Below are 144,179 nucleotides of genomic sequence, written 5' to 3' on the forward strand. Positions count from 1 at the left end.
ACCCACATTTCTGCCCTACACAAGGTGTTTCCATCACACTGAGTTTTGGTGAATACCTTTCAGCAGTTAAAAAGGTGATAAACCGACAATTGCATGTTGCCGCAGCGTTGCGCCCCGTACATTAGCTGCCAAAGACCACCTCAAATGTTCTGGTGACTCAGCAACAGAAAAGCACACCTGGCCAACAAGAATGAGCAATCACGCTTGTTCTCCTCTTCCAAAACATTGTTAGATCGGCATTTCTACTGGTCTCCAGGTCACTCCAACTTTGCTTGCTCACAACTCCAGCCTCTTGGCTAACACACTCTACATCAAAGTACTTTAAAATTCCAGGTCAGCAATCGACGAAAGAATATTACTCTCCTGACTTATGGGGAGTATAAACAGGATGCCATATTTGTGGGTTCTGTTTAGAGCGCATGCTTAGAACAAGCTCACATTAATAGGTTGCTAGGATAGGCAATCTTGATAGTGTGGAGTGCACGTTGCAAAAGAACTTTGGAAGCTCGCCATCAGCACGTGCTCAGCAGTCGTGCACACAGCTATGGCCACCAGTGAATACTCCCTGTAACCTTCAACACCACAATGGTAGTGGTTGACTGTGAACCGCCTCCAGTGGAACTGGTCACTGAACGAGAGATTACACTGACTAGCCCCTACTATTCATTCACCCTATTCTGAAATTTTTTTAAAAGTTGACGACAGACACTTATATTATGGGACTTCTAATGCTATATAAGTGTTTCCAGGTGTTCATACGTAGCTACACACATAAGTTTTTTTTTCATGGGTGTGGGGGGGGGGGGGGGGGGGGGGGGCGGTAATTTAAGCTATGACCTACAAAAAAACACAAAAAAAAAACACTTTAGAATGCAAAAAAAGGCAAAACAATACCGAACAGATGGATGGCAAATCTATAAGGGGGTTATTTTTACCAAATTTAGGTAGTTTCTCATATATATATATATATATATATATATATATATATATATATATATATATATATATATATATATATATATATATATATATATATATAATTTTGAGCAAAATAAACAAACAAATCCCCCAAAACAATGTAATACCCTAGTTACACAGGCGCTTTGAACTGTCGTTGAGTTCAATCACAGTTATCGGCACCAACTATGATTGAACTGAACTAAAATGGTGCTACTTGGCTCTAGAACCCAGTTGAAGCTAAAGTGAAACTAGTTCTTGTGCCACGTGATCAGTTTAATTGGTAAAGTAATTTACTCGAAGACACACACAAACTACCGCCCACTACGATGGGTGCACCCATTATTGTTTGTCCATTTGTACAGCCGGTCCTGCCGCCATCTTTGCTCGTTTGGTGGCTTGCCGGCTAGCCGGGATCGTTTCAGCGGCAGCTCGGGCGCCTAAACATATTCCTTCCCGGATATTTTGCTGCTACAATTCTTTCTAGACGCCTCCCCCCGCATTCCAAAACAGTAAGTGCATCGCAAATGATGGTCGGCGGCAGTGGTCCCGCGAACAAGCGCCATTTTACCTCCGGTGGGGAAGTCAGTTCAGTTGAACTGGGGTAGGGGAGCTCAGTTGAACTCAACTGTCATTAACGGCTCAATGACAGTTGGCGCCACCGTGCAACTCCGGCCGACTGCGATTGGGTCAACTGCTGTTGACTCAATGGCAGTTGAGAGCACCCGTGTAACTAGGGTAAAAAAGCTTGAAAGCTAACACCTCTGTGAGACAGGTCAAATTAGACTTAAAAATTTGGAAAATAGCTCTGAAAAAAGAAATATAGAACCCACTATGATACTTTTGACAAATCAAAACTCTACTAAGATATTTTCGAAACTGGAGTCAAATGCTACTAAATGCTGAAATAGTTATCTAATAATGCAAAATTATATAGCGGAAAGGGTTGAACTAATAAGTAGAGAATCCCTTTTAAAACTGGGTCGCATGTTTTTCTGCATTAGGGTTGATCTTTTATCACTGAAGAATCTATTTTGCCTGCGTTTCATTCACTGAGCATAATGAACACATACGTAGCCCCCCTTACGTTTTGTTAAGTATTAAGACTCACTCCAACAGCAAGCGGAACGTTTCGTATGCCAAGCAAGCTTCAAGAAATCAAGCGACCTGCAATCAACTATTTTACATTCACAGTTCCCATTCTATATTCTCACTTCTGAGACCGGTAGGCTAACCTTTCTGTGGAAGTCAGTGTCTTAGACGAGTTCTCTCAGTAGCAAGTAACCTGGTTCTGTCTCCCAGAGCTTAAGATAAGCTAGGATAGAGTACCGAAACCTCCTTCTTTTGGGCAGCGCACTACTATTTTGGGTACATGTGCCAGTGAAGTGTTTTTTACCGATTCCCTCCAAGCAAGTCTACCCTATTTCAAAGCTACAGGTTGGTTATAAAAACTCTCTCTTGTACACCAACATCTTATTACGCCTGCAATTACTGTACCCAAGCACTGACCACTCTTTACTGATCTCTAACAACACAACTTGCACATAAGCACCTTCTGTTTGTTCCAAAACAAAAAAATATTTTCTCACATGAGAAAAAAAAAAAAAAGCATGATTTATTCCATTCTGTGAAGGTGAATGACCAGCGAAGCTATTTAGCATACGACGCAGACATGACAGAATTTTGAACAGAGGTACAAACACATTGTTTTGATCAGTGGTCATCGTAACGAAAGGGTACATACTAGACACGCACGACAGGACTGCCACCCGGCGGAAAGTAGACATGCGCGATCGTATCGTTACCCTGAGAGCAGAAGGAAAGCAAACTAGGCACGTAAGCGCTTGGAACAACGACAAAGAGAGGGCAGTGCGAGCGCAAACATGGCCGACGCGGGTCGCGCAGCGGCAAATCTTTGAGAAACCTTCATTATCTACTTGAGTCTCTACAGATCTTGAAAATGGTGTCTATTGATAACTATAATCTATTCAAAATGCATATGCAAGTGATGACACATGTGTTTTTGCATAGAATGATGTGATTTTGCATCAAATTCAAGACCCGAGTTTTTGTTGACGCAAACGAAAAATCCACGAAACCCTTGCAGTAAAAGGTTTCGGTGTAAAAAGAGAGGAGGATCGGTGGCCAAGTGGGGTAGCGCACACCAGCTCGGAGCACGTGGAGTGAAAGCTCGAGCTGCAGAACCCAGAGATCCTGGGTTCAATCCCCACCCCTGCCCATTTCCATTTGGATGAGCATCGTACCGGCATGTGGTCGTGCACCACTAATGCGTGGTGCACATTAAAGACCCCAGGCTAGCGGTTGTACTGCACTGGATAAATTTCTCATCTACAGCGGGTGAATCGCCGCATCTTTGAAATGGCTGACCAACTACACACTGTCAAAATATCCCCACAAACCCAATTATTACTGTCAAAAGCGACAGACAAATGAGCACATGGGATTGCAGTGCCTCCATCGGATGCCACTCATGGTGCTGAATGTTGGTGGCAGTGGTAATGGCATTCAAGTAACTCATTAAGACAAGAAAAAGGAATTGGAAACCATAATTTTCGGGGTTGGTTCAAAAAAGGAGGGTTGAACAGCTGACAGCATGTGCAGAGCGCAAAGATATTAACATTAATGAGAAACATACTCATTGCAACGCCATGTCACCGCAATCAAGGAGTGGATAACTCAGAGTGGGGTCAAAATTGCACACCGACTGCTCTGCCAACTGCTAAAAACCATTAAAAGGAAACTAAACCAGTTCTGTACTTGAGAAAAAACACCCAAATCGTCTTCGTTTGGCCTCCAGCATCACAAACACAGAAATTATTTTTCAATTTGGTGCACAAACGCTGCAGGTAATCATTTTTCAAAGAATCACTAAAGCGCGACGTCATTAGAAATTTTCGTAATCTCCGCTCTTGCGCATCTTCAGTGTTTGTCAAAGCAATGCACGCGCACCTTGCTATTTTCAAAAGGGTCAGAGACGTCACGACTGGTATCAGTGCGGGGGAATATACCTGGTGAGCTTGCAATTGAACGTGCTGCCCGCACGAGTGACACGCGCTTGGCGGCCCAAAGATCCTAGTACGACGTCATGACTATACTTCGTTTCAGCTTCCATCCGAGCGCAGCCAAAGGCTGAGGGATGGTTCACAACTTCGAGAAGAGCATTCCTACGCACCACAAAGTAGTGCGCAAAACTAATATTTTTAGAATAACTGTTTTGTGCGTAAATATTGCACAACATTCGAGATGTGTACTGCAGAGAATGATTTGCAACGAAAGAAATTAAACATCTGAAGTTTATGTTTTTATTAGCATATGTGAAAACGCACACATCCGCTGGCAACACAGCTGCAGCGCTCGGTTCTTCTGTGTCATTTCGTTCCCATAATGGCCGAATCATGTGCTTTGCTGCATTCCTCACCGAGTCGCTTCAGAACGTCCTTTCGCAAAGGCACGTTTGGGCGTCAGGCGCAAGCGGTCGTGACGGATGTCTACTTTAAAATTCGGCAGGAGACTCCGGCCGCGTCGTACCGCGAATGCGCTGTAAACAAGAAAAGCGTCCGGGCCACTACAATTCACTGATACGCGGCGAAATCGGGGCACACCTTTACCTACCGACCACATTGAACGCCGAGAAGATGGTGAAAAGGACTACGCCTCGAGCCCTCGTATATCCAAACATTACAAGGAAACATCAACGGCCGGGTCATCGGGCACCTTGCGATGTGTACTTACATCTCGAAACTATGCCGAAATACCAGACAGGTGGAAAGCTCGGACACAGACGGCAGCGGCAAGCCTACGTACTGACATTCCCTGTGATTAAATTTCAAAACATGAAAGGGCTCGTTTTAAACCTTCAGCAGACGATACCGTTGATACACCCGTAGCAGACGAAATACTCGGCGAACGCGGGCGTCGCGGACGACCAGCGGCGCAGCGGAGTGATACAAAAGTGCAGGCAAGATCGCGTGACCAATTGCCGGCGTATGATTGGCCCCGGTAACACGTAGCTTTGGCTGCGCTCGGACGGAAGCTGAAACGAAGTATAGATGCAGGTTTTTCATGTTTTCTCGCATTTAGTTACCTCCTCGGGGAAAACGAACGTGATAATCAGACTCATGAGATAAAAAGACATCAGAATTTACCTCTATCTCGTTTCTTTTTCGAAGAAGTGTTTCAGCGTCCCTTTAATACAAAGATTGTCGGCAAGAGAAAAGGAATGAGGTATTCTGAAAAAATGTCTAGCGACTTTAGCTCAAGCTAGTTGCAGTGAGGTTTCAAAGAATAATATATTTCAGATAGTCGTCGCAACTGCAATAGTGACTATCTCCCCTAAACACATGTACAAAAAAAGCTGGAAGAGTCTGTGCTGCTAGAGTCACCCACAGGAATAGGACATCAGGAAGGCCTTCCAGTTGTCCTGCCTCCATAGTGAACCTCCTACCTTCGATAATGCTTCGCGGTCTCCCAAGCCTCAGGCGTACAATTGCTGCGAAAGCATAACGGAAAGCAACGGTCGCATGCTGGAGGCACGGCATCAGAAAGTGTCTCTCTACTGCTCCTGTGCTTCGAGCGACTATAGTGAGCACTGAAACCGCGGGCAATTCAATAACTGGGGAAGCAATCACGTCTTGGTGCAAAATAGAGTCCCACTTGGACGCTTTCTGGTCTCTTCCCATGAGCAACTAACTCGCTCTCGGATTAACCCCATTAACACATAGCTTGAATGTAAGTTGGCTTAGAGAGGTTGCCAGTACACCAATCTGTGAAAACAAAAGCTCAAGCTGAAAGCAATGTTTTCATCTAACCAGTTCTCACTTCAAAAATTTAGTTAGTCCCCGAAGTATGGCATATACATGCTTAGTGCTCTTTATCGCTATTAGAAGGAAGCTCTTGGGTAACGCCCAACGCAGGAAATGTCCAGTTTTCTTGCAATGGGCAGATTAGCGTGACATCAGACAGTATAGTAAAAACGGAGCATCGTACAGAGCTGAACTCGCACACCCGTGCCTTAGATACCAATGCACAGAACTTTTAAAATACAATATAATCCTTTTTTTTTTCAAGCACTTGAGCAAAGGATTTTGGCGACTCAGGGATCTCATGATTCCATTTGAACTTATAGACCTCACGATCCTTCTTCGTATTGCGCTAAAGAATAAATGATGCTCTCAATTTGCCTAATAAAACTTGCTAAATTACCCAAGCGTCAAGGAGAATGCAGGGATTGGTGCTCCACACACCACACATGCATAAAAAAAGAAAAAAAGAAAAGAAAAAAGATTCAAACCAAAATAAAGCGCTGACGAACACTCATGCAAGATGCCATTTATGTTAGGCATTTGCTTTAGAAAAGTCACTACTGCTGAGGCCAGCAAGTGCGGCGCGTGGAACACCAATCCCTGCATTCTTTTTGATACTTAGGTAACTTAGCAATAGGTCTATTAATATTTCCCACTCAGCGACAGTATCTTCCAGCACAAGCAGAGTGAGTCTCATCTCAGTAGTCAGATGGACAGCGAACACTGCTTTTGTAATGTCAAATGCACATTGTGAACAACTTTTCGACCCTTGATCACCCCATTGCCTGGTGATAGTGACAGAAATGCAGAGAGGAAAGAAATTGGCTGGGATAGAGAGGTAGGTGGTACAAGCTAACTCTTGTTTTAAAGGGTACAGAGGTTAATATCCATCTATCCAGCCACAAACATGGGTGTGAATGAGCGACATTGCGAAGAAAGCTTGGGTCGCCAAAAAACCCATCTTCGTTATGTCTTCAACCAGTGGTGTCTTGTTGTACAAGTAAAACTGGGCCTGAAAACACCTCTCAAAACACTTTTGCATTCTGCCACCTTTTGCGAACTAGCTACGTCATGTTAACCTAAATTCTATTTTTCACTCCGTATCTCCTGCAGTTTCTTTTGTAACTGTCGCCACGCAAGCCATTCTCTTTTGATTAAGGTCCTCACACTTTCTACATCAGGTGATAAGTATAATCGCAAAAGCCAAACAAAAGCACCACAACCCAAAACTTGGCTTTAAATAGATAAAATATAAAATAGGGGAATACTGAACTTTCCCGTCGCAAAGGGGAAGACCCAGGTTTCAAACCCTACACTTCGCACAGCAAAGGCTGCCAACGAGGCAGCCTTCGCTGTACAAATGTATACAACGACGACCAAGAACACTGGTTCAGTCGAACGAATGCCAGGAAGAACTTCAGAACAGCAGCCGAAAAGGAACGCAAAACCGAAACAAAGCAGCAGACTCCTCATAAAGGGTGCAGCGAGTGCGCAAAGAGGGTAGAGCCACTCACTGGAAGCCCGATGTCACCGAGAACTGCACCCCGGCGCCCTGCATGGCGTCGCGGACGTCCAACGAGGCTCCCCCGGAGTGGATGGAGTCCTGGAGCAGGGCGAGGGGCTGCCGCTGCGAGGGGGGCTTGGCGGAGGGCCGGGGGCCCGCAGCGGCGCCCCCGGAGGCGCCCCCAGACGCAGAAGAGGCGCCGAAGGCCCCACCACCCGGCCGGTGGAAGCCGCCGGCCCCCGAGCTGTGGTTCCGGCCTGGGAACACGCTGCCCGAAGACGAGGAGTTCAGCCCAGGCTGGTGCTCGTCCAAACGGCGACTCATCCTTTCATCGTCTCCAAGGAGAGGACCTGCCCAAAGACACATGCCGAAAGAGAATGTCAGTGGCAGGGGATGCAGCCCGGAGCAATAACACCTAGAAGACAAGGCCCGAGCAGGACCTTGTCGTTAGTGAATTCACAATCCGCCCCAAGCGGCTGACGCGTCCGTCTTGGCATTACCACGTGGATCAACTAGTGATGAAGTTTTGGAGGGCATGGAGTTGTTTGCTTATAAAGCGCCGTTCACACTCTTGCGACCGAGTAAGACAAGACCGGTTTTTAAGCTTTTTGCGACTTCTTAGGACCAGATGCGATGCAGCGGAGCTGGTCCTAAGAGATCGCAAGAGGCTTAAAAACCGGTCTGGTCTCTTTCGGTCGTACTCGGTTGCAAGAGTAAGAACAGGCCTTCACATGCGCTGGCACAGTGAATGCTCGTGGAATGCTTGCGCCTATGCTTGCGGACAACTGTTCTTGCCATTTCCGGAATAAGGGAAGGAGAGCGCGTGCAGTTTTAATCTGCACTCAATGAAAGGGACGGCTACTTGACCTTTCACTGCATTGCCAAGAAAAGTTGTCCTCAAATATACCGCTGAGAGGCAACACATTGCACCGTGGAATAGTTCTAACATTCCATACATTCGGTATGTGCTCCTTCCTGCTCCTATCAGTGTGGCCCCCCTTGTATGGTTCACAACTATGCATGGGCGCTCAACCTTTCGTAATGTACTCATTGCCCGAGCAAGCGCAGGCAACGCACCATACCAAATCATAGCATGCCGACACTAGGCAACGCACCAGACCAAATGGCATCCAGATTCTTTTATTTAGCCCACACTGGCGGCAAATGGAAATGAAGACTGCCAGACGAAGAGTTTCGTACACAGTTCACCAGCGTGACGTGGAGCGGGGCCAAAGTTTAGTGAGCATACGCACCCGCAACCATTGACGCAACAGAAACTTCATTAGTATAGTTTGCTGTATTTTTCTGCCTGCACTCCCAGCGACAGATTTTCCGAACCAACATTGCATAGACTAGACTGCTATGGAAAATTTGAAAGCATGAAACAGCGAGTCAACTAAATGCACATACAGTAATAACATTAAGCCAGAAAAGAGCTCTCCTTCAATCCGCTGTTCAACAATGAAAAGGATTGAGCTGAAAGCAATCGTAACACACTTGTGATGAAAATAATCCCTGGAGAAGGGGAACAAGAGGGACAAGGGACAAACATAAATCTCCAAACACAGCTAGGTGACCGGTGAGCGACCGAAAAAATCCGCCTGGTCCGGGTATCGAACCCGGGACCTCTCCATTACAAGTGGAGCGCTCTACCAACTGAGCTAACCAGGGGTTAGACGTCAGTAGAGCAAACGGGTTTTATCAGCTGCCACCAATCTAACACCAACAAGGGTGAAGCTTGCAATTTAATGTTATAATTATAATGCAATTAAATGCAAACGGGCAAGCGAGCTGGACAATAATGATGAAAATAATCCCTGGAGAAGGGGAACAAGAGGGACAAGGGACAAACATAAATCTCCAAACACAGCTAGGTGACCGGTGAGCGACCGAAAAAATCCGCCTGGTCCGGGTATCGAACCCGGGACCTCTCCTCACCGGTCACCTAGCTGTGTTTGGAGATTTATGTTTGTCCCTTGTCCCTCTTGTTCCCCTCTCCAGGGATTATTTTCATCATTATTGTCCAGCTCGCTTGCCCGTTTGCATTTAATTGCATTATAATTATAACATTAAATTGCAAGCTTCACCCTTGTTGGTGTTAGATTGGTGGCAGCTGATAAAACCCGTTAGCTCTACTGACGTCTACCCCCTGGTTAGCTCAGTTGGTAGAGCGCTCCACTTGTAATGGAGAGGTCCCGGGTTCGATACCCGGACCAGGCGGATTTTTTCGGTCGCTCACCGGTCACCTAGCTGTGTTTGGAGATTTATGTTTGTCCCTTGTCCCTCTTGTTCCCCTTCTCCAGGGATTATTTTCATCATTATTGTCCAGCTCGCTTGCCCGTTTGCATTTAATTGCATTATAATTGTAACACACTTCTCAATTCTTGAGGAAACCTCCGATGCCAATACAAATGAAACCAAGCAATAATGCAGTGCAGAATTGGAGCAAGATGTAGCAAAATGGAGCTTCAATAACTTCATTTTGCCACATCTGCCACGTGCAAAGAAACTGGAATAGGTGCAAAAAGTCACACCGAAACTTTGTCTGAAGCCTGACCGAAAGGACATTGCATACCCTCCCCCCACTCCCTCCCTCCATAAAAAAGGGTTTAGCGATTAGGGAGCACGAAAGCTAAATTCGATCGGATGGCCTTTGCAATGCGTTCTTCTTGGCTAGCGACTAAGGTTCTTCGAAAGCGCAAACAGCGAGGCCTTTGTAACGTGGACGCTATTCTTGTTTTCCGGGCCCATTGTCGTTGCGCAGGCGTCAAGCTGCCCAGCCCTTTTTGCTTTCGCGATCTGCGCACGCTGCGACTGAAAACAAGTCGGACGACGTTCACCTGAGGCGAGTGGAGAGTCAACGACACCGGGACGCTGATTTATTGACGGCGGCGGCCGGCCAAGACTCCTTCCGCACTTGTCCTCCAGCGGTCGCCGAGCGCGCCGTTGCCCCGTCGTCCCTCCCATGGGAAGGGGGGAACCCGTCCCACTTTCGCCGGGCCGGCCAGACGCCCTGCTTATAGCCCGATCGCGCGTCGTACGCGCAGCGATTTTCGTCTTCTCTTCGCTCACCCACCCGACAACAAGAGCGCCACCGATAACCCCGACACTTCCCGCGGTATAATCACAACATATATATATATTTTTTTCCTGTCCATTTTTGCATAACACGAGAGAAGGCAGAAGCCAAACACTCGAAACGGATAAAAAGAAATCACAAAAAAAAAAAAGAAGAAACACGCAAGCGAAGCCAAAAAGATTGGAAAGAGAAAGAAAAGAAAAACACAGAAGAGCTAGCGATCGCCTCACGCTTTTTTTTTTTTTTTTTTTTCAAAAGGCCACCAGGGCCACTCCAACGCCAGACAGTTCGAAACCTTGCGCGGCGCAGACGTCGGCACATGCAGGACGCTCAGCTGGCTCCCAATGGCAGCCGCGTCTCTCCCAACCCAGTCGCAGAAAGGTCATTCCCACTGCTCGCTAATGTTCCCGTCCGGAAGCCACGATTCAACCGGCACAAAAACCATCTAGGGGAGACTGGACATCGCAAGTTTGGCCTCCCCTAGCTCATCGCCGAACAAAACGTTCCACGCACGTTTGGCGTTTCCAAGAAGAAAAAAAAAAAGCGCGGCCGTTTTCAAAGCCCTCGGCCCCAACGGCGTCCGTTCGGGCCCAGAGCCCGTCGCAAGACGTCGTTGCGTACAAGAAGCGCAGGAGCCCGATCTGCTCACCATTCGGTGCAAACCAAGCCGTGTTTCGAGGCAGCAGCCGCAGGGCCCATGACAGTTTACCAGCCGAACGCCGTGCATCCTCTTCAAGCAAATATGGCCGCGTCACAACGCTCCCGACACAGCACGCACGCACAGACGGGGAAAGTCCAAGAAGCGCGCCCAGCGAGGGAGCAGCACCACGCACATTCACAATCGGCCGCCGCACACACGCACTCTGGTTGCGTCGTTCTCCCTAACAAGCAAGACGGTCGGCGGGGGGCTCGAAGACTTTCTGAGCGGAAAAAGCTTCGTCGTGGAGACACACAAACCTGGTCGGCCGCCAGAAACTAGACACCGCAACACCAGCAGCAACGCCACACACACACGGACCGACCGATTGGAATCGTCCCGAGGGACCGGCCAGGCGGCTGCGCGTATGCTGCGCCGCCGCCTCGGTTGCTCCGCCCTCCTCCCCCTCCCAATGGACTCGCCCACGACGCCGCTTGGGAGAGTCACCTGGCTGGCCCCGCGAGCGCATGACAGGCGTAGCGGTGCTGCAGCCCGCGGGAGCGCGATACCTTGTTACACTCGGCGTGCCCAGCGTGAACAGTGACCGCTAGTGGGGCCACATAGACAAGTAGTCATAGACAGAGTCGAACAGCAAAAACGAGCATCGCCGAGATCAAAAACGCTAGAACCCGACCGACACTCACCACGGGGGCAAGCTCGCGTACGCATTGCCCCGCGTTTCTAGCCATTCCAATGCACTGACCAGTCGACATCTACGGCAGCAGTTGATGCGCCCTTCAGCTACGTTCACGACTGCGACATCGAGGCGGGACGGAAAGCGATCAAAAGGGAATCGAAGAATAATTAGTGCAATCCGCGACGAAAACAGCCCCGAGCAGCAGGTAGACCCAAATCAGCGGCGAATGCGAGCGCACATTCCCGAACATCGTCGACGCTGCTCAGGAAAACCAAGTGATCCGGGCCTCGTTTGCCGTGAGAGACTACTCGCGTATCGAATCAAGAAACGAGCGGTGAAGCTGCGGATGAGTATTTAAGTGACAGGCATATACGGTCAAACTAACCTGCAGCTTCACGGCAAATCTCCAAGACGAGTGCGCTAGCCTCGCTCGCATCAATAATAACAAACAAAAGATTTGCTCTTCGAAAACGGAACGGGCCTCAGAATCTGTCCGTGCATTTGGTTCGTCGAATTCGGATAAAGAGGTCGGCGAAAATCTGAGCGAACAGTTAAAAAATACAACGCAATTACGTAGGTTTGTTGAAAACCGTTCCATTTTCGAAATTGTAACGCATCCAAGAAATTTTAAGAGTGTTACCATAACTACAGATATGTATGCAAAGCGTACGCTTCAAGAGTGCAGACGTTAAAAGAACAGCTGTATTTACCTTTTTGTGACTGTTGATGAATCCGATTTAAACTGAGGCAAAAACGAACAACCGTAAACCTCCGCCATGAAATCCTTTCCTGAACTACGTCACTGTGTTTAGGTTGCCTTCAGCCAATAGAAACGCGTCTAGCCAAACAAATTATAAACACGCACAAAATATTTTGCGCGGGAAGCTATGGATCGACAGTGATTGGCTAGTAAGGCGGATTTGGCTTCTGAGAAGGTTTCAGTTTCGTTTCTGAAACGCGCAACAAATTCAAGCGATTGCCGTGTGTTTACTTCATTAAAGCCTCACGGACATTAAAGGTATTCGAAAACACTATTCTATTTATTTTCACATAGTAACAAATTAAATAACATTTAAATTGCATGAAAAAGGAACGAGCGGGTGTCTCGATTTTTAGATTAAGGCTCGTTTTATTTTCGACTTCATAAAATAGGAGCGGGTTCTGACGAAATAATCCTGGATAAGCACGCCACCTTGTTGCCTTATAATTCAAACAAGCGCACACAAGACGAGGCAATGAAGATAGTTCTGCCACGTCTCGCCGTTTTTGGGTATGCTCCCCAAACTCAAATATTTTGAATGCGCGTGCGGCATACCTTAAAACAACTGAAGTGCATGGTCACTCACCTATACTGCATGCTTTCTGCACGAAAGCTGTACCGCATAAAGGAACAAAACGCTCCCGTTCCCGCTGGCTGCATCTCAATTAAACGTAACTTATGCAGTTGCATCAGTACACCGCTATATCTGTCCTCCACACGTGGCTGACCAAAGTGAAAACACCATGTCTTTATCATACTGCTCTGTCCCAAAAGGCAGAAATTCACGATTTTGGGAGGCATTTTTCTCGCCAGTATGGATGCTGCACACAAATGAGAAGTAGAATCAATCTTATTTCATTATTTCGAAGGAAAATCGAGGAACGTCCCGCATTCACTTCATTACACGCTCGGTCATTTCAGCACGTTAGAAAATGGCAGCCATTTATTCCCAAATTCGCGCAACTTGACTGCTTGCACGCCACTGAATACGGCAACATTACAGACGGCAATTCATGATCCCAACGAGACGCGCAACCGTGCAGTCGGAACTTTGCCGTACAAGCTGGAAAAATATATTGCAACTTTATTTCTTGTACAAAACTCAGGCGGTACTGTCGAGGACAATGCAGGGCTCCAGCTTGGGCCATGTCTTTTCTTTCACCTTCCTCCCCTCCTCTCTTCCCTTTTCGAGCGTCTCGTCCGGGGAGGTCGTCCTCGTCTGCTGCTCGGCAAAACCGTCCTCCGACGAGACGGCCTCCCCTTCCACCAGCTCCACCTCCGGCTCAAGGCTCGGAGCCTCGTTTGAGAAGTGGTTGCCATCGCAGCGGCCGCCGTCGGCGCCATTCTGCGGCTCGAGCACGGGTGGTTCCGAGTCCGAGTCTGTTCCCGTCGGCAAGCCCTTGGCCGCCCGGCGTTCCCCGGCACTTTTGGGCCCCGCCGAGGAGCACTCCGCCGGCTGTGGCAGGAACGGCATGCTGCTGCTGCTGTTGCTGTTGTTGTTCACCATGCTGCTGTTGCACGCGTCGTTGGTGTCTTCGTGGGAAGAGGAGAAGGATGGACGGCGCATGAGCCCCAACATGTTGAGGATGCTCGGGCTGTCTCGGTCCACTGCAACAGAAAAGAAAGTAAAAGAAAAAAAAAAAAGTCTTTGGAGCAATTTTTTTTTTTACTTCGTCTTTGCAGTCTTGTGTCAAATCTCTTAGAATCTGGCAGACAGAAAGGGTGCATCGTGGGTTCGTTCCTCTTAGTATTAGGTGTTTATCCGCATTCTACTGGCTAAACTGTCCCATTTTTCTAACTATAGTATTTCTCTAGAAAAGGGGTTCTCAAACTTTTTGGTCTCACGGAACCCCAGGAAGCCTCAAAAACTGCCGCGGAACACTCTCCCCCCCCCCCATATTTGCCGACCGAGAAGCAAGAGATGCACAATTGTAGGCAATCTTGCTTGTGTTGCTTCCCATATATCGCCACCATATCAATCGCAATGTCAGTACAAAGTGAGATGATTGCGCTTGGCATGGTCCTGCCGCGCAGCCTGCGGTTTGGGGGGGGTTGCAATTTGGGTGTTCGCGGAACCCAAGAGACCAGCTCGTGGAACCCCTGTGTTCACCGGAACCCAGTTTGAGAACCCCTGCTCTAGAACCTTGAAACCTACAACACAATAAATAAACAAGGTTTTAAGTTATAGCCGGCTTGCCCGTCTTCTCGACAAATCTATTGATTTCTATACTTTGAAGAACTCTCGCAGAGTGTCTCGGAGGTAACAAGCAGTAATGTCTATCTGAGTGGCTGATGCAGTCGTGTCTTAATAAGACAGACCCCGTTAATATGGATACCTCGCAATAGGAAAGAAGTTTTGGGGGACGTTTCGTTATTACAGACAGTTCACATTATAAAGAATATTTTGAGTAATGGAGGTGCCCACATATTAAAGAGACATTGCCATACTTTCCCCGAGAAATAGATTGAGCACACTTTGCAGTCCTTCAAGAACTGTGAATGGGATCTTACACATATACCATTTTTAAATTCTCCTGCTGGATGAGTACATAAACTATAAAATGATATGCAAAAGCGCTAGGCTTAAAAAGTCTAAAGATTGAACATTAGAGAAGGGAGAATCAACTTCCCAGCAAATCAACCATTTCACCATTACTGGTCCAAGTACAATTCACCTAAAGAGATAGAATAAAATGAGTCTTTTGCCATTTAAGTAGGCTCGCGATAATTCAAACTCGAATATTTCGTACTTCCGGTTAATTCAAACAGATCTGAAAATTTTGGTTGTCCCGCTATGTTTTTAATGCATTTATAAGCCGCTTAATTCGAAAGGCGTTTTCGCTTAATTCATAGTTTTTTGTTCTCGCGGCTCCGTTGAGTGCGCTTCTTTCCGAGCACCAGTGCACCGCAGAGAAGCAATACCCGCGGAGCTTGTTCTCGCGAGTGTTGCTTCTCCGCAATGCACCGGTGCTCGGAAAGAAGCGCACTCAACGGGGCTCAAGCAGGCACACATTAGCGGAAAACGGCATTCACATTACGTGTTTCAAGACTAGCAATGATGACCAAGACGACATCGAGGATGAGGAACAGCTCACGGGCATCATGCTTTCTGGCCTTGAAGCACATAATGTGAATGCCGAGCTGGTGGAATATGCTAGTCTTGACGATGATCTGCGTGTTTGTTGTGATGACTCATTAGAGGACATGAGGAAGTAATGCCAGCACAGTGCAGCAGTGAGAGTGAAGATGATGATGAAGAAAGGGATGACCCACTACCAACTGTCACTGCCGCAAAGGCCTTTGAGCACATCGCTCAGCTCCGGAAGTTTCTGTCTGCAAAGGAAGAGTCCCGTAAAGAGCTACTTGCATTGGCTGGTATTGAAAATTTTGTTTTGAGATCTCATGTACTGACTAAACAGTCCACAATCGCCAAATTTTTTGCCGGATGAATAAACTTATTGTCACAGTTCTTTCACCAATGTGTTATACCTGTACTTGCTTATAATTAGGCCTATGTAGAGGAAACTGGCAAAAATCTGCTTTGTATACGTAGCTATCCATGTAACAAGTCATAAAGTTGTCTAGTATCATATTTATATGAATTTCTGATAATTCAAACTTCTGGTAATTCAAACTAAAATCTGTGACTTCCTGGAGTTTGAATTAATGAGAGTCTACTGTATTTCCAATTTGGGAGGCAAATGCTTCGCATTCTGTTCGGTACGCGCTGCAAGAACAGCATCTGGCTCCGTCGGACACAGTCAATGTAATCCCCGCGAGATGCACGCTTGTCAAAAGATTCACAGAGAGATGATGCTTGCATGGAGCTGTTCGAAGTCAGGTACAAAGCACACCCCTTCAATGTATAGCCTTAACGGCAAAGTGGTGATGGTATATGAATACTGGCAAATGTAAAACTGCATTTCTGGGGATTGCTGGTTCAAAAGGTGCTTTGGAAAATTAAAAGCTTCTGCCCCGAAGGGTGCACACCGCCTCAATCGAGCATTATCAATGATGCTCACTGACTGACTTACCAACAGGAGGAGGCAAGGCTGTAGAGATGGTGGGCAGAGTAGGATGGGCTCCCGAAAATTCATTGGAAACGCTCGAAGAAAAGACCTCGGAAAAAGGCTCGTTGAGGTTGGTCTCTTCGTCGTCCAGGGAGATGAGGGGTGGGAAGTAGTTAGCGGAGTTGCCCGTCAAGCACTTGGGCTTCATTCTCCTCGTCGTGGGACCACAGGCAGTCACAATGGCAGTCGGGTGGTCGCACTCCAGCATGTGAGCAACTGTTGAAAGGAACGGGGTTGCAGGCTTGCATTACATGAATGCAGTGGCTAATGGCCATGCAGTAACTCTCGGTTATGTTACATTATTCTATTTCGAAGCAGCGAATGAAATGAGTCATCTTCCGATGTATTAACCTCCTCGTGATACCCCCTCTATGGGGAATTTGAGGTACTATACTAAATAAATAAATAACCTTCGATGTACGAGAATGTCATCTACAGATGGTGCCAAATATTCAACAAATATGAAGTAATGCGGAGCGCAAATTCGCCTGCTTTATGCAGAAGGGTTGCGATGATGTCAGAACGCCGAGCTCTTGTTGGCTAATTGAAAAAAATAGTGGCCAGACCTCAAGCCATCTAGCATTGAGGTCTACCGACTATTCTTCCAATCAAAGCCAATCAGAACTCTGCATTGTTCTGACGTCACAGTAACCATTGCTCAAAAAGCAGACAACTTGCTCTCCACATAGCCAATGGGCCGAGCGCATGGGCTCAAACGCAAGAATCAGTTCTATGAAGTAAATCCAGTTGTAACCATTAGTGCGCGACGCATCGCGAGATAGCCACACACATCTGCAGGTCTGAGGAGTCATACACCTTTGCTGACACTGGCTCAAAATAAAAGCCTTTGCTGCTGGTCTTTCTGCTATGAATACGCTAGACCAGGGGTTCTCAAACTTTTTAGTCCCAGGGAGCCGCAGCATGCCTCAAAAAGACCCAAGGAACCTCCTCCCTTCCCTTGCTGCCATCCGATAATAATAGGCAATAAAGACATTTAGACAGTGAACATGAGTGTATTGCACTGACAAAATAAGACAAAATGGAGCACTACAGATAGAATAAGAAGGCAGAGGGGTTAGCCTGAGGCAAAACGTTAACTATACAGTGTGTTTCACGAAAGGTGGACAAATTCGAGGTTGCAAAAACTATACGTCGCAACAAAGAAAGGTCCGTGTCGTTTTGGTCCTGGGCCAGTGGCCTAGTAAGGAAAATGATTAAAGTCAAAATAATTAGATTGTTAATTATTTTCGGATAATTAACTTCTTCAATATTGTGTTTAAGGGCATGGTTTTAATTAGAATCTTGCTGAGCCTCATAGAAAAACATTAAATCAACAAATTGCAGAACGATAGAAGGCGCACGCAGCAATTTAGGGCTTTCTGAAAAACCGCACAAATTCAACGAGTTTTTAAGTTTCGGTTTGCAATTGGAGCGCAACTCGGCCCCTACGGCACTGCCTCCCGTGGAGAAATAGTGCAACCAACTTCTGCTGCGTCGAATTCGTGCAGGGTTTCAGAAATCCGTAAAATGCTGCGTGTGCCTTCTATCGTTTTGCAATTTGTTGATTTAGTGTCTTTCGATGATGCTGAGCAATTTTCTAATTGAAACCAGGCCCTTAAACACAATATTAAAAAAAATTAATAACGCAAAAATAAGTAATAATCTAATTATCCCAAACTTTAATAATTTTTCTAAATAGCCTAGGACCAAAACGACACAAGCCTTTTTTGTTACGACGCATAGTCTTCGCAATATTGAATTTGTCCACTTTTCGTGAAATACCCTGTATATATACATATTAGTGCGAAGGGTCAGGTTGCTTTGCTCGCAATACCAACTCAATCCATAGCTCAGTCTGTGGAAGGTAAAACTAGGTGGGGCAGTGGGCACTGCAATTTGGGTGCTTGTGGGACTCATGAGACCAGTTTGCGGAACAACTGCGTTCCGCAGAGCCCTGCTTGAGAACCCCTGCGCTAGACCATGCTCCATAGCTACAGAGACTACCTGGTAGACAAGAAATAAAACCCCCCCGAACAGTGGGTGCCATCTTTTCATTCCATCTTTCGTGCCGAGTGCATTAGTCCTCATCTCTCGTCGATCACAGTTTGCGCTGTCCCTCTGTCATCCTTCTTCCCACCAACACTAGCCGAGGCCACATTGTAAAAAAGGAGGAGCCTATGGAATTGGAGAGCTGTGGGTCACGCACTCAGGATGTTGCCTTCGAGGGACCTGAAGCCGCACGGGCAGATGCCTGGCCTCCTGAGGGTGGTGGGGCTGATGCGGAACAGCGAGGTGCGGCTCTTCGGCAGGGACGAGTGACGGCAAATCATGTGGTCCGCAAAGGCCTTGGTGCAGTTGGTGCTGTAGTTGCACTGGCTGCATCGCACCGAGCGACTGCAACACGAGGCACAAGGAATAACAAGAGTATTTAGAAATAATAAGAGTATTTCGAATTAATGCACTCTTACACCCGCAGTTTCGTATGGTTTCTGTTGACGATGTGTGTAGGCCACGGACAATGATCTAGGACAATAGTCGTCACAGCGCGATCCAAGCAGAGACATTTTCGTCGGCATTTTCGCTTCTATACCTCCAGAAATTATCCCTGGCCTCGTGACAACAGAGCTTCTAACCTTCTCTACCATAACAGCCGTGTTTTGAGACGTAAAAGCTTTCGTAAACGGTCGCTCAACACGCAGCAAAGAGTCTTTATTCTGGTAACACCCTCATGAGCTACAGGAACCTGTGAACTCGGAAGACAGCCACATTACGCGAGGCCACTCTTGTACGCCAACTCAACTCTCCGACGTTACGCCACCGCAATCGAGCTACTGCCGGCGCTGCGCGTGGCCAGATGCTTTGTCTCGCGTGAATCTGGTTTCTGTCCGTGCACGGGGTCTACACCCGGCGCGGGCAAATGTGGGCTTTTCTTTAGGCGCGAAGCTCCTTAGGGTCTAGCCTTGTCCGTCCGTCCGCCCGACCGACGTCCGTGCTCATATAAAAAAAAAAGTTTGCACAGTCGACAGGATTCGAACCTGTGTGGGGAGACCCCAATGGATTTTTCATCGCCTTACCCACTCGGCCACGACTGCGAGACGAGTAGGGTGCTCTGAGATGTGGTAGTAACTCAAGAGCTGGGGATGTCATGAATGAAACGTTGCATGTAGCCGCTCAAATGTCAATACAGGAGCGGGAGCTGTGGCCAAATGCGTATATAATCGCGTTAAACTTTGCATGCATTGGCTCAACGTTTATAGACGAGAGGGCGCTGCGATCAAATGCTCAACTGTGTATATAACCACGTTCCATACCACACATTATCTTTCTGACATGGGCCGTTGACTTAAGCTATGGATATGCGTTCCCACGGCTTCTAGCGGATCCAAGCTGATCCGCTAGAAAAACCACTGGCTCTGCATTTCATCGACCATAAAGCAGTAATAATGAAGTCAAAACGCAACCCGGAACTCAGCACTACCTATGAGCAATAAAAAAAAATCAGCACAATCAGCACTACCTATGAATAATAAAATCAGTATCATCAGCACCACCAGAGCTTCGCCCCAATCAACATCATTCACCACGTGGAGATGCGGTCATTTTTTATTTGTTTGTAAACTCAGAGTTGGTACGTTGTCACCGACGGAATGAAAACAGCAGGGCGGTCCTTCAGCTGCCCCACCTTCAGCACGAGCTTACCACCTTCGACGACGCCTGGACGCCTCGCGAGCCTCAAACAAGCACGGGCAGCCAAAGCACGACGGAGGGCAACGAGCGTGTGCCCGAGGCCGGGCACCCGCAAGAGGCGCCCCGCCATTCTCGTACCGCCGGCGACTGTAATGCGCAAGGGGACAAGACGGGAGCCACGCACTTGAAGTGGTCTTCGTCGATGGGCTTGCGGCACTCCAGGCACAGCAAGTGCAGGGTCTGGGGCTCCAGGTGGACGGCCGGCACCGAGAACCTGGGCTGGCACGCCGACGGGTGATTGGCTGCGGGGGCCAGTGTGCTCGGCAGCGGCTTGCGGGGCTTCACGTGGGGCTCGGGCACCAGGATGGGGCTGGCATCGGCGCTCAGTATCGTCTCCACTCCTGCACGCGAGAGCGGGTGGGGTGGTCACTTGCAAAGGTATCCTCCATGTTCATGTATTATGTGCAATGGCAGATCTTTTGAGAGCCCACCTCAGAAAAATTAAAAACTTGTAACGTAAAATGAATGAAGGGGAGAGTGGAAGGTGGATAAATTGAGAAGAAAGAACAAAAATTCTGAACGCCCTCCAAACGGGGTCGAACCCGCCACCCCCAGATTGTGAGCCCAAAACTCAACCGCTGCGCCGAGCGGAAGACTTGCGAAGCGATAGCTGTTAGGTGCATTTAAGATTTATTTCACCAATCAACACCGCTGAACGCAAGAGTACCGCAAGCGGGTAGCTTCGACTTTTACTCCCGCCGCACGAGGGCTTGTGCAGCCGAAGCGCAATTGGACGTGAGGAACTCATGTTTGAGTCCGTCACTATGCAGTCATTCTACACTTCCCAACATGAAACACAATTTCAAAAAGGAATCTATAATAGAGGTCATACATTTTTTAGAAGCGCTCCAGCCATCTTTAATATGCCTCGGAACAGAAAAGATTAACTTAACAGACTTAACAAAAGCGGCGGCCTACCGAGGCTCAGCTTAAGCTATGATGTCAAACGATAAAAAAAGGGGTGCCAGACATGGGAGAACATAAAAAAATTGAGAGTGTCAGCAACAGAGATGCACTCTTTTGCTGAGGCTATCCCTCATGGCCTTGCCTGCTGCAGTCAAACCAACGCGAGCAAGCGAAGTCGGTGGAGAATTTCGATATGAAGTCATCATTTTAAAAAAAAGGGTGGCTTTTTCACCGACAATGTACAAAGAAGTAAAAGTGACAGATGTAGCACGTTCGAAGAAAAGCGAGGAAAAATGATGTTGTCACACATCAAAAGGACACAGGTGGAAAGTGATTAATGTGCACTGCCGTCGTGGTTGACGTCGTGAATAGTAATAATAATTGGGGTTGTGTGGATATTTAGACAGCGTGTAGTTGGTCAGCCATTTCAAAGTTGCGATGAGTCACTCGCTGTAGATCAGAAATTTAGCCAGTGCAGTACAATCGCTAGCCTGGGGTCTTTAATGTGCACAACGCAGTAGTGGTACACGACCGCATGCCGATACGATGCTCATCCAGATCGAAACGGGCGTGAGTGGGGATTGAACCCAGGATCCCTGGGTTCTGCAGTGCGAGCTTTCGCTCCATGTACTCCGAGCTGGTGTGCGCTAGCCCACTTGGCCACCGATCCCTCTGTAGACGTTGTGAATGCCAGTGACGACTGCAGCGAATGCTCGGTAATCGGTGAAGTGGGGCAAAGTGGAACACTGGATGCTCGGTAAAGTGGGAAAACTAACCACCCACCTCTTACTGGTGGTCAGTGTGGACGTGACACCGGTCGCGAGCCGCGAAAGCTGGCCGTTTTCTTCGCGCTCGCTCCTGAGACGAAGTACGGCCGTGGCGCAGAGGCGCCACGGCGGTGACGTTGGAGGTGACAACGCAAGTGAAGGGGCAGGCTTTCCCGGTGTTGTTCAGCGGTGGAGGGAGGGGTGATGTTGACGTTCGGCAATGAGCGGAAAGGGGGACGCATGCAGAGAAACGAGGCGAAGTTTGGGGGAAGGCGGGTGGAAGGCGGCAAGTTTTTGCAGAACATAATTTAGGTTTCGAGTTGGGTTAGAAAAGTAGAGATGTTATAGTGAAATTGAACGCAGTGGAAGTTTCTAAAGCCCTTCAACATTCCGCGTAGTGATTGGATACTGTCAAGGTAGGATTTCATACAACGCGAGCATTTTTCGAGAACACCCGTTTTGAAGTTATAGTTATCAGACGACAGGTGAAGACGCTCCGCTGACGCTTCGTTGCCGTTGTGCCGTAGTTGGCGGATCGTCAGGGCTCTCCTCTTTTTTTTTCTTTGTGCGGTGCGATCAACGGGGACACCCTAATTCTCTCTCCTCGCGCCACGAGGGGGGAACGAAGGGATTTTCCATCTCTGCTGCGACGATAGACAACAAACGCCAGCACCAAAATCCCTGCAAAGTGTCACCCATAAAGCCATCGCTTTAAAATCCTGTTATTTTTCATGGGGCTTTATCAGTCTACTGGCTACGACGGCACCCAAAGGTTCACAAGACATCTAAAAAAAGAGCAAATCATAGGCAGACACTCTGACTGCTACAGCGCAGGAGGTCCAAGTGTGATTGGTCAGTGCTGCGTTTGATCATGGCGCCGGCCAACCGCGGCAGTTTGTGATCTTGCCGACTTTCTCGCCGAGCGTCTAACTTGGAAGCCCAAGTGGCAAAGTCTTGGCCCGGTAGACCGAGAGGGCGGTCATTCCCTCACCGGGTTGGCCTTGCATGGAGAGATGCTCTTTGTCCTTGTGTGCCCGCATGTCACCCTGGCTGAGGAAGACGAGGCAGCAGACGGGGCAGCGGCGGGCAGAGGTACGGGCCAAGTGCTTGAACAGGTGGCAGTAGAACTTCTGCACCCCAATGCTGGCCAGGTTGTTGGAGAACTTCACCACATACACCCGCAGGCAGAAGCGGCACAGCAGGGCATTGCTTCCTAGGTGATCCTGAAAGGAGGGTGAAGGGGGACAGCAGTACATTAACAATGGTGGAAATGACAAATGGTGATATGGAGCAGCTCTTGTAGCAGGGAACGGGTTTTGAAGCAGAGATTCGCACTTTTGGAGCAAACAATCTTGAGCTTTCATGTCAAAAAATTTTATACTATCTCTTTAAAAGTTAGCCTGTGGAAACTTCAGCTGTTAGAGTGTTGAGAGACTATTTAAGGTATCATACCTAAAGGGGACCTGGCCACTACAGATATTTATTTATTTATTGAACAATCATACACCATTCTTTTTCCAGGTGTCTCCATTAACTTATAAGAAGTAACGATGGCATCTTCAGTTTGTGTTTGACATAAAAAAGATGTTTTCGACAACTTTGTAGGGTTTGCATCATGGTGATGTAACTGTTACGAGTTCGACATCAAATGGACACTTTTGTGCTGAATATGTCTCACTCTGCACTCGCTCATATTCAACCTGCTACTGTTCTTAGAGCAGCTAAGCAGAGCACATAGCTACTCTAACTGATCACAACAAGTAGCGCTACCTATTCATGTGATCGATGTGAGCCCCGTTGGCACAAAAACTGACAACTCTTCGTTAGGCACGTGAAAATAATGAATTTTGGGCTCAAAGCAAATTCAAAATGAATACGTAGTGGTTTAGGCCAAATATTTTTTGATCGAATATTGAATAGTTGCTGCACCTTTCTCCATGCGTTTCACTACTGTTACACCAAGCCTAAATAAAAATTCAGCTGGACTCGCAAAGGTCATTCCCAAGCTTCTAATTGCCAACTTATGAGCTCTGTTAAATTTAATCTAGCTATATTTATAGACTGTAGCCATAGACAGTCCAATGCCTACATTAGGATGGCAAGTAAATTACAGATTTGACATAAGATTAAACCTATAAGGGAGCCCTGCCATACCTAATTGAGGGGATTTATAAATCTTATTGCTATATGAAAATATTTTCTTCAACTCTGAATTAAAATAAGCACAAGTAATGAACACAGGTTGTTGAAACATTGCTGCCTAATATACACCCTTGCGTAAAAGCCACAGTTAAATTTTGAAGATTTTGTTGCAATATAAATATCACCAATCACATTTTCTATTTTCTTTTTTTTACACCAGTTGCGTGCGTGCTTTATACCACTTTAAAGGTGTGTTTTTCGCCTAAGTGCGCGGCTACGCAGCGGCAAAGCGAGTCGCGAGATCCCTGTGTCGGCTCCGCGGGTATCGCTTCTCCGCAGTGCATTGGTGCTTAAGGAGAAGCGCACTCAAAGGGGCTAACCCGCTGCAATCAACAGTTCGAAAAGTATGAATATTGCAGTTAATTTTGAAGCGAATATCAAAAAGCGTATAATTTGAAACTAGTATTTGATCATTCGAATATTCACACAGCCCTATTCCTCGCACATAGTACTTAGGAATCCGAAAAAACAACAACCATACTTTCTTAATTTTCAGTGGCATCGCCAAGAATGCCACGTGCCAGACACTTCCAGTTTGCTTTTTGAGAACAACTCCCTTTTGGCACAGACATGGCACAAATTGTGCACAAATACAACCTTTGGAGCAGCATGTCGCAGGGTTTTTGTTCTGGCGCAGTTTGGCGCAAATGGCGCAGCAGTTCCACCACTGCATTAAAGCTGGTTCACACATTTGTGTTTGACTGTGACTGAGCAAACTGTGATCTCGAGCGACCGCTTGCCACGAGAGAAGACACCACGAATCAGCGGCACACACTGGCACCGTCTCTTGAATAACCCTGAAACTGCGCATAACTACACTGAAGATTTTCAGTATCTGTGAAACCATAATCATATCTGTGAAACGCACCACCTATGAGAAATCGTTGCTTATAGCGTTGTCAGAATTACTGCAAGCCCACGGTGAAGTAATGATGCATAAAAAAATGAGAAAATAAGTGCAGAATGCAGGTGTTCCTGGCTGCAGTCAGATGCAAATGGAACAAGAATAGCGAGAGTAATGAAAGAAAAGAGGAAGGGTAACGGAACAGAAGAGTGACGGTAACAAAATTAGATTTGTCTAAGTGTAGTTACCATGCCCATTCTGAGATGAAACACAAGTATAAACATGGTTTGAATGCAACAAAATGTTTGTATAATTGTGAAGCACAGCTTGGTGGCCCAGACACCTCACAGCCAGGCATGTAGCCAGGGGGGGGGGCCATGGGGCCCGGCCCCCCCGCTCCCTGAAATCTTCCGTTTTGCTGGGGCCTCCTCTACCCCCCTCCCCCTCGTACAGCATTTTGTCATGGGCGGCGGCCCCCCGCCCCTTCCTTCCCCCTGCACAAACAAAATCCTGGCTACGTGCCTGCTCACAGCAACTGGATTTTAGTATAGACAGAGGTTCTTACAGTATAATCGTTAAGGACACCCGAAGGTGTCTTCAACCATTAGCAGTGAAGATGAACACATTCTTTATGGCTGGTGCCTAAGGCGGTCAGCTAAAAACCTCAAAGTTAAATGTTTTTGCTCATTGGCACCATTTTGTTTCAACTAAACATTGGAGCTCTAAACCACAAACCATTTTTGAGTAAAATCACATATGATTAAGTTAAAATACTCAACCTTGCTTCAAAAAAAAAAAGAAGGCTTTACTTCAGATTGGCTTTAAGCTGATGGAGAGGTCAACCCTGAGAGAAAAATCATCTTTCCAAACAGCACTGGCAAGCGACAAGGTTTCTGATACCATTTCTTCCTACCACATCACAACCAAAGCCACCAATGCTAAGCAAAGAAGTCTTAGGAATTACCTGATGGAAATGTTTGAGAACATCTTTGTGAAAGGATGAGCGGTAACCACACAACTGACAAGAATATGGCATCTCTGAGGGGTTGTGATAGAGCTTCATGTGGTCGATGAGACTAGGCACCAAGTCAAACTCCTGGCTACAGATGCGGCACACTATACCGTCATCTTTTAAATGAGCCTGGAAAGGAAACAGAAATGTTGTTTTAAGCATGACAAAGTGCCCAAGTACAAGTGAACACATTGCATTTATTTGCTTTACTGGGAAGAACAGCTGTCTCTCCCAGTAAAGTTCAGGTTCAACTTTTGTTTTTCTGAGGGAGGCAAATATATTACTACTCAATGTAGATATAGAAGGAGCGGATGATCCTTAGAAATCCTCTATTGAATGTGAATCAGTTTGGCAAAAAATAACCTAATGTGACCGCTATAAATATTTTTGCAATGACACAAACTTGGCATGAAGAGATGAGCTAGCAAGAAGCTCGTTCAATACAATGCAACTTGAAAGAACAATCATGTGTGCTTGGGTGGTTATAGATATGCACCTGCAATCTTCTTGCAACTTATATCAACCCTTTTTTTGTCATTGTTTTTCACACTTCCACATGCTGATCGTCGTGTGTGCGTCAAAATTCAGCACAGTCTGTTCTAGACTACCCCTAAATTTGTCTTCAAATATAGTCAGCTTACAAGCCCTACTCATTGACATTTTGTAATGATAAATAAAATCAGAAAGTACTTGTAGATTTTCAAAAGCAGGCTGTTGCAACCACATCTGGAAAGTTCAGGTACCATTCATGACAAAATTGGCTGCAAAATATCCCACACAAGCGGTCACACCTAAGAGGCACCAAAAACATAGAAAACGCCGACGATTGAACAAAAGGTACCTTGAGTCAAATAAAGAAAATAGTAAATTGCTCAAGGTTAAAGTAAGCTTGACTCGACAAGGCCACCTTGCCTCGTCACTTACTTTGATAAAGGACTGTCGGGTCAGAAAACTATGGGAGTTATCAAGTTATTAAATTTCGTTCAGGTCACCCAGAGATGTCCCACAGGTTCCATGTACCACAGTTACCAATTTGTTAAAGAGCCACAACTCTTGGCCGACATATTGTTACATTTCATATATTCTTGTTTTAGCTTGCTCCTAGTATTTCTAGGATCCCATAAAATTTGTTTTCCAAATGATTACGGTATATCTACGGCTTCCTATCTTCAGGATATATCTTTCCCCGTAGATTCGGTGTTATGTGACAATTCTCAGTGTCGGACAGAATATCGGCCTTTGTTGGGGCTTATGTCGAAGGAAATGGGACGGAGGAAGGGAATTTTCCAACCTCCAGGGAACATGCACGCATCTCAAATGCTTGGGAAACGTCTTGGTACCAATACGAAAAGTAATCGACACAAGGGGCGTCTTTCTCAAAGAAAGGAACATCCATGTAAACAGTTCAGTGCGGGCTGTGTTCCCGGTGAACACGAAATAAAGCTGAAAACAAAATTTTCTTCTTGTGAAGCTTGAGTTCTTTTCATTCGAGGACAGCTCCATGTCAATGTTTCTTGGTTTTCCCCAGTTTTAAATAAAACTGTCTCGAGGTTTATTTTCGAAATTTATTGGCATTTACCGAAACAACATAACCCTTTTACTTGGCACCAACTATTTCGTGCTACACTGTCAAGGCTAGCATGCTCCCACAGTGCTGCAGCTCCGCACTGCTGTAAGAGCCCGTGACTTTGTCTCGCATCCTGTTCGCATTCGCTCGCACAACTATAGCTTTGACAGAGCTGGAGCATCGTGAAAGCTACCTTGACAACATAGCATAAAATATGACGCCGGTTATATTTAACAATTTGTGCTCAGAATTTGTTTCTCTTCATTCCTGTGCTGGTGAACACTGCAGTTTTTTTCTTCCCTGTTGGTCCTTAGTACCCTTCTCAAGAGACAGGTTTGCTAATGTAATAGTAAAAAAAAGTAGCTGACACTAGGTGTTTGGAAACAGCCCTAATCAAAGGATGATGGGAAAGGGCACTCACCACTTCCATATGGCACTGCATGCTGTAAGGAGTTTCAAATTCTTTAAAGCAATATTTACAGATGGTGAGATCACTGAGGTCAGGGTTCTTTTGCCGGCTCCCTTCTATGTGGTTCGTGATGTGCTTCACCGTCTTGACGTTGTCCACAATCAGCTTCTTGCAGATGGGGCACTTTGAAGCGAAGGAGAGACAACATAAAGTAATTACAACAACTACATTCAGTGGTGCAGTAACTACCCCATCCTCCTGGGCTGTTTCGTAAAAGACCTATGAAATGTGTGGTTTCAGAAAATCATGACTTTATGTAGAAGTTATTCAAAATATCATTAGCCAAGCTTCAAAAAAATATATATACCAGCCTGAGATTTTGGAGGCATTATGAGATTACTTTGATCAACATCAAGCTATTTCTGATAAATACTCAGTAGCATAATCTCAAAATACAAAAGAGGAGATATAACGCAGTGTGTCCCCAACATCCCAAACACCAAAAAAAAGGGTCGCAACAAATAGCTAACATTAGCCAGCGAGCTGAAATCTGCCTTAGAGGTGTTTGTGTCGTTGGTTTTACCTCGTGAAAGATAAAGCATAGCCAAAACATAAGCAAAGCCTTTGACACATGCGAGAGACATCCATAGTTGTAGTAGCTGTTGTATTCGTTCCAGTGTAAATTCTCTGAGAAAGAAAGCTGCCGTCCATGTGAGCCAATCAGAGCAATGAAGAGAAGCACGTAACAGCTTAGTCCAAGAGGAGCACACTCCAGTTGTCCACTGTCACTTGTCTTGCTGCAACACTTCAACTGGCTCACCAGTGCGGTAGCCTCTGCAATTTGTCAAGTTATGCTGAACGGGAATATATAAAGGTGGCACGTACTAGCAGTGTCCTGGCCTCAACTACCAATTAGGTAGCCAAGTAACAAAATTTTAGCACGAAACATCCCCAAGCAAAACATATCAGTAGTAGTTACTCACATAATAAATGTACGCACGCACCCCCCCCCCCCTCCCCCCCGGGTACCAATATTTGGACTTTTTTTTTTCCCCTCGCATAATGAATGCTCCTTGAATTTTTAGCTCCGCAATTTTCAAATTGCGTCCAACCTAGCTAGCCACCAAGCCAGTTTTATTTTTCTGCCAATCGGTCAGGCTAAGTCGAGCCAAGCCAAACCACTCTCGTAATGGCTGCAAGTGCGTACTGGCGGAAGTGATCAACCGTGTAACCGAGCAGCGCGCACATTTGAGGACGCTTGGGTCGAGGAATTGCCCAGCTCCAAACATTCTTTGCCTACCGAATGCATTGACGTCAACAAACACGCCATTATCTGTGGTCCACTTCCGGACAGCGAGGTTAGGCCTAAGAACGGTCGCATTGCTCCCCGTGCAGAGTGAGCTTCGTGGGGCGCTTTTCCTTTGAAAAAGGCAGACTGAAAGCGCCCTAAAAAGGTTTGAAACTTATAAAGCATGGTTACTGTGGCGCGCCCTCAACAAGCCGTGGGTGCGCCTCCATCAGTGGAGACGTGCCACAGTACCTTGCCGTGCCATATTAGCACTTAATATGACATTTGCACGAAGCGTGCAAATGCAAAAATTTTACCCCGCGTATTGAACGCCCTCCCACCCAGACATGTGTAAATTTTTCGGGGAAAAAATGTGTGTTCATTATGCGAGTAAATACGGTATACGTACCACTAACTACTCAACAGACCAATCGGTCAAATAGAGTGTCCATAAGTGAAAAAAACAAATGCACCAATGACAACCACTGCAGAATATGCATTCTTTTTGTAAAACCCAGGAATCTTGCACTCAAACCCACTCCTGCCCGTTTCAATCTGGATGAGCATCATACTGGCGTGATGCTTGTTAAAGACCCCAAGCTGGCAGTGGTACGGCACTGGCTAAATTTCTCATCTACAGCAAAGACACCAGATGCCCACTGAGGTTGACTAATTTCCGGCTGTCTAAACATGCTGGGCACAAGTATTAGGGTTTCTCACTCATTTTACAGCCATTAAGATCTTAAGAACAGACTGTGCACAGGTGATTTCTACAAACACTTATACACTCCATTTACCGCTAACCCAACAGAGCAGTGTTCCCTTTTGCTGGACCAATCGACCACTTTTACACCTTTTGTTGCCCGACTCCACTCTCTGTGTGATGGCATGCACAGAAATTGTGACCGCAAGGTGCAAGACAGACGACCGACGGCTCCAAGAGGCACGTCGCTTCCACTGCCCTGTCAACTTATCGGTAAACAGAGTATAGTGCAGATCGGGGGTTCTCAATCTTTGGGATCTCAAGAAACCCCTCTCGGTCTCGACAATGATGCAATAAAGCAGGGTAGAAGCCTAGAGACCTTGGAGGCAATAATGCGCATACTCCTAGGAGGTGTTTGGTTGATAGTTACTACGCATCACTGAATGACTTAGAACTTTAAACATAGCGTTTAAAGTGGTAAAACACTTTGCTTCAGGGCATGGATGGTCGAGGAAATTCTCGGGGAACCCACAAGAGTGCTCTGGGGAGCCTTTCTAGGAACCTAGTTTGAGAACCAACAGTGTAGATGGAGAATTTTGTGTTCTGCATGCAGCACAAAAAAGGATGGTGCTGACTGGTTGGGCAGAGGGGTAGTGCCTCACTGGCAGCAACCCCTGAAAGTGGAGAGGTACCTTGAAGGAAAAGTTTCCTTTGGTCTCCGAGAGCTGGCCCTCCTCCGAGCAGGGACCCTTCCTTGCATAATAGTACTCGTCCAGGACGACCGCTTTCTTAGAAGGGCTGGTCTCCCCGTCCGGTCCCGCTGCCGGCGCTTCTGAAACCAGGGGAAGCAGTCCTTTTCCTGTGAACCCTCGAGTGGCCAAATAGGGATTCCAAAGCACCACGGAGTGCGTTGTGCCGTGGCTTCCGACTTTGTGGGAGAGAGCTTGCTGCATATCTGCTCCGATTAGATAGAGACTCTTTTGCGGAACAGCTTGTTGCTGTTCCGCAAAAGTTCTGCGTCGGTTTTGACAACAAAGTCTTAGAACATCCACCAACAAAGCCGAGAGTTCTTGTGCAAACTCAAGCGACTTTTTGCAGAACAAACATTCCCGTGTAATTAATGGTGGTAAGGGATTAATATAAGAAGTAAAGATATCAAGGCAGCTCTCCACTGTACATTTTCAAACATGGAAAGAAAGGAACACTAAAGAATTTGAGAGATGTCTCACATAGTACTGATGAATCTATACACTCTAATGACTTCACCATTACAAGCTTCATATTTTGCAGGTTTGAAGACCAAGGATAATCGAAGAGGAAAGAAGTCAATAGCTAAGTTACAAATAAAAGCAGAATCAAATATAACAACAAACTAGACTGCCACCAAGCTCTCGTCAGCCATTCTGCGACAGCTCTTATGATTTTACCCTCTGCACTGCCTCTATTAGTAGCTGTACCACGCCAAACGATCCAGGCCTAAATTCAACTCTTATGGATTCAGTCTAAAAAAAATTGTATGTGCTATTGGTGATGTAGAAGTACCTTTTGCAAAATATTTTTGCACTAACAATTTTCTTTTTTACAACATTTTGAATTTTGCAAAGAACAGGCCTCAAAGGATAAAAAACAAAACTTTGATTAAACGGTTTGAAATAAGACTGCAAAATAAAAAACGTTTTTAGTAAATAAATATGAATATTCGAAAAAAAAAAAAGCTTCGAATATCGAATTAAATGTACCACTAAAAAATAAAAAAAAATAAAAAAATAAGCATACTTTTTTTTATTACGGTATCTTTGAAACCAAAAATGATGTTAACAAATTCAAGTAAATAAAACTACCTGACTAGGCAGCATATAAACAAAGCAACTGGTAACATAGCCATTATACATTGTAAAATAGCCATTATACAATGCAACTGGTAACATAGCCATTATACATCATACACAGTAATCACCTGTCAACTGTACATACATGAAACCAGGCAAAGGGTGCAACTAATAAGTTATACAAATTGACAAAATTAAAGGGGCTCTGCAACGACATTGGGTAGGAATATGTCTTACTTTACACCAGCTTCCTGGCACTAGTGGGACCCAAGAATACTCGAACGCAACACCACTGACCAAAAAGCGTCTTTGTCGCGATGGAATTCAAAGGATGAAAACGGAGCTTTTCTTTCAGTCCCTCCTTCCAAAGCCGCCTTTTGCTCCTTCGCGAAATTTGATGATAGAGCTTGGGGACAATGGCAACAGTACGATCCTCGGGAATGCGTCATTGAGCTTTGCGATCCCAGCTGTGACGATATTCAAATGCTGCTCCCACAGTGGACGCGAAGACTGCGTACGCATTCGATCTGGGCTCGTGACAATCGATGCCTCGACATGCATTCGGGTAGTGGCCCGTGTCCAATCGCTGAAACGACGACAATAGCCGAGCCATAACAATGTCTGGAACTCAGCGCTTGTCCTGTGCTTTGCCAACCCCAGCGCGTGGCTATGATCAACATTGGCGGCATATAATCGGCTCCAGATCACTGGGCCGCTTGTTCTGGCTGCGAGTTGAGGGGGTGAACGGTGTTCGTTTTTCTTTAATTTTTTTCTGGAACTTCTATTGGCGTGGGGTGAAAAACGAACGCATGTTTCATAGGTCATTAACGTCAGGGATCCGTTTTAAGCGGTATTTGCACAAAGTACAAAAATTGTTGCATCGCCCTTACAAAAATTGTTGCATCGCCCTTTTAAGAGCGTACAAAACAGTACATGTCTAGATAGCATGCAAAAATGCAACCTGTGTCACACAAACAACTGGTAGTAACTAGGGGTGTGCAAATATTCGAAACTTCGAGTACTTCGCGAATAATGCTTGCTTTTCGATTCGATTCACTTCACACTTTCGCTGTTCAGAGTATTTGAGTTGTTCTAATACTTGAGAAACTATAAATAGCGCAGAACTCGCTGATTAGTGTTAACCCACGGTCGAGTTCCCTGTTTTGTCCTTGGAATGCGCAGTATGGTTTCAAGCTTGGCAAACCCGAAAAGCCAACCTAAGTGCCTTCTTTTTTTTTTTATGAAGCACTGAAAAGTTATCTCCATGCGGTAGCACTGTCTGTCCTACGCTTGCCATGATGTCTGGATTGCGGAGTTGGCGAACTGGTCCTGGCGCAAATGCTGCGATAGATTTGATGAAGGACTACGATTTGCACTGGCACGTGCATCGTCGCGACAAATCACGACGTTTCAGGCAGACGCCCGAAACATTGTGTATTCCTTCCTCTCCACATTATTTTTTTAGTGTAGTCATTACAGTAGCCAAGGTGCTATAGATTTGGATATGGATTTACGGCTCACCTCGGCTATCGGCGATATCTGGCTCGTGTTATTTTCCACTTGATTTTCCGGTTCATCAGTTTGCCAGTATTCCTTTTGTTATTTATTTCTACCTGTTTTCACTGGTAAAAGTAAGACTTGCTCCCTCTGCCAAAAAGAAACAATGTACTCTTAATTTATTGCTTCTTTGTGGCGCCCTTTATGGGCAGAACTATTGCACATGGAAAGAGATAGCGCAAAGTCAGGGCGGCTGCGCGGCGCGATCGTACGATCTCCAACCGTGCTGTGGCTTGTCGACCCGCCTCGGCTAGTGTACTTCTGTTTACAATCCCGTGGTTGCGTCCACTAGCGTAAAAAGAAATTGTACAAAGCCGGTGCAGCTGCATGACGCGATCTTCAACTTTGTATTGTGGCTTGCCGACCCGCCACTGCTTGTGTACTTTCATTTATACTCACATAGTTGCGTTCATCCGCATGTCCGGCTGTGTTGTGGCTTGCCAACCCGCCTCCACTTGTGTACTTTCATTTACGTTCTGTAACTTCACTCCTTGAATGGTGTTTTACCGACTGATCACTTGATCAGTCGGTAAAATCACACACAAAAAAGAATTTTTAAAAATTTGTTTCTTTGTTGTTTTGAATTACAACTGTTAAGTAGGTATGCATTTTTATACCAAACACCTTCTTGTGTTTCTTTTCTTGTTCTTTTCTAACTGAGTTTTATGCTATTTGTTCAATGCTTGCAATACACCAAAATTAAAAAAAAAAGAAAAGATTTTTTGCTTTTAAAGAATAATACTTTTATTTATTAACTACATATAACCATAAAATATGTATGCAGTTTTAGACTGTACACCTTTTGGTTTTTACTTTGAAAATGGAATATTTCGCAATTCTTTTTAATACTGGCAATGGACCAAATTCCAGAACTATTTATTCACTTATAGAAAAAGAACACTTTTTTCTAACTGCTCGTTTCTTGTGTTGTTCTAGGCTATCCATATTTCTAAACCGACCACCTTTATGATATTTGTTTTTAAAACCAAGTATTTTGCTATGTGTTTAATATTGTCCATTTATTTTACGAAACACAGCAACAAATTTTTTACCAAAATGTTTTTTTTAATACACTTTGTTTCTCTTAGTATTAACACACATAAGTTTTAAATCTTCACAAGGTAGCTTGTTTTTAACATAAAAGGTAAATCAGCTTTTTAGGACATTTTTAATGCATCTGGACCCTTCAAAACACTTGGAAATGCAATACAAAATATACTAGATAATTTACAAGAATATATTAACCTATTGCACAGAGCTTTTATTTTGCAGTCTCGTCTGAAAAAAAAAAATATATACCGTAATATCCCGAGTCATCGCCCATCCCCGAGCCATCGCCCACCCCATTGTTTGGGCCAATATCGATTTCCGAAAAAACACCGAGTCATCGCCCACCCCTTCAAATACCCCAGCGCGGACTCTGCGATCCGCGAACACTCATCCTACCCGAATGACGCGGTCGCGCACCTTACAGTTGGAGGGCGTCCGTGACAAAGTAAAACGAAGGAGGGAAAGACACTTCTTTTTGGTTACGCATTTCCTCCGTGAGCGACCCCGAAGTGGTCGTGTATCCGTGCGAAAAGAAAACGATGGAGATAACAAAATAAGAGTTTGTTAACGTAACCGCGGAGTGTTAGGTCAAAGTCTGTCTCCGCCGAAGTAAGGTCACCGCGAACCTGCTCCTTCTTCCCGCCCGTCGCGAGCGCGGTTGTGCAATATTTTAGGCAAAGCCAAAGCGTAAATAAAGCTTTGCTGGAACGTCCTACACAGACGTTTGCAGAGCGTCCCAACCGTGCATTGATAGCCCGCCGTGCACGGACGCACGTATGTACGCACCAAACAAGTTGCGCAAGAGCTTGCAATTGACAAGGCGCCCGACTTGGCCCGACGCCAAAGTATTTGCCAACGCGACCGCCGGCTTTCCCGCTTTCCCAGCATTGCTCTTGGTCGCTTCTTTGGTCCGCTCGCTCGCTCGCTCGCTCGTTGCGCCTGGTCGGTTTTTTTATTTTCTTGTAGACTTTTTTTTTTTTTTTTTTTACTAACTAGGAGAACATAATGGTGACATTCTTTCACGGAACAAACGTTCGCGCTATATGCAGATCGGCGGTGTTTCTAGCGCGTATGCAAGCAACGGACTTCGCTATAGTAAAATATTCTTTCGTGAGCATTTTTTCTATAAAACAATGAAAATAAATCGAGTTTTGAGTTTGAGGTATCTCTTGTGCATCAGCGCTAGATACGCAGAGAAAAATAGGCGGTTTTTTCCGCTTTTTTTCAAGTGTTTGTGCTCACCCACCGAGACATGGCCCACCCCACTTTCTTAACGAATTTCAGGCGGTAGGGGGGTGGGCGATGACTCGGGATATTACGGTATATTAATTGTTTTTTACCTTTTGGCTTTTTTCCTGCGAAAATCAAGATGGTATCAAACCAAAAGTTATTGCAAAAAATATTTCACAAAAAATGGTTTACATCACCAGTAACACATACAATATTCTTGGACCAAATTTGTGAGGGTCGAACTTAGGCCTGGATCGTTTGGCGTGGAATGACTCAGCTAACTCGAGCAACACAGATGCACATGAACATGGGCTGCGCATCTACTTTCCTGTTGATCAAAGGCTCTCAAATAGGTGTCCGTGGACCCTTTGAGGTCCACAAAAGCATTCTAGGGGTCCGTGAGCCCTGCCTCATCAGTTAAAAGACAAAAGCATTCTAGGGGTCCGTGAGCCCTGCCTCCTCAGCCCTGCCTCATCAGTGCCCGCGACTTGAAGATGAAAGATCGCCAACTGCTTTGCACACGTCAGATTTTCCATCGCGAGCATGCCTTCTGAGCAGGCGCACAATTCCCAGAGCTGCAATGGTCTCTACAGGAGTGTGTGAAAACAAGTCGACAAAGCCACCGAGGATAACTCATTCGTTTGTGCTTGTCGGTGCAGACGTTCTCGTTGTAGCTCCTGCCACAGATAAACCTTGTGTGCGGCCAAGAAAAACACGAAGCGACGTTGGAAAGGCACTTTTGGGGAAACGCCGACGACTGTGGACACACGAAACATCCCACGGCTGCTTCGAAACAAAGTGGAGTGCAGCAGCGGTGACAGTGTTCTTGCGATGCCTGGAGCAGTTCGAGGAGAACTGATGCCTGGATGAAATTATCGACAAACTCCATTTAATTATTTTTTTTACTTGGTGAAGCAGCCGCTTGTTGTTCATAACAAAGGTTTCTTTGATTAAATATACAGTCAGAATGTTCCTCAGTGCTCTTGTCCACCTGGTAGGCTGATGGCAGTGTTTTTTTGGCTCTATTGCTTTTTTCGAATTACTGCTTATATCAAATTTTTTCGCCCTGCTGTTGGCTTTGTTATAACGAGGGATTGCGGTATGTTGTTTCAATTAACTATCATCAATGAGGTAAGTTAATGATTATGAATGGTAAAAAAAAAATAATACACTGATAAAGTAAGCAGGGGACGGCTTACCAATTGGCTGTTGTTTCTCGACTTGCACTCCATCTTTTTCTTCTTCCTTGGAGTCATTCTTCTCATGACAGTCGTCTTCACTGGAGCTGGTCTCGTCCTCCGAGCTGCTGTCGCAAACAATCACTTCAGGCTCGGCCTTGGGAACGGTGGGAGAGATCTCGGACGCCTGGACTGGGATGGCTCCAGGCATGGCAAGCATGTCATCAAATGACACTGCGACAAAAGACGCGCGGTCAACTCATGCTTCGATTGAAGGCGGCCTTGAAAACGTGCCGGAGCACGAAGAGGAGCTCTGGAACAATGCCTGGAATGTGTCTCCAACTCGTGCGTCTACTGCGTCCTCAAAGGGGGTCTCTCGATTTCTGCCTGACAACATTGCAGAAGTGCTAAGTGCTATGTTTTTTTTTGTTTTTTTTCAGGGCTGTGTTGGCACAGTTTTTAGTGTTGATTTAGTGCTGCGATGTACGCACAAACCGGCCTTGAATAGGACACTAAACGCGCTAATCGGAGATGCGTTCCAGAAAGAGTAGCTCCGGCGCACCTTTCCACCCACTGTGCTCCAGCAGATCCGTCATGATGCTCCAGAAGGACTGCTTGGGATCCACGCCGAAGCGCTCGCGCCACTGCAGCTCGTCCAGGAAGCCCTGGACCGTCTCCAGCTTGAGCTGGTTCACCACCAGGCGGCCGAACAGGTCCGTCAGGCGCCGCTTCAGGTAGGCGTGCACCAGGTCGGGCCCCGGCTGGGGGGCGCTCTGCCCCGAGTGCACCGTAAAGCCCTGCTGCTGCAGCACCTCAAACTTGGTGTCCTCGGTGACCACCACGCTGCCCGGCCGCAGCCAGGGCTCCAGGCTCTTCAGGAAGATGGGCGAGTGCCAGCCCAGGGCCACCGACACGGCCTGCCGGTTGAGAGACGTCACTGCAGTAACTCCAAGCTTGGCACCGTAATGCGTTGCCATAGCTCCGCACGAAAGGCACACGAACTTGCTCGCCGCATGCAACTCGAAAAGAGCCAGAAACAGAGGGTTCGTTTTACGGTTCGGCGCCGCTTGCGCAGAGGCCGGCGGGAGACCCCGACGCACCTTGAGCCGAGTGGCCATGGTGGAGCGGTCAAGAGCAGCCAGGACAAGGTAGCGCCCCATCTGGGCCGTGGCCACCTCCACCCGCACCCCGGGCCCGCCAAGCCGGGGCTGCTGGATGGCCACCGCCCGGGCGCACACCTCCTGCAGGGCACGCCACACCGTGCGCACCAGGAAGGAATCCACGCCGGTCTCCCGCATGGCCAGCGGGGCGTCCGACTGCACCGCCCAGTGGTACACCAGCACCAGCACCCGCCAAAGGGGCAGGCCAAAGCGGGCAAAGAAGCTCGGTTGGGGCAGCACATTCTTGCGCTGACAGCTGCACGGGACGAGACGAGACGAGGCACCCGGATTACAGGGGCCGTGACGAGGAGGCATTCATGCCGTTCGTGCATTTCACTCAAGTTTCGTAAAGTTTCTAACGGAGAAGGTTTTCCTGAAACACTCCCCTGTACTCCAAACAAGCCTGCGTTTGCTTACACTGAGTGTGGGCACTGCATGGTCGGAGAAACCAGATTTGCACGAGATGAAGCATCTGTGCGTGCAAGTGCCGACTGCAGCGCCGCCATAGACGTCCCAAAATCGAGATGGTGCATACTCCGTTCAGCCGTAAACTGACGGTAAGGTGAAAACTATGCACTTGCCGGACCAATCCTCTCCACTACCTGATCCCACTCTCCACTTCTGGGCAGGGTTCTCCCCACGGTGGGCGGCAGTGGCTTTGCCGCCCACCGCTCCGACTGGCCGCCCACCACTCTAACTGGCCGCCCACCACTCCAACTGGCCACCCACCGCTTAATTCTTTTTTTTTGTTTTATGTCGCGGGATGACGATGCGATGCGAGTTTGCCTGCGCGGCTGCAGACCGTTGCCGTCGTACGCAGCAGGTCCGCGCACCGCCACGTTATCGTTCACTATTGCATCTCTGACTGCCGCTACTCCCACACTGCCTCAATCAAAGAGCGCGGGTGCTTGGCATGTTTCTATTTTTATTTCTTTAGCTCAGCTGCGCGCCACCGGCAGTGCCGGGGGCAATAAACAGACGCAACAAACCAAAAACAAACAAAAAAAGGACAAATGTGCCCCCCCCCCCCCCCCTTTTCTTCCTCCTTCCTCCTCCCTCCCTCCCCCCTCCCCTCCTCTTCTTCTCCCTCCCCCTCCCCCCCTCCCCTCCTCCCCCTCCCCCCCTCTACCGGTTACCCAGTAATGTCCACCCCTCAGAAATTCCTGGGGAGAACCCTGCTTGTGGGTATACGCAGGAGCGTGATCAAGTAACAAAATATAGAGGTATGACTGGCCCGCACTGTCAGCTTGAAAGCGAACATAGTACTGTACCGCTTTCCAAGAGGAATCCAGACTAAGCCCAAAAATGTTTTCAGACTCGTGCAAAGTGCCACGACTATGAGCATGAGTGCACAGTCCCTGAAAGCTTTGGAGGAATCAACATGTACACATTCAGTACAATGCCAATTGTAACACTCGTGCCTTGTAGGATGCTGCACTGGGGATATGAGTGCATGCGTGTGTCCAAGATGCTTTCTTAAGGTTGTGTGCACGCACTCACTCGGAGCAGAAATGTAAACACTTGAGTTATACTTCATGACCAGAAATGATTAAATCTGCAGCAACAACATTTGGACCTTGTGCAAGGAGGGTGAGAGCCGAACCTAGATGTTTTGAAACAGCTAGGCACGTGACAAGTAGTTAGATCATATGTCCTGCTTCTGTACCGAATGTAGCAGAAGAATTGAACATTGTCTCTTTTACATTTGTTGGCCATGGTAGCAAGAAAAAGTGCAATGATGCAATTGGTTTGCTGCGCTGGAATGCTTTAAAGCAATCTCTCTTTCACACTACAGTACTCACACTTGGCACTACCAGACACACCAGTGCAACAGACTGACTGCCTCCTCACACTCCCTTTTAGCACAGCAAATACTGAAGGGGCCCCAGCATTCTGTTTCTGCGCTAATTAAACAAAGTGAACATCCAGTTCGGAGAATCGTCGACCGTCTAGTACAGAATGCATCTTGTGGACGTCTAACATACCTAGTGAACGAAGCAAGACTGTTAAAACAAGATGGACTTGGAAGAGAATCTATTTATACCTTATGAAAGAATGCTACCATCGCAACAGTGCCAAGTAACCTCAAGGTCACTGTAAAATGGCTCCTCCAGCCTCCCCAAATGGCCAATCATGTGAACTAAATTATAAAAAATTTAAATATCTGAACAATATCATTGCTTTCTTGCGTTGTGTTCCTCAGAAAGAATAAATTTGAGAGGAGAGCAACTCAAACCTTGGAGAGCGTTTGCATTTAATGGCGGACATTTGCTGTGCAGGTTCACCGTACGTGCTCAAGTTTTCGAATGGCGAGAAGGGTAGCAAGCAGAAAGGATGGGCAACGTGCGACGCTTTCGCCTCCTCCTCCTCCTCGCAGCCTGTGTTGCGATATGCGGCCCACAAACCACGTGACCGAAATCGAGCAGTTGGCGACACTTTCAAACTTGCATCAAATGTATCGGCCGAGCTTCCTGCTTCACGTGCAGCCCTCTCTCCTGCCCTATGCAAGAAGGACGGGGCAACACCTTGTAGACGAGGCCGGAGGGCCAATTTTGTTGCGCCAGCATTCGACCGAGACTCACAGATTGTACACTCCTGGTTTAGTCTAGTTTTCTAACAATTTGGACACATTCAATTAACCACTCGTGAAACTCGATTCAGTGAGCCTCTACAATCTGGTATATTTTCGTGTTTCAAATCGTAGCACCAAACAAGATGGAAGGCGCATTACTACAGAGTGTGCATTAAGGGGGTTGCAAGCTGCCTATCATTTGCATAAATTGGTGCACCCAGATAAACGTGCCTATGTTCGTATGAGGTTACTTAATTCGAGCAGAGGATTTGTTATTTTAAAGTTGAAGAGCCAATGTTTTTCTCAAACTCATTGTCTCAAAGAAATTTCGGTTTATGCTAGCACATTTCATATTTCCCACTGCTCTACCTGCCGTAAAATACTGGAGATGTGTATACTAAAAATTCAGCGATCCAAATAGCAATAAGCAAACTGGTGCCCCCCAAAAAACACCTTTGAGACAAAGGAAGATATTTTGCAAGCTTGTTCGTTAAAAAATAAGCAAAAACAGAAACTGTGTTATAGTAATCCCCCGTGAGGCCGAGGTCGATTATCCAGAAAATCGTAGGCCCCACGTGTGGTGCCCCATAACTTAACAAATGCGCCCGCCCGAAACATTGTTTTTTCCCATCCGTGTCTCAAATTCCTGTGGCAGGTCTTTATATTTTTTTTTATTTACATGTTTTCTGATAACTCATCTCAAAACCTTCCTTTAAAATGAAAAATAAATCAATGGAAAAAGACTCCAAAACCAGCAGGAATCCTTAAATAAATTCTCAAAGAAAACAAAATCAGCCCCACCTGGCTCGACTGTAAGCCGAAGAATCCCTCCAGCTCTCGGCATTCGTGCAATAAAGCAATGCATGGGTGGACAGGCCCTTTAAACAATAATGCGCAAACTAGAGTGTGTTTTTGTTCGTGGTTACGCATCAATGGGGGGCTCGGATCCACTGAAATAGTGCCTAAACTGGAAAAAAATTATACTTAAAAGCAGGGATGGTCAAGGAAGTTTGGGAGCTTGGAAGGCCCACCAGGGTAGGCCGGTTTGTTGGCGAGTGCAGATATCTCTTCCAGAGGTTAAAGTAGCTGCAAGAGGGACTTCAAAGTCCCGTGACCGCCTCCGAAGGGATCAGAAACTAAAGGTATTTAGCATTTCAGGCAAACTGCTGCCACAATTCTGTCCTCGCTTCAATTATTCGAGTATGGTTTTGCATGCGGAAATGGGGTGAATGGGCTTGAAATGGAAATAAAATGAATCGCATTTGTGTACTTTAGGTGCGGCAGTTAAAATTGTTTCTGGGGAGGGGGTGGGAATGAAAGAGAACGATAGGAAAGGTTCACGTCCACCGAGCGGAATCGGCTGGAATACTAGGAGCTTCCACCTCATGGAGCCCGTCACATGGCCTCAAAATATCTCTTGCGGCTAGTTTTGCCGCCGGGATAGATACCAACATTCACCGGCAAGCTGGCCCTGGGTTCCTAGGAGCCCAGTTCGAGAGCCCATTAACTAAAGTATTGTGCAAATGTGGTTCAAAGTGCTCAGCGGTTGTACAATGGAAGTGAGGAGTTTTTTTCTCTCGTTGAAAAACTTGTTTAGAGGCAAGGAAAAAAAAAAGGAGCAACATGGAGTGAATGGATGTTAATCATGAGCCCTTAAAAGAAAGGGGTAGCAGGCTTTTGTTTCCATTTGTAAACACTTGTCAGAGTAAACACAGCTTTCGTGGGGGCTGTGCACATGATGTGCACTTTGCACCGCGTCCAAAACCCGTAAAAGTTGATAGTGGGCACTTGTATGGACATGGACGCATCATCGGTATCTTTTGGCAATACATTAGTCAAAACAAATTCTCGTTTAAAAGTTTGCCTGCAACATGAGGACTCCTAAAAGCTTGGTGCAATAGATTTGCCACGTGCATTGATGTGAAATGTTACATCTTTCTGTCAAGTCGAACATTTTCTGCAATTAATTTTAAATCTGCCTTGCTCCTAGGGAGACCCTACTAAGAAGTGGAGAAAACAAGAGAGAAAGAACAATCTGCATAGATACTTGTGTCTACAAGTCTTGCCACTTCAATGCCAGTGTTACTACCAGCAGGAGAGTGCAGTGCAAGATGAGAGCCGAGATGTAAGAGCACCCAACACACCAAATGCTTCTTTGGCATTTCATCCTCAGCCCAGTAACAGTGTTTCTGTTCCAGAGAGGGCCAGAACTTTAAATGCTTTCCATCTCTACCACAGAGTTGTTTGTTGGGAAGCTCGTGATGTCAGCATTGTCTTGAAGCATCAGAATCTGCCTCCAGGTTATACAGCCCGATCTCAGAGCAAAGTATTAGCTTTTGTTTCATTACACTGTATAAAAAAAGAGCAAATGAGGTGCTGCCATGGGATGTAAAGGGGCTCCAAAATTTCTATTCACTAAGCTGCTACGAGACAAAATTCTTTTGGTCTCACTAAGCCATGTTGGTGAGTAAACAAAATAAATTCAATGACTAATGTCACGACCATAAGCTCTGCCAAGGAGACGCATGCTTGTTCTGGGAAGGCACGCTTACGAGGAGAGTTTAATCTTTGATCTTTGCTGCTAGCGACCAATTGCGAAGCTGATAGGTACACGGCACCAGGCCGGGAAGGCCTTGCTGGCTAGGCGCCCAACAAAAGCGGAAAGGAAGGAATTAACACAAAACTCGAAGTGGAAACTGCAAAAATTTTATTCCATCAGCAACCAAGTGGGAAGGTTCCAAAGGAGTTTTTTTTTTTCGTTTTTATTTTTTATTTTTTTAGGATAGTTCACAGCGATGCACAAGCCAGAAGCAGCATTTCTTTGGGCTCGCCTAGGCGTTAGCTTACAGTCGTGAAATTCCAGGGTGAAACCATCGGGAAAACAATACAAATTCTGACTGCATGCCACACAACATCCATTTTCATCCCTTGGAATAAGCAAACGAACAGAGCAATACATGTGAACATGCACAAGTAAACTATCCATCATCCTAAATATGCCTGACAAATAAGATGCAACAGGGTATTAATACACTAAAACAAAACAGGCAATGAACAAAGGGGATACCACCATTTCATTTAAACTAGCTTTGAACAACCCTTTCTAATTGCCGTTTTCAACGACAGTTTCCCACAATAAACGAGGAAACCGCAGCCCTTGCTTTGCAAGTTTCAGAAAACATCTTCAATGCTAAACTTCCAAAATAAAAATGAAAAGCATAAAAAGCTTTTATGTAATATGCACAAAGACGAGTCATTTTTGCAGGTCAGCTGCGAACAGAAAGTGACACAGAACAGCTCACACTTAACATTTGGGAAGCACGACATCCTTCAGGTGGTGGTGGTTATGACACAAGACATTGGGCTAAAGTGCCAGCACCATTAACCAACAGCTAACTGTGTCAAGACACATAAAGAAAAGCATCTTTACATATATAAAAATATGCCCTTTACACAAAGAGTTAGCAACAGAAAGCACGCCTAAAAATAAAACCTCAATCACATACGAACGCTAAACGACATTTAGCCAAATACCATGAATCGGCAAATCAGTGTGTGTCGTGCACGACGCTTAGAGCCAAGATTGTAAGCTGATACGTCGATTGCTCAAATGTCATTTCGCTAAATGTTATTTGAACTGCTGTTTGACAGCAGTACTAGACTGACTGAAGGGCTACATTTATTGCACCCTCATAGCACACACTTAAATATTTCTTAAAGCTTGGGATCACAGTGTGCAAACATGTTCCAGGATTGACAGAATAATAAGAGTGACCCATAAGCAAATAGTGCATTGAATTCTATGAACACCTATGACAGAGTGTAAGGGTCTGACCCAAAATTATGCACACGCCGAAACCAGTCTCCTGACGGAATACCAGATTCACAATGCATGACCTCCGTACTTGCCCATGGCACCGTTCAGAACAAGCGATTCCCATCCAACCCAAGCTAAACTTTTCAGAAACGGCTACACAGTTTCACACAAGTATGTGAAGTTCCACTGGAATGTCACATCATGTGCAAACAAGTCACACACTTTTGACAACACTCATAATTGGGAAAGCACCGACCTGAACCACACATCTACGTCAGTCTCGTGACAGTGCGTGTTGAAAGTTCCCAAAAAGATGCAGCCAGGTGATAGATGTTTTTAAAACTTAAAAGCGTGTGATACCTGTGCCCTAAGAATTGAAAATACAGATACAACTCACTTTCCCATGAACAAATATCCATTCCTGTCACAGCAAATAATTAAAAAAAAAGACAGGGTTGCTGATTCCTGTTTTAGCAAAAGATTGGTGCTGAGAAAGCCACATAGGCAAGTCTTTTGAGTTACTCCATGGTTTCATCAAAACAAATTTCTAGGCAGCCTACAATGCTTAGCTTGAAAGAAATAGACTAAGCATAACAGTGCACCACAAAAAAAAAAATTAATTAATAGTTTTTATTTTTGACCCAAGTAATTAGTTCTGTACAATGAAATTCTGAAACTAACAGCCGACCACCATTATCGTCTTCACAAAAAATTACAAAATGAACGATCAAGATGCCAAAGAGATCAATGTCAGCTTCGAATGATACACCCTAAATGGAAAATAAAGCCACAGAAAAACCTAACATTGTAAAACAGAAGGCTCAAAACTAGTTTTAAACCTTTGTACAAAAAACGAGCCCTCAGTAGACCATAAGCTTTGATTTTATTACCTTGTCTCTATTGCCAAGGATGAACCAGTTACTCTTCTCTCCCAGATTTCATCTTTTTATGGTATTATGTCATAAAATTAAGCTAGTACATTTGAGTACACTTCAGTACATGGAAGCTACTGTGATACAGTTTGATTTGCACAGCTTGCGGCACATAGAGCTGGCAATGTATTGAAAACTATTTGAGGGTCCACTAAGGTACTGGGGATGGTTGACACAACACCTCAAAATCAACAACCTCAAAATTCCTCAAAGGCAACCCAGGTAGGCCTAACCTATATTTAAATGGCGGTGGCAGTAAGCCTGAAACGGACAAATGAAAGCAATAGAGGACTACTGAGAAAGAAAAAAAGAGAAACAAATAGACAAACAAGTTTACTCATGAACAATTCTTATATCTCTTTAAGTTAGTAAAAAAGTACTATTTAATAAAAAAAAAGAACTCAGATGTACTGCAGAATCAAGTGACTTACGGCAGTAGAGCAAAACATCCGACTAAAAAACCAATTGAAATTAATTTTTTAGTAAGAAAACTGACTTTTTCAGCGTCTCAATAAGATATGAATTCTTTATAGAAGTCTATGCAATCCACAAAAGAAAGCAGAAACGAGTCCGTATGTAGAGTTTCCATCATTTAGACAGCCCAAACAAAAAGAAATGCAGAAAAAAAAAGAAACGGTGAAAACAAAAGTACCCAAGGTGCCGTGGGCACGTGCGATTGCAGCACACTCTGCAAATGCTCCCAAATGAACCGAAAGTGTTGCAGAAAGCTGGCCTGTGCATGAGGGCCTAGACAGGCATATCAATAAACCCTACAGCTGGTTCATGCCACCGAGCCTTCAGAAGAAGCAAGGTGATTGCCCAGGGCAGGGCGAACAGCAAATGTCGCCTGGACGTTGCCATTCACCCAGCAACAATACGACCGCAGCGTGACGACTATGTTTCGTCTCGGTGGGGAAACGCGACCGCAATCCCGAGGCCCGACGGGCGGGCAGTTTAGTGAGGGTCGCAAAAGGAAGGGACTTCAGCCCGCGCGGCGGGGCCCAGAAGGGGCGTTGACCCACCTGGCCTGGCGGCAGCACAAGCTGTAGCCGTTGAGCGCCCCAGGGTCGCGCTGGAGCTCGAGCCCCTTGTCCTGACAGAACTTGCAGGGCAAGTCTGTCCTGACCACCCCACGCTCCACCAGCCAGGGCACCGGGTCGCGACCCTCCACTATTCTGCGGAACTGGGCCTCTACACGAAGCAGAGGTAGACATTGTTGTTGTTACTGGCGGGGGGGCCCTCGGGGGGTGCCCCCTCGGGGGCTCCTCCCTGGGGCCGGGGCCCCGTACCCAGCTGCTGGGCCTTCTCCTGGAGCGCCTTGCCCGGCAGCAGCTTGCTGGGCATCACCTTCACCATGAGCAGCGAGTTGGCCGTCACCGGCGCCGTGCCCCCCGTGATCAGCGGGATCGGACGCGCCGCCACCGTGCCCTGGGGGGGTCCCTGCACCTGCCAAAGGGAGAGCACTGTCAAGCCGCGCTTTAGGCTACGAGGGGCCACACCAACGCTCTGGCGGGTCCCTTTCATAGCTTGCCAGTAGCACCAGTCGTCTCTCAAGCGCTGGCTAACATTACCAACGCGAGCACTTGGCTTTTGAAAGTGCATTTGCCGTGCGACTGCACACGCAGTGTGGTGGTCTAGAAGTGGAGGTGTGATTATCGCGTGGGCCAGAGCGGTTCCACAATTCATGCTCATAAAGCACAGCATAATTGGTTTATGGCCCTATTCCAAGCTATATAAAAAAAATGCAAAAAAAAGTGGGCAGATTGAGCATTTCATCCCACTCTGTAGAGCAACAGTGCGACGTGTTGGGCTAGTTGGTTTGAAGTGAACATCTTGAGAAGGAACATCAGCAAGAAACTTGGACAAGGATAAAGAAACACACACGACAGGACGGCACTGAACTAACAGCTGTTGTTTATTACACAAAAAGGAGGAAGAAAACAAGAAGCATCTTAACCAGAAAAAATAGACACCACACAAGCGCCAACCAAGCAGCATATTATGTCAAGGTAGACCATATCAGTGACTATGTAATGCCCTTCATAGTTGATCGAAGCTACCCAAATTCTTTTTCAGATAAGGCCACAGACGGTTCGTTGACGCATCTCCCGCCAACTTCAGAGGTACACCTGAGCACTTCTTATGAGTTGTGAATGCGAAAGCACGTACATAATTCTTCCACTCCGCTCTACCGGCGAGGAAAGAGCGCCTCCCCTCACCACTCTCCCCTTGGACGTTTTGTGTTGGCGCGCTGACGGACACGCAGAGCCATGAGGTGGCCAGTCGTTGAAATTGATGCGCAGCGTCAGTTTCAACGATCAGCCACCTCATCGTGCGGCGTGTCCGGCTAATGGGAGCCTCGTCAAGGCGCGCCAGCCAATGTGACTGAAGCCGAAAATCCATCAGCTGTATTCCGCTGCTTTGGGATCAGGGAATTTCGCCGCCACTGGCTAGCTTTGCGTGGGGTTTCATAGCTGGGAGCTGGCTTCACTTGGAGAAAGGATTTAAGATGCCGTTTGGCACGGTTTCAAAGCTGATGACGGCGGCTTGCTCCATGAGACAGCTAATGCTTTTGCGTTAAAAAGCCTCAATAATTGCCCTTGTCACTCTGCCCATGTTTATCCAAAACATTGAAAAAAAAAAGAATGGTGGTCGTGCCCTATCTTCATTGGGCATTCCATAACCTTAACCGGGAACCTGCAGAAATATTCTTCTGCCTGGCCGAAAGTCCTCGCCCTCGTTTTTGCCCTTTCCCTCTTGTCTAGCTGGATGGCAAGGGCGGGGGAAGGTCCATTTCTGTACCGGCTTCTTTGAGAGGATAAGCCTAGAAAAGCCCAAAATGAGCAGCAGGCTTTATGACCCTTTGCAAAAAGACAGCAGCCTGGGAAAAAAGGAGGGCAGGGAGGAGTTTCCATTGGGCAGAGGAATATTTCTGCAAGTCCCCTTTAAAGGGACGGTGAACCGAAATTCGGATTTTAGAAAACAATGCAGGAGTTGTAGGCGGGACGCTACAATCCGTACAACACTACTTGTACGGCAATATCTCGAATGGACGGCTGTATTTTTGGAAAAACAGGTCGAGATTGATATCTCGACCGACATCAAGATATCTCGTTTCCTTCCATTTTCGATTTGCCCCCTCAAGGTGGCGAGGCAGAGAAGACGCGAGGGCCGTTCCCTCTCCTTCTCGACTCTTCTCGGAGAAACAAGACGTCGACATATCTGCCAAATGCTCCTCCTTTTTTTAGAAAAATATGGTCATCCGTTCGAAATATCGCAGTGCGAGTGATGTTTTGGTGTTTGTAGCATCCCGTTACACGCTTTGGCCGCCGTGTTTTGTGGAATTCAGATTTCGGTTCAGCATCCCTTTAACCCGTATTTGCTGTTTAAATAAAAAGTAAAAAAAAAAAAAAAACGCCTCTATACGTGGTGAATGATGTTGATTGGGGCGAAGTTCTGTTGGTGCTTGTCTGAGTAGACGCTGAGCCGCAGCATGCCGAGCCTTTCGTTCGTTTACATCCATGTCACGCTGCGGTCAAATGCTCAAATGCGTATATAACCACGTTCCATACCACACATTCTCTTTCTGACATGGATGAAAATGAACGAAAGGCTCGGCATGCTGCGGCTCACCGTCTACGCAGACAAGCACCACCAGAGCTTCGCCCCAATCAACATCATTCACCATGGGGAGGTGCAGTTGTCTTTTTTTTTTGCCCTACACGAGTACGGGAGCACGTGCTCACATGCTCATGAGCATGTGAGTGTGTGAGCTCACGAGCAGGAGCACATGCACCCGACGGCGGACAAACACACAGACATGGCTAGCCCCTAAGGAGCTTCGCCCCTAAAAAACAACCTTCCCAGCAAGTGTATGAATGCCATGCCAGGCCTCACGGGCGCAGAGCTGCACCGTACCGAAATAAAAAAACGTGGTGCTTTCCTCGCGTCTTTTGAAAGCGTGCCGCACCTCAGCGCACCGCGGAGCCATTGAAAATGTTCATTTTCTCGGTAATTACGGCACGGTAGTTTACCGAATTTCGCTATATTGCTCATTAAGGAACTGCAACATTCGGTTAGAAATGCCAAAACTGCAAAATTCGAAAAAAGATGGGCATTTTAGGGCCCTTAAAGAAATTTCCACGACTGCCCCCTGCTATCATTTGTCCTCGGTGTTCGGCGGCGTCAAGCGGGTTGCCCTGTCCCTTCCCCTGGAGCCAACTTGGGACCACCCACCTGCTTGACCGCCACTGGCTGCCCGGCCGGCACGCAGGGTCCTGACGCTCCTGCCGGGGTCACCGTTGTTATGGTTGGGCCGACCGCCTTGGTTGCTGAGGCAATGGGAGACAGAAGATTACAGCTCAGCAACGAAATGACCCTCCCCTGTGCTAAGGTTCTCACTAGTGATGGGCCAATTTTTTGCCCAATCGAAAATTCGGCACCGAATCTTAGAATTCTGCAAAGGTCAAGTTTTGCCGAAAGTTTCTAAAGATTCGGCAAAGATACATTGTTAACAGACTTAAAAGATGATATAGTTTTTTTTTTTTTGACCAAAAAAAGATTTTAGGATTTTTTTTTTAATGCTTGTTGACACAGTTATTATTAAATAAATTGATATTCTACAATATAAATGTATCGGTGTCATTTTTCTGTGCTTACAGGCAATTTTACAGTGACTTTTTGCAGAAGTGGCGTGACAACGAGGTTCGACGATACGCGAGTTTTGGTTTTAAGGCCCCATCAGCGCAAGCCTGCAAGTGTGTACATTGTTAAAATAAAGGCGGTAACACTGTTCTTACTTTCTCTGTGAGTCACCGTTTTGCAAGCTGCTGAGACTTCAGAAGAGAAAACAATATTATTGTAAATATGCATGCTTTCCAATTGAGTCACTTGACGCCATCTTTGCAAGAAAGCGTGTCCCACATATGCAACGTCTCGTTTTTAATTTTTAAATTTCTGGTTTTTGATGTTGGGACACATGCGGATGTTCAGGAAGATGGGAACAGTTTGGAATGTCAGACGTGCAATGGCAAGCATGATAGTTCTGCGTCTAGTTTTATGAGGATAGATGAAAACCACGAAATAATGCTCATTTCAAAGCAATATTGTTTTGTTTTGGCACAAACTACTTGTGAGCCGAAAACAGGATTGCTCTAATTGCGAGGAGTGCTTCAAAGTACTTGTCAGTCAATGTTGCAACTACGTCGTTGCGTAACTAGAAAGATCAAACGTAAAACATGCTATCCAGAATGTACAGCATAATTTGTCACTTGCGCAGTGGACTGTGTCAATTCCTGGTTGATTTTCTGTTTTCTAGGCAGAACATACTGAAAAGAACCACACTCACAAAGGCTGACAAACACACAGTTACCATGTCACCCACTCTGCACCTCGCCGTAACCGCTCGTAGTACTACAATACTACGCTGTACGATAGTGACCGCACGGCATCCATTTACAATCCATGGATCCGTTGCAATCTCACATGCGTGCAGACGTCTGCCAAACTTTTGCCGAATCTTTGCCTAACTTTCCTTCAAAAGTTTGTCATGTGCCAAACTTATGTGCGGAACCGGACTTCAGTCCGTCACTAGTTCTCACACACTTTAATTTCCAAGAGTAGCTAGCTTACTCGAGCGAAGGCCGAGGTAGCTGGGCGCTCGCAATTTCGCGACGAAACGGTTTAAAAGACTGCAAACCTTGATAAGAAAAAAATATGTGCTACAGAGTAAGGTACAAATGTCTGGCTTGGTCGTATACCAATGCTATGCTTAAATAATGAATAAACGAAAGAAGAAAAAAAACAAAAAAAAAACACTCGTGGGATTTAAGAAGTTTGAGCCCGCAAGATAATCCCGTCCCAGAACCGAAAAAGATTGAAAAATTGTAGGCTGAAAGCCAGAACGAAGTGCCAAGTTGAACAGACCCAGGGTAACTACCGTGTTTACACGAATGTAGGTAGACCCATTTTTCAATTTTTTTAAAATTGAAAGCATCCCACTACCGACCAAGCAGAAACTGCAGTGATAACGGAAAAACACCTCAGTTCATTACAAGCACCACTGGCTCAGCCGGCTATACCTGCAGCATTACGTCCTTCTGTGCGCTCGTTTTACAAGTATTGTATTTTTCGGTGTATAAGTTGCGGTTTTTTTCAGACATTTTTCTTGGTGAGTTTTATACAAGAATGCAACTTGTATGTGTTTTTTTTATTTTTTATTTATTTTTTAATTCATGGTATGCACCATTTTTTTCTGTGCCGCGTGCCATCTTTCATAGAGCACCGTAACTATGTATCCATAGGTGGTGTTGCCCCTTCCAGTTGTCATAACTGACTCGGAAAGTGAGAAATTTTATGGTTTCCCCAAACCGGCTTAATCTGGATAGGCAAGACAGTGAGGATAAAACTTTTACAGCATGTGATCGATGTTGCTTAATTCAGCCATGGTTCCGTAGTCTTTTGCTAGAGTCCAGTAATACTGAAAGGTAAGTGGGCTGGTATACACGCATTGCAGGAATTTTTCTCACATCTTTTTTAGTTCCCGTACGAGCAGCAGTTTTATTTCTGCCATGCTCCAGCCGTGTTGCCACACAGGAAGGATTGTGGCTAGCTGATCTTTTAGCAGCACCAAAAGAAGTGTTTCAAGATTCATCTACCTGCCTGCGCGTTGATGCTCAGGTCGTCTCCACGACTTAGCCGCGGAAAGGTCTAGTGGTCCAAAGCTTAGTTCACGAGTGTCTGGCTCGTTGAACTTTCGTTTGTTCGGCATGTGTTTGCTTGAATAAAGCCGACTACCTTCTCATTTTGTGCGTTTTACATCCTTTTGCTGCGAAACACTCGATTGCCCCTGTCAGACGCCGCGCTATGGGCCTTTTTCGTGAGTCTAGACGTCAAAGTTGCGCGTCAGGCAGTACGTACAATATAGCTGACTGTGCGAAACTCAGATTTTCCAATACCGATGCCCGTAAAACTAAAAAATCTCATCGCGTGTACCATGCAAAGAAGTGCGACTTAAAAGCGCAACTTATATACCAACTTGTCCACAAAAACGGCTTAATATAACAGATGTGCAACTTATAGTCCGGAAAATACGGAACACCTTTTATTTTTTTACTTGTGCAAACAGGTATTACAGTTCACATATCGGCACGGAATGTGCAGAATACACTGCAGTGATCGGCGCACAAATCAAACGGCTGCGCCGAGGCTTTGGGGGGTGCGACAGTTGTAGCAAGAGTTACGTCGGATCAGCTCCCGTTTGCACGGTCGCATGTTCTTCGTTTGAACGATTCGTGTTTGAAGGACACTGCGCGACCGTGCTGGAGGGTGCCAGGCCACATTTCTCTCTATTGACATGCGTGGGGTTTCGGCGCTCGTTTACAGCCATTCTTCATGAGGAAGCAACTAACAACTGCACTGCTGGATGCAACTTTGACATGTCGGAGCGGGTGATGTGCCAGTGGCTTCTGCAACTGGTACAAGATCTTTAACTGTGAAGGCAAAAAAAAATTTCCACGCGCCGACTTTTGGGTGTTTTCCAGAGATCAAGCTTGCAACACACGGCGCAGAAATGCGAGATCGATCCCGGTCCGCGATGTGCGGAGCGATCACCGAGCAAGTGCAGGAGATTTTGTTGGACGACGACATGCTTTGGCAACGTAGCAGTTATGATGACTCGAACAACACCGACGAGGACAAATCATAATTCGGGGATTAACAAATGTCTGCCACGGAATGTGTCCTAAAGTGCATTGCTACATTGAGCTTGCTTAGAACACAACCTGGAAGATTCAAGTAAATAGAGCAGGAACTGGCTTCAAAATAAGCGCAAGCAAGACCACACTTTGTTTCATCCTATGTCCGGCCGGAGAGGATGCCACAAGCCATCCCAGCTCTTTAAAAACAGCACATGACTACGCTTTCCGTGCCCCACGGTGCTCCCTCTCGAAGGTCGCAGGAAACTCGCACGGCTTTGGATTGGCCCCGACGGCTCGTAGCATCCACTTCGGCCAGATGTAAAATGAAACGGAATATAGGAATCTCTGGCCTGTTCAAAAAGTGAAAGCAACATACTGCTTGTGCTGAGCACCAGCGGCGCTTGACCAGCAGACAACAACATCCCACTGCGAGCGTCGTAGATCAGGTTCACCGTGGTTGGCTTGGCCAGCTGAAAACAAATGGTTGCCTGCTGTTAACTGCCCCACAAAGCAACACACGTAGGGAGGGTGTATAGGCAAGAAAACTTCCCTGGCGAACATCAGGAAAGCGGTACACAACGTGACATCGTTAGCACGGACAAGCGGTCAAGTTTTTTTTCTGTTTTTGCCTTAAAATTAGACGGTTACCGTAATAACTTCAAGTGTGACGGAGAGACCTCATTAAAGAACAGTAACACTCCCAAAATATTTTATCTTTTTGTTAGGCGATCCTTATGATGCCAGAAGACTACCCAATCAACTACAGTGTCACATATAATTTTAATAAAGTAAAAAAACGCAACTGCCCGAAACCGAAACTGGACTGAGGAGGAAGATGCCAAAAGTCAAGTGGCTGTACAACTTTTTTTTAGAGTGCAGCTCTTAGGCGCCCGTTTCCGGCTTGGGCGGCGTCGCTGTCGGCGTAACCGCGCGGTGCATTATGGGTAATTTCCCCGCCAAATCTAGCGGAAAAATTTCCCAGCTAAATCTAGCGAAAAAATTTCCCAGCTAAATCTAGCGGGACAATTTCTCCGCTAAACTTAGCGGAAAAATTTCCCCGCTAAATTTAGCGGAAAAATGTTCTCGCCAAATCTAGCGGAAAAATTCCCCGCTGTCTAGTGGAAAAATTTCCCCGCTAAACTTAGGGGGAAAATTTCCCCGCTAAGTCTAGCGGAAAAATTTTCCCGCTAAATCTAGCAGAAAAATTTCCCAGCTCAATCTAACAAAAAAATTTCCCCGCTAAATATAGCAGAAAATATTTCCCGCTAAATTTAGCGGAAAATTTCCCCGCTAATTCTACCGGACTAGCGAAATATTTTCCCCGCTAAACTTAGCTGAAAAATTTCCACGCTAAATCTAGCGGAAAAATTTCCCCGCTAAATCTATCGGAAAAGATTTCCTGCTAAACCTAGCGAAAAAATGTCCCCGCTAAATCTAGCGGAAAATTTTCCCAGCTAAATCTAGCGGAAAATTTTTCCCGCTAAATCTAACGGACAAATTTCCCCGCTAAATTTAGCGGAAAAATTTTCCGCTAAATCTAGCGGAAACAGTTTCCACTAGATGTAGCGAGCAAAATTTTCCGCTAGATCTAGCGGGAAAATTTTTCCGCTAGATTTAGCGGGAAAATTTGTCTGGGGGGTCACGTGACCCGCAAAATCACATGACCCCCCCCAAGGTAACGTGATCCCCCACAAGACCTTAGGGAGGGGGTCACGTGACCACACCCCAGGTCACGTGATCCCCCCCACCCCCATCCCAAAGACAGGTGACCCTCTGTACCCTTCCCTCCTCCTCCTCCTCAAGAGCTGCGCACTAATTCGGCGAAACAGGGAGTTGTAAACACCTTTCACTTTTTTCAATCAAAATATTTGCAGCTTTCAGAAGCTCCAAAAAATGGGTATCATATTTTTGGCCATTTCTAGTATTGAGTGTGTGCCTTCCATGACTCACAACTTTGATAATCTTTGGGTGGTTGTGCCTAAACCATAGAAAAGGGCACATAACCACGGAGAAGAGAGTGAGCGAGACTTAAACCGGCCATTCGAGCAGATAGAAAACGAATTTTGAGCCGCAAACTGCGTTCTGGGTAGTTGAGCTCGCTTAAATACTAAGCCTATCGGCAAAAAACCTTCGTGCTCAGAGACCCCAAAACGGCAAACGGCCGCTCTTCTTGCGGTCGCACTTGAAAAACACGGACCACGAGAAAAACTGGTAGAACCATAAGAATGGGTAGACGGCGGCCATGTTGGCTATAGCGGAACCGGAAAACCCGACTATAGCAAAATAGATAACTGGGCTAGTTGGTACATGATTGAATCGAAAGCGCCGAATAAACAAGGACGAAGGAGGGGACAGAGACGAAGCACTTCGTCTCTGTCCCCTTCTTCGTCCTTGTTTATTCGGCGCTTTCCATTCACCGACTATAGCCTCAACCCAGCTTGTTCATTACATAGGACGTGGTATCGAGGCTACAGGACAAAATCAAAATAACCAAAATGGCGGCGACTAAGCTCGTGGCACTATCGCAGCGGCTGTTTTGTTTCTGCAAACCAAGGAAATAACGCAAACTATGTCCGAAATATTGAGCAATAAGTTTTACGACGTCCGAAACATCGGTCAATGTTATACATTAACTCTATGGGGCAAGTGACGGTTCAGCAAAAACGTCCGAATAATCAAACGTGTCCAAAAAATCGGCGTCCAAATAATCGGACTCGTCCGAAAAATCAGTCAGCAACTACGCTTTCAAAAAGTCCAGCCCATAGCATCAAAAGAAAATATCAAAAGTGCAATTTATGTGAATGGCAGCTACTGAAAGCTGGTCTGGCAGCAGGTTGGTTAATCTTATGGCTTTCCAATGGAAAGCCTATCGCTGTGAGCAGATGACTCTTTACCTTCGAATTTGAAGTTCTTTTAGGGCTCTTTCAATGATATCATATCCTTTGAAACAGTGTGAGGTGGGAAAGAATGCGCAGTGGACTTTTGTGAGCGGTGTGATGTGCCACGTCAGCGCTGGTTCTGCGTGAAAGGCTGCCCGGCAGAGTCACAACCGGCACTGCGGCACACAGACGGCAAACCCAGTTGTTTTGACCGTTTGATGATTTCCTTTTTGAAGTCTGAGAGGTCGTCGTGCACCTAAACAAAAGAACTCCATCTGATTCCCCGACTCGCCGATTATCCTCAGTGCTACATGCCCCGAGCGCCGCCATGTTTTCCGAGGGAGCGTAAAAAGCCAAGAAGCGATATCACTCTGGGTTCAAATTTTCGGTATTTCAAAAAGAAGGGCCGTAGTGTGTTCGCAAGTGCGTTAAAAAACATGTCTTACGAATGCCGTTTTTTGTTGCTTACAAAGCTTCTAAATTTCATAATTATTGACCTCACGAATAAAAAGAAGCAAGGGGGTGAGAAGCGGTAGGGAAAGGGCAACAAAAAACATTGCGGTGGCTTAGCTCGGCTATGCCAGGATATACGTAGCGTGAGCTTATGCGCACAAAATGAGAGGCGCTATCAAGCGGCTCCGGTGCAGCGTCAGACTTGGCTACTGTGCAACGGAGGCGCACAGCTGGGCACACGGCGGCACCAGTGCGTCTGCAGCGTCTATGACGTCACTTTTCTAGAATGCGCCGACCGGCCAGGCGCGCGCGGCGGCAGCGTCTCCGGCGCGCCAGCTGTGCGCCGTGTGACGTCAATGCTCCTCGCGCTTGCGCAGCATGGCTCTTTGGGAGCCACGCGAAACTGCTCAACCTCGGCCAGTGTAGCTCCCGCTACAAAAACATTCAGCCATTCCACTCTCGTGAAGAAGGAAGACCAGCGGAGCTGTACTCGATAGTATGGTGGCTATAGGGGTAGGTGTACCGAGCACTCTGCGTTTATGGGTAGTTCCACGTGCCGCCGCTTTATGACAAAAAAGTGGCGCTGTAGCCAGGATACCGGTGCATTTCTGCTCGAAGGGGCGTGGCGTGAAGCGTCACGGGGCACGAAAGCGTCTCGTACTCCGCGTGCTCATGCAGGACACACTTCTATGCTTGGTGCCATTGTGCGCCGCCCGATGGCACCAGGCGCAGGGTACCGGTGCCACCGGTGTCATGAACAAGTGGCATGCTATCGCTTTTCTGTTCGGCACAGAACCCCTTATAGTCACTATATCGATACACTGTGTGCTTCTTCTTCGTCGTCGTCTGTTTTTCGCGCTGTTTCCTACAATGAGTTCCCACCAACGCGCCCAACTATCCATTCTTCTATTATAGCTGGAAAAGTTACCGCCATCTACGAGCGACGGCGGAAATTATACTGGTTGTGTGCTTGCCGCCGTCGCTTATAGATGGCGGTAGCTGTCCAGGTGGGTTTGTGTCGACATACACGGACACGATTCTGGGGAACTTAGCCCTTAACCGCTCCGCTTAAATAAAAAGGCATGCGCAAGCGTAAGGAAAGTTTGCTCTGCGTTGTGGTATTTTTTTTTTGCATGTCTATGACTACAACTTTCATCGTTTCAGACAAAGAAAAAAAAAAGATCTTTGGGGTGTAAGATCTTTGGGGTGTCAGTGATTTTTTAAGCCTCAAGAACAAAGCGTTGTGTCTATTTAACAGCCTAAATCACAAGTTCCATAAGACTACTGAAATTAAGTAATAACAAAATATAATAGTATGGTTTGAAATAAGGCCCAATCCTTACTGACTACACTTTTTATTAATAGGAAATACAAATGTTCCAAGCCCCAGTTTAGCAAACAAATGAATTCACGAAGTACAAATCTACTCCATCTGATAAAATTACAAAAGTGCAATAATGAAAATTTCAAAATATCACCTCTACTCATACATACGCTGCTTGAAGCCCTTACTAAACAGGCATAACTGACTAGAATAAAAAAAGAATGCTTATGGGATTAATAAATAAATGCGATTGACAAAACTAGCCAGTAAGACTATAAAACGGAAGGTTTTTCTCACAACAATTAAAACTAGAGTCAAACCCGTTTATAACGAACAGCAGGAAATGCTACGATCAGTTCGATATAGCAAGTAATTCGATATACTCAAACTCATCTCTGTTACGTCACGGCGCGGTGGTGGTGCGTCGGTCGCACTTCCGGTCTGGGGCTGTGGGCAGAAGTCCCCATGCGAGACGTGTATTCCTGTGTTGTTTTGAAAGGAACCTGACAAAAACCTGCCTTCTCGTCAAAACGCCACGACTGGGGCTGTACTAAAAGAGTCGAGAAAGGTTTGAAGGCCAGTTTTCATGTGCTCGGTTCGTCCGAGAAGGTGGATATGTGCCGTGAAAAGGGAAAACCAGACGCCGTCGACCACGATTGCTTGGGCGGAAAGCACTTTAAATTGAATTCACGGATACTTCTGGTCATCAAATGTATTTGTTTTGTTCTAACATGAACGGCGGAAAACCGCGAGGTTGTACGGACCACCTGCAGACTACGTTCAGTGCGTCTTCAAGTTCAAATGGCCGCTTGACTGTTTAAACTGCCGTCTGCTCTTTCAAACGTTTCTGCTTGTCGTCTGCTCTTTTAGACGACACCGGCCCGTAGACCAAACGTGGGCCCGGTACTTGCGATAAGAAGTAAGTGCAGGCCTCAAAAGACTCAAATTTGAAGGTTGGTAACCAGGCTCGATGTAAACAGTAGATACAAGGATGCATTGATAATTGTTACCAGTGGCCATCATTAACTTGTTATGCCCGATTCACTTGGTCCGATTCTGCTTGAGATTTTCAGCATCGACGTCGACCATCTCAGCTACGGTTCACGCTTTTGCAGCCCGACCGACGTCCGGACTGAAAATTGCGAGCGAAATCTCATTATGCGACTCAGGCTTTAGCGTACATTCTGCGGCGTCCACGCGGAATGAATCGCCGCATGTCACATTATTCACGCGAAGTTTTGCGGTGTAACGAGCCTCGGTAATTTCGCTGACGCCGCTGAAGTCGTCGGACATTGCCAGGAAGACGTAGAATCAACAATGCAAATGCGAAAAAGGGCAGGGGGACTCACACCGACGCCGACAACATCGCATTTCAATGGTTTGTTTATGGGCGACGGCGAGTTTCTTGCCCACACCCCCATCGCGCATGCGCAGCACCGGTGGCGTCCGCTAGGGGCGCTCCGGTTTGTTTGTAAACATGAGTTGGTGTATAGCAAAAATTATTTACAACGAACTTCCACGATGCATTCGTTGTAAGGTGAGAGCTTCTCTTTCTTTCTCATCTCTTTGCTTCTGCGTTGTACCCCGAGTGTCGAACCGATATTTTTATCGGTTCGGTTCGGGTTCGGGTTCACGGCTTTCGGTTCAGTTCCGGTTCAGTTTCGGGGCTCAAAAAATAACGGTTCAAACCGGTTCGAACCGGTTTGAACCGCTAAATTGATAATATATTTCCCGCTTTGTTCTGTCATATGCACTATTTAGGCCGTGAAACTAACTGCTGTAAACGATCTGATTTTTGCGAGGACTTACTTTTGAGAATTTCGCGAATCGCCTACAATCTGCGAAAAATGGGTCCCGCGAAAAATTTCGGTAAAATGTAAACAGATTGAAATTTATATTGAGATTCCACCGCGTCAAGAAAATTACAACCCGCGAATTATTCCGAAACTTCAGCTTTGACCTAAATCGCGAAATATTGAGCCCACGAAAAATAAGTCGTTTACAGTATATAGATTTCTTCTTTTTTTATCGTTTGTTCAATCCAGTTTTGTTTTCAGGTACAAAAATTATAAAATTCTGTTATTTATACCTACACAACAAGAAAGGAAAATCTACATTAACATACAAAACGTCGTGTATATACGACTCAACATTCCTTCGTTTGCCAGGGTCACATACATTGTGCCTGAACCGAAATGTTTTCGCGAAGTGAAGTAGGTTGCCTGAAATACCCGTGATTGGTACAACTTTGTATCGCAGTATTAGATGTTGATTCGTGGTTTTGCCCTTGAACTAAGGAATTCATTACAGTGAATAAAATCATGAAATGGACAGTTCGTTGCCATATACACCATAAAATGTGTTTTATGGAATACGTTTCAGAATATATATATGATGACGAGACGACTGAACTCAAGGCAATATAATTTTCAAGATGTCACGAAAGTCACGGGACAAGTCCTTCCAGTCTATATTTTACAGAAACACTAAGCGACAATCGCAATGCTTGTTTTTCTAACTAGCATTGTTTGCTCTCAGCAGCATGATGCGGGCGACGAATCATGCGAAAAGGAGTGGCTGAAATTATTCACTCTAACCTATGAGCACCTTTGTACTGAGATCGAATCTGACCTAAAACAGTGCTTACCCATGTGAACATTTTCTTATATTGGATAAACTGGCATAGCCTGGTTCTTGAGGTTCGCTCTTGACAAAATGCCGGTCAATTTAATTTGCAAATAAGCATCACCCTCGCTAATTGATGATTTTTGTTAAATAGAACAAAGTGGAATTTCATGCTCTACTCAATTCGGAAGCTACTTAATTGGACACTTTCTGAGAGTTTAAGTGTGCAATCGTCATAGTTCCACCATTCGTTCCAGTAAAAAAAGGCGATAATAAAAACACATAAAAAACGCAATAATAAACTTCTATATATTTTAGAAGTTATATACGCGTGAGGAACACATATAGTTATTTAAATTAGCTTCAAAATAATAAAAAAAACATTATTTAAAGCTTTTCCAAATCACCTATAACGTGTCTATTGAGGATAAAAGCGCCGGAAAAGATTTGCAGAACATCTTTCAGATAATTTAAAGGTTCATTTACTTATATATCTTTGAGGTGACGATCTTCTATTTATGCTGCCAAATCTTCAGACAGGAATTAAGTATATTTTTATTATCATCGATAAATTGGACTTTATGAATTTCACATAACCGCCTGAGGCCGACACGGAAGGACGATACTCGAAAATACACTAGCTGTTGAGCCTTCGGAAACGTGCTTTTGTTAGCTGTTTTGCAGTGTAAAATACTGGGTTGCAGGGTATGCAAAAAACACTGTGGTCACATGATATATCTGAAGGCAAATACATGAAATGTGCAGAAATAAGGAGATGACACGCAATTTTTTTTAAATAATCCCTTACACAACACTTTACTGCAAAAAGAGATGCATAGAAATGCATAAAATGATATTCCTAATTAAACATAGATTCCGCGCAGGGCAAACAAAGATTTTTAGAATCCTAATATAAATCACTTTTGGGCATCAGCTTGCCTCAGCTCGAAACGTCGCGAGATACTACCTCGGGAGGCTAATGTTATCTTAGGTTTTACGTACACTTGTTTTGGGACCTTACTTCACGACTCTGTTCTTTATCAGTCATGTGCTGCAACATTTCATTAGGCTGCCGTATATCATCGTTTGGGAGCCTCAATGGTGTGCATACATGTAAAATGGGTCGTGCAGCATCTTTTTTTTACCTTAAGTTCAATAAATACCGCTAAGATGTAATCCCTGACGTTGATAACTTGCAAAAGCATCCCTTAGTTTGCCCCTCCGCGAAATGGCAGACGCAGTCAAAAGAAAGAAATGAAACAGCTTTCCCTCCTCAACTCGCAATTAGAACTATCAGCCACGTGATCTGATCCTAATATATGCACCGTCAATGTTTATCATAGTCCTACGCAGGGCTGGCAAAGCAGAGAGCATGGGCTCATCTTCAGGTATAGTTTTAGTTCGGCTATAATGGGGCCCGAGCCCCACTAAAGCGACAAACAGAAACAAACGACAGCGGCTAGCCTTAAACCAGAGTATTTCGCGATTTGACAGAGTTTGTAGAATAAAGAAGGCTATGGCAAAACACGAGTATCCTTCGCACGATGGTACCATTTGCAGGCTTGTAAACACTCGTGCAAACTTCGCGAGCACCGAACAACTCAAAGCCGTATAAAGGTACCACGCGAACATGCTGCATGTGTCTGAGGCTTGTCGCTTTCGTTTGTTTCTGTTTCTAGCTCTTGTGGGACTCGGGCCCATCATAATTTTTGAGTTGAACACGAGCCGTTACCCGAATGTTTGGCGATACTGGTTGTCATGAACCAGGGCATTCGACTCGGGATCATGACAACCGAGTACATCATGGTGTCACGTGACTCTCAGTGCGAAGTTGTGATGTCATGTGACGTCACGGTATCAACAACGTTAATAGATCTAGCGACGTTCTCAATTTGAATCGACTTAACGCGGTGAATCACGTGACGTCACGGGGTCACGTGATGTGACATTACTTGACAGCATGTCTTAACATCATGACGTCACGTGACGATGTGACACATGGCTAGTCATAGTGCCAATAAGAAAGCGCCGCAAAAAACCAGGATTTATTATACATTGCAATTCTGTATATGACGATTTGATCAATACGTAGAGGAATACACGTGCCAATTTTTTATTTTCAAATAATAAATTTGTAATACTAACAAAAAAAATACCGTGAACCGTTTTGAACCGGTTACCGTTATATTTTTTTCCGGTTCAGTTCCAAGATGGCGGCGAAGATTTCGGTTCGGTTCAGTTCCGGTTCGGCTAAAAATAACGGTTCTGTTCCGGTTTTCGGTTCGGTTCTGTTCCGGTTCGACACCCTGGTTGTAACGACACATATAAAACATTTTTATTTATTTTTTTGTGCCAAGATTTTTTTTTTTTTTTTTTTTTGTGCGGAGTTTGTTTTTTTAACTTCTCTTTTGAACTGCTTCTCTGCGTGAGCAACCGTTTTGGGCTGAAAATATTTTTTCTGTACGTGTAATTTTTAGAGTATTTTTTAGCTTTCTCTCCTTCTGAATCACTCTTTTTTGCTCAATTTTGTTTGCAACTTGAGCTTTTGGAATTTTCTTTCTTTCCTTCTTTTTTTTTTGGGGGGAAGGGACAGGCTAGTACACGATTGTTTGAGCGTTTTTGGAAGCCTTCCCGGGGTGGGAAAAGTTTGATATAGCCAATATGTTATTCACTATAAAAAGCACTTTTTACATGCAATTTTATTTAAACCTTCCGCGAGTTTGATAACGACAATAATTCGCTGTACGCGGGTTCCTTCTAAACGGGTTTCACTGCACTAAAATAAATATTACTTCTCATAACTTGGAGAAACGTCAATTTCTTCAATGTGTTCCAGCATAACAGTGTAAAGTTTGCATTGCACTGCAGAACATTTTCACTCTTCACCTTGTCCTCCCGCTGGCTGGCTGTTTCATGATCGGTGCGTGTATTATACGCCTTGTATGTCATTTACGAGAAGAATTCCAGATGAGACAACCAATTATCACTTTTATTGTTAGGCTTACGAAGAGAATGCGGAGCACGGAAGCGGTTTCAGCAGAAGTAAAGACCCTAAACACAAACAAAAAAAAAAGTTACACCAGATGTTTGTCTAACCTTTCAAACACGCGGCCCGCAGGCAAAGCGGCTATGAGTCCCGGTTCCCATGTCTCAAGCGCTAGAAGTGACATGTGCCATAGTGATCTCGTCTCAACGTTTCATTTTCGCTCGAAAAGTACCTCTGTTCTTTTAATATATACACACAGTTTTTACTTATCTGTGTTCATTTGCCCTTTGTTTCACTTTATTTTTTGCTTCACAGCTTTTTGTAATCTACAACAATTCCACTACTAGGCTGCAAGTGCGAGCTCTTTGTTGAAGGATGCATATCAGCTGCGCAAACTATCACCAGGAGTAATTGCCAAAGATAAAGCTACAAGCTCGGAATTCTCGCCTTAAAGAAGAAAAAAAAAAAATCACCATTAAAAGAAGAGTATTTGCTCAGGGTGTTGTAATAAAAATCGTCAGGAAAGAAAGACCTGACAATTTAACTGATTGTTATTTTAGAGGCAGGTTGTGCCTGGTTAACGCCCCAGTGAATTGAGCAAGGGGAACGACAGTGTATTTGCTCTCTTGTTCAATTAAAAATGCCAGCTTCTGTCGGCGGGGCGGTGTCATTTTAAGTTTTGTTATCACATCAGGTTAGGGCCCAAAGTAACCATATAAAGAAATTGAATCTAAAGATGGCACTGGCAAAGCCACGTTTACAAAAAAAAACATAAAACACAAGGTGTCTCCTCTTTAAAATCTTTTTTTTACAGCGGACCTGTTATGGGCTAGGTTCCCGAGGATCGTGTCCGGTACAAAATACTTGTCGACAAAAACGCCTCTGGACAGCTACCGCCATCAATAAGCGACGGCGGCAAGCACACAACCAGTATGGCTGCCGCCATCGCTCGTAGATGGCGCCAACCTTTCCAGCTATTATAGAAGAATGAATAGTTGGCGGCGCGTTGGTGGGAATTCATCGTAAGAAATAGCGCGAAAAATAGATGACGACAAAGAAGAAGCACACATAACGAGCGCAGCGCTCGTCACGTGTGTTTCTTCGTCCTCGTCTGTTTTGCGCGTTGCTTCCTACGCTCTTATCAGTTTCGGTTTGGACTTAGGATGGGCCGGCCGAGCGCCCTTTCGGGGAAAAAAGACTGGCTGCGGAGGGAGCGGCGATGTACGCAGCAGCGCGAATGGGTCCATAACCGCCGCAAAGCCCCTGTCACCTCGACTTCCACTGCGTAGGGTGCTTCAGATTCCCTTGCCAAACAAAAGCACATCGCTCGCCTGGAAAGCCGTCGCCGAGAACAGAACCAGCGATGTAAAGGGTGCCGGCAGGCCAACGCCACGGACGACGATCGTGCCATGGAGGCCAAGCGCAAGCACAAGGCCCGGCGATGACTGCACTCCACGCTGGCTGAACAGTTCCCGGGCGCGACGGCGATGTTCCGGAGGGAGTTTGTAGATTACCCGTCTGGTGTCACGTGCGCCGTGTGCGACCGACTCTGGGTCGCCAGACGTATCCACGATCAGCGGCGCGCCGGACAAAAAGAAGCGGGAAACGGGCGCGTGCGCGTTGCGGCAGTGTATCAAGTAGAACTCCGCTGGTCTTCCTTCTTCACGAGAGTGGAAAGGCTGAATGTTTTTTTTTTTTAATTTAATTTAATTTAAATTAAATTAAAATCCCCGTCTAGCCCCCACACTCAAATAAGTTTGAGACCACCGGGTCATATGATCGGTGAATGTATGCCAGCATTGTTCGGATCTGCATGCGTGGTGCTGTAGCACCCGGTAGGGATAGACTATGAGACGAAGGTGACGACCGAAAAACTAATGTTTACTTTTCGTATATCGCTTATATAACCTGATGGCGCCAGCAGTGCCATCTGTTAGGCATGACAACAAATACAACAATAGGGCGGCGACCCCTACAGGCGTGCTGTTAGGTATGTTTATATGTGCAATGTAATGCACGCAGAACTTTGGGTGCACGCAGCCATGTTCCGTGCCACTCAGTCAAAAATAAACAGCAAACTGATATGCCGGTACTTCTGACAAAGCCTCCTAGGCAAGTCTCATTTTCGGAGATCAGAGATCTACAAGCCGTCAGTGGCAGAGCTGTGGCACTGACGGAACAAAGCAACCCGCTCAAACAAGTGCTTCGAAGGCACTGGCGCGGGGTGTATTGCCTCTCTGTGGAGCCTGCGCTCACAAACAGAAATAAACATGCAACTTTTATTGTATGTTGCTCATATTCGTCGAAAGGCATATTTCTAAACAACAAGATAGTTTAGTTTTCCTCATGTTCGAAACGGACGAGTTAGACCATAGCCCCTTATATAGGAGGCTATGGTTAAACAAACACCAAATCCCGCGGTTTTCCTTCCTTCTGCAGGCGCTTGACGGCTCATTGTGGCACCATGAATTGAGACAGAACACTGTGTCCATTTACCTGGTGCGATATAAATCATGGTATTTCTCCTTAGATGAAAATAGGCACTTAGCGCTTGTTAGCGTGTTCAAGAAGTTTGAACAAAGTCGATGACAGTCAGCTGCCTCGATTTCGACACGACCACATCGGTTCAGGGTGATCTAAACGACCACAACATGGTATACTACGGTAGACAGTAAAAAAAAATACTAATAAATTTAGCGATACAAAAAAAAAAAAGAAGCTTCTTTGGCCAGTTTTGGCATGAAATTTGTGCTTGGGAGTGGGATGGCACAGCAAAAGTGAAATAGTGCACAATGGCACAATGGGTGCAGCGCCTCCGTCCCTTTTTACATGGGGTTGTCTGCTCACTTATTGGAGAGCTAAAGACATGAGCTTGGAGAGGGGGGGGAGGTGGAGGGGGGGTGCATTTCACCAATTGTTTTAGGAGCTGTGATGACATGCAAGTCTAGATTAAAATCAAGTTTTATTGTTTTAGTTCTACCTCTCGCAATACAGGGTCCAAAACAAGTTGCAAAAATACTACCTCCTCTTAATGTGTATGTTTACTCTCCGTGTTGCATTATCCCATATCTTAAAGGGGCGGTGCAACGATTTTATGGTTAAAAGAATTTGCATCTCGTAATTTTTACATTGTTTATCGTGTCCCGGAGGATAGAGAAAACACCTCCTTCATTAAAAATGTCACCATTCCGCTGCATAATCGCAAAGCAAAAGTCAAGCTTTTTCCCCCCACCTGCAGCCCCAATTGGCAGCCAAAGGAACTACGGCGAGAAGATTACGTGACCTCGCTCGGCTCTAAGCTGCAACATAACACCCGCTAATGTCAGCAGAGAGAGAGGGAGAGGAAGCGTCCTCTGAGAGAGCACACGGGAACCTACACGGCACTCCCAATGACGTCACTAGGAGGGGGACCAGGTGTGACCCTGAAGGCTGGGAGCGAGTTGAGTGGTGCCCGAAATGCCAATATTTCTCTTTTTTTTAAGCAACAACTAGAACACGCAGGCGAAATCCGTTTACTGTTCTTTACTTGAGCAGTTACTTGAGAAGTGACAGAGGGCAACCTCCAGAAATCTTTGACCAAAGTCCGGAAATCGTTGCACCCCCCACTTTAATATGTTTAACCAACTAGCCCACCAGATGATCTTGATGCGGGGCATCCAAGGAATGATGCAAATCTACAACATTAGATGACAGAATGTTAATATCAAGTAATCCAACGTTCCTTTTAGTTCATGTTAAGATGTGCATGTGAGACAAACACAAAAAAAAAGTTCTCACCTTTTGGTTCTGGCTTATTAGTGGTTGAGCTATGTTGTAAGACTCCTTAGGACAGCAGTAGATGAGTTTGGCCCCCATTGCCTGTTGGAAAATAAAAGATTAGCCTCATTACACTAGTGTAAGTGTAATGGTGTAACTTATATCAAATGATTCACGAACAAATGTATCTTACCAATAAATATCTCCGTGTTCACATTACTTCTAATGTGTCGTGAAAAACTCCTACCCATCACGTAATTGCTAACGCTAAATCTATGCTTGAATAACCAAAACGAAATTTTACGCTAGACCCAATGTTATTCAAATTACTTTTTGTAAAAATCTAGTTTGATCCAAGCTGGAATACGCCGTTCGGAGATCTGCAAAGTTGCAGCGTACGTTTTGTACTCTCTTACTATCATCATAGTGCTAGTGGCTAATCTAGGAAAGTCACTCTATCCCTGCCGCTTCTTTTATTAAAATCAAAAAATATCTCGTTTATGCATTTCTACGGAAATGATTATTTTAATGCTCTACTAAAAAACAGACTACAGTCGCCAGCCGATTTTTCGGACGCCAATAATTCGGATTTGTTCGCTACTTCGAACCTAAAGAAGGAACTGTGACCTACCCGATAGAAATAATGCATATTCACGACCAATGTTTCAGACAGCTCTAGTCCGAATTTAAATTTTACGGACATAACTGTCGCGAGCGATCGGCGGAAAACACAACTGAGAAGCGGCCCTTTTGGATTCTATGTTGGCTGCACATGGATTGGCTTAGTTTGGCATTAATACTCGAGTACTGCTAAGTCCTACCGCTAGGTCTGTGTTCCAAAATTTACTCGATCCGACTCCGGTGTAAAGGTTTCGTACCGTGACGTTCCAAAACTTACTCGCGCTTGCTCGATGACGTCGGAACTCGCATTCCAGAAGCGAGTTGTTTACTCCCCAGTAATTACTCACGCTACCCTTCTCAATCGCAGGATGACATTAGATAAAATTGAGTAAATATGTCACGTGATCTGTTCGTCGTCTGCTTTCTGCGCCGACAGCCGTCAAAGCTCGTTTGCTCCATTGGCTTTAGTGGTGGTTGTTCGAAATTACGAAGAATGAGGTGCAGTCGTTTATGAGTGGCTATTGTGATTTGCTGGTTTTAACGCAAGAATTGACTGCAGACCCAGGCTGTGCACCTTCACCGGGAAGGTATACCCACTGTTATTATCATAGTGCGAGCGTAAACAGGAGCTTCTTTGCATCCTCGTCCTTGGTGTTTGAGGGAATTCCGTATTACCACATTCACGGCTCAAAATATTTGAATACAGTAGATGATGCAAAAGTATTTTTTTCCCCAGAGGGTCTGTAATAAGAGGATAAGGCTCGTAAGGCAATGAAAACTTCGAAGATTTTATGTATATGATCAGTCAACAATCCCTCCCCAAGAAATTGGCTATTCGCAACTCCAACGCCCTATAGGTGGCGGGGCGGTAGCTCCAAGATGGCGGAAGAGACGGGGATAGATTCTCCAGGATTTCCCGTGCGCCCGCTCGCTGACGCTGGTCAGTGCGCTAAAAATGATTTATTTGTCCACAAATGCGAAGCGGTTAGGGCAAGATCATATAGTACAGATGATGGAGATGTTGATGCGCGTTAAGAAAACGAGCATGCTGATATTTAAAAGTTGCCGAAACATCAACTTGCGAAGCTGTGTGGTGGGCGAGCGCATTCTCGGCACCGGCTACGTCACTGTTTATTTGTGGAAGAATAGTTCTTGGGGGGGGGGGGGGGGGGGGGGGGGGGGGGATGAAGTTATCGTGTTTGCGCTTTGCCTGGCCATTAGTGCCCTGAAAAGTGAGCCGCGCACAATGGCCATCAAACTTCAGGAAAGACGCGTTCACAGTAATGATGTGTTCATGTCACAGGCTCACAACTAGCTGCTCACCGTCTCGGTTTTAGTGTACTGCAACACGTGATCAAACTGCTCAATGGTTATTGATAGAAAGGTTGTTGCCGCAAGCTACCGTGCGGTGTGACATTACAACAGGAAGCTCACTCTGCGCCTTTGAAGCACAATAGAGAGTTTTCATAGACCGTTTTCGTCATTCCCCAAAGCTCTCCGCAACCCGCTACGATACCCGGAACTCTAAATTGAAGGCTATCGGCGCGCAGGCGCAGTAGCAACTTCTTCGTTGCGGAGGGCTTAGCGGAGGGGGAAACGCGGCCTACGAGAACTCCCTAATTTTTAGCACGCGCCAGGAACGTTGCTGTGCTCGCGGTAGCCAACGGTAGCCTGCGGTAACGCCATGCTAAAACGGCCTATTTCTGCGGCAACGCCATGCTAAAACGGCCTATTAAAATAATCGGCGTATTTAGGGGTTTTATTCATTGCTCTAGCTATCAAAAATAAATAATTTAGTCTACCATACATTTTTTGTACTTTGTTATTTGCAACGTTGCGGCCCCTCTCGCCAGAACTTCCCGTTGTAAGCTCTCGTTACGAACGGCTGGCTAACACTGACGCGATGACAATGCTTTGAGCATTTCTTTATTTGCTTTGTAATTATCTAAAACCAAGTACGGGTATTTCGTCTTTCTAAAGTGCTTGAAATAAATGATAATGTTCCTTGTAACGGCCTTAAAACGTAAACCCATTTCCGATGTGTATTGCTCGACATACTCTTGCGCGACGAGTTTTCTCCTACTTATGGCAAAGAATAGACTCTTCGTAGACCGTACTCTAGAGCTTCACATTATTAGCGGGAGATTTCGCCGTCACGTGGAACACAGATTGAGCTGGCGGCCATGCACAAGACCAGAAATCCGCAGAGTATATGTGGTATACGAAAAGTCCCTAATGGAATTAGACATCCCGATTCTTCGTGCAACGCTGTTGCAAGGCGGAGCACAAGAATTCCCATTTTAGCGCGCTCATTTTTTTTTCGTTAAAAAGGCTTGACGCATCAAGGCCGACAGTCCCTGCCACCGTTCCCGCGCCGCCTCCGCCGCTGCCGTCCCCGCTCCTCTGGTTCTCCGTTCGTCCGCGAGAGGGCAAGCGGCGCGCTGGAGTTGCGAATAGCGGTTTAAAAAATTTTCTTTGTGACTTTGTGATTATATTCACGTCAAAGCGAACATAAGTTACATATCACTATTGAGAAAGCCCTCTGCGCTGTCCCGCTACACCATGTGGAAGCAATTTCTGCAAAACATAATCGGGGCAAATTACGATGCGTGGAATGTATGCGTTCAGAGTGCCTGGACTGAACTTGCAGCGATTGCACTGATTAATAAAAAAATTTTTTTGATGTCTAACTGAAAGGAGTAAGTAATTTTGATCTCAATATACAACCCAAAAGGAGCTGGTGGAGCCACTTCAGAAAACATCGCAGAGTCATTAATATCAGTCTCTTTGGTTGCTTTCTCCATGATCAAAAAAGATTGTCTGCTATTTTCTGCCACCACTGCTGTGTTTTCTTTTTGCTGTAGCCGAAGATGAAGCTAGTCCGCGTAGTATCCAGGTGATTATAACGGCCGTTCCAAAATCGAGTTGCGGATTGTTTACTCGCGATATCACGTGGCATTGCCCGCTGATGCAGGAGACAGGTTACTCGGGTAAGATTTGGCACGACTTTTCTTTCTCTAGCTGCGCGTCATTATCATCATCATTGTTGTTACCACTTTACTTTGTTCATTCGTCATTGCAGTCGTGGACTTGCACCTCTCATCTCGATCTCGTCTCGGTGAATCATGTTTTCGGACTATGCTGGCTTGGCCGTCATTGCCCCATTCATTCTTCCGCCGCCGCTATGAGTCACTAAGAAGCACAGAAAGTACTCCACCATAACGCCAGAAAAGAATGCAGTGATTCTGAAGCTAATAGAAAGTTGCCGAAGGCAAGGGGAGGCGCAACCTGAAACAAGGTGTGCATGCGTAACCTGAAGCAAGGCACTATTTACGGGTTTTTTAAGCTCGCTTAGACGTAATAAAGGCAATCTTTTTCATCTGGTGATTTTCCGAAATGCGCTATTATTTGGACATTTTTTCGGTCCCTGCGAAGTCAGAAAAATCGGTCGGCGACTGTATTCCTTAGCTCCTCGTAAGTTTCAACACGAGTCAATCGTCAGTTTGTAGTTGGCCTACCTTATTAGTAGAGCCCTGCATGTCCGCAGATTATCCACGGATATCCGCGGTAAACTGACGGATTCGGATAAAAATGATTCAAATTTGGCAGATTGCGGATCGAATGCGGATGCCAGGGGCTGCGGATGCAGATCGGATATCCGCAAGTCCGGATGTCCGCATCCGCAATGAGTGAGTGGTAATACGAAAGTGTATCATCAAATGTATCGAAGGGGCAAAATACACTCTTAAAATAAATGTGCCAATTGGGAATAAAATCAATATTTACATCAATAAAGATTTGAGTCTCACTAAATATTGCTTTAGAAGGTTTTATCTTGCCAAAAATACTGCCCCCGGAAAAAGGGAAGAATGCAGGAGTATCAGTCGTCGCTAATATGATACTATAATTTTTTTTTTTTTTAAGTTTTAATAATGCTTGATTTTATTATGTAAAATGAATGCGCAGATCGAGAGTCGGAGAGGGTTCCAAATTTTGCGGATGCAGTTCGGATACGGATACAAAGTCTGCAGATGCAGATCGGAAGCGGATACAGAGAAAAAGAAATTCTTCAAAAAACACTGATTTTTATAAATTACATATTTACATCCATCTACATCCAGAGAGTATTCCCAGAAATTTTCACTAGATTACACTGCATAGTTAATTTTTTATAAATTATTTTCTGTCCACCGAAGCTAAAGAAAAGGTAGGGTATGAAGCACTTTGAACGCAATTTTCTGCGTTCCACTTTTTGGTATAAATTCCATTTTAGTCGATCTATCGTTTGATAATGGCAATACAGGGAAGGCTCGTTCTTCACTTTTCCTGACGGAAATTTAATAAGGAATGCGCCTATGGAGTTTGTTTGTCACTTTACAGATGTCTTTTATAAAATATGTTGACATTTTGTCGGGGACACAGAAGACCAAAAAGTTGACCAATTTTGCAGAAGAGAAAATTGATAGAAATCAATGACTTTTTACAAAAAACTTTCCATAGGCACACCCCCTAAGCATTCTGCTACATATCTAGCGAATAAAAATCTTGAATATTGTGATAGTTTTCCGACGATAGATTAACTAAACAATGTAGGGGTGTTGCTGATAGAAGCTGCTCTAATTTCCTTCCCACTTAACCGACAGACCTGAAATTGTGTTATGCACCCTCTAGCATGACCACAAGCCTACCCTGTAAATTTCATTAATTTTAAGCCAAGGGTTCAAAACTTGACCCTCCCAGGGGTGTCTCCCCTTAAGAACATTGCAGATGCGGATACAAAGTCAGCGGATGCAGATCGGATCCGGATGATCAAACTGTTATCTGTGCAGGGCTCTAATTATTGTGAAACATCAGCTTACATTGATGCCCACCCACCAAAAAGGTCATCTGCCTTCCAGCACCTTCAGTAAATGTATCATTACCTGATTTACTTAAAGAGGTGTAACCTATCGCCTTTGCTAATATTGTAACGGACAGATTACTTTCTAACAAAATTGCATTCTTCGTTTGTATTTACAGCACCATTCGTTAGGCACCTATGAAAGGTGCCTAGCCAATGACACTATCCCTGCCTCGTCATTCGCCAGCCACCTTTCGTAGATTGCAGCGATTGGCTATGACTGTGCTCTGTATGGAAGCAACTGAGGAAGGCTTGTTCTTACACGACGCATAAATTATTCGAGTAACTGAGGTACCAATGCGGACAATAAGAGCTGAAACAGTCCTTCGCACATCGTTGGCGTGCCTGCCGGTTTCTTGGAGGGCTGTGGTCCAAACTAGGAAGGAAATGCGGAGTTGAAGTCCCAGACTTCAGACTATTCGACAAATCGAGAGATAGTAGAGCTTACCCATCCGGTCTTTTTCTGCAGTAGCACAAAAAGGACGGATAGAGTGTTTCGGCTCGTACCGTCCGTGGGGGAACATGGATGCGTGGAAAGTGACAGGCAAGACGCAAAACCATGCTACCCTGTAGTTTGTAGCATCCGCGAGATGGGAACGGACGCCGCCCTCGTACGCACCTTGGCCTCGGTGATCTTGCGGACAGACCGCGAGTACGCCCGAGCCGCTCGCGAGTGCGCCTCCTTCTGGGCGACGGACAGGGGCTCGCAGTCGCACTCCATCAGCAGGGGCAGCACCACGTCCGGGTTCAGAGGATTCTTGGCAGAGAGTATGCGTGCCGAAAAACTCCTGGCCGGTGTATGGTACGGCGTCGATCGGACCCCATGCTGAGACCAAAGATGCGGAGCACGACCGTTAGCGGCAGCCTCACAACGTAGTCATGGAATGTTTGTGCTGCCAATTTCCCGTCATTGCAAGCTCCTTATAGTAGACATGTGAGAGTATAAATAGTTGCTAATAAATTGAGAATGGCAGGGTCTTGCCTTTCGAAAGCCCAGCCTCTGGCAGGCGCTCCATGCTCTCCGCCAAGCTTTGACTGCACGCCCGCGATTGAGGTGCATAAGACGCCAAAGCTGACGAAGGTAGGCAGCCCACGCCAAAGGTTGGACAACCGAAGATGCTCCCTCTGCTATTCTCACCTTGCCAGCGACTATAGTACTTTTGAAAGCAGAATGCTTTTACGGGCTGGTTTCCAAGTGTAGAGCGCCACGAAAGGTCCCTACAAAAACGTTACAATACAGCCGAGTCACGTAGCCTCAATTAAGCGGAAAGCGTTTCAACCAAATTACCTCACGTATGTCTCGACGTCAAGCAACTTTTCTCCAAAAATTTAGCGGGAGAACTTCCTGCTAGAAAAACAAGAGGTGGCTGCCAGATCTCTGGTCTTTATACCGGTGCCTGGTGTCGCAGAAGACAGTGATGCACCTACCATGGGACCAGGGGCCGGTGCTCCGGGTGCCTGGGGGATTCTGTTGAAGGGACCCCCCTCTGCTCGCACCTCGGCAGCCAGGTCAAAGTCCTCGTCTGAATCGGCGCCCTCGGCGGCGGACGCCACCGCCAGGTCATACTTGCGCACGGTGTCCGAGATCTTGAGGGCGGCCACACGCGCAGCCTTGCGAGAAGGCCGGATATTCGACTGCGGAGAGTCCTGGAAAGTGAAAGGTGATTAAAACCTTTCGTCGGCTCCCAAAGATCGCCAATGATGGTTATGCTTGCCGTTAGTTTGTGCAAGGGGGTGCTTGACTTTCCCAACAGCACTTAGGAATAGCATACTATGTGCGATCAGCTGTTCACGAGACAGAAGTTTGTTGAGGGGAATAGAAAAATCGGAGTATCGGCTACAGTTTTTTTGCGAAAACTTGCACATTTTTTTATGGTTCCTCTCACAACACGACATTAGCAAAATAACTAACAAAACCTGAGAATAACAACAAGAGGAAAAGCCAACAAAACAAATGACAGCTCAAGTTTATTTGAAACTGTTTAAATACATGCATGGTTTACTTTCCCTTCTGCTCTTTTCCTTTACAGCCTTTGGAGATGTAACCTGACATGTAAAACACACCTTACAGCACCAAGCACATTACACTTAGTATTTTTGTGGCTCACATATTGACGGTATCAGAGCCAATCTTAGAGTAGCCCCAACATGACAGGAGATAATTAAGCTTTTAGCTCATTGATAACTACTAGAGCACTCAATATCACTCATACAAAGTCATGTGATTGTAAAATGAGCTATAACTCCTTAGTTCGTAATTTGCATGCACTGCTACAATACGAAACAGTCACACCTGCCATATAATGGCAACTTGGGCCATAGATTAAAAAAATGTGTCATGTGTTCTAGCTATATTAGTACAGAATCTATGGAAATGCACCTGCTATGAAGGAGCATAGTAGGTAGTTGCAGGTAATTTTGCCATAAAAATCAGTGTATGTACTAACACCAATGAGGAATCTTTGGGTTCATTTTCAAAACACAGGCTAAGCAACTAAACCTGTGCTTTTAGTGACATGAACTAGACTACCAAGATCAAAAATGGTATCAGGAGAATGCACTGGCAAGACGAAAATAATCCCTGGAGAAGGGGAACAAGAGGGACAAAGGACAAACACAAATCTCCAAACACAGCTAGGCGACTGGTGAGCGACCGAAAAAATCTGCCTGGTTTAAGTATCGAACCCGGGACCTCTCCATTACAGGTGGAGCGCTCTACCAACTGAGCTAACCAGGGGTTAGACGCCAGTAGAGCAAACGGGTTTTATCAGCTGCCACCAGCCTAACATCAACAAGGGTGAAGCTTGCAGTTTAAGGTTATAATTATAATACAATTAAATGCAGAGGTGCAAGCGAGCCGGACAAGAATGATGTCCTTTTCGTCATTCTTGTCCAGCTCGCTTGCACCTTTGCATTTAATTGCATTATAAATATGCACTGGAAAGCTTTTTCAGCAATACCATAGTAAGGACAATTGTAACTAAAAAAATGACCGCATCTCCACGTGGTGAATGATGTTGATTGCGGCAAAGCTCTGGTGGTGCTGATGATACTGATTTTGTTCATAGGTAGTGCTGATGGTGGTGATTTTTTTTTTATTGCTCATAGGTAGTGCCGAGTTCCAGGTTGCATTGGTATGGAATGTGTGGTATGGAACGTGGTTATATATGTATTTAAGCATTTGACTGCAGCGCCCTCTCGTCTATAAACAATAAGCCAATGCATGCAAAGTTTAACACGATTATATACGCATCTGACCGCAGCGCCCTCTCCTGTATAGACAGACGTTAAGCGGCAACATGCAACGTTTCATCCATGACATCCCCAGCTTTTGAGTTACTACCACATCTCAGAGCCCCCTACCCATACCGCAGTCGTGGCTGAGTGGTTAAGGCGATGGACTAGAAATCTATTGGGGTCTCCCCGCACAGGTTTGAATCCTGTCGACTGCGCAAACAATTTTTCTTTTTTTAAGAAGACAGATGGGATGGCAATCGATGTGAGCACGGACGCCAGACGGACAAGGCTAAACCCTAAGGAGCTTCGCCCCTAATATGTGACAAGTTAAGAATGCAGTAGAAGCTTCCCCTGTCCTCAATGACACTTCTGTTAAATGCCCAAGCACAGCCAAAGCATGAATGAAGGCAACAAGCACACATGATGAAAGCAGGGTTTCTACTGCATTCTTAACCTGTGATAGACTATAGTCAACTGTCATTATATAAAATTAAAAAAAAAAAAAAAAACTACACTCTTGGCTATATGGCGATTATTTTAATGTATTTACAAATCACTTAGTTCATACGCAAAAATTTGGCTGGTTATTAAATCTAGGAGAGCTGTCCTTCGTATTGAACCAATCAATCCATACTGACGGTGCAACGAATGAGTGATGGTTAGCAAGAATGTAGCCTCTAAGAATAATGACGGCCACTCCTGTCTTTGCCACATGCGTAAGCATAGGAGTTAATTTCTTTTTCTTATTCTGAAGTGCTAAGCAAGGAGTCAACAACTATAGACCATTCCATTTAGCGCTCTCTGAGAGGCACCATTTTGTTCAACCGCAGCGCCCTCTCCACACATCCGGGAAGTTCAGCGGGTTCGGCGGGGTAAAACGAGAGAGAGGGCACGCGCCCGACTCCACTAGGAGACGACAAACTGGGAGGTTGCCGTTCTCCATCTTTGGGCTGTATCGGCGGGCAGTATGGAACATCGAACTCTCGCATGTGGCTGCCGTTGTGAAGTGGTTCGCGTTCTTAGAATAGTTGTGGCTACTCCAAAATCACCCTATAGCTCTCAGTTGTTCTATTTCGCTAAATGATCAACTAGCATATCCTTTTTCCGTTACTTAAATAGCAGTTGAGTCAGCCAGCAGTACTACCCTCGACTACTGCGTGTATTGCGGCAGGAGAGCATGTTTTTTTTATTATTTCAGACTTCCAATCATGGTTGCTAAAGGCCTACACCAGTACGAACTTTGTATAGTAAAGAAAGGTACAGCAATCGGATTTACTTTTCGCCAAAGAGACCTGCCAATCTGACACAGTTTTCCGTTTTTTTGTTTTTTTATTTGCACGCAGGTAACAGCACAATTGGACGCTGCGAGTCTTTTTATCTAGCATAGTATTACACGACAACTGGCATACCAAAATCTGCGCATCTGCGCTTGAAAGTTCCAAAATGACGCGATTTTAAACAGAGTTTGCACGCCAGCCAGACGCTAGCTACAGCCCACTCGGCGGAGCGGACGACGTGCGGGGTGAGAGGGGGAGTGCATTTTTTTCTCTTTTACCCTCTCTGCTATGACCCTAATGGAACGGTCTATACTTCAAGACAACTTCCTGAAGTAATTATAGCTATGGCCACTTGTGCACCCAAGCACCTTCAGCACTGATCAAAGCTGCCTATGCATGTGCACTCCTCACTTCTGAAATGCCACATAACTTTATTCCAGAGTATAGAAGGCTTTTCCAACTTGTGATAGTTATTAAAACTGGGCTCCACGAAGCAAATAAGCGACAAAGCTTATTTGGTGGAGTCTGACTGCATGCAGTGTCAGAACAGTTGTTGTTGACATCGCAAGCTGAGTGAACGTGTTAGTTACATACTTGTGCTTTGCATTTTGTTTGTACAAACTATTTCCTAATTATACACTTGTAGCTTTTGTTTTATTTTATAATTCAAACAATAATGATTGAGTCAAATTGCCAGAGAAATTGCTACGAGTTAGAGTAAGGAGCCCAGCGTTTCCTAGTCATATTCAGAATTCCAACTGCATCAACCGCTTGGTGACAAGAAAAATGATGTCGCAAGGAAAGGGGCCATTGCCTACGAGCAGAGTGCAGATCACAGGAATTGCGTGGCACACCAGAAGCTTCAACCCACTTACATCCAAATACCATTTAGCACAATATAAAATGTGCTTCGACTAAGTGCAGGATGGCACAGAGCCAGCAAAACAGAATGCTTTCTTCATTTGAGCATGTGCAAGATAAAGCCTGTCCATCAAAGCTCCCCCTTAAAACTACATCTTAGCCCTTCGAAGGCCATGTGTCGGATGTCACTCGACAAAGAAATATTCCCTATGATCAGGAGTTGGGGCTTTCCCGACAGTCTCATTTCTGCTTTGCAGCCAATTGTTGCACACGCCCTGACAATTTAGACTTGCGTCATTCACCATAGGAGTGAAAGCATGATGCCTTCCATTTCGTACCTTTATGTGAAATAGCTCAAGCAATAACTTTTTTTTTTTCTTCTTAGACCAGCGGACTTTTGCGCGCACGTTCACACCTTGTTTATTATAGCAGATTTTTTCTCATTCGCTTTTGTTAAGCCTCGTGAATTCATGAGGCGCCTGTCTCCATGGCTTCGTGCATGCGGGGTGATTAGAGAGAGTAAAGTCGCCTTTTGACCTCTGTTTGCCCTTGTGACCAATAAAGGGTGCTTCGGTGCCCTCTGCCGGTGGCTGGGAGAAACTAGAGCCACTAAATAAGCTACGCTTCAGAGTGACAACATTTCAGCCATCTTGGTGCATAAAATCAGGATTGGCACTATGGGGATTCCTGTAGTCTACCTTCCCTGATGGCTGTGATACCGGCCACAGTTCGAAACGCTTCGCCTCCTTCACTGTGAGCTCCGACCTGTTCGTGAGGCGGAGGGTCCCGTCTTGGAGGGCCCTCCCCTCACTCTCTCTCGGGGGCGCCTCTTTCCGTTCCCCTGCTCGGATGCGGAACACTGCTGACAGGCGAAGAAGTTTGGCCTTGTCTTTTCCCGCTTTCAGGAAGGGCAGTTGTTCGGTGACCCCGAAAGAGATAGCACACATATTGGCGACTTCTCTAATGCTTTCCCGCCCACTGGCTCTCCGGAACCCTGCGTCAGGCAGGTAAGGACCTTTTCTTACCTTGCCGGCGCGGGGGGCATTTTGAATGGGGACACAGTAGTTCATGTTGAGAGTGTTTTAATAAATACACTTGGACAATGGCCTTTCTCTGGTACGTGTCTTCTCTTTTGCTATATTCGTGACAGTGAGACAAGGTAGACGATCATTGGCACCGACGGAGGTAATTTATCGAACTGAACCGCGGCAATGTGTCCCTAAACGTAGTCTATATTGCCGCAAAGATGTGGGGACCACGCTACTAGGTTTGATGTTGTTGAGATGGCCCTTTGGTTACTGTATCGGTACCTCTGCTTGGTAGCTAGCAAAATCCCCTACCAGTTATCTGAAATCGCAGGAAATGCTTTTCCGTCCTTCAGAAATGTTAAAACAGTCTGCGACAGAGAAAAACATTATCACCCGAGCTCTCAAACACAGTATCTAAAGCTGAGGAAGTTGCATTTTTTAATTGTGACAATCGACAGTTCGCGTTTGCTGTGCACTAAGCACCAAGATGGCGGCGCCCACTAGCAGATCGGGGAACGGAGCGCAGATACCACAGACCATTTCATTTAGAGCTCTCAGGGCGGCGCCAATTTGTTCGACTGCAGCGCCCTCTCCAGTCATCCGGGAAGTTCAGCAGGTTCGGCGGGGTAGAAAGAGAAAGCACGCACCTGATCCCGCTGGCAGACGACAAACCGGGAAGTTGCCGTTCTCAAATCTTTGGGCTGTACCGGCGGGCTGTACCGAACATCAAACTTTCGCACGTGGCTGCCGTTGTGAAGTGGTTCGCGTTCTTGGAATATTTATGGCTGCTCCAAAATTAGCCTATAGTGCTCTGTTGTTTTATTTCAGTAAATGATCAACTAGCGTATCTTTGTTCTGTTCCTTCAATAGCAGTGGAGTCAGCAGGCGGTACTACCCTCAACCACTGCGTCTATTGCATCCATGAGAGTACATTTTTATTTATTATTCAATATTTCCACTCATGACCGCTAAAGGCCTGCACCAGTACAAACTTTGTAGAGTAAAAAATCTACAGCAACCAGATTTATTTTATGCCGGAGAGACCGGCCGCTCTGAAACAGTTTTCCGGTCTTTTTGTTTTTCTATCTGCATGCAGGTAACAGAGCAATTGGACCCGGTTAGTCTTTTTATCAAGCATAGCATTACACAATAACTTCCATATCGAAATCCGCGCATCTGCGCTTGAAATTTCAAAAATGACGTGATTTTAAAGAGAGTTTGAACGCCAGCCGGATGTTAGGCACAGCCCACTCTGCGGAGCAGACGACACAAAAGCTGAGAAAGGGAGGGCATTTTTTCTCTCCGCTCTTCCTTGTGGAACGGTCTATAAGCGCAGCTCATTTAGTGGCATGTTTTCAGCATGTAGTCAACAGATGGACCTGGTCCAGTCTGCTTGGACCATGTGGAAGCCGGCTCGCCGGCTTCCGAATTCCCACTTTTTATAAAAACTATGTTAACGATTTGAGTGACAATGAAGGTAATTTTAGCAGACAAGACAACTCTGCAGAGCACTGTGAAAGTTTCTGTGATGGATCCCCAGACAATGGCTGTTACGAGTTCTGTGAATGCCAGTGATCAGGAGAGTCTTATGGACATTGCAATTTCTCAAACCTGGACAGCCTACAAAAATGCAGACCACAATTTGGAAACTCCTTGTTGCACACTCCAAGGTACAGAGTCAGACACCACTTAAAACACTATGTTCTCAAGGATGCTTCGGTGATACATTTTATTTATGACCGCTGAGTGATTGTATTGTTTTAGTGTAAAATGTTTCTGACTCAAGGGACCAACAAGGTGCAAAGTAGCACGACCCCAAAATTTTAAGCTTGATTTACATTGCTTATAAAATCTCCACAAGAGGAAACAAACTATCAAGGACAGTGAACGTTTCAAGATCATACCTGATCCAAGTCACTGTTGTTAGCAGCTTCGAGGAGGATCAGCTCACGGCTGGTCTTCCGTTTCCGCTTAACTCCATCAGGATTAGGGCTAGGCTTTGGCTTGAACTTGGGCTTGGAAGGAGATGGCTCCTGTCCCGAGAGGCGCATAGAAGGAACCGCAATCTTGCGCACCACCCCTCGCTCGGCATAGTCAAAAGGGCGGAAGTGTCGCGAGCACACAAAGAGGTCATCCGCCTCGGCTTGCTCCTCTGTGAGACCAACAGCTGTAACCCACTTGGCTCGGAGTCCATCCCCTTTTTTGGGAAAGGGGTGCCACCAAGTGCCAGTGTTGTCACACACCGAAACGGCGCACACCTTCATCATCGAGACGCGTCAACTACAATGCTGTACATCTTGCTAGATCGCTCCCTCCTCTGAAATGAGAAAAATCAGCAGGAGACACATCTGTCAGGCAAAAAGCAGATACGAAAAGTAATAAACAAACAAAATGTGAAGGAAGGAAGCAAAACTGCTCTGTGTGTAAAAGGCGAAAGTTTGTGTTACACATGAGAAATAGAGCCCTGCATGGGCTCGGGCTGGGCAGCACGTATCGTCTTTAAGCAGGGCTTAAAGGGGCCCTGCAACCATATCTAAGCATCTACCTTTTTTGCAGTTTCCACGTCCCTCAGGGTCCGACCAAGCCAGCGGGCACAGAGAGAGTAACTAATACCCTTGTTACACGGGCACACTTAACTGCAGTTACGCTAAGCCACAGTTAGCGCACAATATTTGCCAACAACATTCGGCGGCTATGCAGTCAAAGCTATGGGCGAACGTGCGCTCGAGCATCTTGATCATCCATCGAAGCAGTGCACGCGCGCTCTTCACTTCTTCTGAAATGGCTGTTTGAGAGTATAGTGCGGTATCAGTGGTGCCGCGTAACAGCAGTTAAGCTGAGTTAACCGCGGTTAAGTGTGCCCGTGTAACAGGGGTATAAATATCAGTGCGTTATATTTTAACCGGACGACGCGGAAACCTCCTCCACCTACGGGAGTGACCCGCGGTGCCGAAAGCGCGTGATATGTGACGTCTTAGGTCCTGGGCTTACTACTGGTCAGAGCCGCTAAAAGCTTCTTTTTTGTCAAAATACAAAATATAGGTGGCGCGAACCGTTTCAATTATTTATAAAAGTAGTTTTTGTTTACTATTTTAGATCAGAAAAGAAACAAATGCAGTTTGTAAAGTACGGAAACGAGAAATGACCCGTCGACATACCCGCCATTAAGCAGTGGAAAAGGCGGCGCATACTAGAAAGGTGTTGTGGGATCAGGTGCCAACGAGCAACGAGCGTAGAAAGCTACCGGATGTATGTGGCAGCGCTGCGGTCGTACGGACTGGCGGATCCGACCGGTTCCGAGCATTCCCAAGGCCTTCGGCGAACAGCTTTGGCTTGATGTTTGGCCTTTCGGCGGTATGGCAGCGCGAAGTGGCTGCCGTTCTAAACTGATCTTTACCCCGTGTTTTCCGTTGTTTGTGGCCAATGAAGTGTCATGCCGAATTAGTCTTTAATTGCACAAAAAATGCAACGCAAGCCGCCCTGGCTGCCCGTTTCATACAGTCTATCCAGGAGAAGATGCTTTAGTGGCGCCCTCTCGAGCCGTCGACACTGAGTGCAGCAGTCGTGACAGCTCGCTGAGCTCACTACCGCTCGTCTAGTTCACGGCCACTCACGCAACCAAGGACGTCATGAAGGAGGTTTTTTTTGCTTGTTTTTGTAATTTTAATTTGCCTATAACTTCTAAAATATAAAAAAATTAGAGAAAAGTTTCATTAAGTTACTACGTTAAGTGCGCTCAGGTTCGGTGCAAATTAAAAACCAGTAAAAAAAAGTCCTTGCAGGGCCCCTTTAACACTCCGACAGCACAAACCTTCTTCTATGTTAGAATATGAAGGCAGTACATTAGTGCTCTTCTTTTTCTCACCTCAAGTCTGGTTTAACATGTCTGCTGTCCTGACTGAAACAGAACCCGTGTGCTTAAGAACATAGCTCTATAAAACCATGAAGCAATAAATAAAGCATTATTATTATTATAGACCGACACGCTGTTTACAAACAAGCCCGCCTTTGCCCACACCAGGTGTGGGCACTGCGCGTGCGCAGAAACCGAATTCACGTGAAGTGAATCGTCTGCGCATGAGCAGTGCCGTCGACAGCACCACCGCAGCTGCGTGACGCCACGGCCGCGTGTTGGTCTATAAGATGCTTCTCAAGCTAAAGGTGGCATCTTGTACATGCAGCTTTTGTTTAGTTTAAAGATCAATGAACGAACTCAGCAGCGCCAGTCTCTAAAGCACGAAAGGCTTTTGAAAGGAACCCATCCACCCATGCAATTCCCTGCTAAAGTTATTAACAGGAAAACTGACGTTATGTGACCTGGCATCACATGACATTTACACCAATTCAGTTATCCTGCTAAATGTAGCAGGGAAATTGACTTCACGTAACCTACAGACCAATTGTTTCACCATTAAAACTTAGCGGAAAAATTTACGTCATGTGACCTAATCGCCACTTCAGCTTCCCCGCTAAATTTAATGGGAAAATTGGTGTCACAAGGCCCGACATTACATAACTTATGCATTCACACATGGCTCCGACGTCACGCTGCTGCGGTGGCGCTGCTGTCAGAAGGGCACATGCACGAATCACATTTCTATGCCCGTGTGGTGCCGACACCCAGTGTGGCCAAATGCTGACTTGTTTGTAAACAGCGTGTCGGTCCATACACCAATTCAGTTTTCTCGCTAAAGTTAGCAGGCAACTTGACATCTATTGACATCTGGATGAATTCAGCTGCCCTTCTAAGTGTAGCAGGGGCGATCGTCGAAATATATAGGGTCTTCACTCCAAAAACAACTGTTTGACGTCTTCTAAACAAATTGAAACAATTGTTCTCAAGCACTTCATTCCATGCATGTAGAACTTCGGACATAAAGGTCACTAACATTTCTTTTTCCTGAGCGGATCAAGTGCAACAACACTTTACCAAGACTGCTTTGGATTTAGGAGATGTTTCATCTCCCAGTTGGGGCATCCCCACCTCAGGTCGGGTAAAAGTCATGGCGAATTTCACTGGTCGTTTTGGAGCGTGCTGGGATTAACTTTTCTGGAGCACGCCTATTTCACTGGGCGATCAGGATCAAGACAGATGCGTTCCCCTAGCCGTTTTGGATCAGCTTCCACTCCAGATCTCCGCCGCAATCCAAATCCAAAAAAAGTCACTTTGCTGATTTCAGCAGATTCAACCGGAAGCCAGAATGGCCAGCCCTCGGCGCGCACATGTGACTTGCTTTCTCATTGGGCATCTCGCCTCAGAATTCGTAATGGCCACTCGTGAAGTGCCGCCCGCTTTACTGCTGCTGCTGCTGCTGCTGCTTGATGACAGTTTGTCATCAAGCTGCTTGAGCAGCTCCTCCAGCAGCAGCAACAACAAGGATTGTTTGTATATGTCAGATGAATTCCGACTGCCTTCTCGGACCTCGGCAGAAGAGGTTGAAAATCGAGACATACTTGGACACTGTTCATGAGTTTTCCGATGAGGAGGCAAGTCGGCTACGCTGATGCATATGCTTATCGACATGCATCTTTCACATCATGATTAACTCCGCTCGTGCATTGAACACCTGTTTTTAGCACTGCGATTGCAAAAACCGCAAAAAAAAAATCTGCTTCCCAGATCCCGGATTGCGGTAAGGGGATTCCTAAGAAGGCCGATCCCCAAGGAGTGGTCACGTTCCACTGGGGATCCGGGGGTGGAGCGACTTCGTTCGGATTGCATGCTCCATCTCGGATCTGGTCTACTGATCTTGGCGCACTCCAAAACGACCAGCGGAATTGGTCACGAGTCAGCAGACCCAGGCTGGGCCTCGAAAAGTAGGCCCGTGCAGAGCCCTAACAAGAAAACCCTCATCAGGAATGTAACTTTCTTCTCATTCTTCCACTTACCGAGAAAGAGGCAGTTTTATTCCCTTTTTAATTGATAAAACTAAAAGGCATTAAAGTTTTTATGAACAACTGCTTTAAAAAATATTTTTGAATGCTCATATTATGAACACAATTTAATCATACTACATCCAACCAAAGTCTGCGAAGCCTGAAGGCATGACAATAAAATCATCCAAGTATAAACAATTCTGTACTATGGCCTGTAGAGTTGCTTCAATAAAAGACCTCCTGTCTTTTAAGCAGTCCAGAGGTTCTTAACCTGCAAATGATACTGCTTTGTTGATAACCTATCCCTGTGCACAAAAGATTAGGGCTAAGGCAAAGATAAAAAGGAAGAGCATGCATGTTTGTAGAGAGTTAACCATGATAACTTCCATGTAACGGCATTATGTGTCGAACTAAACAACCAAACAGATACCGTTCTCACCTATGTGGGCTATCTCGAACACCGCTGCGCGCACGTCTCGAGCAAGTAAATTACAGGCACAGATATTACAAGCCAGGACAAGGTCCAGGTCCATCTGGCAGCGCTAGTCTTGAGACCATTGCCTAGGGAGCCCACCATTGCTCATAGCGTCTGATGTTCCGCAGGTGGCGAAGCACGCACAGTTCCGCCATTTCTCTCATTTTTAGAATGCGAAAGGGAAATTTACTCGGAGATTACGTTTCAGATTTCACAAAAGATAAAAACTCTCTTCCCTACAAGCGGACGCGGAGTGCGTGATAGGCAGCTGGCTCCATTGTAACCTTACACGCCTTAGTTAGTTTCAATCGCACAAAACAAGTACGCGAGTAAAACATATCTTTTAAACGCTATCGATTTTTCTAGCTTTTATCGTTTTTGTTTTGTTTGGTTAAATTAAGCACGGTTAGTCACGAGGGTCGGTCACGGGGTGTACTTCTGCTGCCCGCTGCAGCACTCCTAGTGGGCTTTTTAAAAAAATGGCGTCTGGTGATTCGAACACACTTCCTCCTACGCGAGCGGCACTCGAGATTCGCGATTCGGAGCGCGCCACTTTAAAACTGTGCAGTTTCGCTGTGCATACCTCGGGGAAACGTCGCAGTGCGATCTTGTGGCGAGAGTCGATAAAGGGCAAGCATGCACGGAAGCCCAAGGAACAGCTCCTTGAAATAAAGCGGAATACGAACATACATCGGTCACGAAAACGCGTCCATTCTTCCTCTCGAACAGTGTTGCCAACATCGACCAACGACGAGCGTTACCATGGCTGCGCACGGCGCACGCGACGCTTTTACGTTTTTCAGGTGCTTCGGGGGAACCTCGCTCAAAAGAATCCTGGGATGCGCTAAATGCTTCAAATAAAAACCAATGAAGAACGTTAGAAATTTTACTTTTGATTCTTTTGATACACACCTGCGTGCGTAGACTTTTTTATTTTTTTTTATTTGTTTGTTGTTAGCTAGTTGTCTCTGTGGCAGCATGGGCTGTTTTCTTTTGCATTGTTTTGTGCGCGGAAATAAATATTGAACAACTAATTCTGGGCAGTTCATGTGCTGTTAACAAAGCAGTGCATTAAGCGCAAAGGCGGTGGCGGAGTATAGGGTATCGTTATCGGAGTCATCGGAACGATTAATTATTGAATGTGAAGTTTTGAGTAAGAATTATTTGCTTAGTACACGCTGATCGCCTTCTATACTTGTTTACTCATGCTATCGGAACCACTGATCGGAACTCTATTTTGTTTTAGAGAAACTATTTCTTTTTCTTTTCTTAAGAAATTAACAGCGTTAATATTTATAAAGTCCTATGGGAGCGTCAGGACGCCGAGCTCGGATTGGCTCTGATTGAAGGATAGCGGGTAGGCCTCAAGACAGCTCTCTTTGAGGTCTACCCACTATCCTTCAGGCCTGCCCAGAGTCCTGACATAGTCCTGACGTCACCACAACTCTTGCAAAAGAAGCAGACGAACTTTGCTCTCCGCTTACGGTTAAAAATTGAGGGAGAGGAGGACGCAGAGGGGGGGGGGGGGGGGGGGGGGGCTGGCGTTTGAACGCATATGCCGGACGGCAGCATTCGGAGTTAATTTGAAAGCATTCGAAGGTTGAGTAGGGGGATCGGTGGCCGAGTGGAGGGAAAGCTCGCGCTGCAGAACCCAGGGATCATGGGTTTTGCACCTCCTGGAAGAGAAGGCCGTAGCCAATACCACCTCCGAGTGGTTATGTCATGTCGAACGAAGAAAGGCCATGGCGCAACTACGTGAGAAATTATATGGTATCGACGTGGGAAAAAAATATGTTTGACGAGCGGCGCGGTGGTGTTCGTCAAGGAGGTTATAAGTACTAGGAGGGGGCACGCTATAATATTAGTGACTCGGTGAGGTCTAGTCATAAAAATTTTAAACGATGTTGTGGCCAACGTGATCATAGATCTCTCTGGCAATTAGTGCGCGTAACATGTCACGTTTGAGATAGATGGTTGATTGTAGGCTTCCTTGCAGGTTGCTCGCGCTCCATCCGGTAGGTTTTATAAGATCGAAGGCTAAACGAAGGCTAGCTATGGTCACGTGATGTGGTCACGTTGGCCCGATAAGTGAGGAAAGTAAGGAGGAAAATGAGAAAGAGGCGAAGTGTCAAGGGAGCATGGCTTGTGGAGGCTACGCAGCTGATGTCATACCCTCTCCTACCCTTCTATCCTCCTTGGTGTTCGTGCGCGTTTATCCGACATTAATATACGTTTTAAAATGCGGTCTTGTCTAATTTATTATATATATTATATAATATAAACGTAATATACAACGCGTTACCAAGGTTGGAAGTACCAAATTTACAGTTATGATTATCCCCATAACCACGGGGCTACGTGCAGTCCTGTAGTACCCCCGACTTTTCGAATGAACCGGCCGGGTGCGGCATTTTCTTCCCTCATACGGGTTCCGGTTCTGGTAAATTTACGTTGTGTGTGAGCTGTAACATGTCAAAAAGGAAGGAAACCGAAAAAAAAAAATCCAGTCATTGCCGCAGGGAGCGCACACGAGCAAGAGATGGGTCGACAACGCTAAGCCTTTCGTCGCCGCTGTCCTCGCGTGTGGTTCTGTTGAGACTTGTTTCCTTCTTCCCGTCGTTTGTCTGTTGTCACCGCAGTCTCGTGTTCGCTTGATACAACGGCATTTACGTGGATTCGCGGAACAAGTCCTGCTACGGTTTGAGTGACATGTGTGGCAAATAGTCAACGATGACACATGGTCGATTATCGACATACCTCCCTCTCGACAAAGAGAGACTTGGAGTTCGTGTTAAAAAGTTTTCGTGGCGGATGGACACGATGGACAGGTGAGAAACAACCTATTTACGGGCTTTCTTTGTCATGTATAACGCAAATAAATTGCTGCAGTCGTTTTTTTTTCTTTTAATCAAGTGATAGAATGGATTTTTGTTGTTCGTCGTTATCCGTGTTCACTTGCGTCGATATTTGTAAATATGCCTGGTAATCTAGTTTTTACTGGAACGTAAATAACAAGTTTGTGTAATTATTGAAAGTGGGTTGTTTGTGCTTACATGTTTATTTATACTAATGTTATTTTATTGGCTTTACCGCGTTTATACTAGAATCTTAACTGAGCTTGCAGGTTCGATTTTGCCAGGGAGCGCCACCGTCGATCCGCCATCTTCGAGGTCGCGGTTTGACCGGTTTGACTGGCTTGGGTTCACTTTTGCTTGGGTACGCGGCGGTCGTCCGTTGCACTGTGTGCTGCAAATTTCGTATCGTGAAGAAGCTTTGTTGAACAGAAGAGAGAGAGAGAGAGAGAAAAAATGTGTATCTCGGGAGCAAGACGTTTTAATCTTTTTTTTTTTTTTTTTGTTGCCGCCCAGTATTGTGTGTAAAGGCTGAACCGCATGTGAGCAATTTAGCGAGCAACGGGACGACGACGACCCGCTTCGGTGTCAGTTGCGCGACTCGCTCGGTTACTCGCGTGACGAGGCAAACCGCATGAAAGCGGCGGGAGCAAACGACCAAGGCGATGAGTGACGATTTCCAGAAATCCAAAAGCGGAGCGACCGTGAGAAATCTCCGTCGCTCGTCGCTCGCTAAATCGCTTACATGCGGTTCACCCTTCATTGTCACTCGTCGCGTAGCTCGGTTTTTAGATTTCTAGAAAACTTCGCTCATCGCCTTGGTTTGCTCTTATCGCTTTCATGCGGTTTGCCTCGTCGCGCGAGTGACCGAGCGACAGCGAAGCGGGTCACCGTCGCAATTGTCTCGTCGCTCGCCAAATTCCTTACATGCGGTTTTTAAATTGTTTGGGCTAATGAAAAGTGCGCCGCGCTGCACGGTATGTTTCTGCACAGGAACGAACACCGAAGGCACGACGTACGACACGGAGGCGATGGGGCAACGCGCGGTTACACGTCCGTAAAGCAAAAAAACCGCTAGAAAAAAAAAAAAAGAAAGAAACTAGCAAAACAAAACAAGGAGTAATCACACCGTGCTACAAAAGCACCAAAGTAGAAAGTTCTTGCAAAAGAGCTACCGCCGTGGGCCATACCTCGGCAAACTCACTCATGAACTCGCTCACTCACACTCACCGCATGATTGTGAGTAGCTGTGAGCGAGTTCGTGAAGTTTGAAGAGGTCATGATGTGGATCATGAGCGACTTCATGAGCGTGATGAGTTCATGATGAGGTGGTGAAAGACTTCGTGAGCATGATGAGTTTGTGATGAGATTGTGAGTAGCATCGTGAACGTGATAGGTTCGTGATCTGATGGGGAGTGAGCCCGTGAACTCTGAAACGTTCGTGATTGTGAGTGAGTTCATGAGTTCATTCAGACGCTGAGATGAGCTTAGCTGTTGGCGTTTCTTGCGCAAATTGTGCTGTTTGACTTTGGAGAGCTGGCTGAGCGGTGTCGCGAAAGAGAAGGGGGGAGGGGGGATATTGATGGCAAGGGTGGTGCGGACCGTGCGGGTGGGGAAGTGTTTTTTTCTTTTGTGAACGTGCGACTGTTGCGTTTGGTTGTGTTTTCAATGAGTTTCCGTGCTTGAGCAGATGGATGAGCTTGAGGGGGTGCTTAGGCGTCGCAGAAGCAAAGATGCACAGAGGTTTTTGTGTAGTCGGAATGGAGTATGGCGTCTTCCGCGTGTAAAAGAGGGGAGTCGTGGGCTGGGGATGTGGCGTTCGCAGCGCAAAGAGCTGAAGTTTGTTCGCCAGTAATTTCATGCCGTCGAGTTGTGTTCGCGCAGCCTTTGGAACGTTTTAAGTGCTGTGTGCATCACGCACATCGGGCTCGGGAAAAAACAGGCGGTAGCGGGGCTTACAAATGGGGAGGGGAGGGGAGGGCGGGCGGGCCCGAATTTACGTCCGGCGGGGCCCGAAATAAAAATAAAGTTACGTCCGACGTAACCCAATATGAAAATTAAAGTTACGTCCGACCGAACTCGAAATAGAAATTAAAGTTACGTCCGATCGCACTCGAAATAAAGAGTAAAGTTACGTCCGACGGAACCCGAAATAAAAGTTAAAGTTACGTCCTGTCTAACCTACGCAACCTACGCGTATGTTTCGCTTTATAGCCAATACATGACATAAATACAAAAAAAAATATTGTGAATTATTACTGCGTTACGTCCGATGCAGCATTCGTGAATCGGGTGAAATCTCAACTCTATCCGTATCCCCAGCTTTGTTGAGAAGCCCGAGTGGCTGAGCGTGTGTGGCCCTCTTCTCGAGATGCGGGAATTTTAATGAGCGCTGCCGAATGTGCCGCAGTGCCTTTTTATATGGAATTTGTACCACCTGCTTTCTTGCAATAAATAAAAAAATCTTCAGCTTTGTTGAGAGGGCTGGAGTGTGTTCCTCGCACATCGAGGCTGCTGAAGCTCGGTGGGTTCGATGCCCGTCACATACATTTCTTTCTATCTTTTCTTTACAATTTATTGCATATTTGTTCGATATGAAAACACGACTTGCTATCCTTGCCGCGTTTGTTTCACCTGCTTGTAGCCCGTGCTGGCTCGGGCTGAGAGCATAATTGATCTGGCTAAACGCGAAGGGTCTTTTGTCATTCTCACACCCGGGCAGCACCCTCAAAACAGCTCTTTATTTAAGACACTCTGAAAAAAAAAAATAAAAAAAAAACCTGTTAAAGCTAGTGCGCGTGGCGACTTGAGTGGTACGTGAAGATTGTGCCAGTTTTCAACAAGTCTGCCGGAAACCCTGCTGCTGTGAACAGCACGTTCGTATCACATTACCATTCTATATCTCTTAATATTTGCTTCCGACGTCCGCGATTCTAAGAAAGCGTTGCAAGAAATCGTCTTAAAGGAGAAATATTAAAAAAAAAAAGAAAAACACAAGAAAGCAACAAAAACAAATAATAATGTGACGGGCGTCTGTACCTGGAGGTATAAATGGAGTCGCGATTTTAACCAATTAACGAATGCTGCATTGGACGTAACGTAATAATAATTCACGATATGTTTGGGTTTACGTCATGTATCGGCCGTAAAGTGGAACATTCAATAAGGTTGCGTAGGTTACACAGTACGTAACTTAAACTTTTATTTCCGTCGGACGTAACTTTAATATTCATTTCGAGTTCCGTCGGACGTAACTCGAAACCTTGGGGTAAAATGACGCCGGACGTAACTCTAATTTTTATTTTGGTTTCCGTCGACAGTAATACTGAACACCGCGTTGTTTCAACAAGGCAAGTTTTGTCCGTGGACAGGTCTCCAAGCACGTGTCCACGGACAAAACGATGTCCGCGCTCAACACCTGCTACTTTGTCTAACCTCAGCATGGACTATTGTTAGCCGCGAATGCTAAAAGCGCGAGCCAGTTACTTTGGATGAACCTTCGCCGTCTGCACGAGCGCTCGAGTAGCGAGTGCTCCAGTCAATGCGACTAAGGTTAGCCGCTCGCGCTTGCACGGCCTTCGCAGTTAGTCCATGCTAAGGTGAGACGAAGTATGAACATTATGAAGCCACGTGCCATGTAAAAGCTGAAACAGATGTGCAGAAAACCGTGAGAAAATCGGATAAACGTCGAGACATGGAAAATCGTTCAACTCGTTTTAAACAAGAATTAATGTATTTACTTAAAGTAAATCACAAATCTGCTGCCATTAAACGCGCATATGCAAATGCTGTGCCACAAGTATCTACGAATGTCCTTTTAATGGTATAGGGAACGTTTTTAGTTTCGATTTTGTCAATCGTCAGTTGATTTTCTGCAGACGTGTTCCAGCGCAAACAGACGTGCGAAAAACCACGTGGAACTCGCACAAATGTTGAATACGCACAAAACAATAGTTACACGCCATATTTTGCCAGACGAACTGCGGGCTGGTATTTATCGGACAGAAATCTTACATGCTGTATTCTTTTAACGACATACTTGTGAACCTGATACTGGGTTCACAAGCGTTTCCTAACTAGGTTGTCTGTACTCTCTCCGTTCTGAAAAGCTATTAACAAAACGATATATTTTATTTGCTAGCATCGGAACACTTCAGTATGTTAAAGGTGGCATGAAACAGTTTTCGCATGTTCCCGGTTGCGTGCAATTTGCGGTTGCTTTTTTTGCACATGTCTTTTTCGCACAATCAAGCCTTTATGTTTGATACACGTTGTACGATTTTAAGTCAGATTTTGTTGTTGCGTCGTCGCTTGTGCGACCATAAAAGTGTGGTGGAAGCTACGGTGCTTAACGTTACAGCTCAGACATCCCAAGCGAAATCTTATCATATTAATTAGGTTTCAATTTCCGTTTCACATTGTGCTTGCAATTTTCGCATGCAAGGTCACTCGTGCGGCAAGAAAATAATAATAATAAACCGTGAATGACACTTCAAGTGCGTGCTGTATTCACTGGAGTTATGCCTCACGAGTACAAATATTACACGTACAACCGCTCAACGTAAAATGGGCTTAATTCGGAGACATTCCGAAAGATCTCCAGTTGGTCGAAATTAGTCCTCATGCTCACCGCTGGGGCGTACAATATGCCCTTCGGCAAACGCGTAAACGTCATTTTTTTTTTTTTTTAGATCTAAGGCGCGTGATTGAGTTGTGCATTGGCAGCACACGCGGACGAATGCAGTTCTCACATGAGCTAGAGGTACAAGCAGCGACAAACACGCCTCTATATCCTTCGATAAATAACGATTCGCGATTACTAAAAGTCGACAAACAGTATTCTTCAGACGTGCGAGAAACGTAAAGGCTGTACGTTCTAGAACGGAAACGTTGTGTCTCGATCAATAGCTCGTTTTAATACAATTTCAGTGCTGCGCCGCCATTTGTTTCCAGGAGCCGCACGAGGCATGTATACCTTGTTTATTGGCATGCACCTTTTCTTTCTTTCTTTTTTTGAATATAAGACATACGAAGCATATCGAGGGTTAAAGTGCCTGAATGGTGCTTGTGTGCTGCGCCAGCACAGCATCATTGAGGAACTCTATAAAGGGGCTTTCACCAACACACTTCCAAGCAGAGTGTAGAAAAAAAGACAAGTTTATTATAATCACAGAATGTCTTGCTGCTTCAATTTGTAAAAACCCTCTCCGCCAAATTTTATTCTGGAAAACAGCATTTATTTCGATTTGGAGTTTCCGCCATTTGGTAGTTTTAATTTAAACGCTTATCTGTGACTGATATTTAATAGTCAATTCATAAGGAAAGGATCCTTTCTTGCCACGGCGTAGAAAAAACGTAAGTGGTCCACGTCCGAGGTGAGCACAAATCAGTGTTCGGTTTACCTTTTCGCTTTGCATTCCATAGCTCAATAGTGTTCAGAACTTGAAATAAATAACTTTACATAAAAGCTGGTAAGAGGAGGAAAAAGGAGCACCTTTGCCCCCCCCCCCCCCCCCCTTCCCCCCTTTTTTTTTCTCGCTCTTGAACCTTTTTTTAGCCTCATCAGCGGCTAGAATATACCGACAAGCCACTTCAGTTCATCAGTTTTGTCGTTATTTCTCAAAACGCGGTGAGTCTCATATGTGTGGCATTCGTATAGCTTTGACTGACCGGCACAAGACATTGACGTTTTTCTTTTACTACACTTATAAAACGCATTTTACGGTGAGAGAGTAGTGCTTTTTTGGAACGTTCAAATGTTGTTTTCACAAGATTTTAATATCTATCTCAAGTGAATCATATTTTGACGTATGCCCAAGGGCAATTAAATATATTCATCAACGCTTAAAGCCCAAATACGTTTGCCCTACATCAAGAAGCAGTAAGTGGTTTATAACGAAATCCAAAGTGTGTTTCATTCAGTTGTGTTTAAATTCGTAACTGAATTTAGAATGCATTACTTTTAGTGGGCAGTTGTTTTGAGGTTTAAGGCCCTCTGAAACAGATAACAAATCTGTCATGTCGAATAAAATTACGAAGGATAAAAATATATTTAAAAATATTTAAACCTGATTTACGTAAGAAATATGTGATTTTAATTAAATAAATTTGATTTTTCTCAATCAATATTTTTTCTCCTACTTACAACGTCTGCTTACTTTCCCCTATGACCTAACACGGAGGGTGCGGTAACGGGCGACAGAACTGTCGATTCGCTTCCTCTTTTACGCTTGTTATACCGTGTGTCTTTCTTGGCGCGTCCAATAGCCAGCTGTGACTCCGGACAACTAACGTTTCGTTTAAAGCATGCTGCGGAGAAAGAACAATGCAAAGGCCTTGTCCCGTGGGTGGATTACAGAATGCATAAAACACGTGCCCTTACGGCTTTTGGAACCAAATAGTGGAGCAGTGCTGCAACAAAGCCGTTTTGATGTCATCTCTGATGTTTACAATATATGAGACATGCCTTGCTTTTAGCGTCACCTGCTGACTGTTAAAGCAATCTAGAAATAAAATTGAGCAGCGCCACCTTCCCAACAGGGTGATCTGAACAAGCTGTCACATGTAAAGTCCGCGGCTTATGCCCCCGATGCTCACCACTGCCATGAGTCTAGTTTGACTGCATGACACAGGATACATTTGGCGAAATACGCCTACAATCTAATCTGGCACTAACGTAAACACAAGTATCCACCAACTGATTGATTATTATTTAGCGCAAACCAGGTGCTTAGTCAGCTAGGCAGTTGGTCTGCCGTTAAGAAATGATGACACCAGGTCAGGCCGTAGACGAGCAATTTACTAATTACAGGACAGCTGCTCATCTGGGATCTATAATGTGAATCACGCAATACTTATCAAAACCTCTCTCCTATCGTAGACCAGGGGGTCTCAGCTTTTGCTGCACACAACTTTCTGCGGGAAAAATGTGACGTTTTGCAGCTCTTCCGGGCGTTTTAAGGCACATTTTGGTGAACTTTCGGTTTCCCCTAGAAACGGCTTGTAAAGCAGGCCTCCTACCTTCACCCGCATTACGTGTCCTAAGGATCTATTCTAAGATTTCAGGAGGCGAATGACAGATATTAAGTCTTTCTCGTACAAGAGCCGCGCATAGCAAAAGCCGGGGACCCGCTTGTATGTGCATGGGGATAAGCTTTTGGAGAATCGCACGATGGTACAATATTCATCCATATCAAAACGGGCGCGGAACGAACGCAGCTGCATTTAACGTTTTCTTAGCAAAGAAATATTTATTGAGGTACGTTTTTTCACCTCTGCGAATACATGCGTATCATAGCAGTCAATTTTGCACGTTTACGGAAACGTAATCGAGAGACCATGACAACACTACAGCTGACATCAGTTCACCACAGGCACGCTGGATCTGTTTATAGCTACATATATGCTCTTGGATGCCCGCACCGGCAGAGTAAAGCGTAGACAGCTTTCGTTGACTTCATGGCATTTGCCATTTGGTGTAAACTAATCTGAGAGACTCAAACACAACGACAGCAACACGGAACCTTTGTGCAGGGTTAGGAAAGTACATTGTGCTTAAAGTACCACTTGAAGTAGGTAAAAGCTGTATTTTATTTGAAGTACGTTCTCTAAACATTGCGAGGAATGTCCAACCCCCAACTTCAAACTAGTACATTACCCAAATTTTCTTCTTGTTAATTTGTATCCCAACATAATGTTTTGCCCCCCCCACCCCCCCCCCCCCCCCCCCAAAAAAAAAAAATAAATAAAAAAATAAAAATGGGAGGGATAGTTTATTTTGACCAGAAACGCGAGCAGATGACGCATCGTAGGTGGGGCTTTCCCACACCCTTCCATTTCGAACTCCCGCAACTTCTAGCTCAGTCAGCGCAAGCGAAGAGATTAAAAATATCAGGAGAAGGCACTCCTCCACCAGATAATTGCTTGCGGAAGCTACGGGGTTTACGTCATGCTCTAGCCACTACATGTCCGCCGTGATATTTCTTTCAATACAATCAATTGCTCAGTCTTCTCTATCTGCAACGATCTCCAAAAATATTACCGTCCTCCATTCCCCCCCTTTTTTTTTCCTATAAAAGTAATTTTCTAAATTTCCACCACCGCCACAATCTAACACAGAGGAAAGCGTTTGCCATGGCGATACTGCGGACACGTGCTCTAAATTGCCTGACACTTTTTGATTGCTTAAAAAAAAAAGGGGGAAAAAAAGCTTTTTTTTTTTTTTTTTTTTTTTTGTAAGTCTTGTTATTAGAGATTGATAAAAATCGTTCGGTTTTGAATGCAGTGACGAATTACAGGTGTAATAGAATACCGCTGAACGAGAAATGTTTCCATAATAGTCCTTTTAACCTCGAATTTAAGTGGGCTCGCTCAGAGCGGAGTGGCGAAACGAAAACGAATTTCTAGATTGTGTTATCCTGAGGTCGGCTCATTCTAGCTATATTTAGCCAGAGCCCTTGATTTAGCGGGTCACAAGATCCACCCAAATGCCGAACTTTCTCAGCATATGGCTCGGATAAATGAGCTCTGTGCCGCCAGTTACGGAAAACGGGCAAACATCTGTCCCAGTTTCCCATTGACAACTTTAGAAAAAATAAATTGTGCATAAGATAACGGTTAGTGCTGAAACTTTGACATCTGGTTGGAACCTCTAGTGCGTACATTTGGGCGGAGAATGAACATTCAACAATGCATAGCTTAATATTAAAAGAAATATGTATATATAAATATATATATCTATATTTTTTAGGTCGGGGGGGGGGGGGGGGGCAGAGTATAAAAAACTTTGGGGGTGGACTCGCTGTATATATATATATAATATATATAGAGACCAACACGCGGCTGTGACGTCACTCCTCTGTGGTGGCGCTGTTGTCGCCACGGCGCATGCGCAGAAGCTTCACCTCACGCGAATCTGGTCTGTGCGCTCGCGCAGTGCCCGCACCTTGTGTGGGCAAGCACGGGCTTGTTTGTAAACAGTATGTCGGTCACTCTCTCTCTCTCTCTCTCTCTATATATATATATATATATATATATATATATATATATATATATATATATATATATATATATATATATTAACACACTCCTTCATTCAAAAAATTCGTTTCGTGGTAATAAACAAGCCTGCAGATAGTCCGTACCGTGTAAAATTTCAACGCGTATAGTTCGTGGTCTGCAGGCCGGTAAAGACTTTCGATGGGTGGGAACAAGACGACGGACAAGAGTTTCGGGTCTCGACTTTCGAGCCCGTAGCGCTGCAACCATGCTGGCCGCAGCACACGCTCCCTGCCTGTCCCGGAGCGGTTTTCCCCGTGGGATGGGGTCCGGGGACAACAGGCAGTTGTCGTCCCGAATCTGGTCGACCTTGGGAAAGCAAGTTTCGCGCGGTGCAATTGAAAGGAAAAAAAAGAAAAAAAAACAAAAACAAAACAAAACAAAAAAAAAACAACATTGCGGGGTTTATTTTTCTTGTTATAATAGTTCTCTTTCTTTTCTTTTTTTCTTTTTTAGTAGCGCTGTGGTGCTTGCGTGGCGTGAATGCCTCTGGGTCAATGTTAAAAAAAAAAAAAAAAACAGAAAGAAAAAAAAACTAGGAACAAATTAAAACAAACATAAGAGCGGCAGGAAGCCCCGCGACGAGGGGATGCGAGACCGTGATTGTTAGCCGCAGGGTGGCCGTGATGTGAGTGGCTGGCCGTGAGTGTGAGCTCCTCATGAGTGTGAGTAGCCGTGATGGGGGCTCGTGAGTGGATAGAAGGAGACCTCGAATATGGCGACCGTGGTGGTCGATGCCAGCACACCTAGCGAGTGACGTCAAGTGAATGTCACCTTATATTTTGTTCTAAGGCAGCTCGAGCACACAGGGAGAAGTTAATTGACTGTAAATAGTAAGCTTAGTACCCCTGCCACACGGAAAAGTTAATATATTTTCATTAAATGATATGGGATTTAATCAGCTCGCGGTCTTGAGTGATTATACGAGCGTCGCAAGCTGACTTATCGACCCCATATATTAATTCAATCGAAATTACATTAATTTTTCCATGTGGCCGGGATATAATGCAAGAATTCAGTGACTGCACGCGGTAACATCACTTACATGATCGTAAGTGACAGTTGTCTAGCCGTGTCCGCGTTGACTACGTCTACCTGATTTTTAACTGTGATCTGTTTTGCTGTCCAATCACCGCTTGTCTCGCCATTTTGTCGAAGTATTTCTGCATAAATATGCATTCCTACACCAATAATTGCGTGACTCAATGTTTTCGACTTATTTACGGGCTTTCTTGGTCACATTTTTCTATAGACTTCTTATACGCATACCTCGTGCCATTTCGTACCGATCATTTAGCGTTTGCCCGTGTAATAAAGTGTTTCTTAGACGCGTTGCAATGTGCAGCTTTCATTTTAGCTAATAAGACACGCGTATGTGACTAAAAGAGCGTTACGACGGTCGATCCACGCGCGTTGTCTTCGCTTCGACGCGCGCCCCCGATGCATAGAGAAATATAGTACTACGTAAAGAGCGGACACTTACATAGGCCCCAGCGGCCCAATTCAGTGTCAGCGAGTGCACCCAGCGGCCAGTATGGTCCCTAGTTGAGTGTTGAATGCGTGGATATACGCGGTAACCGCTGGCTAGATTATTGAATGGATTCAAGGCGAAATCTGGCGGTATTTTTTGTATCGGGCAGTAGCATGCATGCGCCCTCTAGTTTAACGAGTCAGTGTTATTTTAACTAGCATGGTTTTTGCTTAAAAAGGGTTTGCTTTATAATCAAAATTTAATTGTACCGCCGAAGAAAAGTCATCCAGCGCTGCATATAATTCAAACTGACCTAACACCGAAAAGGATATTTTCCCATTTGTGCTAACTCTCTTGAAGGGACGACATGGGACGACATCAAGGATTGACACACAGAAGTATTTATTTTTGTAACTATGACAAGCAAAACAAGCATCAACTCTGAAGACAAAGAGTGATGTATGTTATTAATACATTACAAAAATACGATTACACATGTAAAATGTATGAATAAAGCGTCAACAGTTGTACACTGGAAAAAATAGGTTAATTCAGTTCGGGACGTTTTAAATGAGTTCGAGATATCCAACCTTCCAGACGATACCCATTCAGGGTTAACGAATAATTCGCATGGGTGCCAGATGCTAGCTCGAGAGCGATTCATTTCAGCAAGCATTTGTCAGCGGAGGGATGCCGCGGCTAGGCTTTTGCTAGATCAAGTGAGCCAGCACTGTCTTTCGTGGCTTGATCGCGTCTGTTCATTTGCTTGTGCATGATATATTCAGTTACATAGTTCAGAAAGAGCTAATGGTGGCCAGTCATCGTTGACTTCACGACGACTTGGTTGAGGTTGCGGAAGAACGTTTAGTCCATTGTGAGCCAAGCTCTTCAGAACATCGCGACGCTACAGAAACAAGTGAACTTATGTGGAGCCTAGGCCCATTCACAACTCGCTGCTTGGGAGTGTGCTTTACTTTGAAAACGTTGATCTTCGACCTTTGGATCTTTTCGTAGATGCCATCAGTGCGAAGCTAAACATTGAATAATCGGCAGCTTAAATATTCGAGCTTAGTTTTTCATATAAAAGTGAAAGCCGTTTACAACTCCCTGTAGCACCGAATTAGAGCGCAGCTCTTGAGGAGGAGGAGGAGGGAAGAGTAATGGGGGGGGGGGGTCAAGTGACCTGGGGGGGGGTCACGTGACGATGCCGATGATGCCATCAGTGACGTCACTGATGACGTCATCAGTGACGATGACGATGCGGATTCCGATGACGTCATCAGTGATGTCACTGATGACGTCATCAGCGATGATGACGATGACGATGCGAATGTCAGTGACGTCATTAGTGACGTCACTGATGACGTCATTCGTGATGATGACGATGCGGATGCCGGTGACATCATCAGTGACGTCACTGATTACGTCATCAGTGATGATGACGATGCGGATGCCGGGGACGTCATCAGTGATGATGACGATGACGATGAGGATGCCGGTGAAGTCATCAGTGACGATGACGTCATCGGGGAGGTCACGTGACCTCGGGGGGGTCACGTGACCTCGTGGGGGGAGGGGTCACGTGACCTCGGGGGGGGGTGACCTTGGTTACGCCCCCCCGGAGGTCACCCCAAGGTCACGTGACCTCGGGGGGGGGGGCGTGGCCTTGGGGTGACCTTGGAATGACCTTGAGGGGTCACGTGACCTTGGGGTGACCTTGGTTACGTCGACAACGACGCCGACGCCGCTCAAGCCGGGAACGGGCCCCTAAGGGCTGCGCTCTAAAAACTACTGCATTACAGCGAGACTTACAGCGACAAATGCAATATGATGGAGGGCATTTAAAAAAGTTACCATCGAAGTTCCATGAAAGGCGCTTGCACATATGACCCTGTGACCATACCTCGGCAAACCTCACTCATGAGGGCCCTCACTCACCCTCACTCACCCTCATCTTCACAGGTGAGGTGAGGGTGAGTGAGTTTCTGAACCAGGAAAATTCATGAGTGTGAGGGTGAGTGAGGGCTGTGAGGGCGGTGAGGGCCGTGAGGGCCGTGAGGGCGGTGAGGGCCGTGAGGGCCGTGAGGGCGGTGAGGGCCATGAGGGCGGTGAGGGGTATGAGGGCCATGAGGGCCATGAGTGCGTGAGGGGCGTGAGGGCGGTGAGTGGCGTGAGGGCCATGAGTGCGTGAGTGGTGTGAGGGCGGTGAGTGCGTGAGGGGTGTGAGGGCCATGAGTGCGTGAGGGCATTGAGTGGCATGAGAGGCGTGAGGGCCGTGAGTGCCGTGAGGGCGGTGAGTGCATGAGGTGATGTGAGGGCCATGAGTGCGTGAGGGCGGTGAGTGCGTGAGGCCCCCTTTAGATCGAGCATCTTTCTCAGCAATTTTGGTGTTAATGGCGGGTTGTTCTCTAGCTTTCCCTAGATCGACACGAATTGCTGAGATCGGGTCCGGCTTGAAATAAGCAAGCAACTCGGAGCAATTCGAATACGTTTGAGGCGGCTGCATCCAATCAGGGACGCAAAATGTTTTCGTGATACCTCGTGCCGGTGATGATGACACCGAAAGACTTGGTTCTGGTTTGAAATCGATCGCTTTTTTTGGAAATAAACTGTTTCAGAAAGGTGCATTAGTATTCTTAACGAGGTTTAAATGCATAAAAACACGTTTAAAACGCGTAATTGTGTCTAAATAGTGGAAGAAAAATAAAATTTTATGATGACGATGGCAGATTGCAGCAATGGGTTTCTGCGTGTGATGGCGGGCGGCCCGTGTTGCTGGTGTTGAGACGTAAAGTTTCTGGGCGAAATTGCCCCATCTGAAGCTGGCCTGAGTGGCGTGAGGGCCGTGAGTACGTGAAGGGCGTGAGGGGTGTGGGACGGTGAGGGGCGTGAGGGCGGTGAGTGACGTGAGGGAGGCGAGTGGCGTGAGGGTGGTGAGTGGCGTGAGGGCGGTGAGTGGCGTGAGGGCGGTGAGTGGCGTGAGGGCCGTGAGGGTGGTGAGGGCCGTGAGGGCGGTGAGTGGCGTGAGGGCTATGAGTGCGTGAGGGCCGTGAGGGCGGTGAGGGCGGTGAGTGGCGTGAGGGCCATGAGTGAGTGAGGGGCGTGAGGGCCGTGAGGGCCGTGAGGGGCGTGAGGGCCGTGAGGGGCGTGAGGGCCGTGAGGGTGGTGAGTGCGTGAGGGCCGTGAGGTTCAGTGAGGGTGAGTGAAGGGCTGAAGGTGAGTGTGACTGTGAGGGTGAGGGTGAGTGAGGGGCTGAAGGTGGAGTGTAGCTGTGAGGGTGAGGGTGAGTGAGGGGCTTAGGTGAGTGTGGCCGTGAGGGTGAGGGTGAGTGAGGGCGACCTAAAATGCCGACCTCTGCCTGTGACTAATACAGCAACAATAGAAGAACAATCTGGCCCAGTGGATTCTAAATTTAGTGACCTAATGCAAATGTCCGTCAACAAAGAAACTGCAGTTACAATACTTCTTACGTATACCGTATGTATACCATGACCGCAACGGAAGAATGACTAGAAACCCGGACGAGACAACAAGCCGCGGAACCAACTCAACCCACACAACGAAGCAAGAGACACAGACCAAGCAGCCGAAGTATCCGCCCTCCGTCTAGTCCACGACTCCGAAGCCAACCGTCGCGACGCAGCCATAACCACAGCCGTTGAAGTCGTTTTTGAAAGTTTTCAAAGTTCGTAATAATTTTAAAAGTGTACTCTATACAACGAAGTTATTTATTAATATTATATATCTGACAAATGTTCAGAATAAGTTGCACTGTTGCGCCTATACTAACGGCCAGCAGAGTCCCTAACTCCTGGGCCGCGAGACGGCTTGAGTGGCCACTCTTTACGTCGTACTATATTTCTCTATGCCCGATGGCCTTCCTTCGCAACGTCACGAGAAGAGCACTCCGGCCTTCTCTTCTAGGCGGTGTTGGTCAGCGGCCACCTGCGTTCGGGCCATCGAGCACACCCCGTGATTGGCGCGGCCCTAATAAAACGTCTCACCTACCAGTCGTGTGTCCTGTGTCCCGTGACGTCGAGATTAGCCGTCGGTCATAGATGTCCACAACCTTCCCAGTCTTTCTTTCCACTCTGGTTTTCACCACAGTGGAAAGGCTGAATTTCTCTAGGCGTCGTCCTAGAAGTCGTTCTTGAGGTCCTCCTAGACGTCGTCCTTCAGGTCGTCCGAGAGGTTGTCCTCGAGGTCGTCCTAGAAGTCATCCTTGAGGTCGTCCTCGAGGTCCTCGAGGTCGTCCTAGGAGTCGTCCTTGAGGTCAACCTAGACGTCGTCTTAGAGGTCGTCCTAGACGTCGTCTTCTAAGCGTCGTCCTTGAGGTCGTTCAAGAAGTCGTCCTTGAGGTCGTCCTCGTGGTTACAAAATAATTGAACCCCGAATCGTTATATATGTACGATTCTTTAATCGTTCAAATTACCAATTACACCGTCACACGTTAATCCTTACATTCATAAATATATATTAAATACTGCATTCCCACCATAGTAGCTTCACTGTCGCTGACTCGCTGGTCTTCCTTCTTCACCATAACGGAAAAGCTGGAAGTTTTTTTTTTTTCGGGGAGGGTTAAGGTGGTTGCGATGTCCGTGGCTGTGTTCTAAATCTTGCCAAAATGGATTTGATTTACTCCGGCAAGTCGTGTTACGTTACAACACAGATAAACATTTTTCCGCTAGACTTAGCGGAGAAACTTTTCCGCTAGATTTAGCGGGAAATTTTTTCCGCTAAATCTAGCGGGGAAAATTTTTCTGCTAGATTTAGCGGGGAAATTTTTCCGCTAGATTTAGCGGGGAAATTTTTCCGCTAGATTTAGCGGTGAATATTTTCCGCTAGATTTAGCGGGGAAAATTTTCCGCTAGATTTAGCGGGAAATTTTTCCCGCTAGATTTAGCGGGGAAATTTTTTCCGCTAGATTTAGCGGGGAATTTTTTCCGCTAAATCTATCGGGGAAAATTTTTACGCTGGATTTAGCCGAGAAATTTTTCCGCTAAATCTAGCGGGGAAATTTTTCCGCTAGATTTAGCGGGGAAATTTACCCATAATGCACCGCGCGGTTACGCCGACGGCGACGGCGACGCCGGCGCCGCTCAAGCCGGAAACGGGCCCCTAAGAGCTGCGATCTAAAAAAAGTGAAAGCTGCTTACAACTCCCTGTAACGCCGAATTAGAGCGCAGCTCTTGAGGAGGAGGAGGGAAGGGCACTGGGGGGGGGGGTTAAACTAACCAGGGGGTGGTCACGTGACCTTGGGGGGTCACGTGACCTTGGGGGTCACGTGACCCCCAATGCCGATGATGTCATCACTGAGGTCACTGATGACGTCATCATTGACGATCACGATGCGGGTACCGATGACGTCATTAGTGACGTCACTGATGACTTCACCAGTGATGATGACGATGACGATGCGAATGTCGGTGACGTCATCAGTGACGTCGCTGATGACGTCATCAGTGATGATGACGATGACGATGCGGATGTCGGTAACGTCATCAGTGATTATGACGATGACGATGCGGATGCCGGTGACGTCATCAGTGATGATGACGATGACGATGCGGATGCCGGTGAGGTCATCAGTGACGATGACGATGACAATGTGGATGCCGGTGACGACATCAGTGACGTCACTGATGACGTCATCAGTGATGATGACGATGACGATGCGGATGTCGGTAACGTCATCAGTGATGATGACGATGACGATGCGGATGCCGGTGACGTCATCAGTGATGATGACGATGACGATGTGGATGCCGGTGACGTCATCAGTGATGATGACGATGACGATGTGGATACCGGTGACGTCATCAGTGATGATGACGATGACGATGTGGATGCCGGTGACGTCATCAGTGACGATGACGTCATTGGGGGTCACGCGACATCGGCGGGGGTCACGTGACCTCAGGGGAGTCACGTGACTTCGGGGGGTCACGTGACCTCGGGGGGGTCACGTGCCCCCACGAGGTCACGTGACCCCGGTGGTCACGGTGCATCATGGGAATCACGGTGCATCACGGTGCATCATGGGAGCCCCCCACCGGGGTCACGTGACCCCCCCCCGAGGTCACGTGACCCCGGTGGGGGCTCGCGCGGTGCATTATAGGACATTTCCCATGATGCACCGGGGTCACGTGACCTCGGGGGGTCACGTGCCCCCACGAGGTCACGTGACCCCGGTGGGGGCTCGCGCGGTGCATTATGGGACATTTCCCATGATGCACCGCGCGGTTACGCCGACGGCGACGGCGACGCCGACGGCGACGCCGACGCCGCTCAAGCCGGAAACGGGCCCCTAAGAGCTGCGCTCTAAAAGTGAAAGCCGTTTACAACTCCCTGTAATGCCGAATCGGAGCGCAGCTTTTGAGGAGGAGTGAAGGGTACTGAGGGGAGGGTAGACCCCTCCTCCTCCTCCTCCTCCCCTCATTCTTTAATGTGCTCCGGGGGGGGGTGTCACGTGACTTCGGGGAGGGGGGTCACGTGACCTCGGGGAGGCGTGACCTGGGGTGTCACGTGGGGGTCACCTTGGGGGTCACGTGACCTTGAGGTGACCTTGGGAGGGGTCACATGACCTTAGGGAGGGGACCACGTGACCTCGGAGGGGTCACGTGACCTGGGGGTCACGTGGGGGTCACCTTAAGGGTCACGTGACCTTGAGGTGACCTTGGGAGGGGTCACGTGACCTCGGGAGGCCACGTGACCTTGGGGGTCACGTGACCTGGAGAGGTCAAGTGACCTTGGGGGTGACCTTGGGGGTCACGTGACCTTGGGATGACCTTGGTTACGCCGACGGCGACGGCGAAGGCGACGGCGACGCCGCTCAAGCCGGAAACGAACGCCCAAGAGCTGCGCTCTAAAAAAAAACGCTGGACACAGGTAGGTTTCGCAACGCCAAGGTACAAAACCCTTACCCTGGACTCTGGAGTAATATCTAGTAAATTTTGGAACACGGACCATGACTTGAGGGGGGGGGGGGGAGGAGGGGAGGGGGGAAAAATGCATGTGTATATTTGACGATTGTCGTTTGGGCCTTATTTGAAGCGCGCTATAGCCGAAGCTATTTGTGGTAGAGATGCTAAACCTTTTAAGAATGATCTAAGTATAGCCTAGGTAAGTGTCGTCTTAAGATATGATTACTGTTGTTCAAGACGAGCTTCGAAGAAATGTCCATACATGGATCTGCGGGCAATTATGACGTAAGCATGGTAATTTTTTTGTCTCAATTTTTTAGGTATCGGATTTAAATTAACACCACAGACAGTACATATCACTGCCATCTGCAGAATACAAAATTATGTATTTATTGTTTTGCACGTTGAGGAATAACTCATGGGGAAGATTTCTAATATTGTTCAAGTTAAACACGTCATTAAAAAACAGCAATTTTTTTATTTTTAAAACGAATCTGGATACCTCTACCACCCAAGGAAATTTTCGTGTCGTTGGCGTTGTAAGCGAAAAACTCCCGGCGAACAATTGAAGGCAAAACAGCATATCTCCTTTGAAATCGGGCATACTGCATACAGCTCAGTATCCGTTTCAATAAAGAAAACCACAAAACAAGCATCAAAACCACATGATGGATGATAAGGCGCGTGTGAACAATAGGAACACCCTCCCACGCGTTCCGGTAAAGATTAGGTTCTCAGCTGCTTCGAAAGGGGTTGACGTCATTCGAAGCCCTCGTGTGAAGTGCAAACCGCGTAATGGGAGATAATGGCGCCTGCGAACAATGCGAACCACGTTCCCTCTCCCCGCGTGTGTTTTCGTGTCGGCGTTCTCACGAAAAAAAAAAAGACTTCAGAAGATTGAAGCGAAAAGTAGGAACACCACGCATACAACGTACAGCACAACCTTCGCGTCAATAAAGAATAAGCACAAAACAAGCATCCTAACCATATAATGAATGATAAGGAGCTGCTAAAAACCATGCGAAGCACGTAGCGCTCACCGCATACGATCCCGGTAAAGATTACTGTTGCCCAAGCTGCCGCGGCGACGGCAGGTTTCGACGTGGGGAGTGACGTCACTAGCCTTTCATATATAAAAGAAGAACCCGCCTATACCTCACCTCAGGCTCGTAGCCAGGATTTTGTTTCGGGGGGGGGGGGGGGGGAGGGGGGGGGGCCGCCCATGACAAAATGCTGTATGAGGGGGAGGGGGGAGAGGAGGCCCTAACAAAATGGGAAGATTTCAAGGGGGGCCCGGGCCCCATGGGCCTCCCCCCGATACGTGCCTGCCTCATCTCACCTTACGTCCGGACGCAGCGGATGCTACGAGCTATCTTAGCCAATCCCGTTCTGTGGACGTTGCCCGTGATACGCTTTCCGCGCGTCGCTGTGCCCCCTCTCTAAAGTCACGGACACTCACACGGCTCCGATGGCTCGTAACATCCGCTGCGCTTAAACGTAAGATGAAACGGAGTATAGCAACTGATTTCATTGTTGGTGCGGCACCGCGGTGAATAGGTCACGCATAGTGAGGACTCCCAGGTTGCAGCGTGAATACTAGGAGCGGCAAAGGGAAAAGAAAGGGGAATACGACCAGCGGGGGCGTGCTGCGACCGGCGGTGGCATTTCGTCTAGTGCAGTAGGCAATCTTTGCAGGTGATAGCACAGCCTCTTACCAAGCACCTTCACAGCGTAAACTAAAGCCCTAATTTTTTATATATATATTTTTTTATTTTCTCGTTTTACGTCGCTGGGGCGTGCTTCTTTTAGCCTGTACACATTTTGGTAGGAGTAAAACTGTCGTTTCGCTTCTGTTCATCAAACAGGGTTCATATAGATAAGGCTTGAATTTTACTTACGAAAACGACGTGTCGTCACCCACCCGTCTCATCTTCGCTCCTAATGCTTGATCTTGAGCCCATAATATAGACCCTGACAGCTTCATGAATCGGCACGCACAGAGCACATGTGAAGCACACGTTCGAAGCGAAACTAAACACCGTCGGTTGTGTCGGTTTCTGTGCTTTTTTCTCCGTCCCTCAAAATAAACCTCCAGAGCAATTACAAACTTACTATACGCCAGCGTCACTCGGGCGGCGTTCGACTGGATTACTACCAGCTTACGCAAGAGGGTGGGGAGGCAGTTTGCCAGATCGCTTCAAGGTTCTTCTGAGCGTCAACCACCTGCACGCCCCCAGCCGTTTCGAACTGGATGAGTATCGTAAAACAGTGCGTTCGTGTCATCACTCCTGCGCGATGCCCCCCCCCCCCCCCCCCCCCCCGGGCTGGCGGTCACAATTACTGATCTATGGTCACACGCAGTGGCGTCACTAGGGCCAGCGGCACCCGGGGCGGTGGCCCTCGGCGACACCCCCCCCCCCCCCCCCCCCCGGGCTCGTTGCCCACCTCCAATCCCCCCCCCCCCTCTCGTGGCCCGCCGCGACACCCCCCGGACCACCGGAGCGCAGCACCCGGGGTGGTCCGCCCCCCCCCCCCCCCCCCCCTCGTGACGCCACTGGTCACACGTCCCTCTGCACTGGCAAATGTTCCAGCACATCCGGGACACTCGTCGTCTCATTTAAAGGACCCATGAGACGAATTTTGGGCTGGAGTAAATCAATTTATATTGGGATTTTACTAATAGCACATCGTTCAGTGGGCCAAAAGAACAAAAGTAGAAAGTCAGAAGCCTGACTTTCGCTACGAAAATTTGCAAAACATAGCGGACTATTTCGTACCTCGTTCCCTTCGTAAACTCTCCGCCTTTTCACTGTGATACATCCGCGGACCCCGCAGCGCGTCACCAGGCCCAAGCGCACGTCACACGACACCGGACCTCACTTAATCCCTTTACCCCTAAGCTGACATTGCGGTGGAAGCTATGCGCTTGCCGGACCAATCAGCCGCCTCCCTTTATCACCTGACCTCATTCTCTGCGGGTCGGTATGCGCGAGAGAGCGTGATGACGTGGAAAATGTGTGGCTGGCCCAACGAGCACGTAGCTTCCACAGCACTGTCAGCTTCGGGGTGAACGGGGTGGGGAAATCAACCAGTCGGAATTTTGAGCGACGGGATAATCTTCAAGGGGGACAATGGCTGTGTCCGGCTACACAAGCGAGATTCCGAGCAAGAGGGGACTCCCCCCTTTCCGACTTCTTGAACTGTTTGGTACAATGCGCGATTTATGAGTTGAGGAGGAAAGCTAAACAGGAAAAACTTGAAAAAGCGTTTCATGACTCCTTTAATTGCCTGACCAACTTCGCGCAGTCTAACTATCACACCCGAACTTTCCTAACCCTGATTTCGTGAAAACCAGTGAGACGTGAAAAGGTTATTTAAAACTGAAACTGTAGAGGAACATGAAAACCGGACTTCAAACTTTGCAAACTTGGACTGGAAAGAAATTCAAAACCTTTGAAGTTATTTTCGAATTTAGCCCTAAAAGAGGATCGAAACCTTCGAACTTTTCGAACTTTATTTAGAAAGATATTCCGAATCTTCGAAGTTTTGGAACTTTGTCTATAGAAATTCGAAAGTCTCAAGTTTTTCTACCTTCAGATCCAAAAAAGGTCGAAATCTTCGATTTTTCGAACTTCAGATTTCAAGAAAACCAAAATTTTGAATCCCTCTACTTCAAGTTAGGAAAGTTCGAAATCTTAAAATTTCTCGAGCCACAAGTATAAAAATATTTGAAACATTCGAACCCGAACTTCTAGAAACCGTGAAAGCTTCGAACTTTTCGAATTCGAAGCTCCGCGGTGTTGGAAAATTGCAAATTTTTCCAATTCGAACCTTGGTACGATTCGAAGATATCGCAATCTTTCGATTTCGAACCTCAGTTTGGTTCGAAAATATCGGAAGCTTTCGATTTCGAACCTAGGATAGCGCTTCCCGCTCCCGCGGGTAAAGACACCAGACAGCCATCTTGCTCGAAGACGAATTGCGGTTTTAATAGCGTTGCAGAGGCTGGCGGCAGCGTGCTGAAAACGCGTTTTCTATTCGTTCGTCGTCATTCGCCGACGAAGCTTTTTAAGACCCTGTGTAAGCGTTGAGACTTGCCGTTGAGAACACGTGGAAAATTTTATGAAAGCGCGGTGCCGCAGGAAAAAGGCAGAATTCGTAGAAAGTAAGTTTCGCCTGTCTCGCGGCATGATCAAAGATTCCTTGGTATGCCGAAATGCTGCGTCTCTGTGCCTTCACACGCTTGAATACCGATCAAGAATCGGCGCCGCGGCAAAGCTTTGAAGGTGTCTCGAGCGTAGATGTCTTTGCATCATATCTCGGCCACAGAGTTCTGGATCGTGCAGCTGTTCCGATTAAGGGGGCTGAAGGGAAACAACCTGTACGGTTGCTCTAATGATTAACCATGACCATGTTCCAAATCGACAGTAATGGATCACATGGCAGCAGAAATAGCAACGCTGTGGATCAAGGATGGTTTTCGAAGGAAGAAATACAAAACGGCGAGATTGAAAATTTTTGAGGCGCGGTCCCTATGGTCGTGTGCAATCAGTTGACCAATCACAATGAGGCGAGCCGCGCTCTAACTTGATGTCACGAGCAGTTGTTGATAATGAGCCAGACCACTGATCGGTGATGAAGAGCTGAATGCGCGGTATTCTGTAAACCGTCTAACGACTTTAAAAAAGACGTACCTCCCCCCCTTCCCCTTTTCCGTCGTCACTGTACGCTAAATCAAGCTCGTTTCTGAACTGCGAGAGCCGCAAGTTACAAATACAGTCGTCAGAGTAAAGTAAAACGCTGCTCCAGAGGCACATACGGCTTCACGCACATTGCACTCGCAATACACAACCACGCGGCGTCGAATCTTGATCGGTATCCAAGCGTGCGAAAGCACAGAGACGCGGCACTTCGGCGTGTCAAGGAAGCTCACGTCGCGAGACTGGCGAAACTTGCTTTCGACGAGTTCTGAATTTTTGCTGCGACACTGCGCTTTCGTAAAATTTTCCACGTGTTCTCAACAAGAAGTCTCAACGTCTTAGAGGGTCTTGACAGACTTCTTCGGCGAATGACGACGAGCGGGTAGGAAACGTGTCCTCAGCACGCTGCCACCAGCCTCTACAACGCTAGCAAAACCGCAATTGGTCTATGAGCAAGATGGCCGTCAGGTAGCTTACCTCGCGCTGCAGCGACCAAGCGGGGAAGCGCGATCCAGCAATAGACTTCTTCCAAAATTCAATGCGCCCCATCACAGCGAAGCGCCACGCAGTGCACTCTGAAAACTATAGTTGGCCACTCAGTATCGGTTTCTATTGAGCAGCTTCAATTCATGCTATAACGCTGTAACGGAATACGCTGCTTTTAATTGCCCGTCTTCCCACGAATGTAGAATACTCTAAGCATTCTCGAGCCATATGGAAGGAAGACCGGGGCACTTTTCTTGGTTCCCAATATGCCGGATATTGTGCGTGCGTATGCAAACGTAAAAAGACGTGGTTTATTCATTTCATCCCCCATTGTACCTTTGAGCTTACTTTCAACAATCCTGTCTAGTACCAGTGAACCACAATTGAAATGTGGTCATTTTAAGCCCTACACGTTTTTTGTTTGCCGAACGTCTGCTTCTTCATTAAGCGAAAAACAAGCAACATCCTCACAGGATACTCACAAGCCGTGATGCGACTTAGTCGCATCGAATCCAGTTTTCGCATTCAATGCGGTAATGTTAACGGCCTAATTCGCTAAGGTAGGTCATCTGATTCATGTCGCAGGGGTGTAGCAAAGACGGGAGCAGCAAAAATACCCCTTTGGAGCAATAGAAAGCTCAACTTTGGAGCAGTTCAGGAGCCACAAGAGTCGAGTTTTGTAACGGCATAAGTAAATCTTGGAACTGGTCGCCCAGGTCAAAGCCAAACTTGGAGCTATAAGCGCAAAAGAGTTTTTTTTTTTTTTTTTTTACAAAAACATTATTGCGAGTTAGTACAGCTATAAAGGGATGAGATGTGTTTGATCTTAGCTTTTCAACGGCGTCGTCCAGTTTTACCTCGCGTGCTCAGGCGTATTAAGAAAAGCAGCAATTGAAAAAAGGCAATTTTGTTAACGGACGCACAAAACAGGTAACAAACTTCCTGACTACCACTAAGGTAAAGGTGCGAGCTCGATGTACGCGCGCACTTATTGGCTGTAACAGCGTGTTGACTCCTACACAAGCAAGATCCCCGAAGTTTGTAGCGTCGAGATTCCCAGCACTGGCTTGTCCACGTACCTCAAAACTTTAACAACAAGGGTCGAGTACAAAAATAAACAAGCATGTGTCACGACAGACTATACGCATAGTTTGGGCTTGTGCTGCTTAAAGGTCTGGCCATTTAGGCTAGAAAAACCATCGAGCATCGACGTGAGAAAACGCCCATCTCGAGCGGTGCGGTGCGGTGGGCCGGCGCGCCGGCGTCGCTGGCGTGGCTGGCGTCGCGCGGAGTGGCACTGAACGCGCATGCTCCAGCTGCTCCAGCCAGCTCCCGCTGCTCCCGCTGCTCCCGCGTTCAAACTTTTCCGTTGCAGTTAGTTTTGTTTCGTGTGCTCGCCGTGATCGCCTCGTGAGTGCCTCGTCTCGTCTCCGTAAACTGTCCGCGCGCGCGCGCGAACGTTTGTTTGGTCGGCATGCCGAACAAGTGCTGCGTTCCGGGTTGTCGGGGAAACTACAAGAACACCGAAACAGTGCACATCTTCAAATTTCCCGAAGACGGCGACCAGCGGCGGTCGTGGATACGAGCCATTCCCCGGGAGAATCTCGTTGTCTCGCGACACTCCAGGGTGAGAACTTCCCCACTGTTTCGAATTGCCGTTTCTCTTGCACAGTTTCGTCAGCTTTCTGAGGTTCTCGAGTTCCCCTCGATGTTACCAGTTGTGTGCAGCGCTATACTCCGTTCACCCTTAAGCTGAGGCTAGAAGTTTCGCTTTCAGCACGACCTCGCTGGCTTCCGCAGTGCTTTGGTTGCGCGTTCCTGTGCGTTCACACTTGTGTTAGCAAGTGCAGAAAGCTCGCGCTGAAGGCGGAACTTCTAGTCTCAGCTTTAGGGTGAAAGGAGTATAGATCAAAGTCAGTTGACGAGCTTCCTAGAACGCCGTAAGATTTATGTTTGCACGAGCGTTTGTGCAAGGAAGACATTTCCTAAAGCCACGTGCTCGCGTTCACAAACAACGCTACAAGCAGCGCTGGCAAAGGCGTGCTGCCTTTGCCAGCGCTGCACGAAACTTGTGAGTCGGAGTTTAATTCTGAAGGCATGCGTCGTGCGTTTTTGGTGCTCAGCGCCCGTTGACAGTAGCGTTCGATGACGTTAAACAGCTTGCCTCGAGGACGAGAATACGGCCGGTAGCTGAGAGTCTGTCCAAACAGAGCACGCGTTGCGCGTGAAATTGCTCTCGCAGGCCCATACTTATAGCTCGTTTCGGCAACCAGAAGTTTTCCCCAAATTTTGGACGCTGTAGAGCGTTTAAAAGAGGTTGTATGCTTGTAATAAGCGTCATATATGCGCGCGTAAAAATCGTGCATGTGAAAAATGGTCGCATGCGTGTCTGCCTAATATAGATTTATTGGGACATCTCTTCGTTACGTGATCCGTGGGACCAATTAAAGAGATGCTGACAAGTAGCTGTTATTTATACAAAGGCAACATTTTTTCCCAGGTGTGCGAGCTCCATTTTGCTGACAGCGACATTCTTCGAGTGACATCGCACACCGATGCTGCTACAGGGTGCACCGTAACGGTACCCTTACAGTACCCTCGACTCCGCCAAGGTGCTGTGCCGCACAAATTCCGCAACTGCCCCAACTACTTGTCGACTACTGATGTAAATGTGAGAGAAGATCCAGAGGCCAGAAGAGTACGCCTGGAAGCCGATGCTCTCCAAACTGCAGTTGCAGAATCTATGGACCTGTTCCAAGCTGAGGAGGAGGCCGATAGGATTCTCGGCATAAAAGATGTAACTGACTACTTAAGAAGCAAGAAGTCTGGATTTTGGCATGTTATAGAAAGCAACAATTGCCTAATTTTGGTGCACATTGTTCATGATGAAGCACCATGGATCAAGTATTCAATTGTCGTGAATGCTGATTTGCGTCTTACACTCTTAGAAAAAAGGGTCAGTATAGTCCTCCCTAAAGGGAGGAACGCTCTTGACACATATGTTCCTTCAGAAAGGGAGAAACTTTCGTCCCTTAAGCAGGGGAGGAAAAGTTCCTCCGTCGACTGCATCTCATTATGGCGGCCACAAATCGAGCAAATCGAGCTCGGTAAGGCTTAACGAGAACACTAAGTCTATTGCACGAAGCGAGAGGAGCAGGAAATAAAAACGGAACACGAGCTTTCCGCGAACTGTATTTATTTCCGAAGTTTCTTTACCCCCGCAGGTAAAGAAACTTACGTTTCGAAAGCATGCAGTCACTCAGTCTTCTCATCGTCAGCACTGCGATGTTCAACGGAGACAACCGGCACTCAGTTCGCGCACTTTATGTCCTACCTTTGCTATTCCTCGAGCCACAATTCCTTCGTCAACCGTTGCCTCAACCGCACATCACGGAGGAGTGAAAATCATTCGCCCGCAAAACCAAAAGCCGCTCTCAAAAATAAGCAAATCCGAAGCAACCTCTTGGCTTATCTCAACACGGTAACACGAAATTATGGCGTAGCCGCGTAGCGTAAAAGGATGTTAAATCGCTTGCCACCAGATGGCAGGGTCAAGCAGAGTAATCGCACGTAGCTAGGCTAGGCGGCGCTAGGTACCGCCCAATTCATGTTTTACAAAAAAATATTTTTATTTCCTTACGCCACAATTACGTTTCCTTTTCTTCGGAATCTCTAACACATGTAGACACGTTGCGCACACTACAAACATCAGGTCAACATATATTGAACGCATACACAGGCATCGCACATACAATCATCAATACAACAGCACACAACCCCGATCACTACTACCGAGCCCTGCGTTTCCGTCTTTTATAGTGGTCGTTTTGAACGTACGGAATTTTTCGGTGACTCCATAAGCAAAAAAAAAATATTCCGAACATGTTCATTTCTTTCCAGCAATGTCATACATCTGAGGCTATTTTTAATGGCTCAGGGGATGAATCTCTTATTAAAAAGAAGACGCTCGATCATGCCATAATTATTTGAAAGCCAATAAATCGAGCCGCTCCAATGTGGTTCCAAGCCATGAGTTCGTTTTCCCGCATGGCCCTTCGTAGCCAGTTTTTATATTGTAGTGTTCGTTTTTCTATTTGTGCTGTTCGCGCAAAGCTGCAATTGCCGTCTTGAATTAATCTCTGTAGAGCGGATATCCACTCAGCTGGAAGTGATGCTTCACGGGCACAGAAATCGCTTTTCGATCAACTTGAATGCAGTCAAAGCCGCGACTTGCGACAACTGTTAAGTGTACGGAGCTGCGCCGTTGCGAGCTCGAAACCTTCTAGCGCTCATGCCAGCGCGCCACTTAGAGGGCAGTTTCTACAGGAACCGTAATATATTTAAACAGTAAAATAAAGGATAGCGTTGTTTTTTTTTTGTTTTTTTTTTCGATTTTGCCTGTCTTTTTTTTTTATGCTCAACTTCCATTATAAATATACGTACTTTCCGTCATACTTTCGTAGTGTTGTCTTTTCCCCAGAGCGCAATCGCTCTCGGGGACCGACAGTCTCATTGGCCACTGTACGATAGGAGCTCACCGTTCAGACCAGCGTTCCAACATGACTATCCACACGTCGATCGACTGCACCTAATCCCTCAAGTGGTTTTAAACTCTTTAATGTAAAGCGGAATGTGATCCTGCGACACCCCGGCCCCTCCGATAACGGCCCGACCAGCGGCATCAATGCCCGACAGTTTACGTCATCTCATCTTGTTGTTACACCACTGATACGCGAACACACGGTCACATCGGCGATAATTCCAGTCTTCTGTTCACAACCCACGACACTGCCATCACGATGTCGCTGACACGAAGAAATACAGAACCACGTTGACGATGTTGCTGACACGCAGAAGAATCACGTTGAACGCCGGTTGGCACTCGGCAGGGGACAACGGAACCGAACTCAGCACGGAAGGCACCCAGGCAGCCGGCAGGAAAACCTGCCTTCCTTGGACGCAGTTCCCGCGATTTCCATAACGTCGAAAACGTCGACACAGTTCCTCGTGGTTTCGCTGCTGTAGTTCCGCGTGTGTCCCGCAAATCGGAGACGGCCGTCTTACCCAGTGTATGTAGCGCTGCTGGCACTGCTCCGGAACTTCGCTGTTTCTAGCGGCTTCGTTAGCTCGTTTGATAAAATTAGTGGTAAAAACGTCAATGCAACCGAAATGTTCTGCACGTTTGGACTAGAAGACAAAATTACAGGCGGCCTTCGCTGCCGCTGAAGCTCAATCAACTCAACATTAATTTATTAAACAACGTGCGCGATGTGCTCGAAAAACGAAACCGAAAGAAGATGAGTCGGGAGGGCGAAAGCTTTCTCCGGTCTGCCTGGAGGAGGAAAACGTCTCGGAGAATAATAAGGACTTTAATTTTCCTTTCATCGATCTGGGTTTGTTTATGTGTGTTTTAATAAAAAAAAAAAAAAAAAAAAAAAAAAAAACTTTTCTGGGGATTGAACCGTTGACCACTTGGTCAGTAGCGCGATGTTCTACCCCTGCGCCAACTGAACAAGGAGCAACTCGGCCTCCTCCCGTCATCTGAACTGCCGTTCCTCCCTTCTCTGGGCAACTTGTCCGCAACAAGGAGGAACACTCGCTTTTGCTACCTTTCTCCTCCCTTTTTTCTTAGAGTGTACATTCCACGTTGGGAAAACGGCGACCAAGAGACTAGGATCCAGTTTACAGATTCCTGCTAGCGTCAACAGCAAGAAGGCACTAATCAAGCTCCTAGAGAGCATTGAATTGTGGGACGACAGCTTAAGCACCCGGGATGCAGATGAGGACATATTCGAGACCATTCATCTGCTACTTGGCCAGTTGTCCACGACACCAGCAGAAGACAAAGTTCATGCCATTCAGTTCCTTAACGAGCAGTTGGCGCTACTATCGAAGAAGAAGGAGCAAAGGCGTTACTCAGTCGACTTCATGATTTTTTGTTGTATTTTTTTTACAATATCTCCTCATGCTTACAAGTATGTCCGCAGCAGTGGTAATATTTTTCTCCCACACCCGGTGACCATCTGTTCAATCTGCTCCTCGTACGACATGAATCCTCAACACGAGCATCGAAGTTCAACATTCCTGAGCTATATGAGGAAGAGGATCTTTGACCTTGATGATCGCCAGCGTTTTGTGACACTTATGGTGGATGAGGTTCACATAAAGCCCTTTTTTGACTATAAAGGCGGAAACATCACCGGCGTGGCGCTCAACTCCACGGAACCAGCCAACAGTGCGTTTGTTTTTATGCTTCAAAGCATCACGTCCAACTTCAAGGAAGTTGCCCACATCGTCCCTGTGCACCGAGCGGACGCGAAGTTTCTGCACAAGCTGTTGAGAGACGTGATTTGTGAGCTGGAGAACATCGGTTACAGGGTTGTGTGTGTCGTGAGTGATAACAATGCGGTGAACAGAAAGGCGATGTCCGACTTCGTTACACCACCACCCAAAGAACCACGGATTGTGTATCCACACCCATCTGATCCTTCCAGGCCACTGTTTTTTGTGATAGATCCAGTGCACATCCTGAAGTGTATCCGCAACAATTGGCTCAACCAACAAGATGACAAAGTTTGTTTCTACTACCCAGAGTTTGAGAGTGAGCCGACAAGGCAGCGGCGCATGCTGCGAGCATCTTTTGAAACCATCAGAGATGCGCACAACTTGGAATGCGAGCAAGTGCTGAGGTTTGGCTACACTCTGTCAAGGAAGGCTCTGAACCCCTCAAGTATTGAACGGCAAAATGTGAAGCTTGCTTTGCAGATCTTCCATGAGTCCTTGCCCCATGCCCTTCGTGCACTTGGATCGAACACAAGTCTCCAATACTGTGAAGAAACAGCAAGCTTCATCGAAATCATAGTGAAATGGTGGAACATTATGAATGTCAAGACACCATGCAAAGGAATGGCAAAAAGGGATGACTTTCAAAAACCTCTCTTTCCTTCGATGGATGATCCGAAGGTGGATTTTCTCTACAACTTTCTGGACTGGCTCGAAGAGTGGAAGAGTACAGACTTTACCGGAGGCAAGCTAACCCCGGAGACCCATGCTGCTCTCCACCAGACGACTTATGCACTCTTGGAGGTCGCCAGGTACTGCTTCGAAGAACTGCAGCTGTCCTACTTTCTCTTGGGAAAGATTCAGACGGACAGCTTGGAAGAGCGCTTTGGAAAGTACAGACGGCTGGCTGGATCACAGTATCATGTGTCCATAAGGCAAATTTTTGAAGCTGAGCATAAACTGCGGCTGCAAAGCACTCTGCCAAAGATCGCCACAGCTTCCGTAAGTGGCAGCAAAAGAGACGAGCAATGGGAAGATCTCTTCAAACGCACGGATGCCCCACGCCCCAATTGCAACGTCGTAGTAACTGCGGAAGCGTTGTCACAGATAAAGGACATCATCCCGGTCCTTGTCTATGTAGCAGGATATGCTGTGTATGCAACTGTGAAAAAGCTGAACTGTGAGAAATGCAGGGCTGCATTGTCAATAGACAAAACAATCACGGTTTCAGTCATGCAGCAGCACTACGACCTTGTGAGAGAACTTGACAGGGGAGGACTCATCCATCCAACAACGTTTGTTGTTAATGCAGTTGCAAACAACTATGTTGTTGTTGTCCAACTGTCGAAGCAGCCAGAGTTTTTGCAGATGCCAAACCAGCGGCAGGTAGCAACAGAGCTCACTGTTGAACTTCTAGCCAGCGACGAATTCTCGGACTTTGACACCTGTGGAGACGGACACACGAGCGAGCAGGTGCTTAAGCATATTTTATGGTGTAGCACAAACATTATGTTGAAGAATCTGTGCCGCAGGTTAAATGATAAGATAATTGATGCGAATGCCAAGGCAAAGAAAAGGAAAGCAGAAACTCTTAGAGCCAAATCAACCATCACTGGACCTGCGCAAGCTCGCCACAAGTCTTCCGATTCAACTGCCACTCAGTGATAAGTCTTCTGGCTTTTGCACCTGTGAAGACCTCCATCACATTGGAGGCACCTCGGTGTTATACTTTATTTGTGATATTCTGTTGAAGACCAACTGTGATATGGACATTATAATTGTTTATCATGATAGTCACCCAACCAAAGAACTCAAGCCCTTTATTGCAGAGCGAAGACAGTATGGTTGTGCATCTAAAATATATGTGCTCAAGGTTTATGCCACATTATTCTGTGTTATGTGTGCTCTTTCTCGAGTATTGTGGTGGTGATACGGCATTGAAGTCGACATGCAGTATGTGTCGTGCATGTCACGTCTGGAGAGCTACAAAACAGCATGTGAAATGCACATGCGCGGCTACGTGAGAACCATTGGATAGACGAGCGGTTTTCTTCCCCAACTGTCTCAGGTGAGAAATGCAGTATTTACAATTTACTTTTATAGTGCTGAATGCAAGTCATGGGCAGAACGATCCTCCAACTATTTACCTTTAAGCAGAAAACCTACTTATGAGATTGTGATGCTGTCCAGATTCAGTTGAAGTTTGTAGGCTTGTCAGGTGACATTGGAGTGCTATTTTTAGTACCTCGAAAAATTTTTTTTTTCAGAGTTTTCATAGAACACTGCGATTTGCCTAAGAAACTGGATTGGGGCTTTGTCACTGCTGCCAAGCACGAATATTTTGATATAATGCGACTAATGTATTGAAGTAGGCAGAAGCAATAGACACGCTGTACCAAACTAGTTACAACTAAGTTTTTATGACAACCTAACTGGCTTGTTAGAAATCTTCACAATTTGTTTCAGGCATGTGATGAAGTGCACAAGTTTTCTTCTATTAAAGCTTTTGTTGCAGTGTAAGGTAGCCATTTACCTAATAGCTTACTGGAATAAAAATAAGATTTTAGCTACATTCTAGCTGACAAGCTTCATGCAGTCTTTCGCATAAATGTTCTCTACTTTTGTAAACATTGTATTGGCAAGCATTTGGTGCTGTACGTTTTGCATTTACGCATGCAAAAAAAAAAAAATCAGTTCGAGACAAAAGGAATTAGACCACTCGTCTTCAGTGATGATTTCCGACGTTTTTATTTCACGCAAGGATGTGGTTAATTCGCTATCACTGCATCTAGTCATTTCGTTATAATTACTTCTCATAAAATCATTCATCTTCAAGGAATAATTACGCCACTAGGAATATTGCTGTTTACGAATGAACTCAACATATCTTGTGACAATGCTAAACACGTGCAGCATTCTTCCATTTAACGTCGAAAATTCGACGCCGCAATACTTTTCCCGAGTAATAAAATCAGCTTCCGAGATTTCATTATGAGCGCAGTGGAAGTTTAGCTAATTAAACACGCTTGTGTAACTAAAAACACGCCGCTGCGACGGTCGATCCACGTGCGTTGCCTTCGCTTCGGCGCTTCGACGCGCGCCCGCAATGGCCTTCCTTTGCGACGTCACGAGGAGAGCGCTACGGCCTTGTCTTCTAGGAGGTGTTGCTCCCACCCTTTCACCGTTTGCGTCTGGCCAAATACTTTACTAGGGGGATTACATTCCACTCCGCTCATTTGCATTAGACAGAACGCCTACAGCGCCGAATCCAGTCCTGACGAAAGGAAAGTCCGCACCGAGACTTCTTTTTTTGGCAAGTAAGCTATCATCATCATTAGTTTAACTGTATTAATGAACAAGTCTTCACCAAGAAAGTCGTAAACGTGGAAAAATGTTTGAACAACAGTAGAGGCTTTAAGACACGACGTTTCGGGAAGAGACTTCCCTTCTTCAAATGTGCAGAAAATACAGTTGCAAAGCGTTTTTAGAGAGACCAAAGGAGAGGAGGAACATTGAAAAAGGCGAAAGAAAAAAGTCATATATATAAGAGTACAAGTAAAAACACTTGAGCATGAAAAAACTACATTCCAACAAAACACACATAAAAAAAGTGGTAGTTTTAAGGGGAACACGGTCGCGGCACTCGTTAGCGAAACCAAGAAAATATATCACAGGCAACGGCCTCCGTCACGTTAGAGTTAGAGCTCCAGATCCAGAAAAATAACAACATACAGGGGTCAAGTCGAGTGAGCCTAATCCAGTATAACGCCGAAGCAAACTAAGGTCATAAATAAGCCCGAAGTGTGTGTAAACGGACACCAGAAATGTCACACGTGGGTGGCACCGCTCAATAGAATACCGAGAAATACTCCTTAAAACGCCTCCCAGCTCAATCTCCCTCCTCCCAGCAAAAAAAAAAAAAAAAAAGAGGAGAAAAGTTAGCGGGCGATGTCCCCACATCCCAATGTTTCTAGTACTCCCCTCAAAGAGCTTTAGCACTCCCCCGCTCTCCTCTGCGATGGGGTGGTTTGCCTGCAGTATACTAAAAACTAAAAAATTCCAACAGCCTATATAAGTTTCTTTTTGAAATGTTCATACCAAGCGGGGTTAGGGTTTTTAATTTAGATATATAAGAGGACTCTTTATTTTTGCGCGTAATGTCATTTTTAAAACTGCTTTCCACGAGGATAATTTTTAGGTGCGTATGAATGTCGTGGCCGTCGGAGTTAAAGTGTTTAGCTACTGGTGTTTGTCCTTTATTTACAATGTCAGACTTGTGGCCATAAAATCGCTCTTTCATAGAATTTTTAGTTTCTCCTACGTATTGCTTCTTACACAGCGTGCAGTTAATAATATTTATCACGTCAGGGGTTTTGCAGTCGATATGCTGTTTAATATTTACGTAGAAATCTGATGCGTAGCTCGAAATTTTATCAGCGGTCAAAACGAACGGGCAAAGTTGGCTAGGAGTGTTAAGGCAAGGACTACAACCACCGCATGAATTAGGTTTTTTTTATATACAAAAGACATAACATCCTCCCAAGATTCCGATGCTTACGAAATGTGACAAATGGTGATTCGGGAAATATTTTTTAAAAATGGCGTTTCAATATGGAATTCAGACTTGATAGGTTCGAATAGTAGTTTATAAGTTATAACCAACGGCACCCTTGTTTCGTTGGAGTGAAGCTGTCGTGTGGATTCAAAGAGTGTGCTACGTTCCAGAGCGGATGCCTTTCTTGTGGCGTCGTCGAGAATAGATGCAGGATATTTTCTTTTGAATAGTGTGTTTTCAAGGACGTTACGTTTTTCTTAAAGTTCGATTTTGTAGAACAAGTTCTACGCAACCGAACGACTTGGCCGTAAGGTATATTATTTTTTTGACATTTCGGGTGGTGGCTATCATAGCGTAGAACCTGACGTTTGTCTGTAGGCTTTATATGTACAGCTCCGTTATCAAATGGCTTCCCACCTTTTAATGTTAACGTCGAGAAAGTTCATAGAGTTTGCTGAGTAATTACAGGTAAATTTAATTGTACGGTGACAACCGTTGAGGTAACTTCGAAAAGAGAGGAGTGCATCTTCAGTGTCATTCCAAATGATAAATATATCGTCAATACACCGAAGATATATGGCGGGAGTCTTGGCGTAAGTCCACACAAAGGTCTCCTCAAACTTGCCCATAAAAATATTAGCGCAATTTGGGGACATTCTCGATTCCATGGTCGCGGCTTTGAATTTGCAAATAATGATCATCATCAAACATAAAGTTATTGCAGTCTAAAATTAATTCCAATAAGCGCGGAATACAGCTACTGTCTGCGAGGGACGAAGGGTGGAGGAAGTGGAATTCCTCTACGGCTGCCAGTCCCTCATTATGTGGGATGTTAGTGTACAAAGAGCTCACATCGATAGTGACCAGCATGCTCTCCTGTGATATTAAGCCGGATCCGTTCATATGGTCGATATGATTAAGAAAGTGTGTGGCGTCCTTTACGTACGATTGTAGTGGGGGGTATATGTTTAATAGCGTGGTCTACAAATTCTGAAATTCGTTCGGTTGGTGTGCCTATGCCTGATATAATGGGCCTCCCTGGATTGTTGGGCTTGTGAACCTTGATGAGCATATAAAAGACACCTGGATGAACGTTTTTTGACTGAAGGTAATTATATTGATCGCCGTAAAATTTTATTGGAATCACGCAGATCTTCAAGTGTTTTGTTAATTATAATACTAAACCGCTGTGTAGGATCGTCAGGTAGACGAAGATAAAAATTTGGATTTTCAAACTGGGTCAATACCTCCCGCATGTAGTCGGCCCTGTTCATAATTACAACACCACCACCCTTATCCGCAGGACGAATAATGACGTCCTCCCTAGACTTCAAATTATTAAGGACCTGTTGTTCCCGTCTAGACAAATTATCCCTCTCTGTGGTTGTTTTAGCAAGCGAATCAAAAATATCATTCCGTATAGCTTGTACATAATTATCTATGTACACGCTGGTCTTGCTTGAGTCCGGGGTCCAGTATGACTTCAACTTTGTGCTATCAAGACCCATAGTTTCATTGCATCCTTCTTTTCCATTAAAATACGTTTGAAGGTGTAACCGCCGGGAGAACTGCTGTGGATCATCTAAAAGTTCAAATTCTTTTGCTGCATGTGGGGTGGGTACGAAACTTAAGCCTCTAGATAAAACTGAACACTCCGTAGAGGTCAGGGGAGTGTCAGATAGGTTAATTACTGCACAATCACTTGTTTCATTAGAACTACTAGCCACATGTGGCATGCTGTTCAGGGAAGGCAATATATTATCGTTGTTAACCTTTGACAGGTAAAGGCCATCACGGTGCGCTTTTTTTGCCTTATCAATTTTCAACTCATCAAGCTTTTTATCTGCAAATACGTTAAGGTCACTAACCTCCTCCTCGGTTAGTGCGGCAACGACAGTTTTTAGTTCAAAATCAAGATGTTTGATCACAGTTAGGCTCTCCTTAATTAGAATTTTTAAAAGTTGCATGGAAGTGGCCTTAAGAGTGGTGGAGTCCCAGTTCTTGGTATTATCTGAATTTCTAAAATTAAACGACGGTTGAATAGAGAGGGCTAGTCACCTTAGTATCACATTCTGATAAATGCAGTCCCCGTAGAAAGACTATTGTGAAACATACCTTAATTTCTTGTCTATAAGTTTCCGCGCACGTAGAAACAAAGGGGTAAAAATTTGGCCACCATATTGTCAAGGTAGCTTGGCCGCAAGCTTCTTGGTGCATAGCGGAGTGCTAACTTTACAGGGGCAAAAAGCGGGCCGAATTTGAAAGTCTAGAGCAGGGGTGGCCAGGCTGAACCGGCCTAAGAGCCGCAAACGAAACTACGAAACTTCTTAGAGCCGCGGGGGGGGGGGGGGGGGGGGGGCAAATTTAAATTTGGTTCGGAGTCTGACTGCACGTATGAGTGGACAAGGCTGTACGACAGTACGTATGGGGGTACAAGGCTGCCAAACCGCGAGCCATACTTTATTCTGCCTGAAATTCCTTCTTTTTTTCCTGGGGGAACGCGGAAAGGGGCGAGGGAGGGGGGGGGGGGTCCACTTACGAGGGATCCGCGAGCCGCACTTGGACCTGTAAAGAGCCGCATGCGGCTCGCGAGCCGCGGTTTGGCCACCCCTGGTCTAGAGGAATAAAAAAGTATAAATTAAAATACTGAAGTTTTAACTGCGGTGTTTGCTGTGAGTCGGCAGCTACCATATTCCTCAAGAACTTTACGATTCTTCATTTTAGTGAGGATAAATTAAAAAAAAAAAATATTGTCAAAGTGGCCCATAGGACCCAATGCAACAATATTATATCGGGCCCAGGAATAAGAAGTGCACAATCCTGAGGTTCAAGTAGGTATTGAATAAGAGTGTATTAGTGCCCTCTATAGATATCTCGGGGAACTTAAGGATTTCGGCAGTAGTGTGGCTGAAATTATTATTTTACTGAGTTTTGCTGAGAATAGCCAAGAGAGGGCGCAAGGAGACCGTGTTTGTGATGGCAGGCGCCATCACAGACACAACATTTCAATATCCCGACATGCTACACCCATCGCTGTATCACCCGCAAGGAAAGTACGGCAAGGGCAGCCAAAGGATGATGGGATAGCGGTTCCGGCACAGCGATTAGGAAGTGATACGACCAGGCGGACCAACGATAGGAATCGGAATCAAGACTCGTTAACACTGATACACGAAAGGAACAGATTTCGCAACAAGCGTCGACGACGCAAGCGGAAGTCTGCTCTAGTGGTGGTCGGTTTTCTCAACCTTCAGGGTGCACGGCGACAGGCAAAATGGGAAGAACTATACGAGATGGAAATCGAAAACATTTCCCTCTTTGCAGTTGCAGAAACGCATCTATGGGTTGAAAGAAGCCTCCAATTCACCCTAGATGGTGCTGGGTGGGTTGTAATCGGGACGGAGGAGAACGAAAAGGTGGGGGCGTTGGTTTTCTGTGGCATGTTGACTCCGCATGGCATCCAAGGCAAGATATTACATGCACAGATCATCTCTGGATAATCGGGGAGATTGTGCGAATACCAGTGAATGTATGCGTGGTTTACATGGTTGTGGAGGGAACCAGACACAAGGAAAACTCGCAGCTAGTCGCATGCATTCAGGAAGGTGCCAGGCGCATGGCTCAGGAAGCCGAAGTACTTATAATGGGAGACTTCAACGGACATTTAGAGGAATTGGACGGAAAGGAAGATGGTAATGAAAAGCTATTACGTGGGCTGGCGGATAACTTAAACCTGGAAATAATCAATCTCCGTGAGACTTGTGGAGGACAGTTTACATGGTTAGCAAGGAACAGCAAAGTGTGTATTGACTACGTGCCACTTCCAGTGCACTTGGACGTAAACTACAGAGCATGCAGATAGACGAAGATGGAACATTCAGTTTAGGCAGTGATCATCACCGTCTGAGGGGACTTTTCGTCTTCAACATGGAAGCGGCCACAAAAGGAACAATACAGGACTGTCGAACTTGTGTTACCTGTGAGCGCTATTGAAATCGTGGCGATGGAGTTCGAAGCCAGCACAAGACGGGCTTCAGCGACGACCTATGAGGAGTTTATCAGGGAACTCAAACATCTAATTAAAATACACTCCATCCGGAGACGGTCACGAGGCGGATTTCGGCGCAATTGAGGAGTTTCAGCGAATATAAGGTGCGCTCCGATCGATCCAACATGGCGAACAAGAGGGGGATAGATTTGCGACGCCCGTAGACCGGTAGCGTATAAATTAAACAAAGCGTGTCGTTCTCTGTTTGTTGCCGCGTGCGAGATGATCATCACTTCAAGCCAGACCTACGGTGATGCTACAAAGGAAGTGTTCAAGCCAGTCGAAGCCAAGAAATCTTGCCATATTCATATGTGTGCAAGTGTTCGACGTGCCGGGTTTTCTCACACTGGTGCAGCTGTCATCAAATTGAACTGAAGGTACGCGGGTCCAAAGAAAGGTACTTATCAACAATAATATGTTGGCGCGTTGAAACTATGACGCGTACTTTATCTAAACCGTAATTTATCGATCCGCGGCTACAAACATTGTTATTGACATTGCTTACATGATGTTGTAACCATTCAGACCTCGCATTAAACGGTGTGGCGAACTCTTCGGTGTTGGTTCTGGTTAATTACGCTAAAAAGCTGTTGGATGGAAAGTATGACAGCTACAGCTTACAAGGGACGATCGAGGTCTTCATCCTGCGTTCTATGTGTCTAAACATCGGCATCCTTAGTGTTATATTGCGATCAGATGGTCGCCGAACGCCCTGTTTTTACGCATAATGCAAAACAAGCCCCGGAAGCGCCAAACACATTTTAATGTTCTTGTGCACTCCTGCAAGCCTCCTTTTGGCTCTCATGGGAAGCTTTATTGTAATAGCAATTCCTCATCGGTCGTTCGACTTGCACGTGCCACGGTGATATCTGCTGTGTGTAATCTGCTGACAAACTAAAATCCGTATTAAATGCCAGAAGAACAAAGGTGAAAGTTTTTTTTTTACTTTTTTCTTTTTCAAAACAGGGCAAGGCTTCTCAGACAAGAGCAACTTGAGCTGATATTTGAGTGTGCTCAAGAATGAATTGCAAAAGGTGCTTATGCTAAATGGTAGATGTGCACAGTTGATTTTTCTTTTTTTCCTCTGCATTATAAATTGGAAGATATGTATCAGCAGAAGACACATGTCCTTTTGAAAATGTCTTTTATTAGGGCAAAAATAGGTTTTCACACACAAACACACACGGAATATTAGAAACATGGCAGATAGTATATGTTCAAGGATTTAAGGTTTCCGTTATTCAAATGTATGCTGTTGTTTACAGAGTGGACACACATCTAATTTTATGAGGGTTAAATATAACTTGTAGACAAGTTTGGCAGAGTCGTGGGGTCAAAGAAGCCCCTACAGCATTTGTACCGGGGTTATCCTTTTACTACCTGACGTTTTTATTTTCACAAAAAGTTGCTTTGTATATGTTGTAGATTATAAGCACCCCTAAACATTTTTCCAGTGCTTCTTTTGAAATGAAGATTCTCTCAAGAGAGGGGTTTTGCCCTTTGTGTGGAACAAACATAACATGAGGTAAAACTTGGCAACGGAATTTATTGCGTTTGCAATAGCTTTTGACTAGAAAAACCCACATACACGGCAAACTCAAAACTAAAAATAAGCTGACATAATGGTGTGAATAGCCATTGCAAGCGAAGATGTCTTACATTTAGATCCACACGCGGCTTGAGTAAAAACCATTGCTGTCATGTGCTACGGGAGGGTAATTTTGTAAATTGTGCGGTAAGGGGTCAAAGGGGTACTCCGGCGATATTTGCCTAACAATATTTTCGAAATCGCCATCTTTTACTCTTTCCGGTATGCTATTTAGTATCGCAAAATTCAAAATAGTTATTGTGAAATCGGTAAATGAAGATGACGCAAAAACCAAGATTCGAATATACCTGCGCCTTTCATTGTTGTGACGTCCATACATGGGTAAATTACTTTCAAAATGTAATTTAATTACAATTACAATTACTTAGCCCCCAAAGTAGTTTAACTACAATTACAATTACTACTACGCGAAAGTAGTTCATTGCAATTACAAATTACTTTTTAAAAGTAATGCAATTACTTTACAATTACTTATTTCTGAGAGTTACCCACCTTGGGCCATATAACTGTAAACGAGTTATATGGCCGCTGTATAAATGTCACGCATTGTACTTTTCTTTTATGAAATTTGTTAAATGGATTATAGAACTTAATAGTTTGGAGTAATGAACTTCTGATTTCTTATATTCTCAAAAAATAAAAATAAATGGCGACAAAATTCACAGGTGCGAGGTGAATCTCTTTAGAGCTTGTGCAAATGGTATCCAAGTCAAACCAACAAAAAATAAACTTAAAAATAATACAAGGAAACAAATATGCGACAGTACTGGTATCATAAAACTCGGTGATTCGCTGCCTCTCCCTGTCTGTGGACTTGTAACATGTCGGATGTGGGTAACCGTAGCACGCGAACTGCGGTCGCTTCCACAAAACTAGTGTCACAATAGCAGCAACTCTCTTGCCAGGGATTCTGGGTTAATTCAGTGCACGGTAACACCAAAAAAAAAAAAAAAAAGCTCCTGAGATATATAATAAATTTAGGATCGTCATGTCAGGCGAAGAAGCAAAGAAGCAGCAGGTCTAATTAACACGACTCACCCTGCCTTACTTCCAACTGTTGTTGCTAAACTGCGCTTCTTCGCCTCGATATTAGAGTAGCACGACCCTCTGTTAGTGGTACCAACATACGAGATAGAGGAGAAAGACGTGAAAACTCATAAAGAAAAGAGAATAATTACATGAACAAAAGAGTCCCCAAACTTGACTGAAATATGTAAGCGAATATGCTAGCGGCGAAGACGCGTAAGGAAAACTTCGAACCTCCCCGCCTCGACCGGATGATGTGATCGGAGCCAACCAGCTCGACTTCGACCCCCATACCCCCGTGTGGGAATGAGAAATAAGAAAGACCCCTAGAAACAGGAGCAACAGGAAGCGAACGAGACGAAGAGTCAGATTCAACTACGACAGGAACGAAAACGGACGCGAATGAAGCCCTCATTTATCAAATTATTTCTGAAATTCTTCATTAAATCGTTTTGCAGTCTACAAAATCCTTCATTCCGTTCTATCCCAGCCTCCCTTTTCCCTTTTTTTGAGCAGGTTGGGAGACTCTCTCTTTTATTGTTTCGGTTGTGCTCTCGTCGCCGTGGCCAGGGGGGAAAAGCGCCACCGCCGCAAAATCTTGCAAAAGTAATTGTAATTGTGCCTGAAATTTAGCAATTACTGATGCTAGAAAGTAATTAAATTACAATTACAATTCCTTTCAGCCAAAAGTAATTATTACAATTACAAATTACTAGGAAAAGTAATTAAATTACAGTAATTTAATTACTGTAATTGAATTACTACCCAAGTATGGTGACGTCACAGGATGGCAGGCTTGCGGTTCCAGCGGGCTGGCTAAAAATGAACTACGCCAAGCATTTGTTTCGCGCTGCTGCGTGGAAGCTGGGGCGACATTCTAACGCATTCATTTGACACCATGAAACTGCCTGTAATCAGTTGGGAACAAAGTCCACAGCCCAAAGAGTGAACCCCTGCTTTCCCATGAAGTCACTTTTTCAATGTTGCAAGTAAAGTTTTTTGCTTTGAAAAACACGATGAGGACCAAAATTGTAAATTTTATAATTTGGAAAAAAAAGTCATTTTGGCCAAATATTTGGGTTACTATTTAAACGATGTTTGTTGGTGTGTTTTGCAAGTTTTTAGGCAAATCGAGGACTATGAAGAAAACGCCGGAGTACTGTTATATTCATCACGTTCTTTATTGCTACGTAACGGGCAGGACCGGTATGGCGCCCAGATCAGTTCCTAGTGCTCGCTGCCTCGCGCTTGCCCTTGCTCGAGAGCATGGCTCGCGCTGCCCGGTTTGTGTGGGCGACAGCTTGGTTGCTAGGTACGCAACACATCTTCCCCCTTAGATGGAGTGTCCATATCTTGAAGGTGGGCGCCTAGCCCGAGAGCTGGTGCGCCGATCAACTTGGACGGGAACATCCGGTGCAGCTCCTTCTGGAGACTGTACTGGTAGAAGCGGAGGCAGCTCTTCAGCAGCAACGGTTGGATGCTGTGCCGGTAGTCTTGCAGGCGGCTCCTCAGCAGCAACAGTCGGAGTGGCAGGACTGGCCTCAGCTGCTGCTGCTGTGAACCACGGTGCTGGCGGCATCGTTTCGCATAAGCCTCTTGCCAAGAGACTATGGGGCCCAGATGTTGGAGGCGTAACTCCAGATAGTCGTCTTCGAATGTGGTCGACGTGTCTGCGGATTTCTCCAAACGGCGTTTGGAGAAGCCAAGATCGAAGACCGAGCTGCTTGAGTAGTGTTCCTTCTAGCCACCTCGGTTTTCCGCGAAAATTGATAGCAAACACAGGTTGCCCTTCAACAAAGCGGCGTGAAGGGGTCGTCACCTCTCTTCCTTCCTCGCTTTCTCCTTTGTTGCATGTTTCTGGTTCTGGTGTAACTCGGCTTATGTTTGATGCCAGTTCACGGCCGAACATTAGCAACGCGGGTGTTTTCCCGGTGGAGGATGTGACAGTGGTGTGCTGCTTGTAGAGGAATCTTGCCAGTCTCACTAACAAGCTGCCGACTTTGTCTTTTTGAAGTGCTTGCTTCAATTCAAAGACCATCCGCTCCGCCTGGCCGTTGGTAGCCGGATGATATGGTGCGCTTGTCACAGGCTCCACACTGTTTCGTTGGTAGAAATCGAGTACCTCCCTTGACACAAACACGCTCCCATTGTCCGACACCACCTTCCGTGGCAATCCGAATGTCGCGAAGATAGCACGCAGTTCTCTAATAACAGCTGTGGACGTGGCTGAGGTCATCGCTCTCACCTCCAGCCATTTTGTGTATGAGTCCACAACTACGAGGAACATGTGTCCTTCCATCGGGCCGGCAAAATCAAGGTGTATGGTGTGCCATGGTTGAGATGCATGTTCCCAGTTTGGCAGAGCGGCTCTCATCGGAATACGCCTGGATTCCTGGCAGATTCGGCATGCTTCGACTGCATGTTCAATGTCCTTATCGATAGCTGGCCACCATAAGTAGCTCCTGGCTGACGTCTTCATCGAAACGATGCCCTTGTGTCCAGCATGGAGCAAATCCATTGCTTCGGTACGTGCCTGTGTGGGAATGACCACCCTCGAGCCCCAAATAACGCATCCTCGTTGAGTGGACAGCTCTGTCACTTTCTTCTTGTAGGGAGCAAACTCTTCACCCCTGAGGCGGTCAAGCGTTCCTTGTTGCAACGCCTTGAAAATATGAGACAAGGTGGGGTCTTGAAGTGTCATTTTTGCGATTCTTTTCGCCGTGAGCGGCGAAACCGGCAGCGCCTCGATCATCAGCACGTCTCCGGGCGGGCAGGGTTCGTCCTCCCTATCATGTAAGGGAAGGCGACTTAACGCGTCGGCGTTCTGGTGTCTCCTTCCCGGCCGATACACTAGCTCATAGTCGTAGGCAGCCAGCTTGACACACCATCGCATCATGCGTGGAGACAGCACTTGAGGTACTGGCTTCTGTGGTCCCAGGATGCCGAGGAGTGGTTGATGATCCGTGGCGATGATTGTGTGTCGTCCGGCAATGTACTGATGAAAATGGATTGCCCCGTATATAATGGCGAGGCCCTCCTTATCCAGCTGCGAGTAGTTCCTCTCAGCGTCTCCCAAAGTCCTTGAAGCAAACGCTATTGGAGCTTCTCGCCCTGCGCTGTCAAGCTGTGCCAAAACGGCACCAACACCGTACGGTGAGGCATCACAGGAGAGTAGAAGAGGTCTAGACTCATCATAATGGACCAAGGTGGTCCGCTGCAAGATGAGTTCCTTGAGCTTTCTGAATGCTCTCTTGTGAGGAGCCTCCCAGCTCCACGGCCTGTTCTTCTCTAGAAGGGTATACAGGTCTTTCGCTACTGTTGCTCGGTTTTCCAGAAACCTGTCATAGAAGGCGAGCATCCCGAGAAAAGACTGTAGCGTCGTCTTTGAAGTCGGTTCTGGCAGATCACGAATCGCCTTCAACTTGTCATCCGTTGGATGGATGCCTGCTGAGTTGATCTTGAAACCGAGGAAAGTTACTTCCGGGACTCCAAAGAAACATTTTTTTCTGTTGGCACGAAGACCAATATTTTCAAGTCTTGAGAGAACGATGCCTAGTCGATGATTGTGCTCCTCCTGTGTGGACCCAGCGACGATGATATCATCCAGGTATGCACTGATACCTGATATCCCCGCAAGGGTCGTGTCCATGCACCTTTGGAATATTGCTGGAGCGGCGGAAACACCGAAAGGCAGTCGGTTGACACGATAAAGCCCCTTGACTGTGTTAATAGTCAGAGTCTTGGCTGTATCGTCAGTGACCTTGAGCTGTTGATATGCTTGTGTCAGGTCTATTGTTGAAAAAATTCTTCCGCCGCGTAGTTTCGCCAAGACCTCTGTGACAGTCGGCAACGGGTAAGATGCTGCTTGGGCTACAGCGTTCACAGTGCTGCGGTAATCGCCACAGAGTCGAATACTACCGTCTTTTTTGCGCACGACGACGACCGGAGTGGCCCATTCCGAATGTTGAGCGGGCTCAATCACCTCCTGGTCCGTTAGACGTTGTAGTTCAGCTTCAACGGCTGGTCGGAGTGCGAATGGCACCGTTCGTGATTTTAGGAACTTAGGTTGTGCTCCTTCGTGCAACTCTAGTGTAACCGCTGGTCCCTTGAAGCCATTTAGGTTGCCATCAAACACTGCTGAGTGACGTTCAAGTATGACTACCAGGCTCTGTTCGTGAAGTACTTGGTGAATGCCGCTGAGGCTAATGCCTAGCGGGGCGAACCAATTACGACCAAGGAGGTTGCATCCTGGGCCGCTCATTATCAATAGAGGAAGTTTTTCACTGCGCTGCTTGAAGCGCACGCTGACATTAATTGTCCCCAGCGGCTGCAACCCTTCTCCTGACCATGTTCGCAGCGCGATGCTGGCGGGGTGAAGCGGTGGCAGATCACGGGGCCATGATTCCCGATACGTGTCTTCATTGATGATAGAATAGGCTGCCCCTGAATCCACCTCGAATAGCAGTGGCACGCCTTGTACGTCCAACAATACCATATGTTTCTGGGGTGCTCTCCTCACCCCTGTCATTGCATTTAGGTCATGCAAAATGCTGTCTTCCGTAATCGCGACATCGCGTGGCTCTTCTGAGGAGTCAAAAACGTGCAATCGTCTAGTTGCCTTTGATAAGCTGTTGCTGTTTTTCTTCTTGAAGCAGGCTTTTTCAACGTGACCGACTTTCTTGCAAAACCTGCACCTCGAGGTGCGTGACTCGCACGTTTCGGGATTGTGGAGTTCTTCGCAGCGGTAACAGGGTGTGCGCTGCCCTGGTGGAGCTGTTTGTGCGCGCGCGGTCTTGTTGACTTCGCTGAAGTCAGCTTTGATTTTCTTTTGATAGTCTTTCGCGTTTTCCGCCCGCACAGCGATATCGAATGCCTTGATGAACGTGAGGTCTTGTTCGGCAAACAATCTTTGTTGCAGATTGTCGTCTTGCAGTCCGCAGACAAAACGATCACGTAGCATTACGTCGATGGGTAGCATCGTTGATCTCAGATCGGGCCGAACGGTAGGAGTTGCAGTCGCACTCACCCCTGTGGATTCCGACGTTGGAACCCTAGGAGGCTGGGCCGGTAACGTGCCGAAGTTGCAATCTGCCGCGAGAGCTTTTAACGCTGCTACGTAGGCGGCTACTGTTTCGTGCGGCAGTTGGTCCCGGCGCTGAAACTTGCAGCGACTGAACAGCTCCGACGGGCGGGGATCGTAGTGGGCACGCAGCAGACTGACGATTTCTTCGAATGAGTGGTCGCTCGGTGTCCCCGGTGCCACTAATGCCTTGACGGTTTCGAATGTGTTCGGTCCACATAGCGTCAGCAAGATAGCGCGCTTCTTGCCGCCGTCGGCGATACCGTTAGCTTGGAAGTAGAAATCCAGTCGCTCTGCCCAAGACGACCATCCCTTGCCGGAGAATTCCTCCACGGAGCCGTGAGTCGCCATGCTTCCCTGGCTTTACCGTCGTAGAGTTCGTGCCGTTTCCTCGTCGCCAATTGTTATATTCATCACGTTCTTTATTGCTACGGAACGGGCAGGACCGGTATGGCGCCCAGATCAGTTCCTAGTGCTCGCTGCCTCGCGCTTGCCCTTGCTCGAGAGCATGGCTCGCGCTGCCCGGTTTGTGTGGGCGACAGCTTGGTTGCTAGGTACGCAACAAGTACCCCTTTAAAAAAAGCAGCAGAGCATTTTTAGAACTTGTCTTCAGCCAGTATGGGGGAGGATAAGTTCACAATGCCTGCTGCGACTGTCATCACGTCATCCAAAACAGGCACCAGTGTCCATGGGACAGGCCCCTTAAACAGGCGGTATATCTTTAAGCGAGCAATGACGCGTTCCACGAACCCGTGCACGAGCTATGCTTGCCGTCCTTGTGGCATCTTCTGCAGAAAATTGACTTCTATTACGCAAGTATGGAGGCTGTATAATTTCTATCCCTAACTTGTTACATTCATTCTCTATGTAAAAACCCTTATCAACCATGACGTCATCAGTGAACGAATCAAGCTTTTCTAAGATGTTCGACTTTTGCACGGTAGCCTTATCTGATGATCTCCCGCCGAATCCATCACTCAAGAACGTGATCAGCCCTGCGGGGGAGACGCCAACTAGAAATTTTGCTGTGTGCTTTCCCTTGTAGTGTGAGTATGTCCATATTCTACAGGCCAGGCATGCTGCTTTTCTGATTTCGATCTCCGTGCCATCAAGGAAGACTCTTACATTTGCAAAAATTTGAAAACATCTGGGCAAGTTATTGACGACCTCGTCTCTGCTTGGCCATGGCAGGGCTGCTTTCATTATTTGACTGAGAACTTGCAATGCGTTGTGGAAGTATCGACTGGTGGATGCTTTGCTGATTTTGAAATTGATGGCTAAGCATGTGAAAAATTAAATTTGTCTTAATTTTTTGTAAGTACGAGGATCACATTTTCTCTCATAGTGAGCTCAGACGTTTGCGGATAAAATTTCTCGGCACACCCTACAGTGGCATTGAGTAAAGCCGTTGACTTTTGCTTTAGTTCCCCCAGGAACTCCCAGATGGCGCGATGAGCGGACTACAAGCGAAGAAGCGGGAAGCGGGGTCGGACGCGCTGAGCCGATGATCGCCGCTAGGCACCCTTCGTCTTCCCCTTCCTTCTCCCCTCGAAGTGAGAGAGAAGTTTGCGGGTGGGGTGGGCAGTGGTCAACTGGGTCGGCTGGTCGTGCGGTCGAGCCGTCGGGCACAGGAGCACATCGCTTCAAAAAGGAGGTGTTCTAAGTAACCAGTCGCTTACTGTTTCTGGCAGGGACTTTTTTTTTTTTTGCTGATGTTGAAAAAGAATATTACTTTTATTTGATATAGGTCCCGTCAGCTCTGACAAACTTATATTTTCCTAATTTAAAGGCAAATAATACGTGCCTAACAACACAAAACTTTAAACATATCATAACAACATTGACTTTCGAGTGTATCGGTCTGGAGATCAAGATGCAGTATGGTTGTTTCCGAATATATGCGTATATGCTTACGCATGTAACCTGGATTTGCAACTAAAACGCAAGACCTTCTTACTCAGATTTTCAGGGGCCGCACTTGAAATATCCGACTCCGAAAGCTTTGCAAACTAAGCATGTGTTTTGTATAGAGAACACTAGTAACGTCGGTGCTATTATACTGCATAAAGAGGCCAATGAATAACGTTCGTGTTAGAGGGGCACTAAAGATTCTACTGAACGTGGATTCATCGGATAACTTAGTAATCGCTTAACGCTGTTTTGTTCATGTTAGGAAATTTATAAACGTTACAATTTCAAAGCGGATTTCTAGGCCTTCGCTGTGAATATTATATGAGCTTATCAGATTCACGTCTCAACATTAAAAGAACTAGCTTTGCCCCCTTTATCATGCGCTACAAATTGTGATGTCCCGATGATCACTACGTAGTTTCCATGAGCACAAAATTTTAGTATTTATTCTATTCACATTTCATTCTTCTGGATGGAAGTAAACAATCAAAACTCGTAATTAGCTTCTAAGGGGGCAAAAAAAAAAAAAAAAAACATTCGCACATAAAAAGAAAGTTTTACATCTGAAGTTTACAGTTGCGACCGCTGAAGTTGAAGAAAACTTTCTGATACGCGGTCAGTTATCCAAAACTAAGACGCGAGTTTGCCTAATTGTTTTTCTTCCAGGGTGAAAAGCAGTTTGCTATAAAGAAAAGAAAGTAAAACAAGACACAACGCTTTTTTGCGACTTTTAGGGTTACATTGTCCTCAACCTACTTTCCTACGGGACAGAAACAAAGCAAACCCCTTCCTTATGCTTGCAAACAGCTAACAGCTAATATGCCTAGTGAAGCCTATAAAAGGGTAACGGTCAGTCCGACTAAAGAGCTAACAACAATCCTGTATTGTGACGACTGAACGTAACATATGAATATGACATTGAAAAAAAACAAAAAAAAACGTTATGTACCTTGGGGTGGCGTTGGAACAGAGGGAGAGGGGACGGGTTCGATAGCCCGCCCCTCTCCTCCTATAAAAATTGCAAAAATTCGAAGTAAACAATGCGATGAGGGGCCAGAAAAACGCTCTCGACTCGCCTAACACGTACACACACACACAGTGGCAACGGCCATTGACGGTGGTGATACCACCGTCAATGGCCGTTGCCACTGTCACCCCTGATATGGAAGCCGGGTAATTCAGACTTGGTAGGGCGCCTCCCCCCTCCCCCCTCCCCACACACACACATAGATACACCCCTCTTTCTCCCTCCCCTTTAAATATTATCGAGACAACTATGTGAATATGTAGGCCCAGGAAGTTTTTACATGTTCGACATCAAATGGAGTGCTACCAAGTGTCTAACCACGCCTTGTGTCAACGACACAAGCGAGTTTAGAAACTTGCCGGTGTCGTTCGACGTGTTCGGTCTACGATCTATGTCGAAGTGTTTGATCTACGACATGTACTTCGAAAATAACACCCCCAATGTTTTAAAGGAACTTACTAGTTCGACAGGAGAGGAGTTTGAAATAATATCGCATGGAAGGTCACAATACTTAGTTTTGGGGCGAAAGAAGAGAGCTTTCGGTTTATATTCACTTATTTTTAGATTATTTGAACTAGCCCAAATTTCTAAGTTTTTTTATGGTGTCATTAGCTATGCCCACGACTTCCCTGCCGAGACTTCATACTTTAGGAGCTTCTGGACGCGGATGGCCCTTCGACGCAAATAATCATGTACTCAGAGTAGCAGAGAGCGAAACGAAGGAGGGGGTTAAACCACCAAGGATATTGCAACAGAGCCATCCCACGCCAAAGTTTTGTTCACAAGGACATCGGGCTTACAGGATGGCAACCCCGCCTCGACACTTGAGAAGCGGTCCCGTCGCCCGAGGAGGGACACTTTTGTAACAATTTAAAGGGAAGCTACGGAGCTTCTTGGAAAAAATGAGTTAGAAGTGAATTCTAGTGTATTTTTAACCCCGTGAACCCGAATACCCAAACCATTTGCTGCGTAAGTATTGTTAAACGCAAGAAAAACGCGAAAGACAGTCGCTGTCCATGACGTCATGGACGGCTCTTTTGGCTGCCCAAGGCTAGGGAGGCGGGATTTTGAAATTGCTTTTGTGGCTCTCCGGCGCGTCGCATTGAAATATAATTTTGATATCTGTTATTCTAAAGGCCAAATGAACGCAATTCAAGCGTTTTTTCTCAAATGTAGAAGTGCCCCATCTTCCCTTGACCGACCAACGAAACCATTTTCCGCAAGGTAGGAAAATGCCCTTCGCGCCCTCCTCTTTTCGGCAGCATCCCCCCTGGGCCGACCCTCGCGGAAGGGCCGAGCGTGGATTAGGGCCGAGGGAGCCGGAACTGCCCAGTGCGGGGGCTAGGCCGACCACTGCGAAAGGGCCGGGAGGGGTGTCGAGGCCGAAAGAGGGGGGAAGGCCGGGCACGGCGGCAAGGCTAAGGGAAGCGTAAGGGCCGATAACGGGGGTGGGGATTAGAGCGATCAGTGCACGCTTGGCTCCTTCGTCGACGCGGGAATTCGTTGGAAAGAAAACCGATAGATGGCGCGCCCTGTTTTCGCTCCTTTCTGTTTGGAGATCTGTTTGGTTTGACGAGTCTGGCGTGGAGCACGGTGGAGGAAAAATGTGTTTCTTCCACCGCGGCCTAAAAACCTTTATTTTTTTAACACACATTTTGAGCGAGCGAGCGAGCGATTGTCACAGCAGAGTGAAGTCTGGAAAAGCGAAACAACGTAATCCCGCTGCATGAGCTCTCGTGCATCCAGATCCTCTTGCAGTTCTATGAACTCGTGCTCTAGCTTTCGCTATAATACACGGGGCTCCTAAATTGTCTCAACATCTTTGTCTTCTATGTGCTTGCCCAAAAGGGCACGGGCACAAGCCCTGTTTGCATAGAAGCCTCTTGGCTCCCCTCTAGGCTGACTGGCACAGTGTCTTCACGCGGCAAGGTCAGCTTCATTTCGTCGCGTACTTCTACTTCCGACTTTATGAGCCCTCACAGTGAAAGGCAAGAGGCAGAACCTCAGTTTTTTCTGCACCCCAGCCAACAGAAGAAAAGTAAACTTACCATGATCCCAAGGATAAATTCGGAGTATACTTGATGTGTGGTGTCTGAGGTGGCCAAAAAAAAAAAAGAAAAATATTCCTACGAGGGAAACTAAGCCTATCGCACATATTACACATTCTGTGCACTCCGAATCATCTGTGCGACCAATCTAGGTAATTTGCAAAGAAAAAGTCTACTAAGCAAACGTTTGGATACAATACAAATGAGGAGAACTACGGAATAGGATTTGCTCCTCTTTGATCCAAAGGCCCGACAGAATTCTAAATTGAAACCCGGATCACACCGCTTACACCTCATACAAAAGACTGTCTGACAGACACGATCGAGTCACCGCGAGAAGCGTGTTTCGAATGCCGCGTGCCATGTTTCTTCTTGAACTCATTGCCCTGCAGCATTCGAAGAACGGACCCCGCGGTGACTGGCGTTCGAACCTGTCTGCAGACCGTCCTTTGTAGGATTTATGAGCAGTGTGACCCCAGCTTAACGTTCAGGTATATATTTTATCATGAAAATCCTGAAAGATTACGTAGTCGGGGGCGGTATGTCATAAAGCAAAAGCGACGGAATTGCCATGGTGGGGAAGAACAATCAGAGATGCTTAAAAGAGATGTAAACAAATTGCAAGGCGAGTAAAAAAAAAAAGAATTAAGATTAATTAACCGCGTTTCTATGAGAAAGCAATTGACGTTGCACTGAGTTTCTATTTGTGCACGAGCTCACTAGGTAGCCGGACAAAAGCTCACCGGACAAAAGCTCACCGACAAAAGCTTACCTATTTTTTTGGCTAAAGACAGGCTGGGATAAAGTGCGGGCACGATGGACATTGCACCATTATTAGGAAGGCTGGTACCCCTTACCATACAAAGGTGTCGACAGATAAGCCATAACAGGCGAAGCGACGATTTGGGACCAAAATTTAGGCCACCGATATTGAGTGGAGCTGATAACATAAAACTTGCCGGAGTACCCTTGCACCACGCCGAAGGAACTTCGTGGATCGAAGTTTTGAACCCGCTTTTTCAATGTTCTTATGTCACGCTAAACGCGCACATAAAGGTTATGCAGAATTTACTCATCGACATTGCAAGAACGCAGTGGCATATAATGGTCAGTGGTAAGCGTGTTTCACATGCAGCGATTTCGGCCCTAGAGCGGCGCGATTTCTGCCGTCGCGGCGCTCGTGCCGCTCAACCGCTGGTGCTGGCCAAAGCGCCGGGACGGCAGAAATCGCGCCGCTCTAGGGCCAAAACCGCTGCATGTGAAACACGCTTTAGTCTGGAAATACCTTTAGCTTATTACTGGAAGCATGCTTAAATAGGCTGGTTTAGGCGTGTTAGCTTTGCCTCCAGAAGTTGAAGTTGCTCGAGCGCTTGTAAACTTTGTTTAATTTTGTCAAGGCGCGATTCAGGTGTATTTCTGCAAAGTAAAAAAGAAAATAGCGTGGTACAGAAATTATATATGTTTTGCTGCTTCTTTGTGCATATTAAGGCGTCTGAACCAAAATGGGTTCATCGGGACCGCCAACTAGGGCCGCCGTTATGTCCACGCGTCTATGCCTCGCCATTCCGTCGTGGCCAAATGCATGGAACTTTCGCTCTAGATTATTATGTTAGACAAGCTTTGTACCCCAACTACGGGTTTATGGACAACATTTCGTGTCAGATGAGGAACCTCTTTGCGATTGACTAGGGAAAAGTATATTCTGAAATGCGATTATAAAAAGACGGCTCTCTGACTACGGCACTACCGCTGCCACAATAAGACGCAGAATGCCTCCAACATGGCGTCAAGGCACTGATAGCAGACGACAATGTTGGTTTCGATTTCGAGTCTAACCAGAAGTGAGTTAGGTGCAAAATCTTATACTTAAAGGCGCAAAAGAAATGAGCACAAAGAAGTAGGCGTGCACACTCGGAGCGCTACAAACAACTGAATTTTATTTTGAAAAAATAAAGAAAACGAACATATATACACACTTTATTATACCTCACCCCAAATGAACCTGAATTCCTTATTTGATGAAACGAGTGACGACGCACTCATGCAACCGTCATACTCATTTACACTTTCTGCCGCTTTTTGGATTCCTACTTCCCCGGAATCTGTGTTTTATCCAGCAAAGGATCACACGAACACTTATTACAGTGGACTTCGAAGTTCCATGAAGGAGACCGCTTTACAGAATGTTGATGATCTATGTACGATCGGGTGGTGCACGAAAGCACCCGATGACAAAAGCTCCGTGTGAAATGACCACGACTGACACACCGTGCTTTTGCCCCGCCTTAAAATGGCCAGTTTCATCAGGAGCGAATGACGCGAATTCTTAGATAAGGTGGCCGGGTCCTCACCGTGACGGCGGAGCACTTTGCTTCTAATGGACCTCTTGGCGAATATGTGCTGCCACCTAGACACGCGACTGGGGTCGAGGCTAAGTGGCAAGAAAACAACGCGCGCGCGAGGCCTCTCCCACCCGTTGCGCTCCCACAACGTCAGCTACATCCTGTTCACCCATTGAGGCACTGTGACTTAGATACGGCTCCCCCAAACTCGCCTTTGTCCCCATCGTGCGTAATCTTCCGCCCCGAAGTCGACACAACGAAACCACCTTCCCTCTCTGCTCGGCCAGAAGGAAGAGAGAGAGGGTACTGGAACCAGTTACTCTCGAACCGATGTTTCTGCAAAAGGTACATTAAGCGACAATAAGTGGGCACGCGAGCGTGTGTAACGTAATCATGCCGTCATTGGAACAATGCTGGTTGAAGCTTGCACAGGGATTCTGCACGTGGGGCTATCATGCTACATACGTACGATCGCCCATATGTCGGTGATATTTTAGACTACCGATGTAGCGCATCCCACATGTTTGTGTGAATGTTTTTTTGTTTTTTTTTGTGCGCATGCTTTTTTGGCTTCGTTTATTTTTAAGCGTAATCTAGTTAGCTTCAATGGTGCTCTGAGGGAACGCCAACAAGGCCGACAATTTTCTTGAAATTTATATCGACACCTTTTTTTTTTTTTTTTTTTTCGTTGGTAACCATTTTATTTTTATTGTCTCTTTTTAATTTTGACTGTAGGCTTCAAGTTGAGTTTCGAGCTTCGTGTCTCTCAGTCGCTTTTTGTCCTTTTGCTCTAGAGTCTTCTTTTTTTATATATAAGCAAACTTTACCACATTCGTTTTGGGACAACCGGATCAGAGGCTCTAAACCGGATAGCAAATTTGAGCAGAAACAGACGAAAGTATTTGAGAAAGGGGAGAGCACAGAGGAGGGGCGAGCCTAACGGCCTCGGAACGGATTGCTTACCAAGGTTGCCCGGCTAAACCCATGGCGCACCCTCTCTTTCCCTCAGAAAGGGCGAGAGACGTGACGAGAGAACAGTTACCCTCCCGTTTTCCCCACACAAATCTCCTTTGTGGGCGAAGAGGGCTCGGCGTCCTTGAGCGACAAGGAATCCGTTCATTCCTAAGCTGATAGTACAGGGGGAGCTACGCGCCCGCCGGATCAGTCATCACCTGCCCCGCTCTCTGCTCGTGGTTACGGGAAGGAGCGTGATCACGTGATTAAAGTTAGACGTGCGACTGGTTCACCGAGCACCTTAGCTTCCTCTACGCTCTCAGCTCAGGGGTGACGGAGTCCAGCCAGCGAAACACACACAGAAAATGAGGTCGCGTTGACCAAGGCCACACGATAAGGTAGGGGTCGACTGGAGGACGGTGGGGACTGTTCGACTGTTTCGGGGAACTTTCGCCATCGTGAACAGTGTTGCGCAACCGGGAACTACAAACGGGCAGAAACAGCTCTTTTCTCCAAGAAAAAGATGAACATGCGGATATCAGGGCATCGTGGTGCCAGTTTTTAAAGTTGTTTTAGTGCATTTTATTGCTTAGCGGACTTTTTATCGTGCGAAGCGGCTCGGCATATTCACCATCCACGCTACCTCTACTGGAAACGGCAAAAACGGGGGTTCTAGAGCTTTAATCACCAGCAGCGCATTCCGTCTTAATGCCAAGTGCGATCATGAACACGCGGATTGTCAAAACTTGTACCACTAAATAAGCTACGCTTCAGAGTAACGGCATTTGGCGGTATTGTGGCTTAAAATCATGGTTGGCAGTTATGTGAAGCTTTATCTGAAATCACAGAAAACGCTTTTTCGTCCTCCACAAATGTTTAAACAGTTCGCAAACAAAGCAAAGCTATATTACATGAGCTTCCTTACACCGAATTTAATGTTGAGGAAGTCGCACTTTTGAATAATGACGATCGGCAGCTATGTCTGCTCTGCACAAGCACCAAAAAGGCGGCGCCCACAACAATGTCAGCGAACGGAGTGCCGATACTCTAGACGCAGCTCATTTAGTGGCTCTAGTCAAAACCATGGATATACTCTCGGCAGCCCCTACACACCTGTGACCTTCCTTTGTTGTGTGCATACATGTCACTACTAGCCTCGACGGACCGAAGACGCGATGGACCGCCCTTCCTTCCATGTGAGTGACAAAGAGAGGACCTCTTGACCATCGGGGACATGTGTTCTTGCTACACAATGTACGCTTTGTCATGATCCGATGAGTTTGGACTGCGTCGAACTCTGTGACAGGAATCTCCGACGAGTCCAGCCTGTAACCCACAGAGATCGGCCCGACAGGCCTTGTACAGCGCTAATTGTAAATGTCTTTTTTTTTTATTCAAATAGACTGTTAGGGACAAACTGATTGGTTATTTTATATGTTCGAAGTCATTTTTATTTTATTTTTCCTGTTGAGATATGGGTGTCTTCGTGTCGCAAGATGTATGTCTAAAGCTGAACACCACTGAAGCGTTGGTTAACCCTTATTTGCCAAGATTCGGTTTGTTGGCAGGAAGCGGAGTTTAAATTATATCAACGCGCTATTTGAGTGTATTTGCCTGTAATTTTCTTTACTCGTCAAGCTTTTTTTACGTGCGTGATTTATTTGAAATGCTTGATTGATTCAAGCGTTATGTTCTGTTCAGCTGTAATGTTCCTCTCGTATAACAGGCTATTTATTGAACTGTTAATTTCGTAGCACATTTGACACTGGTGAGCTGGAAAAGGCCAGCGATTTGGTTTATAACTTGTAAATAATATGAAGGAAACACTAGTACATTTGTAACTACATATTTCTGTGCCGCAAATGCCGTAAATGTAAAGAAGTTTTTTTTTCCAAATCAACGTAGAGATATAGGTGTTAACTTAAATGGTGAGATTGTAATTAGCAGGTCTTAAGGCTAGATGAAGGGCTGAGGAACCCTATGATGTTGCATGAATAGGTCTAAACAATTTATGGATTAACCTTTCTACTATTTGATTATTTTTCTTTAATCACTATCAATATTTAATACTAGATCGGTTGAGCTCTGAGTTAGGACAAGTCGGGCGAACAAAACAACAGTTAACGCCTATGCCGGGTTGCTGGAAACAGCGTCTTAGCTGAGACTAGGGAAAGCACTGTCAAAGCCAGCGCAAAAGCTGAGCGCGACTCATACCTCGTCTCAAGACGCTCGCGCGTCCCACCCTTTGCAGTGCTTTTTTTCACCCATTGTCGGCTGGGGCGCTGATTGCAGCAGGCCGGCCCAGGTGTCTTAATTGCTCATCTATTTGTTATATAAGGCAGTACTGCTATCTCCTAGAATACTCAAGTTTATTGTATACAAAATAACGAAAAATATTCGCTGGAAACGAAAGTTTTCATTATAGAAATGTAAACATTAAAAGAGTCGGCAGGCCTTTTTGAGATTTTATGTTAGAGAGCAACTGAATCGATTAATCGAACCGTTGATTAAA

At 46.2% G+C, this 144,179-nt stretch overlaps 1 protein-coding gene and 2 pseudogenes across 4 annotated transcripts; 2 read left to right on the top strand and 1 right to left on the bottom strand.

Moving 5' to 3' along the window:
• Positions 1-13,526: 13,526 nt before the first annotated feature.
• On the bottom strand, positions 13,527-86,037 carry LOC8035649. Of its 4 annotated transcripts, none has more exons than XM_029993321.4 (20): positions 85,877-86,037; positions 80,846-81,258; positions 73,967-74,185; positions 73,158-73,364; positions 67,039-67,119; positions 53,371-53,464; positions 49,534-49,628; positions 46,587-46,743; positions 46,320-46,488; positions 37,917-38,232; positions 37,379-37,733; positions 36,838-37,050; positions 30,665-30,804; positions 27,994-28,164; positions 25,958-26,134; positions 22,939-23,170; positions 20,399-20,615; positions 18,734-18,921; positions 16,492-16,743; positions 13,527-14,065 (listed from the first exon to the last, which is right to left on the bottom strand). In XM_029993321.4, exons 2-20 carry the CDS (start codon positions 81,206-81,208, stop codon positions 13,560-13,562), a joined length of 4,152 nt encoding a protein of 1,383 aa, XP_029849181.3. In that variant the 5' UTR covers positions 81,209-81,258; positions 85,877-86,037; the 3' UTR covers positions 13,527-13,559. The 4 variants fall into 4 exon arrangements, with proteins under 4 accessions (XP_029849181.3, XP_029849183.3, XP_029849182.3 ...); XM_029993323.4 differs by having other exon boundaries at positions 30,665-30,801; positions 85,877-86,034; XM_029993322.4 differs by lacking the exon at positions 85,877-86,037 and adding an exon at positions 85,258-85,757.
• Positions 86,038-113,237: 27,200 nt separating this feature from the next.
• LOC121837298 lies at positions 113,238-118,374 on the top strand (annotated as a pseudogene).
• Positions 118,375-119,015: 641 nt separating this feature from the next.
• LOC121837300 overlaps positions 119,016-144,179 on the top strand; it is a 105,855-nt pseudogene continuing 80,691 nt past the window's right edge.

The sequence above is a fragment of the Ixodes scapularis genome, unplaced genomic scaffold (genome assembly GCF_016920785.2).
Source record: "Ixodes scapularis isolate PalLabHiFi unplaced genomic scaffold, ASM1692078v2 PGA_scaffold0__279_contigs__length_252992795, whole genome shotgun sequence".
Lineage (NCBI taxonomy): Eukaryota > Metazoa > Arthropoda > Arachnida > Ixodida > Ixodidae > Ixodes > Ixodes scapularis.

What these genes read in the sequence shown, in the direction of transcription:
- LOC8035649 (XM_029993321.4), bottom strand. Translation starts at nt 81,208, where the DNA reads ATGATGAAGGTGTGCGCCGTTTCGGTGTGTGACAACACTGGCACTTGG. An exon ending in GGAGAAGGCCCAGCAGCTGG is followed by an intron (nt 46,489 to 46,586) that starts GTACGGGGCCCC and finishes TGCTTCGTGTAG; the next exon opens with AGGCCCAGTTCCGCAGAATA. An exon ending in CTCCATGCAAGGCCAACCCG is followed by an intron (nt 20,616 to 22,938) that starts GTGAGGGAATGA and finishes TCTCGCGTGCAG; the next exon opens with GAGTGGAGACGATACTGAGC.